Consider the following 135,529-nt stretch of genomic DNA (forward strand, 5'->3'; position numbering starts at 1 on the left):
AGCAAGGATGGGGTGAACTTAAAAATACAATGTTGTTTTAAATAGTGTTACTGTTCTTATATATGTTATCATTGACTTCACAAATAAAATTTAAGTGCCAGTATTTGTAGTGTAGAATGACACCATTAAGAAGCAGACAACCAAACACTTCACACGCAGATACTGACACAGTCTCCCAATAGTCTTATAGCCTCTTAGAAAAACTGACATCATCTCCCACGAGGCTCTGAGATGTGGGGAGTCCTCCTGCACTTCCCTCTCAGTGCGGTAGTGACTCCTGATTTAGCAGACATCCTCTTTTCCTCCTGTCACATTTGGTACAGATGGTTAGGCTCTATGGAGTGGCCTGTCAGTCTCCATTTGGCCTCCTCCATGTGACAGTGGGGCTGATAGTTCGTGAAGGGCCCCCGACTTCCTCAGCACACGGACACTGACATTTCTCAAAGGGGCAGGCGCACTCGTGTGCTCTCCACCCAGTCAGAGGAGGGAGCCCAGGAACCTAGAGTTGACCCACAGCCTGCCACAGGCACAGGGAGCACAGCTAGAAGGAATGCACGAATTAGGATGGAAATAAAGGTTAGTTTCTGGGATAGATGGTATAAATAGGTACAGGAGAGAAGAGATCACCTCCCTATTTGTAATCTCAAAGTATGACAATCATAATGTATTGGCAAATTGAAAATACAAATTATCAAACATAAATTCCCTCTTTGAACATGTTGCATTTTAATTCTATTGAGATAAAAAAAAAAAAAAAGGACATCAGAGTTTGTTTGGGAAAAAGCTTACAAATGTAATGGCAAGCTGCATTAATGAATATATGAACAGTACAACTGTACGTAAATACATTTGTAGATTTATAAATGTGACCAAATGCTACGTTACCACAGAGACAAATAAAGCAATGAAGCACACACAAGTATTCAATAGTCCTTGCATGGGCTAGATCATTGCTTTTAACCTAAATAATGAGAAATCTATGTTATAAGCAAACATGGGATTTAAAATACGATGACAACAAAGCTAAGTAGCCTAACATAAGCTTGTAGCTAAACATTTATAATTTAATATTTTTTTTAATCACTAATATCTAACCCAAGTTACATCAGCTAACTCAGACTTGTGTCTCACCCAAACTCTTTAGGAGGTCAGTCCAGACCTGTGCTGTGCTTCATGCACCCTGGCTGAAGGTAGGAGCACATTTGCCTGATTCCGGGGGGAGCGAGGAGCAGGGGGAGCAGGGGGGGGTTGCTGTATGTAGTGCCTCCGGGCACTGCTCCCAGTCAGTATATATCCAGCGCACACTGAGCTGCGCTCCCATTTGAGCGGGACAGAGTCAGCGTGGCCTCAGCGCACGCAGCCACACAGGACCCCTGCGACTTAGGTAGGTTACATGCATTTAAATATATTTGCATGGGGGGAAAAGGAAAAAGAGACTAATGGTTATTTAGAAAAGGTTTACATTTATTTTTATGGTACTAAAAGTGTGACCTAGACCTAGAAATAATAATTAGACTGGTGTTTATGGTGACATTAGTGAACTCTTGTAATGATAAATGTGTGATTAAATGATATTATGTTGTTCTTTGAACTTTTGTTTTGCTTATTTTTATATTTTCATTTACATAAGTAATCTGTGTAAATATTTAAATTTTTTGCATTATTTTCATTAACACAAATTTTAGATTTAATTTGTTCTTTTGTGGTCACTTTATGTCATGAATATTTAATGAACACACATAAAAAATGTAAATATGTTCTTATATTTTTATATTTATTGTATATTATTTACGATTTTGTTTTTCAGAATTTAAAAACACTCACCTTCATAAGGAGAACTGTCATCAATACTGGTTGAGGTAAAACTTCATTTTCTTAATCTTGGTATTATTATTATATAAATGCATTATTTTATTAAACTTTAATCACCCTGTAAATGTAATGCCCTGCAAGTGTAAATATGAGTATAGACTGTCCAGTAGAGTGGACGTTGTGAAAGCTTTTAGAGCGAGCACCTCTTTAACTGTGACAGTAGATGTTGAAGTGGTTATTGGCTTGTTTGATCATCAGCCCTAAAAGCTCAAAACAAGACCGCAGGGTTCAGATATGGGGCAGTGAGGGGGGTGGACAGTACACACGCAGTCAAGAGGCGCGTAGATACCAAAGCCCTGAGAGGGAAAAATCTACTGTAAAAATGATTTTTATTGATTGACTCATAGTTGCAGCTGTTAGGCCCCCATTATGAGCTTAAAGCCTGGGTCAGACCCCTGGGGCAGACAAGTGAGCCAATCAAACGGGCGACCACTAACGGGCCAATTCTGAGGGTCCAATTGGGAGCGCAAACGGGAAACGCCTGCCATCTGATGTTACAGTCACCAGCCTTTCATCGTCAGCTTTCATGTACCGGCTTTAGTAGAGGCTTAGCCATCCTGAGACAAGACGGGCCACCCGTCACTCAAAATCTCAAACTTAAAAAAATAAATAATAATAATAAAAAAAAAAGATCATGTGTAAGTCACTTGCTTTTTCATATTACAAAATATGTTTGCTGTGGCTGCTGACTTGAAATCTAATCATTCATGAATTATTATTATTATAATTAAATTGATTTAAAATACAGCATACATAGGAGCAGTCCTGTAGCAGAGAACAGTTGAACTTATGCACAGTGTCCTGACCCAGATCCCAATCCTAGCACTAATGATGCCCTTTAGGCATTACAGCATTTCCTCATTAGTAAAATACAGGCATTAAACCCCCAACTCAGACATTACATTAGCCTGTCCTACACCCACTCTTTGGTCTGGTGTTAGAGAGGCTAAACTCAGGTGCTGAGTTTGTTCCGAATCTCATCTCGAACAGGTTCAACTAGGACTGTGCGAAATCAAGTACGAGGCGAGTGCAGTCAGGAAGAAGCAATGGGCTTCCCTGTAATTAGGTCCGTAATCTGTGGTATCCGGAAAGATTTGGAAAATATTTTATCTGTGATGTTTTTGAAAAGGTTTGGCAATTAATTTAATTAATTAAATTTTTTTTTTTAAACTGAACATTTTTGAATAATCTGAAATGACTTTGCCAGGATTGCAAAAACATAAATAGAAAAATGTTTTTAAAAAATTCAAAAATGATTTTCAAATTATATTAGATATATTAGATAGATTATATCAGATATTTTATTTAGTGTAAGACAAATCAAAAACTTACTTTTCATTTGCAGTATCTTGTTTTATTTTTATTTTTTTGATTAAACAAACAAAAAACAAAACTTGTGTCTGTCTTTTTCAGGTTGTGAACACAAAAGAAAATGTGATTTTTTCCCCCTAAACTCAACTAAGCAAATGCCTTTTTAAAGTCACACCTTTATAATTACAAGCTGTACGATTTTTCACACCGAGAACCAAAGATGTCTAAGGATGACACTTGTAAGGTCTCATCAGCTAGCAAGCACAAGGAACGAAAACCCAAAAAGCCTCACTACATCCCTCGTCCCTGGGGCAAACCATACAACTACAAATGTTTCCAGTGTCCCTTCACCTGCATGGAGAAGTCTCACCTCTACAACCACATGAAGTACAGTCTGTGTAAGAACTCACTGTCGCTGCTCATTGAGTCGGACTGGCCCTATAAAAAAGGAAACATTCTGCATCCCGACCAGCTCCGCTCCTTTCAACAAGGCCTCCACAACAACGCTAAGGAAGAACTAGAGGGTACAAGGAGGGACGAAGGGAGACCCAAGCAAAGGAGGACCCAGGAGGAGGATGCAGAAGACAAAGAGCCTCAGGAACCCGAGGAGGAAGAGGAGGGAGGTCGGAGTGATGGAGGTGAAATTGCAGGTGTGGCCAAAGAAAACCCTAACAACAACAACAACAACAAAGGGGAAACCCAGGAAATCCGGAAAACGAAACCGTCTGAGTCAGATATGCTTATGGCCGACATGCTCTCTCTAGAAGATCAGCTTTTACGGGCACGCTCTGTGGAGGTGGAAGCCCAGCTCAAACACTACAAACTCTCCAAGACATGCCTATCCGCCCCTGGGCTTCTCTCAGAGCAGTGGAGGCTGCTCGCGTCCAGTCACACCAAAGCTAAATCTGAACCCAGAGTGAGCAGTTCAATCCCATGTTACCCCCCTCCACCTAATTTGGTGGATTATCAGGACCCCACTGGGCTCAATCTGTCGGTGCTCGGGGTAGGATATCCCATCAGCCCCAGTCTTTTCTCCTATATGAATTCAGCTATGCCCACAGCAGCTACCAGTCTGACAGCCCAGAACCAGCTGGCCCAACTTCCCTTCCTGGCGTCGGCGGCTCAGCTGATGCACCCCGCGTCGAACACACACACTCCAGCTGAGAGAGCTTTAATCCCACCGCGACTCTACTACCCCTTCCTCTATGAGCACACTCTGGGACAGATCGAGCCCAGTAAAGCAGTAAAGACATCAACAAATAACCTAGAAGCAAATGTATTGTCAGGTTTTCAGCCAAAAGTAAATCTGTGGAAAGTCCCGGCTGTGCGGCCCCCGACAGCAGCAGTCCAGACCACAGGCTGGGTGTCACCTCAAAGAAATTCTCCTGAACCAAGCTTCAGAGTGCAGGGGGAAAAACAGCAGATAACAGCCAAAGACGGGAAAGCAGTGTGGGGACTGAAGAGAACCGGTGCGCCACTGGGGAACCTGGAGGCACCTGTCGAAAAGAAGTCGAATGTGGGCTTTACCTTTGACCTTCTGAAGAATATCCAAACAGCATCAAGTCTTAACATGGTGGCAGATAAACTTCTCTCACATAAGAAGTAAGACATTGAATAGTTACAAGTATACAAGTAAAATTAAAAGTCATAATGATTAATTATTATTATTTTTGTCTCTAAGTTTACAGGATCCTCTACTTGAAACGCAGCCTGTTGACTCATGGTATAAAGAAGCTCTCACCAGCCCAAACAGTGAAACCTCCTCTCATTCTTCTGGTGGTGGACCGAGCCTCCAGGATTGTTCACATTCAGTGAGCAAAGCATCATCTGAATCCGTGGCTGCGCTTCTCACTGACCTCTCCAAGGCTCTACAGGATTACCAGGAAGCCGAGCACAAGATTTCTCATATGGACACCGAGGACCTACCGGCCCAGAGACATCTCTGGGAACATCTCAGCAAAATCCGCAGCGAACTTTCCCACATCCACCAAGCCCTTGAGAGGACGTCACGGCCTAGCGACGGGCCCCTTGACCTGTCTGTAAAGAGGGAGCAGACTGATTTGCAACGAGTAGATTTTAAAGATGGTAACTCCACAGAAACGGAGGACGAGGATGAAGACCTGGAGGACAAGAAGGACGAAGCAGAGGAGGAGAGGGAGAGAAAGGCGTTGTCGGCTTCACTGGAGAGTCGGAAGCAGTCGCTGGACATGCTGATTAAGATGAGTCAAACAGGTGCGACTGTAGTCAATGGCGACGTTCTCACAGCGGGAGGTCTTGCTCTTAGGTCCAGTCCGAATGAGACGCTTTGGCCCAGCAGGACCACCAAATGTGAAGCAGACTCCAGTGTTTTACTGTGTCCCGACGGCCGCTCTGTGGTGTTCACCGACATCTCAGCTAAAACTCAAAAGAGACCCCCGTCCATACAACGATTTGAGGCACAGTGTCCCCCAAGCCCCTTAACAGACAACTGAATTTGGTTTTGGGACTTCATCTAATTTATTTAAAATGAATTTGTTGTCACTGGCATGCCTAAAAAGATAGGCTGAAAGACGCTCACTTAAACTTGCACCTTAACAATGAATGATAAAGAATCCTAAAATGTTAGAATATGAGTGATTACAATTGCACTAATTATTGATTGTAAACTTGTAAACAAAATTTGTTACCATCTTTAAATGCAAATAATAAATAAATCATGCTAGTAGACAATCTTGTATTATATTATGTAATATTATATACAACTAAGAATTTAAATAATGATGTGGTGATTGTCATTTGGAAGTGTTGCAGTGGTTTTGAATAAATGTGTAAAAAACAATGGTCTTCATCATAATATAATATAATTGATTAAAATAAGTCTATTTTTGTTTATAGATTTTATTGTGTTCTGCTAAATTAAGAATTTTATTGTAAGCAAGAATTAATTAATAAATAAAAATGCTGCTTAGTAAACCTTAACAATAAAATTTTCAAGAAGAGAGAACCAAACGGCACAAACACATTTAAATGGTATTGACTCTGACAGCGGGGGCTCTTTTCAGATGAAGCTGCTCCTGAAGGTTCCCCCTGCACAGACCAAAACCAGGACTCTCTTTGCAAAGGTCAAGGCCCAGGGCTAAAGCTCAGCCAACACCTCACCAGGTCTCACCAGGATAACACCACAGCAGATACTGACCACGACAATTAGGAGATAAACACATGGGCAATGTCAAAGATATTGTTAGAGCAATTTACAGTATGAGGAACGGCCTAACACAGTGTACTGGTAGGCCTACTACACTACTGCTGCCACAGATCATAGCTCCCTCAAGTGGACAAAGGCTACAGTGCAAAAAAAAAAAAAGTGGGGAAAAAAAGGAAAAACATCTCAATTGGAATGCTTTTCCACTATGTATTTTCTGGAGCTTACTGAGCTCTAACAGCAAATACAAGCCGCCAGTGCTTCAACACTTTGGTCCAATGTCTCAGGACACAGCCCACCATTTTTTAATCATGAATAAATGGAGGCTCTTCTTCCTCTGCTCTCGGCCTTTTGCTAATAGTTTCTACATGTGCACTGAAACACTGAATAAGATTGTGCTTCCACAGTGAAGTCGTTTTTCTGTCTGGTAGGTCTACATCTTCAAGCTCATCTCCACTCACCTGCAGACCATGGACACATTCACCTGGAGGCCCCTAGACTCATGGGACTGATCAGGATCTTGGAGGTCTTCACTGGGTTGTCTGTTTAAACAAAAGGCTAAGTTCTGAGAAGAGAAAACTAACTGAGTGAAATGGTCAGTGTATTTGTGAGTAGAGCTAACTGACCTGCCAAAAGGTGCCCTTCCCCACGTTGATAACCGGAAGTAGACTAAAGCACACAGATCTCCAACGAACTAGCTCTATCTCTAAACCTAGTCCTAGACCTGGGTAGGAAGAAAATGTAATCACAGGGGTTTGCAAATTTAAGGAAGTGCAAATGTATTTCCTTCATCATCTGCATCTCTAGAGGTAAACTTATTAAATATCCTGTTAAAAATCTAATAGGCCTGTCCTTCATAACTCTCGCTATAGGCTACTCCCTGTCACTGCACACAAACACAATCAATGAATAGGCCTACATGTGCTTACGTATGTCATCAACATCCGCTGGTGGTGTGAAGCTAACTGCACGCACTACTCTGTCTAAAGCTCTGTTAATCAAGTTAGACTTAATCTCATCTTAACACAGTTTTACCAGAAAGAGCCGACTTCATTGGAACTTCAACAGATGAGATGATTTGTGCACTTAAACAAGTCTCACACAAATTACAGCCACAATTTGTGTTGAAAATCAAGCACCAATATGGTCCATGGATATTTGTATTAATCACAGGCTCCTAAAAATTAGTTGTTTAAATCCATTCTGTATTTCATTTCATAAAAGGCTATCGCCTGGTAGCGCCGATGTGGCCGATGTGGACTGAAGACTCGCTAATGATGCTAATGATGCTAATGATGCTAATGATGCTAATGATGCTAATGATGCTAATGATGCTAATGATGCTAAGTGTTTATCCCCTTAACGTTCCGACGGCCCGCCCTCGGGCGCACTGTTAGCAGTTTTGCGTTTTAAACATGACGAAACGGACAAAACAAAGGAAGTACGTGACCGAGGACATTGTGGATGTTTGTACAAGTTAAACTAGAGGCATCTCGGACCCGGAGCAGTTCGTGGAACCGAGTGAAGATCTCATGGTGGACTCAGGAGCAGAGGACCTGATGTTTTGATGGACTGGATGCTGTTCATGATCGGTAAGCGTGGGTTATTCTGCTATTGACTTAATTGTTGGTCAAATATGTATCATGCGTAATCATTAGCATTAGCCCCCCCAAGACACAATGACAGAAGTTGGTCCGAGCGGGAATCGATCCTCCAACCTCTAACCACTGAGCCACTGTAGCAGAGTGAGTGTCTCACTGTACAATCATGTACAGTGTGTTTTCAGTCGCCAGTGTGTGTTTGTTTAAATTTTGAAGTGTGTGTGTTTTTTTTACTGTTTGCAGTGTGTGTGGTTTGTAAATATATATTTATTTTGACTATATTTTATATATAAATACACATTATATATTGTGTTTTGATATGATATGTAAATGTACAGTAATAGAGCAGCTGTGCAGATACAGATTCCTCTCAGTGTGTATTGGTCATTGACTGTCTCTAGTTTATGAGTTGTAAAAATCAAATGATCGTGTCATATACTGAAAAAGAGTTAACGGACTGTCTCCCAGACACAGTAGGACAATCTCACTCAGTCACAGCAAAAGCTTCACACAATGGCTTATACTCATAATACAAGTCAGAGCTTTATCATAAAAATGTTAAGTGTGTTTTCAACATTGGAGTTTACAGTTGTCTTGGTTTGGTTGGAAGCTCATGTTTTGCCATAGTTAAAATTAAATATTTATACTTCCAATAGCATTAACATACTACACAGGTCATGAGCAAGATTTTTGTCATTTTCATTGTATAAGTGGCTAAAGCACTTACTTAAAAGTCTTATAACAGAAATGTAAATGCGATAATTTGATTCTTTTAATAAACCATTTAACTTGGATGGATGTGATGCAGCATGACCACAGTGCGCACGTCTGATGTCGCTCACAGTGGTCCATGGGACGCTCAGGGAGTTTGTGTGTTTGCTCAGACTCATGAAAAATTAGAGGGAACATTGACTCCAATGTATTACTAACATGAATGTGTTACAAATTCTCATTTCTCTGTTCTCCAGTGTGACAAGGCACAGGTTTCCCAATTGTGGGAGGCCAAAAATGGGCTACACTTAATGCTACCCTTCACTCAGCTTTGAGCCTGCTGTACTACTCATGGTGTCTGGCACACTCTGTGGGAGCTTCCCCAGACCTACACACAGGACCTTCAAGTTTTTGTCATCACAACTCCAAATACAAGGCCAGGTGATGGAGAAGCTCCTGCCCAGGAGGTCTATCTTTAAACTATAATTGTGCTTCTGTTATATTGTTTCAACTGGGCAGTCTGAGGCTTAAGATGGCAGTGATGCTTTATTATTGCTTTGGGGAGATATTCAATTGTTGTCTAAGATCTACCTGATGTAGCATGAGCATGCAATATAACGTGCATCCATATTATGTTTGAAGTAAAACAATTAGATAAAAGAATGTCTGCTCCAGTTTTTCAAAACACTTCATTTATTTGACAGTATACATTCACATGAAAATAAAAAATATTCATATATATTTCATATCAAGCTATTGAGCAAGTTACAAGTTTAAAACAGACACAGATGCCCTCTGTGTGTGGCATATCTTATTTACAAGGCGTGGTTTGAATACTCCACAGTATCCATAGCTGCACAGGTTTCATGGATGTTTACATCTTCACTCAGTTGAGGCACAGTTCGATGTCAGTGAGAGGTCAGGGATTGGGCCAAGTGCTTCAAGACTGACACTTACAGTAAATCATTACACCAAAACAGTAGAAGTTGCAAAGCAAAGCTTATTAGTGTTAAGAGAACCACTCTGAAGCACAAACAAGGGTGAAGAGGCAACATGATCAGTCTGCAATTAAAGTTATACTGTACAACTCATGCAAGTCCTGTTTATCCAATTTGAGGTGTTTGAATCACATCAAAGCCAAAAATGAACAAACACAATTTCATGTCAGAAAGAAACATTGACAAAATCCAGTACCACTAATAGTTCACGTTGTTCTATTCCTTTTACAGAAGCTAGGATGTTTGGTTGCACTGCAATAAACCAAATTAAATACCACTACATCTACAATTTGACAAACGTTTTCTCAAGTAGTCAAGTGATAAGTGCAATCCCACTCCTGTTCGTCCTCACACAAACACACCGTCCTATATACTCTCACTCAACAGCAATGCAAGCATCACATTGTATCACTCAGACCACATTATTACAGCAGATGCCCAACCATTAGATAGAGAACCTTACATATACCCAGTAGTTATGTACAACACAACTGGTGCAACATTAGACACATGTAAAGTCTTGTACATAGGAACTGTGACAATGATAAAATACAGCAGGTAATTAAGTCATATTGGGAAATATATATTATTCATAATGGGTATTGCTGTCTATTTTGGCATTTGGAAGGATAAATAAAAAGCTGCTATGCATTTCTCTCACAGCTTATATGACAATGAATATCTTAAACCTTAGTTTAAAATAACCTTTACACAGGATTGATCAATAAAACTATTATTCATTAATTATAATATTTTAAAAAATATCAGAGGCAACAAAGCAGCACGTCCAGGTTTAGGTGGTCTCAATGCAGTCTGAAGCTGAGGCTGGGTGTGGCACAAGTCAGACCAAAACCAGAGAAGACCAAAAATCTTCACAAAATTATGTTCAGATTTTTTTGGAATCTTTTGCTTCAAAAAGCTTCATGCGCTCCTGCACTGTCAGTCCTTCTTTCAGGCTCTGGAGACAAAGATATATTGTGGTAAGAGCAATATCAAAAGGCCTCACACACATAGTTTACACACAAGACATGAGAGTATAACACTAAACTACAGTTACAGACAGAATAGTCTCATCAGGTTCATTATATAATCATATCAGTAGTATGTTTTAGTCAGGTCCCAAGCTGTAAGTTGAAAGTAGTTAAAACAGCTCATGAACAGCAAGTTAAAAGGGCTGAATTAAAACAGATTTTAAATGTTATCCAACTCAGACCAGGGCTAGTTAAATGTATAAAAAGTAGACTGCCAAAAAAAAAAGCTGTGTTAATCACAGTATTGCACATAGCCAAGTACAGTACTTATTCCTTGCATTTTTAAGTGCACAACACATTCAACCAGAAACAATTTAACACTTTGAAACGGAAGAGAAGACACATTCAACAAAGAATGAAGCAATGGAAATATTTCAGTAAATTAAAAAGTTATAACTAAGTAACACACTTGGTATATTGGCGTGACTGTCTGCTCAAACTCATGACAGTCGTGCCAGTGAGGGCTAACTAGAAACATGAAGTGCATTTAAGGGCAGAAATGAATGGTTATTATGTGAATGGAGCTCATGCATTGAGGTGGAACATGCTGTGCTCTTTACCATGCTGTACCTACAGAGGACAGGGCTTGGAGGGTGTCAGCTGTCCCATGAGACCTGTTCAGTGACAGACTGACCCAACAACAAAAACAAATAACACACTTTGACAACAACTCTTTCAACATTAACAACACAGCAAAGCCATACAACATAAATATATTGTTAAAACTCATTTCTGTCAACTGACCTTGGACCTTAAGCCTCTGGAGGGCTTAGCTGTGGCTGATTGTTCTTTTTTCATGAAATCCGGATTGCTTTTTGATTTCATAATGTCTACAACAACAAAACATATAATAAAAATAAAATATTGCATAAACATAATTCATTTCATGAAACTGACCATATCCAGATGTGACTGATCCATCCACGCTCCTCTCTCCCAAAGCCTCCGTTGCCATGAGTAACTTCTCCTTCAGTTTGCTGATGTCACAGTCTGCTTTGGCTTTTACTATACTGAGCTCTGTGTAGATGTCCTTATACTTGTCTGTAGCATATTTTTTGTCCTGCAGAGTAGGAAAAAATAAGATTGTGATGTTTTAGAAAATGTGTTCAAAATGTGTTCTTCCATGCACTTACCCTTAAAGCAGACTGCAGCTCATCTTTAAGGGAGTGGATCTCCTGTTTAAGATACTGAATCTCCGACTCCTTGATTCTGAGTAAAACCTATAGAAAGACATGTAGTAGTACCAGGTCAATAACCACTAATATTCATAATCAGCACCATGTGAACATGCATACCTCTAGTTCATAGACATCTTTGCCTTGGGTAACGGGTGACATTGCAGTTTCTCCACTAAGACATGAGCGCATGCGGGTGATCTCTACAGTCAGTCTGTTGTTCAGTTCCTGTTAGTAGAGAGTTTTAGTTTTAGATGATGTGAATAAAATTGTTATATATATTTGTTTATGTCATATGTGGGACCTGGTTGTGGGCATTGAGCTCCTGGTTCTCTCGCTGACACTGCCTGAGGGCCTGCCTCTCGGCCTCCAGCGCCTGAGCCAAGTGAGCGTTTTCCAGACACTTCTGAGAGTACTGCTCTGACAGCACCTCCAGCTCCCTGTGGATGGACTGCAGCTCCTCCCTGTGGACAAATATCATAGGCTTGCAAAGTGTAATAATAGTAAAGGTTTCAAAACACCTGGATGACTGAGAGATTATTACCGTATTTTCCGGACTATAAATTGCACTTTTTTCATAGTTTGGCAGGGGGTGCGACTTATACTCAGATGTGATTTATATGTGAAATAATTAAAATATATAAATTTCACATCTTCATTATTATCACACTGACAACCCCACAAGGGCACACTAGGCTTGTGTGAGCCACGCGGAAGCAGCGCTTCATCTACTTCTGGAGTTGGTGGAGTTGTTCAGAAGCGACACCGAGGATGAAGAATTCAATGGATTTAGTGATTTGGAGTGAGATCGAGAGTAAATTTGTTAGTTATCTGATTAACTGTTAATATTTTTCATTAACATACCAGACAGGTATTCAGTTTGTTATCTATGCTTCATGTATATAAATATAAATGTTATGTTACTGTGCTGTACTGATATTCAGCCTGTTGTTGTCTATTTTTAATTGTTATTATTATAACTTGCCTTTAAAAGATAAACTGTCTGTCTGTCACGTATTTTGTAAAATAAATTTCCCCCCAAAATGCGACTTATAGTGAAGTTGTTTTTTTTCTTCATCATTATGCATCTTTTGGCTGGTGTGACTTATACTTCGGAGTGTCATATAGTCCAGAAAACAAGGTACACAGATATGTTTGCTAGCTGTGCTGTTTTTGTCTTACTCATATTGAATGCGAAGTTCATCTATGTCAGAGTTCAGTCCACTAAGCTGAGAGCGCTGAGTTTTCTCCAGTTCTTCCTTATGTGCATTCTTCATAGCTTCAATAGCTGCAAAAATCATCCAGGTTTCAAATGCATGTTTCATAGCTGTATGTATTTAGCCATTACAGCTTGTCAAAGCCTGATATCGTCAGATCTCAGAGGCTAAGCAAGGCTGGGCCTGGTTAGTACTTGGATGGGAGACCTATGGGAATATGAGGTGCCACAACGTTGTGTCCTTAGGCAAGGCACACATTGTCTAATATTAAAGTGGTGTGTGCGTGTGCTCTTGGTGGTCTGAAGGGCCAATGGTGCAGACTGGCAGCCTGCTTCCATCAGTCTGCTCCAGGGCAGCTGTGGCTACAATAATAGCTTACCACCGTGGAGTGAATGAATAATGCACTGTAATGCAGTCTTTGAGAGTTAAAAAAAAAACTCTATATAAATTCAATGCATTATTATTATCGTTGTTGTTGCTGTGTGTGTATCTATGTGTGTGGAAGGTGGAGCAAAACTGATGATGTATCATGGTATAACAAGCAGAGTTTACCAGCAATAGTGGCAGCAGTCTCTTCGGCCAGCAGCCTCTCTCTCTCCTCCATAAGTTTGGAAATCTCTCTCTGATGCTGCCTTTGGATGTCTTCGATTACTTTCTGGTGAGTTTCTTCCATTGCAGCAAAGCCACGTTCACATGTTGCCTACAGATACAAGGGTCATCAGTCTGCCATCTTACCTCACTACATTTGTGGTTCAAAATCTCTACAGTATGACAAAGATGATGACGAAGATGTTGGTTTCTAAAAAAATCAAGTGTCATGCAGAATGTATATTAAAAGCATGCATGTGTAGAATTTGGAGCAAGGCTAAATTAGTAAGAAAATTAGAAAGTTTCTCTTCTTTCTCTAGTAGAAATGTTAGGATTTTTAGGAGAAATTGTAAACACAGGTCAAATAGTGAAGATTCAAAAAGTGCATTAAGAAAAATACATAATTTTTTGCAGCATCAGTTGTGATTTTCAGCAGAATGAAGCTAAAGCAGTACCGACTTACGTCTAACACTACTTTCTCCTACAGACTACAGAAGTGAACTATAACAAATTAAAAGATCAGAACCTTCAGACTCTCAAAGTCCCTCTGGTATTTCTCTCTGAGGCTGGTCGTGTCTCCGTCCAGGCTCTTGTTCTCCAGCTCGTCCCTCATGCTGTCCATTTGGTTCTCCAGCTCTTGAATTCGGTCCTTCAGAACCATCATGGAGTCCACCTCAGACGCGCTGTGATCCTCCCCCTTCCTCTGCCCCTCCCCTGTCTGACCTCCCATCCCATATGGAGATCTACTGTCCTCTGTACACTGTTGCTGTAGCTTCTTTAGATCTTCTTTGTGCAGCTGTTGGAGCTCACATATCCTCAGCTCAAACTGCTCCTCTAGCGTCTTGACTTGGCTCTGGTGCTGTTCCGCCAGTTTCTTCTGCCTGTCTGCTGTAGTCTCCATAAGCTCCTCCACTGTAAATGCACGCTCTTCTTCCATGTTATCCAACTGCTGCTTGTGCCTTCTCCTCAGCTTCTCAGCCTCTTTTTGAAAATGCTCTTCCAACATAGCCAGTTGCTCCTGCTGATGAGAAAGTTCCCTTACTTGTTTGCCAATCTCACTTTTGAGTGTTTGGTTTTCAGTTTCAAGGCTCTCCAGTCTTTGCGAGAAGTTCCGCCGATGCTCATCAATGGAGGCCTCATACTTCTCCTGGATTGCACTAATGTTTTGTGCGTGTTGCTGGACTAGAGTATCCATATTTTGACTGGCCTGCTTGTACCAGCTCAGGTCTTGTTCATGCATGGCCCGTAACCTGCACGCCACATACGCCACTTGACTCTGAATGAGGGCTTCACGCATGCACAGGGAAGTACTGGTAAGTTGATGCGAAGTCTGCCTTCCTAAAAGTGCATGGATCATTTTAGCCAGTTCTGGGTGTTTGTCTCCACTTTCTAATTCTTGGGCATATTTTTGATGAATAGCTGCCTGTCTCTGTAGTTCACTGGCCAGAATCTCGTGTGCATTTTCTAGTGACTGGATAGACTCAACTCCACATGCGAGGACATCTTCAGGTAAATTCCTATCAATAATCTCATCTGCCATATCTCTTGCCTCCTCCATCTCAATCTGTTCCATGTAAGGGGCCAGTTCAGGAGGACGGATGTCAGCTAGCTTGTGTTGGCTAAGGCCTAAGCTCTTTTTCATTTCTTTGATAAAATTTTTAAAATCTGGACTTTTAGAAGCTTCAATAATCGTTTTCAATGCTGTTTCCCTTTGATGCAAGTTCTTATGGGCTTCAGCTAACTCCCTTTTAAGAATTCTAAATTTCTCATCGTAAGACATTTTGATGTTTTGAATAGAGTAGGCAAGTTCAGCTTTTATCAAGGTGTTAAAAATAGGACCAGTATCCACGTCTGAAACACTGCCCTGTTTTGTGTCCTCCATAGTCTCAAACTGACATTCAGCTCTCTCCAAGTCCTTCCAAAAAGCACTCTCTAGCATTAGCTTCTTTGTCAACATGTCAGCATAAACTATTGCCAAACTATCTTTATCACTGTTTTTAATGTTCTCCAAATCTCCCCATATTTTACTCAGAGCTTGTAAAAGATCAGATTTAGAAGTCTGTATTAGTAAAGCCATCTTGTTTAAAACTGCAGCTTCAAAAGCCAGGGTTTTGGCAAAGAGAAGCATTGCATCTTTATCTAGAGCCTCTGGAGGTTGGTGTGGCTCCACCTCTGCAGACTGCTCAGTGTTTTGTGCTTGTTGGATACAAAGTGATGCATTGACTAAGTCATTCTCTATTAGAGAAAGTGACTGCAGCTGAGAGTCAGTAGTTTGATGAAAGCCACTGAGAATGCCCCGCACTGTCTGCCGACAGTTTTCAATACACACAAGAGCGTTAGCATAGTGTTTATTTATAGAAATGCCCTGAATGCCCCCTTCACCTTCAATGCAAGAAGTATTTTCACTTAGTCCTAGGTCGGTTTTGGAAATGTCTTCATCTTTGGTTGATTGGTCAAGGTTTTGTGTGAGATTTCTTAGCTTATCTTCAGTTGCAAGGAGTTTGGACTCTAGGGCATGTATAATAGAGATAAACTTCTCTGGGTCACTTGTGTGAGGGAATGAAATATCAGAGGAAATATTTCCTTCAGATAACTGGATATTCTGTGTTGTGTCAAGTGTTGTATCTGATTCTTCTACACTGGTGTATTTTTGGCACTGGATATTTGAAAAGCATATCCTTGGTCTTTTAGCTTGAGACTCCTCTAAGGGGCTTTGAGTGGGGGGTACATTAAACACTGCAGAGTCCTGGCTGCTCTGTTCAGGACGCGTCTGTCTCTCAGAGTGAAGACCAGCGTAGTCCAGCTGTAGGGCATGGAGGTGCTGCTCCAGCTCTGCAATCCGGTCCTCAGCAATGACAAGTTTAGCTTGAAGTTCTTTTTCAGCATTGCAAGGCTCTAAGAGTCTCTGACTCATCTGACAGAGCAGCTCCTCCTTTGCTTGCAACTTCTGTTCAGTTTCCTCTAGACTATTTCCCAGTGCAGTCATTTTTATAAAGGCCTCCTTTAAGTCTTCCTCTTTTCGCTCCACCAGTCGTTCATACATTTCTTTTGTCTGAAGGATCTCTTGCTCCTTCTCACGGAGAAACTGGCTCATTTTCTGAAACTCCTCTGTGGCCCTCTCATATGAATGCTCAAGGGTGTGGTACTCTGCCTCCTCTGCATGCAGTCGGCCATGCAGCTTGTTCACTTCACGATCTGCCTCTGCAATCTGGTTGAGGAGCTCTTGGCAACGACACGTCAGAAGCCCTTTCTCCTCCTCAAGCCGACGCACACTCTCTCTTAAAGACTCCACCATGCTGCTCTTCTGGCTCAGCTCTTCTTGGAGCTTCCGTATTTGTTCTTCTTGTCCTACAGAGCTCTGTCTCCCACACAGCAGAGCTTCTACCTGCTGCTCTGCCTCGAGCAGTCTCTCCTCTAAATCCTTCTGTGTGCTCTCAGCCTCAGCCAATCGTCGACATAAACTCTGCCTCTCTCTCTCATGAGCCTCTTTAAGGCTCCGTTGCTCTGTCTTCAGACGCTCTTCTTTCAGAGCCTGACCCTCCTCTGTAGCACTGAGGCGTGCAGTCACTTCCTGTAATCTCTCCTGTAGCCTCTGGATCTCTCTCAGGTGGTCCCTCTGCAGCGCCTGCTGCCGCTCCAGGTGCCTGAGAGCCTGGCTCCGTTCTAACAGAGTAGCCTCCACTTGTCTCAGTCGATCTTCACTGTCCTTCAGCTGAGCTCTCAGCGTGGTCTCACTGCGGTTGTGTTCCTCCTCCTGTTCCTTGGAGCGCTCTTGTTCTAGTTTGAGCTCATTGCGCATTCGGGCCACAGCTTGTTCACTTGCTAAGATTTCTGCCATAGCAGATGCTAGTTTGGACTGGAGAGCTTGAATATCAGTCTCATGGCGGTCTACGGCTTCCTGGGCTTCAGTGTAGCTTCTTTTTAATGTCCGGATCTGCTGCTGAGCTAGGTCTTGTTTGCGTTTTTGGGTCTCCAGCTCTCCTTGTAAATCTTGGTTTAGTCTGTGTAAGCGTTGCCAGGGCACTCGATGAGGTGATGAGGAAGGGGGTGTGGCACTCTTGGAAGAGATTTATGAGAGAGTTTTAGTAATACAACACCTCATTTCCTACAGTACGGAGAACCACATCTCAGGAGCACCCTGTCAATGTACTCCCTTCAAGGCTTTGAGATCCAAGAACCATTCCACTGTGCTTTTTCAGTTTGAAGTGAATATGATTACAAACAACAAACTTCAACTGACATGAGAAAACAAATGTGATTGTATACATAAAATCAAATACAAACAAACAAACAACATTCTGTTTAATGAAATCCACTGCATCCATTCATTACACATATGTACCATGGAGTTGGCCAAATATGTTTAACATGCAAAATCAGATTTACAAAGGACACACAATGGCAGCACAGACAGAGAGAAAAAGCACAGTGCAAAGCTCCTCAGTCAGTAATGTACCACAAGCCACAAATCCATTACATAGTATTTACCCAAGAGATGTGAGCCTCCGTAACAACAGTTAGTCCAAATCTCATGCACACCACAACCATGCATATCAGTGTCAGAGAAGCACCAACACCAGTTAGTGAAACACAGTACATACAACATAACTGTAAGCCAATATGTAAAAGCTCCTATTTCTGTTAGTGTGGACATACCTGCAGCACATAGCCCTCTCTGGCACTCTGCTCTCGTCCCAGTGCATCCTCCAGTTGCTCTTTCAAAAGACTGTTCTGCTTCTGAAGTTGGTCCAGCTCCTTCTGTTTCTGTCCCAACTAAAATGAGCAAAAGGTATTTACTTAATATTAGCTATAACTATTACTATAATCTGGATTATTATTTTACATTTTGTTCATTGTAAACTGCAATGTTGATCTAAAATGGCTTTATACTAGAAATATGTCCACTGACCTCCTGTTCAAATCTGCAGAAATGCTAGGCCCCAACCCCCCTATACTGGCATTTCACTTATTGGTTTTAATGTTAAAATATGGCTATGTGACATTTTTAAACCCTACATATGATCTGGAATTTTTTTTTTTTAAATAATCAAGTAATTTCAGAGCAGTGGGTGATGAAAAATGATTGAAACAGGATTACTGAAACATGCACGAATCCCTCATCATGAATTTATTATGAGGGAACACTGTCATAACATAAAAAATAAGTATCCCTTAAAATACAGACACAATTCAAATACCCACAAAAGATTTTTTCAATGATATTTACCTCTTTGTCGAGCAGCTCAGCCAGCTCATGTGGAGGTAACCGGTCCGAGTTAGTGGATACTGCTAAAGCTGTTGTGATGGGCACTTGTTTCTCTTCTCTTAAAGGGGTGGTCTCTACTTGATGCCATCGTTGTTCAATCTCCTCTTGCACACCTGGACCTTTACTGTCCCTTGTGTCTTTGTTTGATGGGTGATCTATTTCCATTTTGCCTTGGTCTTGAGTCTCGCGCACAGGAGGGCTTGAGTTTACTGTAGATGTAATACTAACAGAATAGGTAGTTGACGAATGCGTTGTTGTAACTCTGTCCTCTGATGTGGACTGTGGTTGGGAAGAGGTAGAGGCAGGAGAAGATGCAATAGATGAAGGAGTAGAGGAAGAACTATAGGAAGAATTGGGAGAAAAAGATGAGCTGAGATCTACTGTATCTGCACGTTCCTTTGGGGGCTTTTCAGGCTTCTCCATTTTGAATTCTGTCCAGTCATACGTCTTTGAGCGGCCCTCTCGTCGGCGTTCCCGGACCCGGCTTTTGCGTGGTTCTGAGGGAAGTGCGGAGGAATTGCTGGAGCTGGTCTGATTGTTGAGGTCTGATTTAGGGGTCTCGGAATTCGAGCTTTGCTCAGAATTTGATTGTGAACATGGATCTAGCATCACTTTTAAATTATCTTCTGGGAGGGATCTAAAAAAAACAAAAAAAAACAAAAAAAAAACAGAAGGAACACTATATTAGAGCAAAGATAAGTTGAGTTTTGCAGGCTTTCAGGTAAATGCCTATAGTTAATAACAGGGTAAGTTTTACAAGGACACATCCATATTAGTCTATCCACCCAAATTCAGTAGGTTAGAACTAGGTCTGGTTAATAAGCTGACTGTTATTAAAATAAATTATCAGGTTCAACATTTGTGTTTCTTTGGGATCTTTGTTATTATAATACCAAATAACTGATAAAAACATATTGAATTCTACACTTCCACATGAAAGTTTGACAACATCCCATTCTAAAATCAGAAAGCAACAAATGTGACATGACTACACGTAACAGTTGTGGCACTGAAAAAAATCATCAAGCATTAACACATAGACACTTTAGGCAGCGTGTGCACAGAGCTAAAGCAGCCATGGCATTTACAAGAATACTTAAAGGTAAGCCTATGTCAGACGCCAGCTTTCACTTTATTTGTGCTATTTCTAGCCCCGCTCCATGTGAGAATATGTTTGCAGTTAAGTTGTCACTTTTACTGTAAAGCAGTACAGCGAGTTTTAAAAAGGTGACCTCAGCTAATAGGCTATGTCCATGTGCCTGTGGTTAGGTATCAGTCAGTGAGTAAGGGGAAAATGAGAAGGGACAGGGCTCAAAAATGACAGAGGTGTCTCTGAGGCGTCCGACAGGAATGCCAGGAATATCACACATTCCCGTTCAGAATGAAGACTGTGAACAACTTTAAACACAACAGTTTCTAAGGTGTAGAAAAGAAACTGATGATTTACAAACAGTTACATTCTGATATTATAAAGGTCGGCCTAGTCACACTCATAAACAGCAATAGTTCAGAACATCCCACTGTAACGCATTGGCTTCTTACTTCCACTATTGAAATGCAATTTACTTCAGCTATATAATTTGTTAGTAAGGAGTTCATGTAAAACAGTGCAAAATAGCAAAGCATTTTCATTTAAGCCATCAAGAAAGGTTCTTATTAACCCAATAATTCCTGCTAAGTGAGTTTAGTTGATTATTTTTCTAACCAAAACGGCAGCCCATTGTTTATAATATATTTGCTCTCCTCACTGATGATAAATTACTGCAGTGCTGAAATCTGAACATTTCTAAGCGTGTCTGGCACAGCTCACAAGGAGACATTACTCAATGATCACATGACACGGAGAAGGACGAGAAACACGCGGACATAGCTGAGCCATGACATCACTATTTGAGGAACAGGAGATATAACACACAAGCAATCCAACCTGGGCTTCAACACGGACAGTTTCAGAGAGACGTTTTTCCTGGAAGCAGGTTGAGAATATAAGGAGGAGGAAAGAGAGGTAGCGGAGGAGAGAAATTAGTGAGATGCTATACAAGAGTGTATTATTTGTCTGCAGCAGCGGCTGAGTACAGCTGATCCTCTTTGAGTATTACCGAGTGACATCAGGGGCGATAGTGGGTCGCACATTCTTCATGATGGCCTGAATCCAGTTGCGACGGATTCCAGAGGTCATCGCTGACAGGGTGCATGCCCCCTCTTTACACTGCAAACACACAAGCATGACATGGGTGAGATACTGGGCAGTTTAAAATACCGTTCTGACATGTTAGCGAAGAATGGATGCTTTTTAAAAGTCAGACAAAATTATTAATATCTATTTAGTTTCTATTTGTTGACAGACTTAAATGCCACATGACAGAAAGATGATAAATTCCTATATAGTTCAGTGTGTAGTGATGACAGACCTTATTGCTGTAGTGAGATACTCGCCGTGTAAAAAAGCATTGGCACCAAGTAAATACTTTTACACTGCAAATGTTACAAAGTCAAATATGAGTGCATATTTCTTTCCTCGTGTGTTACATGTGAAACAGTGGTTTTGTTTACATGCACAACTCCAAAGATCTGATATGAATCAGATTTTGACTGCACATGAAACCACAGCCAGTGTATACTATGTAGTTCTAGAGTGCAAGTAAAATACTTCACATATGTAGTTTGTGGTGATCAGGGATGACAATATCATTAGGTTAATTGGTCATCATGTTTAAATTCATTATATAATCTCAAGAAATAACATTGAATAATTGTTTGTGGGTGAGATTAAATTCCAGAATAATCTGGCAAAAAAAATAAAAATTGAAATCTATGTCCTTTACATTACAAATATTTAAACATTTAAAGCACAGGATCAATCAATCTTTGATGCATGTATGCTTTGCAAATGACCAAACAACAGCTCCACTCGGTCTGCACCAGAGCTGGAGCAGATATAAATACTGCAGTTATTCATCTCTGGTCATCAAACCCATGCAGTTCGCAGCCAAAGAGCAGGCCCATCCACAACTATATCGGACACCTTTAGAAACACTGGGGATGCTTCTGTGAGTGAATGTAAACAAAGGGACTGACCTTGTGTCTAGTATACTCTTCATATAGACTGGATCTGACTGGCAGGACTGAAATCTATATGTAGCCAGGAGCAAACCCCTGATGACACCAAATGAATAATGTTGACATTGCAAGCATCTATATATGTCCAGAATTATGCCAGCAACAAGTGCTAAAAGTGTTTAATGGCCCACTGATTACATGAAGGGGCATATCCACATTAAGAATGATGCACTGCGAAGAAGCTGTTATAATGCAGTGTAAATTTGTCTTGATATATGAGTGTTATTGAGTAAACACAAGGGCAAACATGTTGCATGGAACAGCAGCTCAGAGACAGGACTCAGCTGGAGCAGATTTAGACCAGATCATGAGGTTAGACCTTCGGGATGACAAGGCAGTGACATCCTTCATGACAGACAAAGAATGGTTTCAAAAAGAGAAATGACAAAACTTGATACTCGGCGTTGCAGAGCTTGTTGTCTAAGGCTATTTGTGGCCTGGCAGCAGACATCAGCTCAGAGAGGTGCAGACAATGAGTTTCACCTTTACGTGGGACAAATGTGACTGTGTGTTTGTTGACGTGAAGAAGCAGCAGCACCCACCAGGATTTGGAAACCGTAATTCCTCTGCACCGGGAACTCTTTGACGTCATAACATGTGGACAGGTCGATCTCACCATCCATCTCTGAAGCCTACAAAAAGCAAAACACAAAATGTAAGACTGATATTGTTATTTAGTACAAACAAACTCACTTCCAACAAAATCAACTTACCTCCTCAGCAACGGAATCTTTGTAGTACCTCAGACTCTGATCCGTGAGGACAAACCAGTGTTTCTTCCACTACAAGACAAACAGATGTTTGTTCACATTTAAAATATGTATTTAAAAAAATGTAATAACAAAAAAGCTAATTACCACTCCATCTTCATAGAGCTTTGTCATCCATCCTTTCTTGAAGTTCAGCAGATCTGGCTGAAGAGGGGACAAAACAAAACAAATGCAACATTAAAGCAATTAATACATTTGAATATACACAAAACCAATAAACAATAAATGATAAAAGAGGGTCACAGGTTTGTCTGGTTATTGATGGACAGTAAATCCTGATTATTGTATAAATAGTGTGTTTCTTATCATTGTGGAATCACGTATCAAACTTTTTGTGTTATCAAAATCAACTTACAAATGTTAGCATTATGACAAAATAAGGGAGCCTCATCTCACTGCTTACAAACTGGCTTTGATACAAATCACAACAGAAATTTAGTTTTGACAGTACCAAACATCACATCAATAAAAGTGCCAGTGTAAAGGCTTTCTGTAGGGATTCCTACCTTGTGTATATACTGGCCATGTCCTAATCAGTGGATGCACTTGTTTACTTTAAGGGCACAGTCACACTTGCACACAGACCACATAAAAACTGGAAATAAACCCAAAACCAAACCTGGACTAGACCAAGACAAAATCACTAAACCGGACTCAAACCACAGGCAAATAATGACAAGTCTGAACGCAGCCTAAGACAACACATCCCTGAACTCTCATGCTCCTGGCTGTAGACCGACTGGCGGGAGCTGGGGCCGACACTGAAACACAAACTGCTGCGCTCTGAAACCAAGCCCCCCGATCTGTTTATAGACTCCAAACTCAACCATTTACCCAAAAATCCTGCTTGTTCCCAAATACCTTAGTTTTGTTGAGCTTCATGCAGAGGGGCGTCACGGTTTGGCACAGGGTCATTGCGATGGTTAACCTGCCTTCACTTCATATGCTGACAATCAAGGTCTTCACCGCACTGGGAGACATACACACCACTGCGGCCGCTTCTGTGCACCTATTTATAATCAGTCGTAACACTGCTGCTCCTACTGGTGTGTGAGTGGTGTGTGTTTGCATGTGTGTGTGCGCAGTGAGAGGGGGGGTAAGGGCAGCTGCACCAACCAAACACTGACAAGCTGATCTCAAGTCAGCTGAAATAACTTCCTTTATCCTTACAAATAACAACACCACTTTCACAAAAAAGTGGTAGCCTTATTTATTAAGGCTATCACTTTTTTACCAATAAATGCGCTTATAGATTTTTGGGGAACTGGGCTTGGATTCTTTGGCTTCAAACTTACTGTCATTGATGACTCAGTGACTCTGCGATCCAGTGACTTTGCCCTTCTTAAATTGGCATAAGTTGAGTTGGACACATCAGGCCCTGAGCGATCTTTTCCAGCATCAAGAGACAAGTCCTGGACAAAATAATAATAATAATAATAATTGAAACTTTAAAATAATGCTTAATATTGGTTATTTAGTAGTGATTGTCTAGTTAGCATTTGCATACATGTTTGTTGACTAGAAGGCGTCTTTCACTGCGGCCTTGTCTCTGGTTTAAGGATGTGGTGGATGGGTCATTGGAGCTGCTGGTGTCCATACGTTCCACTTGTTGACATTCTTCAAAATGTTCAATGATTCGCCTTGAAAACACATATAATAGAACTATTTCATGAATCATTAAGAGTAACAACTACATCAAATAAATACTATATATTTAAGACTGTAGACATTCCCATAGTAAATGAAACCTTGCAAGATTGCCTTAAATAAATTTAGCTCAAAGCATCATACAAAAGCATAAAATAAATCAGCCAAAAAACAATGTAGCATTTTTAGTTTAAACAAATATGCATTATTATTTCTTAAAAATCCCCACAGAAATGCCCTCACACCAAACTTTAGGTTTAAGGATCAGAGTTATATGATGAAAGGTCAGAATCTTGATGGAAAAATGGTCACATGATGGATTAAAGTATGGCAATACAATATGTGTTACCTTGCGGTAATGAGGTATCATCAGATCATATGAATGTTTTAAAACACAGAATCTAATGGTCAGTGGTCAACTATTGATAATGTGCAATGGTCTGTCCCAGGCAGCGCAGAGATGAAATGAAAGAAAGCAGGAGTCAGCGATGACCAGCAGGGGGCAGCAGTGGGACAAGGTAGAAGGGTTGGGAAAGCTCAGAGAAGCTCCTTTCAGAAGCTCCTGGAAAAAACAGAATGATAAAACCGCTAGCAAAGTTGCAAGCATAAAGGAGAGGTCATAAGTATTAAAGTAACACGTGCAACTTATGATTAGAAATCATTATGGTAAACCACTGGTAGACTAAAGCTGCGAACAACTTCAGTATCTTTAACAGTAAATTCTACATTATTCGGATTTAAAGTAAATTGGCGGAAGTTTACAACCAGTGGCTTATTAATGATTATTAATTAATGACCCTAACCCAGATCCCTCTATCACCAACTGGTTGTGGCTGGCCATCCCGTACCTGCGCTCCTCCCCAAACAGTCGGGCCACTTCCTCTCTGCCGGGGCTTCGAGTGCGCGCCCTGATCTCCTGCTGCTTTCGGTCAGAACGGAAAGCCTCCCTGTAGGTGAGCCTCCGCGCCCGGGGCACGTCTGACAGTACAGCATACTCTCTGCCAGCTCTGCCCACTCTGCCTGTCCCACTGCTAACCGCAACAGTGCGCCCCTCCCACACGGGGGCACTGCTGCTGGGCTCAGAGTCCAGAGAACTCTGAGAGGAGCTGATGGTAGAGTAGCTAGGGGAAACTAGGGCACCTGGAGAAGGGAGAGGGTCTTGGGAGGGTTGGTTTGGGGAGGCCAGGGGGTCTGGCTCAGAGTAGTACCTGGGGCTGAGAGCTCCTAAAGAGGAAGAGGACGCTGATGAAGACAGGGGCAGGTTCTGGGGAGGCGGAGGACAGGGCTCAGATTTGGTTTTCTCCAGTGAGAAGTAGCCGCTTTCCACTCGTACCTTGCGCCCAGTGTTGACTGTACCAGCATCTGAAACACACACAGCCAGTGTTAGTAACAGCCTCCACTTGTGCCACGTGTTATTGTGAGGCTGCCCACCGTCCTGAGTGGTGGTCCTGGGCTCTGGCTGGCTCTGGCTCAGCTGACTGATGCAAGAGGCACTGCGGCTGCAGGGAATGGTGGTCCGGCTCCAGCGGCTCTCCTCCTGCCAAAGAGAGGCGCGGCTGGTCGGGACACGCTCTGCACAGGCTATGCTGCTGGGCACACAAGGGACACTGCCCCCACTGCTGCTGGTCACTGTCACTTTGGCTGGGCCTGGCTCCTGGACAGGGGTTTGGGTCAGGACAAATGCATGAGAAGAGGGGAGGACACAATGGGAGGTAAGAACAGAGGAGGGCTACAAAAAGGAAATTAAATCAAGAAAAACATAATCATTTTAAATTATATTCAATTTTCATGACTGGAATTTGTGATCATATCAAAACACAACAAATAGAATGGTTAATAATGAAGTCTTTGAAAAGCTGGCCTTCCTTTAGTGATTTGGGATCACATGATTAGAAAAACAAGAGATTTTGTTGAAAGTTATAAAATCATAGTCCATCACACACCAAGCACAACCCAACATTATTCAAGCCTGAAGGAAGAGAAGGAAAATTTCCAATGAAAGGCAACTCACATGAACTCTCCAGCCACGCAATGACATACAAACATGCGTGTGGTGGTACAAATCTGATTTCCACAATAAAGTGAATGCTACTTTCTTTTCAGCCACCCTTCACCTGGATTGAGAACGCTTATAATACAATTCATTCTTAAAGTGAGTGGTTCAAAGCTGTGAGGTCGAAGCAGGATTAAAATAAAGGTTTGGCTGCGCTGAACTCACTGGATGTCCATTCATGTCTTCAATGGAAAAACACTGGCTTGGCGTTAGTCCACCCTGCCAATCACAGAGAATCTATGATGTCAATGTATGCTATTGATGAAGAATAATAATAATGTAAAAAATAACTATGTTTTGTTGTACAAATCATTTTATAGTTCACTGAAACTACAAAGTTCAGCAGTCAGTTCAGTGCTCTCTATTGAAAATTCATCTTATTTGCAATACGAGACAGAGAATGATCCTGTCACGTAATTTTGTTGTCATTCTTCATCACATGGTTAAGTTTAAAGGCACTGCCCAAAATGCAAACATATGCCTCTGTACCCGAGTGTGCAGTTTGAGGAGTTTCCAAGCTTATGTCTCTATGGATCAGTAAAACTAGGAGGACAGCTCAATGTGGTCTTGACAGATGTGGAAAATATGAGGCAGACCGAGTATCGGACTGTAATCATTTCAAATCAAATCTTCATCCACATATACATTAGCCAATAGAACCAATAGAATAATAACAGCTATTTCAGTCATTCCCGTATAGATGCAGCGTATTATGACAGTGCTGTAGTGTGCTTTTTGCCAATGGGGTGAAAACGTCCAATTAGGGGTAAGTAGTATGGCAAAAATCTATTTCACGACTTTCTTGGAGCCAAATCACATTCTCAATTTCATCACCATTCGTTTGTATTTTTCTATTGCCTTTAAAAGATAAATAAAGTCCTTAGCTTTTTCTGAAAATTTATACTTCACCATAATTAGATTTTAGCAACATATCACCATCCCAGACATGTGCAATGCAATGTTGTTATTTGTTGTAAACTTTGACTGGAAAAGATTTTTTAAAAAAAGGGAAATTTAAATGTCTAAGTTGACAGCCAAGGACACACAGGTCAGTGTGATGTGAGCATCATTTCTGCAAATGAGCCACTTTGTTTTAGCTCCCCTCAGTTCCAGGGTGCTGTCATTAGAGCACAATGAACTTCAGAGACTACCCAAAAAAGCCTAATGAGGATCAAAATGGGGGCACTGCAAAGAGACCAGAATGGGCTAAGATTTGCTAATATGTTGACAAGATTATATCATGAAAAGTTGTTTGTATAGAATAAAAATAGTATGCATAGTATTTTAAAGTAGATAGTTTGAATTACATTAGGAAGAAATAAAAACTTGGAAAATGAAAAAAACAATGACATAAACCATATTGCTAAACACTGTTCTAGTTACAAATCACATCTACTTTCAGTGATTTTATGATGTACAGTAATGCAATACTCACAATGTGGTGAAATGAAAGAACACAATTTGGATATGCTTTACCTGCTGAGTTGGAGGATCAACCTTTCTCTTTTTCTTCTGGTTTTGCTTATTGGTTCTTGGGTAGACAGTCAGAGCTTCCTGCCACCTGCAAAAGTTGAACAAACAATAATTATTTAGTATGAGCTGAACCAAGTTTATTTCAGTGTCTTTTTATCATTTATAGCACTGGCTCCTGTGGCTCAGAGAACAGACTTTAAAGCAGCTCTGCTTGTGAACAAGTCTCTCCAGCACCAGCACCAAAGTCTCTGACATGTTAGTGCCATATGTCAGTAAAAGCATGTGGTCTAGATTGATCTATGCAACCCCTTAGAATTATGATTAACTGAACATTCTATGCTTATGTAATACGTTCATAAATGTGCATTTGTCATTTAAGTAATACAACTCCCCTGTTCTCCACCTTACTTCAAGAGATGGTCTGTTCAAAAATCCAGACGTGAACAATGGGCCCCTGAGTGAGTCTACACAAAAGCATGCATGATACATACAAAGATAAAGTGTAGAGCCTTTCAAGCCAATCCGTCACAGCTGTGGGTGAGTATACCTATACATACACATGACTTGTTGCTAATGACAAGGGAGTGCTGGACAAATAAATGTGTGGTCAGTTTAACAACACGCCCAGAAAAAACATACATAGGTTTTGCACAATTTAAACAGCTATAATGTTCAGATAAGTGCAAGCTCTCCAGTGGGAATAGTCATGGAGACAAAGGCTCTGGACTAACACATGGGGGCCAGATGATCGGAGGTGTGTGGAGATGCAGCAGGTAGCAGCAGAGTGGGTGTCGTGAGTCACAGACACTAAGAATAGCCACAACATGGATGCTACTGTTAGGGATGGAAGAGCAGAATAAGTGTTCAGAAACACGGGGATGTTTTAAAGGCACACTATGTAACTTTTCTGTGGCAGGGTCAGCGACAAGCTTGTTTGCATGAAAATGTTATTGCTTTGCTAGAAATGTTGCACAGTACGGTATTATCTAAATTCTAATCTTAGTTTGATTTGAACTTATCATGGAGACAGTCATGGCATCACCAGGTCAAGTTACACATCAGGTTTGTGGAGAGGCGACCCCAATTCAAATGCATCTAAGGTATTTTCAAGGTATTTTTTAGGAATCAAAACACCTGTAATTGAAACATGGAAAAAGATAATCTAAATCTATATCACATCTCCATGAAGACAAGCAAGTTGCCTTCCCCCTACCAGAAAAGTTCCATAGTGTTCCTTTAATTCTGTAAGCACTATATAATACCCCCAATGAATCCTTCTTCGTGTACTTGATGAAAAAGGCTATTTAGTTGGACAATGTCTAGATAAGTGATTTAATGCAACGTATAAAATAGGTCTTGGCTAATAAAATCTCTCAGAGTATGTGTAGATTAGAATCCTGTAAGTAAATTTGAGGAGACTGTCGAGGAATGTGCAGAGTCACTGGAATACAATTGGTGTGGGTGCACATCTTTAAACAGACAGCAGGGGGCAGAGCAGTTTTAGAGCCACAGCATTCCCCAATAGTCTAGTTACCTGTCATCTCCTCTCATCTGCTCTGCTGCTTTTAACAAAGTATGCATGTATTAACAATGTATATTACCCATTGATAATTTCTTTGCACTCAGCCCGAATAAAATGCTCTTTGTCTGGCGTGATGATGCAGAGAGAGTTCTTCTGGCCCGTCCTGGACTCTCCATCGATGACGTCCGAGCACTGGTTCATGTTGATGGTGCCTTGGGGCAGAGTGCTGGGCTGTAGGGCAGAGAAAAGAGAAACAAAATGCATCAAAATGTGCAAATGGAAGAAGAGGAGAGCGCTTATCTGGGCACATGGTCGGACTGTCTTCGCACACTGCCCACCCACTAGCTATTTCTGTGCCAAGCTTCACACAGCCCACGATGATCCGGCAGGCTGTGCAAAAGGCTGCTAGTGCCGATCTGGTTCATATTTGTTACGTCAAATATTTGCTCACACGTAGAAGTATTGTATAATGGTTATATAGGGTGAAACAGGACTTTCTTAGGAATTTTTATAGGGTGCTGGTAGATGATTTATATTTGACGTTTATGGCCGTCCGTCATTTTTAGAGTTGTCATAAAATATTTGTAGCAACCTCAACGAGGGGTCAGCTGCAGTTTTGAATACGGCTTTTTACCCAGGAGTGTTCATCTCAAAAATTAAAATGGAAGAATTGTAGATCAGGAGTACATGCTTTATTCAATAAGCCTCCCTGCATTAAAATAGGTGAGTTTTCAGTGTATTCTAGAGACTTTTGCAATCTATAAAATGCCTGGGATTGACTCAGGTATTGCAAAAATTTGAAATGATTAAAATTGACCACAAAAGTGCAGTACTACATGAAACAACAATTTTGAGAATCTTGTGAATGATATTTCACCCCCAATTATTCCAGATTTTTTTTTAAATGTACAATGTGGTTAACTTGTGTCACCTTATCAGTCACGATATCAGTACCAAATCTACAGCTGCACAAATGTAACCCAGTTGAGTCAAGTTGAATTATTTTTTCTAATGCATTCAAAAAGCATAGCATTTACTCGTTAAACTAGGCCCTCCCTTCAGATATCTCACTCTAAACCCAGTTGTATGTAAATATATACAGCACCTGTCTCCACCTCTATGTAATATATGATGGCAGAGTGTGAGCCTGAAAAGGACTGTCTGTTCCATTTATAAACAGTCCAGGTTCATGGGTTCAGCCAGGAGAGCGGCGCAGTTTAATCTGTCTGATGCCTGCCTGGCTCTGAGGTGTAAAGCCAACTATGCACACTCTGACATGGATGCCATCTGTTAACCATGAGCGAGGGATTTTAACTATAATACAGAGTTGTGTACATTGACTTTTGAGTAAATGTGTTTATATATATGCACCAAGCTTTTGTGAGCTGCATGCTTAGTCTGCAATGAATACAAGTTAGTTTTGTCGAGTAAAAAGTCACAATGGTGCACTTTGTTGGGTTGCAATTCAACCCTCAAAACAAATTTTTCGCACTTAAATTAACCTTTTGCATGCATTTCACTTATAGTACTCGTGCTGTATTTACTCTAAGCATTCTTTTGGGCACATCATCACCATTGACACAGGAAAATGCCTTTAGGGCTCTAATAAAACTTGGCTTGGGCTTCTCAAAAAGAAAAACAACCACAATCTATCAAAAATGGTATAAAGGGATTTTCACAGGCTGTTTACTTTTTGTGCAATCCAAATGAATATATTCACTTTTGCCAATATCCCCTGTACGACACACTATAAAACCTGTTAAAATGGTGTTGCTTAACAAAACTATGTGGACACTAGAGAAGTCAATAGTTAACCATTTGAGGTAATCTTTCTGTGAGGGGGTAAAAGAGGCTGTTTACTCTGTCACTGCTCAATTTTCAGCTTTTTGTCGAAAACAGGAAGAGAAAACAGGCTTTTACTTCACTATAAAAACAAACAAGTGAACAAGATGGCAGCATGTTGTGACAGGTGGCACAACTACCAATAAAGAGGAGGAAGTTTGGATTGTAGCGCTCTGAAATGGCACCATCGGCAAAGGGCCCTTAACGCGGAGGTGAGAGGGCCCTACGACAGCCGGGCGTGACAAATAGATGCGGGACAGCTGGGCGAGGGCCTGGCCAGAGAGCAGCGTCAGCTTGTCATGAGAGCCCTGTCAATCTCAGACATGGAGTCAGCCCAAGAACTTCAGTTCACGGTGACATAAGAATGGAGATTAAAACTGGAGCGGGTGGAAGGAGGGAGGACTAGTTATGTAGATGAAAAGTTGTGCGGCCATCTGTCTCTGTGTACAAAGTGCATGTGCAGGATAAACAGCAAAATATTTCAAATTCTGGGAAGAGTAGTACAAGCTGGTTAAGCCGCCAGTAGAAATAAATCACAGCTTTGATTATAAAGCAGGATAGAGATTGGATGCTCTGTAGGTGGCCTCACAAAGTCACTAATGCAGTACAGAGCTCTACACTAATACAAATACTCTTGGTATATGAGTGGCAAAGGTAATGGAAATAACCTTATATTAACATGTGGAATTTGAACTAACAATGTTAACAAAGCAGTGCTATTGGTGAATAAATACAATGGACACTACCACAAAGTTAAAGGAAAGCGATATATAGAAAAAAATGATAATATTGCAATTGTGGTTCAGAAGATATGCAAAATTAGAATATAAACTAAAACTAGAATCATTGCTTTTTATGTCTTTTGTGTGTTTTGTGTGTTTTTGTTTGGGTTTTTTTTCATTGTCACTGACCCCTACCACAAAGTAATTTTATTAAAAATCATTTAATTAACCTGGAAAAGTATTATCCTGTCTCTATGCATCAACTTCCAATAGCTCAAAAATATCCACAAATTCGTAACTACTGAAGAATTATAAAAGTTAGTTGGCTCTTGTTGTAACTCTCCAACACTGCAAACCAAACCTACATCCTGAGTGCAACAGGGGACTGTACTTGTTTCAGACACTGTAGATTGGACCAGTCCCAGTGGATTTTATACCCCCAGACCCAGGCCTCTTTAGACCCTCATTTCTCTGCCACCTAGCCCAGTCTTGGTCCCTCTCTCTGGGCACCACTCGCCACAATGAGGCCTTTGTGGAACAGCGCCCAGTCACACAATGCAGGATTGTCAGCTGCCACAGTCAACAGAACCACTCCTCCTCTTAACCCTCAACAAGGAAATGACAGGGAGACAAGGGGGTCCAACAAGTGTCCTTTTGTGATCTGTCCATTGGGAAAATAGGAAGGCAGCATAAACTTATTCTTGTCTCTGAAGTTGGGTAGACAATAATGCGGCTACTGTCTCGGTGGGAGCCAATGAGTCGCGATGGAATGAGGGACAAATCAGGAAGTGATCTGGTTTCAGTGGACCAGAAGGATGAGCGCTCTGGGCATCAGCAATCAGCACTGGACACATGCTACACATTTGGGCGAAGACAGGGAGGCTAATAGGAACAGTCCAAATCATGCATCATTAGCACTGGTTCTGAATGTACTCATGATGTCAACATGGTAACTAGTAGCAACAGAAGAACACAGCTGTCCATGTTGATGTGGTTTATCTAATCTCGTATTGGAAAGATGAACAGTAATGTCTGGATCTGAGATTGTAGATTCATTAATTCATTAATGTTCCAGGTGGTGATCACAATCTATTCAATTAATATAACTATAACAACTAATAATTTTTCATGGCTTTATTACCACACTGAAACCTCAAAAGAGCTACAGTTCACCAAGTTTTGCCAAAATAATGACAACGATTGGGTCTGGGATCAAACCACCAACTCTGCCTGTTGCCGTATTTCTTTGCATTCCTTAGCAATACTTTGATTAATCGCATCCTTTTCCTCAATATTACTTTTGCAAAACAGACTAAAAGAGGAAATTAAAATTATCCTTGTTTTTAGAAAATCTAAAACATGTGTTTAATCTTTTATTTTATTGATTCATTATTTTTAACCCATCTGTGAAAGCAGACAAAATATAGTGGCAGTACTTCAAGTTATTTCGAATGGCACCACTCCACTAGATTGGTTCTACCGGCGCATCAGCAATAGTAATTTTACGCTAAAGTTATGTATTTTCATACCCGTGTAACAACACAGAGCGATGCCCGTTTACACATTCGGAAGCCATTTTATTTGGCCTTAGGTCAACTATATACAGTGTGTAATTACAAAGACGTTATGCATTTGAGCATCTCACTTCTGCTGTACACTATATGTATGTTCTGTGATCTCCATCCAGATGTTTTGTAGCATTACATTAGTGTTCATTAGGGAGACGAGCTCTGTTTAGAACATGATCATTAGGAAACCCAGAGGCTGGATACCTTTCACTCCTGGCTTCCTTTAAACTTGGCCATTGGACATCTTAACAAAACATCCCCTTCTCCCTTATGACACAGCAGCAGAAATATTTGCTTCTTTTGGCAGTCGTTTGATGGTCCACTTTCAATTTTTGGTTGCAAAGCGAATTCTCTTCTGCCATCGACGTTCCAGAGACTGTGTTCTGGTGGTGGAAATCAAGAGTGCCGTTAAAATGACTCATTTAGAAATACAATGAAGGATGACAAGGCCTTTGGAGAAACGACTGAGTCAATGTGCTTTTCTGCTTATGTTTCAACTCATGTGAGGAGATATGGCATCTTAGTCACAGACCGGGTTTCAAATCCTGCCATTACAAACATCTGTGATTTGATATGAGGTGCCTGCTTGTCTCCTGAAAGCACACTGACAAATTTGCGTGTTGTGTTGCCTCGTGTTCATTTACTTTAGACATGTAACAACAGGATTGACTGGTGCAGTTTACAAGTCCCTCCATCAAAAGCATTTGACTGCGATCACTGGAGAAGTGAAATCCAGAAATGGAATTGATGAACTGGCATAGCTTCATATTGACTCATGAAACATGGCCCTGAATCAGGTCTCTTCAACATCATTTGCTCATTGCCGATAACAGCAATTATGCAATAAATCTTTCCTTAGCAACTTAGCACAACAGGCGTAAACAGGCATTTTTCGGATGGGAGCCAATAAGCAGCTGCAGGGAAATGTCCTCACAGGTGCCAGACGGATGGAGTCACCTCGATTGAAGATGGAAAAAAATCTTCCTCTTCTCATCTCAAATCTAAAGATCATACGTACGGCACACATGTAGCAATCAGGGTTAGAGCCAGAGCCGATAGATTGGTCATGGCCGCGATTACAATCATCACTGGCCTGGAGCCTTCACGGTCCTGTAATTTCAACCCACAACTTTGAGCTTGATGATAGTTACCTTGGCCCCTGCTTTAATACTTATAGAGCGCTATAAAATGAGACATATGGTTGGGATATCGGTGTAGCAAATCCTCCAAGCCAACACACCTCATGGCCCTGGTATGCAATATTTAAATGAGTATAACACTAGAGGTATCTGCAAACTGGGTTACACGGAGAAATGAGGGCAGGGGTTTTAACAGGGAATAGAGCTGAGCTGCAGCAGGTATATGAGAGACACCCGTGGGTGGCAGAATGCTGCTCTGCTTATGAAGAACGCTGAGAGGACGTGGGTGGTTTAATGCTGTAATAGAAGGCCAGCAGCTGACGGAGCGGTGGATGCAGAGGAGGAGGAAGAGGACGGAGGCGATGAAGAGGACTTTCTGTGCTAGTGAGGCAGCCCTTTGCTTTAGAATGTGCAACTTGTTTTCAAATCTGCAAATATAATAGCAGTCGATAATGATGAGCAGATAATGCACTGTAGAGAGTGCTTAACTAAAGTAAAGAACAGTGAGGGATACGTCTGCGTCTGAGGCTGGGAAAGTCGTAGAAACAGGTGCTCCGGTCGAGTTGTGTCATGTCGCCTTGGCAGCTCACAAAGCAATGTGTGTGGTTTGAAACAGACAACTCTCTTCAACACACTAAGGCTGTGAGCTTTTACTCGTATGGTCCAGTGGATCTAAAACTGTGGTAATGCACAGGGAGAGTTTTTGCACAAAAAATAGCCATCTTGTCTTCTTTTGATAAGATTTAATACAATTTATTATTATTATTTAGTCCTACCAAGCTTTTAAATGTGATAATTTTTTATTACATCAATGTATGTGTAAGTATTAGATATTGTATGTGTTCAACGTTCATTGTGAGGCCCCTTTTAAATTGATGAACAGTTCACGTTTAGGGCTTCAAACCATACACCATTGATTATAACATGAAATATACAAGCCAGACAGAAGTCAAGACAGTTTGTACATTAACTTAGGAGCACACATTTTTTGGTCAAGGTAATTAAGGTAATTGAGGTAAGTACTTATCCAATAGCAAGATATTTATGTAATCTTTCAGTCATTCAGGCAGGGTCCATAGCATTTGATTTGCAAAATTAGACAGGACGTTATTGAGGATATTCTGCATAATGCTCCTCATAACATAACTGACAAATCAGCAATAGTAATATCATACTATTGTTTACTTTTGTGCTTTGGCCAAAATGCTCTCTGAAATGTAAGAAAACGTCATTTAATATTTATATGTACAAAAACATGGACTCAAAGATCGACTTTACTGCAGTGTCCCTCTGGATTTTTGATAAGAATTAAGAAAAGTAGGTCATGTGCATCACAGTGGCTATTAAGTCACACTAGCCCATAAAACGATTGCAAAACTATACAAATACCATCAAAACAAGTTCAAAATGTCAACCTCTCTGAAACTAATTACCCAGACCTGAGTCTCTGTAACTCATTCCACACTGTGAATTGCATAAGAGCTGCACTCAGACTTTACAATAACGTTTTGATAATGACTACAAATCTGCCAAAGCTGCTCTAAGTCAGAACGAATTAGCCCTTAAGGCAAATACAAGGTTAGTTTATGAAGTTATCGCAACATGTTCCATTGAGATTATATCTGAAAAACAATTACATGAGTCAAAAATGTTACTACAGACCTACAGTAAACATGATAACAGCATTTTTGTCATTTTGGGCTTTAGGCTTTTATAATTTGATTTTATATAGAATTGCACTTGCATACTGTAGTTTTAGGTTGTGTAGAATTAATTACATCTATTGTCCCACAAAATATCCGACTTTTCCAGACGTTTGGCAGCAGCACTTCTACAGATGTAGTTTCTTTCTCTATTAATATCTTGCTCTCATATCCACGACCCTGACAGGTGGCTGGACTGGCGGGTGACCAAGCCAAAGTAAAAGGTCAAAGGTCATCTGCACACCTGCACCTGTCATAGAGCAGAAAGACACACCACTGCAGCTGGGGCCTCTCAAGACAACGCAGATTAAGCCAACAAGATAAGTCACAATTACACTTTATCCAACTAAAATGTCTTCACTGTGATGTAACCAATTTAAATCATTTTTAATCCACAAAACTGTACAACAATGTCAACATTTAATGAATAGAATTGTCAGTTGTTCCCAAGACTCTGGTTTCTTCAGCAAGGCATTTCTACAGTGAAAATAAGGAAGGAAGAGGATAAATGTGGTTTCAATGATTCTGTTAAGGATACTATTGGGTTATAATATAAAAAAGCCAAAAGACAATGGTAGATTTTACATATCAAAGAACTATTTATTTGGAGTATTGTTGAAAATGATCAGTTACTCTGGGAATACCTAGGCCTGTCACAATGAATACTATATCAACTTATCGTTCAATATAAGAAAGCTGGCACAGTATATTTTGGGGCTCAGTATTTATCGTGTGCATATTTTCTTTGTAGAAGTGTGGAGATTTAGGGTATTTTTGTTGTAATACAATTACATTTGAGCGGTAAGGTTGAATAAGTGACTTCTATGGAAAATTATCAGCCAATAAGTACGTTATATGTTGCAGCTCATGCCTTTTAGTGTTACTGTCCACTAAAAATGGTTTACTGGGATTATCTTATATTATTATTAATGCATCAGTGGCATAAAGTATTCTCAATATTATTCTATTCTATTGTTTATAACAGTAGATCTATGTACCAATATATCGTGTTTCAAAATGTGTTATTGTGACAGGCATAATAATACCGTGATCATATCACAGTTATATTTTTGCAGTCCATCTGCTCCTGACCAGCTGCCTCTGCAGTACTGATGGAAAGGGCAAACGCGGTGGACAAATTTCCCTATACAAAACAACAAAGTGTACCTTAACCTTAAACCAATTAGAAATGTGTCCGTAAATGTTTGAGTGAGGTTAAATTTTTGCAAAAAAAGTGAATTGTCACAAACTGACAGCTTTGGTATTGGATACTACTGATAATATACTTGCTATTGTAATTTTGCATTTCTTTTATATTTATAACAGAAATTTCATCATCATTTCATACTTTGATCAATCTTCTACCACTAGTAGAAATATTGTTGATGCACTTTCACCATTTCTGAGGGTGTTCAAATGTAGCTGTATGGTCAGTGTCGTTCACCTCTCTGTCCCCCTGTCCATGAACTCTGAATACACAGTTGGTCAAATCGAACCTATAAAATTTCACAAGCTAACACATTTGACACATATTAGACACATAATTGCCTTTCTTTTTCTGTTATATCAAACCTTACAAGAGCTCTTAGTGCAAAGACATTTTGAGTTTGTAAATGTCTCTGGGTTGGAGTGTCCTTAAAGTCCCCACATTAGACTAGCTGACACATAGCCTCCCACCCCACTGTTTTATTAGCGGTTGTCCTAGCGTTGCCTAACCCTTCACCCGCACTCCTTTTGTCAGTGTCTCTTTCCAGTGTTTTGGACAAACTAAGCAAGCAGCCCGTCAGCGCTGTTTGGCTTTATGGACAAGGCAGAGAGAAGAGAGGTTGCACAATACCACTGGCTGTGCGAATGATTTATTGGCCGGAGAGAAACGCAGTGAAAGACAGAGATACAAGCGATTGGCAGAATGAGAGGAGGTAAAAAGGATGGGAAAGCGAGTGGACACTGGTTTAGCCAATGCCTCCCCGGGAACGCTTTTATTTGGATAATGAATGGTTGGAAATCGTTAAAAAGAGCAGGAAAAATGAGAGAAAATGTAAAAAATAAAAAAAATGGCCAGACAGCACGGACAGTCTTTGGACAGTCTTTTGGCTTGGTCCACTTAATAATCCCCAGAAAATGGAAGAAAGGCGATATATTAAGAGAACCCGTTACTAGGGCTGAACAATATATCACAATCAAATCGAAATTGCAATTTGAGCTGCCGCGATTATCAAATCGCAATGTCCTCTGTAAAGAATAAAATATCCAGCCTTTTTATAGAAAAAATCTTTTTGTACCTTTATGCCTCTGCAAACATGTTCTGAAATGCATGAGATTCTTGCATTAGTTTTGCAGTTCAGGTTTCAATCTTCTCTTAAATGTTAAAGAGGGGGTATTACGCTTCTTTCGGGTATTAACTCCTAACACATACCATATTTAGATCAACTTTTATTGTTTTGAAAAAGCCATATTAGCTAAAAACAAACTATTAAAGTATAATTAGTTTCATTTTCGTTCTTGATGCCGAGTTTCCCTTCCCCTTGCTCCCTGTGCCAAGTCACTGCCCTGTCATAGTGCCGTCACAACCATAAATTGTACATATAAATGGACATAGCTAACCTGCCTCTCGTCATGTTCCAAATAGGAAGTGATCATGGGCTTCATCGGCTCTGGCTTCAATTCACTTTCTATTGTAAAACCTCTCTCCCCTTGTGCCCCTCTCTCTGTAACTGCTGCTGTCAGGCTCATCATTTTGGTCTTAAAACGTCATATTAACCCGCTCTACATGATCCTGGTATTTTTATTTCGCTATTGTTTTCATAAATCAAGATCAATCACCAATCAGGTACCCTCTATCCCATGGTCTTTCCTACTTGTATTAGCAACAGGTTTGACTGACAGCGTTGTCAGTCAAACCTGCTAAATCGATGGTGCGAGCAGGAAGGGGCATTACCTTCAACAGCCTCACTCCAGATTGGCTCTTTGGTTGCTATGATACCCATGGTTGGAATTCCAAACATGGAACTTGACTCCAAATTAGCCCCTATAACTGCTAGCCTCGACGAGCTTCATTTGACTGGAGCTGAATGCTATGGGTGACGTCACACCTTAGGCCCCTTCTTTATAGTCTATGATGATACTACTGCACATCACATCAGGTTTGTGAAGTTGTAGTGTATTGTTTTGTGCCCTGCTCTTGTATATAAGAGATCGTGAGATTACTCAAACATGCATGGATGACATAAAACCATTTCAGGCATGTTGTTGATGAGGGAACAACATTATAACATGGTAAAAAGCTCCAAAAAGTCAAATTAGCATAATATCCCCTTTAATGCTTCTGGAGTTGTTTACAATGTGCAACCTAAACTTTTTATTTTTTTTTATTTTAAGCATATATTGAAAATCTAATTGCAAACTTGCAATAGTGCAGCTCTAGCAGACAGACACTCTTGGACAGTCTTTTGGCTTGGTCCGCTTGACAATCCCCAGAATAAGGAAGAAAAGCGATATGTTATGAGAACCCATTACCCCTTTAATTTGCGTAATATGGTCTTGTTCTATGGAGGTGCTGATGGAGGCAGTGGCCTGTGTTAAATGATCCTGTCCGCAAAGTCATGCAGCAGTGCACAGTAATATAACCATTAAGACAGAACACAAGGATTTCTTTGGGCTACGCATATGAGAAGTTTATTTCACTCTCATTGGGTTAAATAAGCAGCCCTTAATTCCACCAATCAAATAGAAGCGGTCATTGTGTGTGTGTGAGTGTGTGTGCAGGCAAAACAATGAGGTTTTATCAAGAATCCTTTTGAATATAATACGTGTAATTTGAGGGCTATTATTTTTAGACTCATTAAGTGATTTGGCTGCGTCCACAATAATAACCTTGGAACTGGTGAGAAGCTCTGGAAAGACACGGGAGGGGGCATCGGGTCTTGCATCCCACAACAATTTGATTTAGATTTAACTGAGTGGGAATTGTTTGTATTGGGACATGGCCAATGTGGGTCTGTGTACTCTTAAAACAGCGTGGATTTGAAGAAAACAATAAAAATGGCGAGAGGAACGGTGGCTGGTGGGGTTAAGTTTTTAGAGTGCACATTTGGCCCAGTGCCATCTGTGGTTGTATATACGCTCTGACTAAATGCATGGCTATTTAAATGAGTGGGAAAGATAACATTTTCATCATGTCCAGGAAAACGTGTTTGCTAAATGGGTGAAAAATACAGAGGTAGGCGGCTGAAATATCAACAGAATTGCTTTAAATGTAAACATACAGATTGAGAGCTTACATTGTATGGGGCTTAGTAATGCTAATGGTCATATCAACTTGGAAACTGAAGGAAAGTACATGGCAAAGAAATCAGATAAAGCAAGAAGGATGTTGTGAACCGTTCTCAGTCTGATCTTTGTAAAAGTAATAATTAAGAGTTTAGCACATGGTAGCATGTGTCAATCGCAGCTTTAGCTAATGCTAGGTCACCCAGTATAGACCGGAGCGGGCCAAGTTTACATTCCAGAGTATCAGTTGCTTCTTGAACCGGGGGGAAGGAGGGTCGGGGGTCAAGAATACTCTCACGAACTGTATCTCTCTGAAGAAGGAGCCTTTCCCCAAGCAAATCTATCAAATTTTCATTTGCATACACCTTTGCTTGGTTTCACTGTTGCAAGCAAAGTTTGGACCTGTTTGTTGTGCGGAGTGTAGCTTTTCTATAAGTATACCTAATTTTAAGGGGTGCGGCACTTAGCCTCCACTTACTCCATACACTCAATGCCTGGAGGCAACAACACAGCTCCCTGCCCAGTCATCCGTAGCCTAAAACGACTCGACAAAGAACAAGAATCACTTAAAAATGACAAAAACAAACCACTATTTCATCCTTCAGAAAGCTTATGCTTCGATTCATAACATGCTTTTTGAGGTTAGCAAACCACAATATGTATTTTCACATGGCAAAGATTCAGGTCAGGGGAAGAGGAGGTTGCATTATTGATGGACATTTATCTTGATTGCCCCCAACTGCTTGGCTGCAAAACAATGCTGTTTATATCACGGCATGACATTTTCAGAACTGAAGCATAAACCTCATGAGGAACGTGTTGCGAAATTATAACACAATGGTCAAGCTCAACAAGGCAGAAAGAACAATGTAATGAAGACAGCTCTAATGGCTAACCACAAGCAAATTCGCTTTATTTAGTGTACTCATAGCAAAATCCTGTTAGCATACTGAGTGCTTTATATCCTGCAAAATATAATAACTTGTGCAAACGAATCGTAGAAAAGCCTTTATCTGAATTGGTGTGACCTCAGCAGCATTACACACACAAAAAAAAAAAGATATGTTGGCCTGCATCACATGACGGGGGCGTTAAGTGTGCGCGTCTGCTTATGTCAGGGAGAAAAGGTTACAATTAGGTCAGGCACTGGAGGTAAGTGCTGTGTGCAGCCCGGTGCTTATTAGCGAGTGGGTGGTGAGCATTTCCACTCCTGTCACTAAAGCGGTTTCAGCCACTGCCTCCCACATGTCCTCCCAACCAGGTGCTAATAGATTCCGGTATGTGCACGCCAACAATACTTAGCTTAATCAACTACTCACTCATACACAACTCATCTGAAAATAGCTTAGACGTTCTGATTAGTTCTCAGCTTATCTTAATAAAGCAGTTTTGTAAATATGAATGATATAGTCCACAGAAGAACTTCAAGTATTTTCTTTTTTCCATTATATACAGCCTGTATTTACATTCTAAGTAGGTCATTTTACACCAACTACAGCGGCTAAGGGCCATTCTGATAACACATAGCACCTGGATGAGGAAGACGTCATTGTCTTAGCAGCTGCAATCTTAGGCATTTAATGAGAACAGTTAAAGAGCTAAACATGAAATCACTAGATACACAGTTAAAAGTAAAAAAAAGATACGCACAGGTAAAGGGGATATATATATATTTTTTTACAATCCTTGAGCCGAGCTGCATTACACAGAATTTAAATTACAATAAATCAATTCCGCTGCCATACTGTCACAAGGTAATTTCACTATTCAATCACACACCCCTAGATATGTTGGATCTTTTATTATCCATTTTCATTTATCTGTGGAACAACTGTGTGGGAAATTGGGATGAGTCACTAAAAATGAAAATGGCATTACCTACTTAATGTTAGTTGCACAATACACTCAAAATTGTTTTACTGATCAAAGGCCTAAAGCATGTCTATTAATGTATTATGTAATCGAGTGCAACCACAAATGTCCCTTACTTCATTTTCAAAACACAGTAATAAAATTCCTACATTTCTTAACAAAGCGCAGTGCTTGCCTGTCCTTGACCTGGCCTTTGTTACTCAGCCTCAGACTAAATGCATTCACTAACACAGAGGATACTGCATATCTCAGCATTAACAGTACAATATGACGGCGTGAATGCTGCGATTTTTCTCTACAGCTGCTGTGCAACATAGTGCTCTGTACTAGAGACCACCAGAACCCATCACCACTCCACTACTTCCAGTACATTCTGTCCCCATCCCGATCCCTAAATTTGGGACAGACATGGGCCAAGTCCTGTCCTGACTACGGGGAGTAACTCTGCCCCGTGTTTCTCATGCCACGGTCAACTGTCGGCGGACAAAGGAACAAAACATGTCGCCCTGGCAACGCTCCCCTGAAATAACTGTGCTGGGCTGCTCTGGGAGAATCCAGCTTGTACTTTCGCAAATAGAGGACATGCTGAACTAATAGAAAACTGCAATCATGTGTTTGTCTTTTTGTCATCTAAAAACACACAAGATCGGATAAAGGTGAAATAGCAATGACCACATGGCAGTTTTCTTTACAAAAACATCAACCAAAGCTGAGCAAGGATTTTGACATTACACTGCAAGTTTGAAATTAGGAATCGATTTGAAATTGAATGTAAGATCCTCAATACTTGACTTTTAGTTCTGGTACCACACTTTTTTCAGCACATACTTCCATAAGTATCTAGATTGATGAAATGTATCTACAATGTTCATAAATTTCATTGTATTGTCTTTGTAGTGCCTTAGTGCTCCCCAAGGACCCGCTAAGGATCTGTGTTTTGGCACAGATTTTCAGTTCCAATAGTATGTAAATGTTTGTATTTGGTACTGCACTCGTACCTTTTAATGATACCCAGCCCTGTTATTGACAAAATCTTAATTAAACAAACTATATTGCAACCACAACCACAATTACAACATTGAAACAATTAGCAGTTACTCCAAAATAGCTCAACGCTAGTAGATTCTTCACATATTCCGCCTGTGTCCTTTTGCAGTGACTACATTTTCTCCGTCTTCAAAGCCACCAAGCCCCCCAGTAGATACTTCCTTAAGCACTCATGTTTGGTGTTCACAGTAGGTGGGCATCCCTAAATCAATAGCTCAAAAGGATTGTGATGTGTCCCAGGCTTCGGCAGTGCCACATCCTGCAGGTTGGGACCACAGCCATCTGGGTTTGGTTAGATTCAAGCCGTAGAAGCCATAAAAGTAGTGAGAGGAGAAACCAAAGAGGGCACAGCCACTTCATTCAGCCCCAAACCATCCCAAAACCAGCCACAAACCAGCCCCCTCGACCTTCCTATCATGTGGTCAGCGGCAACATTATGTGGCAAAAGCTGGCAGCACTCAATTCTGACCCCATGTCACCAAAATAACCAATTCAGATTCATCTTTACTGCTAAGCCTGACGCAAATAGCAGGCATGATTATTAAAAGGTGTGACCCATATATAGAATTATTCTGCGGTATATTTACATAATGAATTTTATAAATGCCAAAATTAAACGCATCTCTGTTGTTATTGAAACGACAATTATATTTCGAAAGCTGTTTATTCAACACCTAGTAATTATTCTGAAGTGCTCAGGCTGACAGGAAATAATTTATATTTAGTGGCACTTGATGGCTCCTCTGTCAGACCCTTGTAATTCTCCTTTTGATCCTCCATTCACAAACAAGATGAATAGATGCAGAGTGACACATGGACAGAGTACATCCGTGTTCTGCCATTGTCTAACATGTCTAATCATAATCACGCCTCTTCTTTACCAGTGTCTGCAAACAAAAGACTACCAGGAGACATGTTAAAACAGAGCCAGTTTTAAGTACAAGATACACGTTTGGTTTAGGGATCTAAAGATTATTAGATTTAGTGCTAACTGTGATTATCAATAACCATCACAGTCGTTTCCATTCCATCTATAGCCCATAAAAGTCTAAATGTTCAGTGTTCAATTGTGTGTTCAAACGTGTGTTTTTCCCCACAACCAACCTAACACTAAAATGTTATGTACTGTAATGACATCCCTGATTTGAGAATGAGAATGTTGGTAGATTTTTTTATTAAGTACAGTGCAAAAGTGTTGATTTTTCCCCAACATAACCCTAATGCTTAACATAAACCTGCTTACTGCAAGACATGTTGATCTTCTAAGATGTTAAAAAGTAAAGCATTGACTGTAATTTCTTAAGAGTTTCAGTACAACTGGGGTTACCATAGAGTAGTTGACTTCCCAGCCTGATAATTTGCTGAATGTTGCTCCTCACTCTTCACATTTCACACAATCTATTGCCCAATAAAGCCAATAACTGAGTTTGACATCAACTAAAGCAATGCTGTAATATTATTTAAGAGAGGCCACAAATATTTCACCTCATGCTGTACCATCTCTGTAGGTACCAGTCATTCCTAGCATCATGTCGTTTTTCCAGTTTTCTGCTTGATAACAGGAAGTTTGAAGGGGACTGTTGCTCAACCAGAGCAAACAACTCAGCACATGACTTAACAGCTCCTTGTGTCGTGGCAGCGCTTCATCTGTGTTTACACTGCTGGAATAGTTTAGTTAGCCTAGTTTAACACATTCTCCAATGAGGGCATGAAGGACGACAGTGAAATGTACTTCATGTTCAAACTGCAGAACCAAGAGGCCCGGCATCGTCAGATGGCAATTCACTGCAGCAAGTAGCACATTTTAAGTTTTTATTGCTGAAAAATGGCTCTGTGACATTTTTTGACCCTATATTTGTGACACCAAGTAACCGAGTTCTTTTTTTTTTTTAAATAATCACAACTAAGTACAGAGCAGTTGGTGGAGAGGTGAAACGCCTCCAATGCAGGACAATTCCAGACAGCGCAAACATGCATGAATCAATTGAAATACAACTTTAAATAAGCTAATTATGAGAGAAGACTGTTATAACAGGGTTAAAAGCTCACAAAAGTCAACATAATTTACATATGTCCCCTTTGTGGTTAAGGTACACTTTGATTTTTCACTCACCATCTCGTCCAAAGCATAGCGCAGTACACCGTGCTCGTAAAGGATGAAAAACCGGCGCTGCCATTTCTGTGTAGGACAAAAGAAGAAAACAGTTAGTCATATGAATCATATCAGTTATAGCTACAGCCGTAAAACGCATGTATATTTTATTATGGGTGAGGTCACACGAAGGAAATGTGGAAATATTTATATAAGAGACATCGCAATTTGATCCGAGCGGTGCCATGTTAGACGTATAAACACTATGTTAATACTCTCTCAAGGGGATGCACGCCTTTGGAAAACACTTGGCATCTCTCCTGGCACGAGCTCAGCACAGATGAGGCTGTGAAGCTAGATGAACTGCATTTCATGGCTTACAACAGTCAATAAATCCTAAATTTCCTTGTGTATGTTCTTTGTAAACGAAGACAATCAGCCCTCACTATAATAATACAATAAATTATGTTAGGAACTCATCATGAACAAGGTCACATGTAAGACATACGTATCGGATCTTCCTCCAGTTGTTGTATATTGATTTTTGTGCAAATGATACGTTGACATCTCCCCGCTAATCTCTCGTCTCATTGGTTGGCTGGGGTCCATACTAAACACACCTTTTAGTCTCAGTGTAACATTTCCTTCAATGGGGAGCGCTACATCAAATATTAAAAGGTGCTTTGTAACTTTAAAACCGCATTAAGGTCTCCGAACGTTGCCGATAAGCTTCACAGGCCATGAGAAAAGGCCTTTACATATCTGCCATAGCCATAATAGCATGTTTTGTGATTTGGAGCGGTCATAATGTATAACCTGCTAAACCAGTGTTGCTAAAATATGACTCATTTAACGTGACAGCTATATTATTTATGTGTACTGGTCAGTTGAAGCTTCGCCCCAGCTCTGCGATGGGACCACTAATTATACGACCGCAAACTGATTGGAAGAATGGGCCGCGCTCACATGTGATGATGTCAAAGCCGCTGCAGTCTGTTGACAGTAGTTGGGTTGAAGGATCCCGAGTTGCCCTCCCTCCCCTCCGCCACACACACACACACACACATGCACACATACACAAACGGCCACACACATCCATATGGAAACCATCAGGGCGGCTGTGTGAACTGGGATCGTTCCTACACCTCCCCCACAGTTTTTTTTTGGGATGCTCCCCCCTTTTTTGGGATGCAACAGCACATTACCGTCAGGAAACAGATAAGTGGGAAGTGAGCAAGTGTCCTGTTATGTGGCGCTAGGGGAGAGGAAGTCGTCAAGTGGAAAATGGGGATTATCAGGTCCGAGAGATGCTTCTTCTAGCTCTGAACTTCTAAAATAATAAAACAACTGCTCTATTCAGGACACAGCTAACGCATGTTTACTAACAAAAGAGCAGATATTCATTTTATGACTAATTTTTAAGGTAGTTTCTGTAAAATCTAGAGTAAAAACAATCTACATCAAACAAACATGATCAGAATTTTCATTAAATTAATAAACACAAATGTTCAAATTCAATTTCAGTTGTTATGTCCTTGGGCAAGACACTTGGCCCAACTTGCATGTGTTTAAATGTCAGCGCGAGAGTGTGATTGATGGTGATTGACGGGTTATAGTACGTTAGTAAGGTAAACCTGATTCTCCACTTGAAGCTGAATATTAATAAATGATAAAAGGTAAAAACATGAATTAATAATGCACCAAACTCAACAACAACTTAACATAAATGTTCTACACAAGCAGTGTTTTTATTATGTATTTAACAAAATAATAGAACGATAAATGAATTCAACTCCCTTCTTATTCTTTCTGGGTTTGAATCCAACTAAGGTTAGTGCACTCAGGGTCATTCCTCTCCCTCTGTCTCTTTTAACCCCAAACATTATCTGTGTGAAAATCTAAAAAGCATAATATGAATCTAAAAATACATAAATGTTATCGAACAATAAGTCAAACTCTTCGTTAAAACAAATAAATCATTAGACTTTAAAGTTTGCTTACCCGAGATCTGTGCAATGGATTGTCAAAGTTAGTTCCCTCTGGTGCTAGCAGCAACCACCCTCCGTATATCGGCTTTGCCTGGCAGAGGAGAACAGACGATTACAATGTTTTAAGTGCACATCCAGTAGGACATAAAAACATCAACAGACAGTGCAATCATGCTTTTATTATGATGTCACTGGAGATAGTACAGTTTATGTCTTGGTACTGCACAGTATAGCAACATCAGTGCACAGTAGTAGTCCAACTGCTACACTGTGAGCCATGAGTTGTCTGCAGGCTACATTCCCCTGCATTTGGCTCTCTTCCAGCGCACCATGCTGCCACAGAAAGAGAGGAAAGGCCAAAACACATGATTTTCCCTCTGATCCTCTAAGTGGGTGGACTGGTGGGTGGAGGGGGGCACCAAAAGGCAAAAGCCAGCGAGAAAAATAGCAGATGAGAAAATCAAGTAAGGAAGCTGCAGCAGAGGAGCTTTTGTGGCCACACATTTGCAATTCAAACATGAAGAGTTGGACTGGTACTTTCTTAAATACTTTTGGTACAAACTTGGACAGCTGCCATGGCTCATTGTTAGGAATTTCTGCTTTACAACAGCGCACAAGCATTCAGTCACAACTTAGTCTATTACATATAAACAAATCTTGCATAATTAACTTGCAGTTCAAATCTAGTCCAAAGCGTTGACATTTACAACCAGCTGGCACCTTCACACTGCACTATCAGCAGGTGTGATTACACTCAAAACCTCACTCCACATAAAACCATGCATAAACCTCTAATGCTACAACTTACAAGGTATTTATCTCTCCAATGACTCTGCAAATGATATGTCCCAGGAAGTCTCAGTAGCAGACATAATCAAATAATAAAAAATGTGTGTAAAAAATGATAGTAAACTGCACCTGATGAATAAAACATGACTCAAATGAAAATACATTAAGGTCATACACTATATACACTTCAATTCTGTATAGTTAATTCTTATATGACCTGAAGGCAAGGGGTGAGTTGCTGGACCACCTGAGGAGGATTTCAAATCTGGGTCAAATCTGGGTCATTTTTACCCTTCAATGGTTCAAGGTTTAAATGAATTGATTGGAGGATTTCTGTGTCACATGTGGTCTGTTCATTTCAACATGACAGATATGATGTATTTTATATCACTTTAGATAGGAAAGAAAACATGTACAACAATCAGTTTTAATGTGTTATCATTTCAAAAAGTAAGTATTGTATCTACATGTCATGTGCCTGCCATTATGTGCCAGTTTAATCAGTCATTTGCATACATTTGACTGGTATCTGTTAGATGGAAATTCCTCAGTGTGCACTATGTTTTCAGGGATAGGAGCAAGACAGATGAAATGTGGACTGTTAACACAAATAGCACACAGTCAATTGAGTCAACATAAGCAGCTGATAAGAGGTGCTGGGAGGGAGGGCGGAGAGCTCTATATCCATGAAATAAGGTCAACCCCAAAGGCTACAAACCATGTCCAATTGATCCCAACCCCTGCATTATGGTCAATGACAGGGGGTGGTATTTACGTGCATGTCTGACTTTAAGACGCAACAACACAACTCTACATGAACAGTGTGACAGTGAGGGGCGATATTCACCTGGTTTAGGTCTTCATCGATGAGCAAATGTGACTCTCTGGGCTTAAAACAGTTCTGGCATTTACTTTTGTTAAAAATATTTGCTTGAAATTTCCGACAAGCATTTTCCTTCAGAGACATGGCTGGTTTAAAATGAGTCACTTATGAAAAGGAATTTAAAAAGTCAGACTATTGCCAAATGGAGCAAATCCAAATAAAACAAAATGAAAAAGGAGATAAAACCAAAGCACATAACTGCACAGCGCGCGTTCCCTGTCCTGTCACCTGAGGCTGTGCACAACCTCGCCTTAAGTTATATCTAGAATATTCATGTTTGTGAGGGGACGAGTCCCGCAGCTTCCACTTTGTGCTAACTTGTGCACGTCAGGTCGTACGCGCAGAGTCCCACGCTGTTATTTTGCCCTAAATGCGTCGTCCAAAGTGCTGTGTCTCTACCCAGGTGACATTCCGGGCCTGGAGTTTACTGCAAAGGTCCCGTCATCCTCCATGGGGCGGAGGGAGTCCACTCTGGCCCCTCTCGTCGTCTTTTTTCTATCTAACAAGTGATATCGCTGCATTCATTCCAGTTATTTGCGTTGTCCCGCTGTTCACGCCGCTGCGCAAGGCCAAACGCCGCTGTCCGGGAGCGAAAACGCCATGGACTCGGCTGTCATTCCGCTGAACCCATTCCTCTGGATCCCGCTCGTCGTCCCAGCCTCGCAGTTGGCACTGGTACGCAGTCTGCGGCTGATGTTTTCGTGAAAATCCAAGCTGGGACGGACATCCAGTTGGCGGAGAGCGGGGGAGGTGCTCAGAGAAAGTGGAGAGCTGAAGGAAAGCGCCATCAGCCAATGAGACGCGAGGACACGCCCACCTCTGAGGCCGTGTCTCCTTCTGACCAATAGAAAGTCCAAACACACCACTCTGGGACAAGCTTAGTGGGCTTTAAAGACCCCCTCCTCCCCCCTAGGAAAACTTTTGGTGCAGAAGAGTCAGTTGTCATCCTGACATTTGTGGTGTTTTCCATAGTGATGTTTGAAAAGAATGTGTTATTGTTGTGTTATTATGCCCACAGGTCTAATTATGACACATATTGTTCTACACACTTCCCATTTCACTGTTTAACTTTGCGTGCCAGTGTCAGGTAGTGTGCTGTTATTAGTGTGAAATGTCTCATGATTCTGTATGTAACAGTTCTGATTTACAGTATGAAGTAGTCGCCCATCTTCATTAAGGAGAAGTAGCTGAATTATAGATGTGATTTATCTGTAGAGCTAAATACAACCATAAAGCTGGGGTTGTTACTTTAAACAGGTAAACTTAGGGTCTTAGTGCGTCCTTCTTGCACGCGCTAGAGCTCCATCTGTTGGTTATACGTTTCTATTTACTTATTCTATTACAGAGCTCTAATGTTTGGCAAAGGAAATAACTGTATATAGAAGCTCATTGGTTGGAACACAGATAATTACAAGTGACAGTAAAGTAAACTCTTAACCCCCTGGATGATTTCATGATTTAGTTGCAGTTATAATTCTAGTACGTTGACTGTAACAGGAGCACTTGTTACTGTTAAGAGGACACTCCTGATTGTGTTATCATTACATAGTGATGGGGAGGTGACATAGAAACAGAGCAGCTTCAGCTCCACACCAGGAATAGCATGAGTCATGAGGAGGCAGATAAGATATTGAGATTTCTGGAAATGTAAAAATAATTGAAGTCATACTGTGGGTTTATTCCGTCATTAAAATTCAACATGGCAAAGAAGTGAAGCTGTTTTTTTGTTTGTTTGTTTGTTTGTTTTTATAAAGGTAGTGGGTTGGGATTTGAGAGACTGTGCTTATAGGGTAAAACACCATACTCAGAGCAGTGAAATATTGTCTTACCTAACATAACACATGTAAAAACCTTCATACTCTCCTCATTAAAGCATCTTAAATTATCATTTTACTTAGCCCAAGCCCAAATAAAAGAATACATGGCTACATTACAAAAATATAATGATAGTAAACAACTATAATCTGGAATACATAGTAATACTGGATTATTTTTTGCTTTGTCCTTAGAATACACATTTAAGAAGAAACTTGTCTTTTACAGAAATGAAAACATGTTGAATTGTCAAAATGAACAAACTCTAATACCAAAGTTATACTCTAAGCGTCTGTATTACTGTGTTCGTTTGTGCTTTGAGGTACATACACCGTGATAAGTGTACAATAAGGTCAGAGATAAAGTTGAAAGCACACATGAATAAACGCGGTGGTTGGTGACACTTTTCAGGTTATCGGAACGTCACATATAACGCATCTCATCCACAAGCAACGTAAGGAAGGCAGTATTTAGAAAAGATCCACTTTTTTCTTCATTTCATTGCGTTTCCAAAGAGGAAGTCGGTCAAATTCGTGGAGCTCCATGCCAAAAATGTCAAAGAATGAATCAGGTGACAGATGCCGCTGAAAAAAAAAGTAAGAATTTTTTGATAACAACACCATTTAAGAGTATATGCAATATTTTTTTGTAAACATAAATAATAACAACATAATTATGTACCTCAAGGTTTGTCCTGTCTATGTCCCTGGGAAGTTTCACTCGACTCCTGTTGGTAACTGCGAGCATTTCATATGGATAAATCTGAGGGAAAAACAGTATTAGATGAAGCCATGGTCAATTATTGTGAAATCATCGTGCAAACTGTCCAAGCAAAACACTGGCAAAAAACACTGCACAAAAGAACAAAAAATGAAAAAAATACTTGCTTTTGGCTCCACTAAATTAGGCAAAGACATGCCTCTGCCCATCCGTGCAAGCTGAGAGCCATAGATGAGCTACAGTCATGCAATGGAAGATGTGTTGTCAATTTTACAAGCCATAATAGTTACTCAAATGAACTGGACGGTTAAATGGTTGTGGCAAGATGATGCAAACGGACATTATTGAAATTGTGGCCTCTTACCTTATAATCTGAAAGAGAAAAACAGATGTAATTCAGATTAACATGAAACATAACAATAAACAAATTAACAGACTTGTGCCATTAACAATGACTGGACATTACCTCTGTTCATGTTGCCATTGTACTGTGTGTAATCTGTTGAAATTTGCAGCTAATACAAAGAAAAACATATTAGATTTTAGAATTAAATAAACCATTACATAGCTTTATTATAGGTTTATAGTAAAAAATAATGTTGCTTTACAATTTAGTTAATTACTCTGCTATATCCATATACAGCACCGTACTGTTTTCACATCATAGGCACAACAAAATCTGATTATTATCTGATTTCTAGTGTAATCAGATTATTGAAATGTCATGTAAAACAGTTACATCTGATGTGAGTAATCTGATTTCCTTATGATTGTTTTGACAAGGAAAACTACTAAAAAGAGGAACTATGTGTCTGTGGCAAAGACTAAAATGAGAAAATGTTATAAAAAATAATACGATTTCTTTTGTGCACGTAAACACACACCAAAAATCAAACCTAATCACCGGGTTATGTGATTATTATGTTTATCTGACTTTGCATGGCCCTGTAAGTGATGCAGGTCTTACCGGAGTGAGGCTGTTGCGTGCATATCCTGGCAAAGAGCAGGTCTGGTTCGTCATGTTCAAATCTGCAGCACAGAGAAATGAGAAGATTAGCTCAGAAAGTGATTTTAGCCGCACAACTCATCCCTCAGAATAGACAGGGCTTACTAAATATAACCCTTTAGCATTCACTCTGCTTAGAACTTCTCAGTACTGTGCTATTTATGAACACTGTATGACCAGGTACACTGAGAATGAAAACACAAACGTCCATACTGATAACCGATTACTTTGTCTGAAAACACAAAAAGTACAGTACCATGTTGCTTGTATATTGGAGGTCTTGAGTACATGTTGTGGGAATGGTCTGTGGATGAAAAATAGTCAATTATCAAATTACAATAAAGAAACACAACACAGTGTCCACAGATCTGAATTGTCATTTGTCTTAGTGGTGTCGTCTGCTTGTCGCCATGGAGATAGACACGTTTAATGCCATTTTTTAGAACCTTCAAAGCAACGAAATGTCATCTCCATAGCGCGTTTCTCTAAGCAGGTGTCAGGAAAGTTACATACATACATTGCACCTTTAAATAACTTAAATTCCAAGTTGTTGTTTTTTTTTTAGATCCTATTTTCCAACAACTTAGTCACATTTCACAAGTCTATAGAATGTAATACCACTAGATGGCACAGCTGAACCAAGCCACTCTATCCACTCTACTCTATCAGCCAAAACAATGAAGCTTTATGCACTTTATCTGAGCCAGTGAAGCAGTGCAGCATGCTTGGTCAATTCCCCTAATAGGTCCGCCTAGAACAGGACATTAAAACCTACAGACGCATTTGAAAAGGTGGGCAGGGGTCTTACCTTTGTTAGGAGATACAGGGTTGTGACTTAAAAGGGAAGTGGAACCATTGTGACCAGTGTGAAAAGAGGAGAAAACTGCCAGGCCTATAGATAGTTATTGAGGAGTGAGGTGAGGAGGAAGAGTGATGGTGAAGGAGAGAGGGACATTTAAGTACAGCTACATTAAAAATCTATGGTTCTATACTGCGCTATCTGCTTGTTTTATTCTTACCTGGTCTGTGGAAGTGCTGAGGTGACCTGGATGGGGTGTAACTGTTGCGGTTGTAAGCGGCATAAGCTCCATAAGAATGCTGTGTCGACGATCTCGGTATGTGCCTCCTTAATTCATAACTATCCTATAAAGACAAGAGCAAGAGTCACTACGAAGTCATTATATACAGTGCAGTGTATGTGTGACTTTTGAAATTGATAAAGTAAAGAAATACTAACCTCCGTACTTACTGACATATTGGCTGGAGACTGAAACATGAAAAGGATGAAACAGAAAAAATGATATTAAAGTGTGGAGTTTTATTTCAAAGTGGCTCATCTTGTCAGTCAAATATTAGAGCTCAAGTAGGCAAAATCATTAGAACAACTGAACAGTTTTTTCACAGTAAATTACATAATGACTTTTTTTAATAGTTCTGAGGTTGAAGCGAGCCATCTGCAGATTTGGATGCAATCATATAAAACGAGAATTATTTGGCATAAGATTAATTTATACCACTCTAGGAAATGCAGTAGGTTACATTCACATGCTAGATTTGGTTATGTAATAATTTCAGAGGGAGGGCAGGGTCATAAATTTCGAACTTTCTCATTATTTGTTGAGGACTGACTCCACAAACTCGCTATATTAGTCTTACGTCTTAAAATCCTTTCATCTGACAACAATCACTTCTTTGGGGTTTGATGAACAAGCGCCATATTCTGAATTCATAGTAAGAAAATACATTTACTTTTGTTTATTTGTATTGACAGAAGATGTTAAACCTTGTGCCTGTTTCATTTCATGTGGATAGTCCCAGTAATTAACCAACAAATCTGCAAATCTGACCGTTAAACACCAAATTCCACCATTGAATTCTGACCTGTCTCCAGTTCAGTTTTAAACTATATGTCACGTGAATGCAACCTACTCCAATATATTCAATCATAACAACTGTCAGGAAAAGGGTAAATTGTAACTGTGCCTACTGTTGCTCTAATATTATAAAACGATATTACCCTGTGCACAAGTGACAGTGCTTTTTTCATAATAGTGACATGAGACCAAAACAATAAAACAGGACTTAGTTTGCATGGGAATCAAACCAAGTCTGCACATCAGTCGGTGCAGTAGTGGGATGCAGTTACCTCGGCAGGGCTGACACTGTGCTGTCCGCTGCCTTTGTTGTCCAAACCAGAAGAGTTGTTGTTCGAACACTTATACGAAATCATATCAGGATGCTCTATATCATATATAGCCTTGACTCTGGGAATTGCCGCTAAGTCTCGGTAATCAATGATCTCATTATCTACTTTTGCCTGGGACGAGGAAAAGAGAGAAAGCGAGGGAGAGGGAAGGAAACAGGGAAGGAGGGAGGAAGGAGGAGAGGAAACACAGACAGATAAGGTCAGGTGTAGTGTATATTACATAAGTTCTGGGAGGAATGAAACTTTAATCCCATAACACCACAATGACCTGACATTGGCACTGTACAAATCAAGTAATGCAGTGTAATTAGGTCATAATGCTATGTGACCATGGTCATTTAAACTACGGATAGAAATGATATGGGGAAAAAGTTATGAAAATTATCTATTTTACAAGAAACACAGTGTATAAGGCTATATTATAATCTTTTGATTAAAATTTTGTATAATTAACAGGCTACATCACAGACTATCCAAATATCACAAGTTACTCTATTTAAGGACAGCCCTATGACCATTACTGGACAGTTTCTATTCTCCTTTATAGGGAATAAAGTGCATTCCACAGCAAACATCAAAAGGTGGAAACAGGTAAATGGCAACTGAGCATTGCCTTTGACCAGCATCAATCTGAAATCCAAATTGAGGGAATACATTCATATTCAAGATAAGGCTGAATATGAATAATTCAATCACAAATCATCTAGTTCCGAACAGTCAAGGTCACTTTTTGGTCTTTTTTTTAATTTTTTAATTTTTATTTTTTTATTGCAAATAGGAAATATCAGTCAAAATAGAGATTTTGTCGCTGCGACTGCCCTGTGTAAATAAAGGACAGAAGTGATTGGCAAAGTGGCACCATGGAAACGCAGAGGACCTGTGATGACGACTTACACAGAGGGAGCGCCCAGGACTCCCAGGGGTGCACGAGCCCGGTCTGGAGCAGGAGCTCTCTGAGGAAGGCTGTGTGGGCTGGAAGAAGGAAGAGAAACACTTTCACTGTCAGGTTAGAGTACTGGTACTCTCTTTATGTTGCTCTCTGCAAAAAAAACTGCACTACACAAACATTTATTTTTCAACTTTAAGTAGTTCTATACACAGGAATGTAGGGCTTAATCTCAAAAGGAAGTGAGAAAAGGAACACAGCAAAACATTGCAAAGCATTCAAGTAATCATATGTTATAATGTACAATGCTCATGAACAAGTGTGCACTTATTCTCCCAACCAAAAGCCAAAGCCATATTTAGTCTTGCTTTGGCTAATTCAGTTTGACCTTAAAGTGGCACACCAGATCTTGCATGTGAAAGTTGCAAGTTTGTGGTTAATCTGAGATTACAGGCTGCTCAAGACCACACTACAAAAGCCACTCTGACGCAAAATAATAACCTTAAGCTGAGGTGGGGAGAAGAAATAATGGAGACAGGGTGTTCTGGAGCTGCTGGGCTGTGGACAGCACAAACACAACTTGGACTTTCCCTCTGCTGATGCATTGTGTCTTTCTTATAATTGAGAAATAAATTCTCACCATTGAACTGTCTTCACTTCTGCTGCCCCGTCTGCAATCGGGATGCCAAATTGATGACCCTGTGGAAATGAGGGCAGTTAACTTCTACAGCCTTATAGTGCAGAGCTGTACCAACACATAAAGAACAGTTTATCTTATGGATCTTTAACTACATACAATATCTTTTAACTTTTTTTTTTTTTTACCCTGTAGATACATTTCATCTCCTTCTACGAACATTTTGTTACACCGACAGCACCTGGCACAGCTCGGGTGGTAGTGCTTGTCTCCTGCCTGCGAGAGATAAAGAAGCAAAACATAGCATTAGTACAGTGTTTCTGTAAAATTCACTCACTAAATATATTTTGTGTGAACTTAAGAGTTTAAATGATCATTAGCCACATAGATCTTGGTGTGTCTGCTTACCTCAAGGACTTTACCCGTGATAAATTTCAGACATGCTTCACACTGGACCCCATACTGAAGCTGGTAATCTTTCTCACAATATGCAACACCATCTCTGAAACATGACATACTGTAAAAACACAAATATTTCTGATCATGTATATGTATCTTATGTCAGTGCAGTACATACTTGCTGATGTATTCCCCACTCAGGACCCGGCTACAGGCTTTGCACTTAAAACAGCCCAAGTGCCAGTGTTTTCCTAACGCCACCAGTGCCTGACCATTCTTTATGTCTCTGCCACAGCCACTGCAGTCTAAGAACACACAGAACTTTACAATGAATATGATGCAACGACCATGTTGAACTTAATCTCCACTGTGCATAGAATCACTTAAATATATAAGACAAATAACTCCTCTTGGACAAACAGTCATCGTTTTACGTTTCATTTTCTTCAAAGCACTAATAACTGAGCTCTGTGTATAAAGGTACAGTGTGTAGCTTTTCTGGTGAAGGGTTTCCAGGGAGATGGCATATCTTTGTCTGAATGGAATGATCCCCAGTACGGCATTAAACTGATCTATCACCAGAGACAAGCAAGTGACACCACTACGCAAACTTACAAGTCAAAAATCTATGAAAAAGCAAACCCACATCTTATAGTTTTGTCTGTGTTTTGGCTAAAAAGTTACATGCTGTGGCTTTAATGAGTAAAAGCAAAACATTATTATAAATTCATTGCTCTGATAATTTGACCAGACACTTGAAGAACAAACAAACACGCTTATAAGTGAAAATCTTCAAAAAATATACAAAATATTTCTCTACAATGTGGGTTACTCTCCACCAGTGGACCTTTTCCACAGAGGTCCATTTCTGAACAGAGAGATAATCTTAATCCGTTGCGTCTTAATAATCCTGGTTACAGCCTGTCGCTATCGATGTCAGGCTCTTAGGGTCAGGCTGAAGTTCATTCTCTCAAAAAGTAATGACTTTGTGACCTGGAGGGTACCCATGGGATCTGTTGAGTCAGGGTTAGAAAGAAACTGTACAAGAGGGTGTCAAACAAGCCTGGATTTCAGAAAAGGGATGTCAAGATTATTTGGTTAATAAATAACTGGGATCACTCAAGTCACAATATAAAGATGTATCTCAGCACAGTATAGAGCTATAATATTTAATACAAACAGAGAGCAGCTACTTTAATTCATGCACATTTCTGTTCAAATATAGAAAGTTCACTAATAAGAACAACCAGGTTCAACATTTCTGGATATTTGGGGAAGTACAGTGTAATCAATAGGAAAAAATGTCTTTTGCAATTAACAGTTTAAAGCAAAATATTATATCTTTTCAATGGATAAGAGTCTTCAAGAATCATTTAGAAAACAGTATGAATTGTATTGAATTTTGATCTCACATTGACTTTGCTTTATTATTCCCAAACTTTAATTCATAAAGTTGGTCACATACTTAAGGAATTGTATCATATTAGATAACTCAATATTAAATGAATAAAAAAAAATGTACTATTGTGACTTAAGATAATATTGTGAGCCTATTCCTGACAGAACAATCCGCAAATAAAATGCAGTTCCTGGGCACATACTGGGACTAGTGAGAATGTGGGTGGCTGATGCAATGAGTCTTGCTAAAAAAAAAACCCTGAATGTTAAGGAAGTGCTGACGTAAGCGTACACCTACTATTGGGGAGTTTGGGTTTGTTATTTGGAGGAGACATGGGTCGAAGGCATCGCTGGCAGATACACTCTTTTCCACTGAATGTGACACAATCTCCTGCAGGAAAGGGTTGCCTGCAGAAAAAAAAGGATAAAGTTAGATGGAGAAACTTATATATGTATCTTTAAAGCTGCTGAATGTATCATACGTGCAAATGGTGCAGACAAAGCAGGCAGGATGGTAGCTCTTCCCCAGTGCAGTGACCACCTCCCCCTCCACAAACTCCCCACAGTTAGTGCAGGTGGTGCCGTGGAGACGCTGGAAGTCCACGGGACACAGGCTGTCCTCGTTCTTTATGAAGAAGCCGGACTGAGACAGGTCACAGCCGCACACTGCAGGGAAAAGGAGATTTTTACACGAACATTTACCATAGGTCGTGCTCACGTTATAGGATTTAATGATGTTGCACAAAGAACTTTATAACTCAATCCACAAATGTTTAGTCTTATCATTATTTGTTAGGGATTAGATCCACAAATTTGTCATATTTATCTTAAGTCCTTTCAGATGACAACAAACGTCTTTTGGGTTGAATTATGGTGCAAAGTTCTGAAGCAATTAAAAAAACATGAATAATTTCACTTTTGTTTATTTGTTCTGACAGAGAAGAACTTGAGCTTAGTGCCAATTTTGTTTCATGTGGATAGGCTCAATAAGTACACAAATATAAATCATAACAGGTCAACAAATCTGTCAGTTAAACAACAAATTGCCAAATTACATCATAAAATTCTGACCTGTCATACAATTCAATTTTGCATAAACTTTATAGATAGTTGTTATGTCACGCAAACGCAGCTTACTTTTCATATTGCTCTTATTGTTCTTGCAGAAATACAACCATACACTTTCACATTAATGTACTATGGGCCGTTTCTTTAGAGACACTGAGGCCTGTTGACTTTACACAGAGGCCTACATGTCTACTTTCATTCTACAACTGTTCCAGGAAAGGCTGATTTCTAATGGGATACATGTTTAGATTATATCCATAACAGCAACCTTTGATTAATAAAATCAATACCTGTCACTATAGTCTCTTATAGTTACAAAACAAAGTTATAAAGTTGTTTGTATTGTCAAAAGGAGTGGGCTAAGTTTGGGAAAAGTAACCATGGACCCTCTGTTGCTAAGTGAGAGCCTTATATAACCCCCTGTCATGAAGGCAGCAGTGTTGTTTCTGTCATTGTGAGACATGTGATCCACACAGCAAAGACTGTGGCTTCATGTCACTGTCTCACTGTCCCACCAGCACAACGCAACCAGACGCCAAGGACACATCTCCACTGCTCTATTCTGGGCCCACTGTGAGCTGTGCAAATCCACATGGCATTTCAAGCATTATCTTCAACTCCTGCACAAACTATAAGCTAGAGGAATGCTCTGTGTACAATCAGAAATGTTAAGTCTTTATCATCAAAATCTAATTATGATAACACGGGGTCCAAAGAGCCGAGAGTTGTGTCATTATGGTGCATTCTGGAAGCTTTTCAGAGACTCTTTTGTTTAGTCTGGGCTGTAAACACTGTTGAATTGAAATGAAAGGACAACGACATGAGAGGCTTGTCATTCCCAATTACTCAGCACAGGAGCTTGTGTACAGCATTTGCTTTTGTGACTGCAGCAAAAAACAAACTCTTGAAGACTCACTCAATGTTACACAAGGTTTAATGCTACTTTGATTTGCACATTTCTGTATAAGTGTAATTAACTTCACTTTACATGTATTAAAGGAGACATATAACATGTGTTTCTAGTATTTAGAGTCTCACATACGTAGATCATTTGACATTTTGTTCGATGTAAAACACATTACTGATCTCAAATGACTTAATGGAAATGGTTTCTTGAGTCCCTGTTCAAAACCGCAGAACTGATTATATACTGTTGGCTCTACCTCTTCACGGTGACATTTCACCAGCAAGCAGCTGATTTATGGTATTTTTATTTTTAAATCCTACGTGTGTTACCAGCAGTCTAATGCTAATGGAAATTCTCTAAACACTAAAGTCTCAAGAATCTGGGTGTACTGATGAAGAACATCATTAAAAGCTCATATAACTTGATTTTGCAGAATGTGTTTCCTTTAAAGTAATAAGGACTGACCCTTGCATGTGAAGCACTTGATGTGGAAGTGTTTCTTCTGGACACGCAGCACTTGTCCTTTACAGGGCTCTCCACAGTGGTGACACTCGACGGTCTTCTTCTCCATCTCTGAGTTCAGGTTACAGCCTTCCTGAGCGTGCATCACTGCAGGGACAGCACACAGTGTCTTAGGAAAGTACTTCATTAAAGGAATGGAAAACATGTTGGATGATGAAATGAAATGCCACACCAAACCCTATCTTGCAATGAATAATATCAGCAAAATAATGCCCTCTTTGAAGAGAGTAATGTTGACAAAAATGAACATAATCTTTGTGATACTATCCTGATAACAATAATGAAATTCTATTTTGCAGTACATATGTGCCATAAAAGTCTCAGGTCAAGTATGACACAACTTTATAACAAGTATTAAGCTCTTTATGTACAGATAGTTTTGCAAGTTTCTTGTTGAGTGAATTTCTAGTATAACATTTGTATTCAATATTTCACATATTCAAAACAAAACACTATTTTGATCATGTAGATGACATATTGCCCGTCTCTACTCATACTTCAGTGTTGATTAATATATCAACTGAACCACAAAAGCATTAATAACTACTGAAACACTGATCATTTCTCAATTCACAAAAAAATCTGTGAACAACATTTGTAGTGAACATTGAGTCAGTAGTTAAATAAAGTTCACACAAATGGTCTTACGCTTTTGATAAAAATAAGTATTTTCAAATACGTTGAAAATATGTGTACTTTCTCATGATCAGAACTATACAATCAGTAAGTAACTAATACTACTAATACTGCTACTACTACAACTGTGAAGGACACTGACCAAATACACAGGAAAAGTACTAATACTACTAATACTGCTACTACTACAACTGTGAAGGACACTGACCAAATACACAGGAAAAGTACCAATACTACTAATACTGCTGCTACTACAACTGTGAAGGACACTGACCAAATACACAGGAAAAGTACTAATACTACTAATACTGCTACTACTACAACTGTGAAGGACACGTTAGTAACAGGTTTGATTGACAGCATACAAGTGAGATATTTGTGTGATGCTGATGGCAACAATGCAGTCTTTTTTTTTTTTTTTCATTTTAGAACATTGCAAATCCAAACATTTGAACTATCTTTGAGTGTACATTTTTGTGTCATAATACATTAAAAGTGTTTCAATGGGCATTTAACTCAAAGGCTTTATCTCTTTATTGAGTTGTCTCACAAAACCAAAGCTTGTCCATCCAGGTCTTACATAACTCAATGTAATGTACAGACATGCTTTGCTTTTGGCTCTGCGGATGGTCGCTCTCAGTGGGCGTCGCATATCTACATTAATGATGAAATTGTTTTTTGGAGTGAACTTTAACCTTTATGTGTGAAAGCTTTCACATAATGCTTATAAAGTTTATCCTAAAATCCTCCGGGCAGAAGAAGCAGATACCTTTGCAATCTAATCACTGGCCACTTGAAACAGTCTGAATGTCATTAGCAGAGGACAAGGAGGAAAGAATGTAGCACGTTTGGAGCCCCCCTGTGTCCCCCTTCAGTGTTTGGACAGGGACAGTGAGAGACAGCACCAAGCACCTAGGTTTTATCTCCTTTATATATACACACACCAAAAGATTTATACCCTTTCAACACACATACGCAACAACCAGCCGCAGAACAGAGACCGTTTATTTTTACTGAACAACTTCACAACATTGAATTCCCCGAAATTTCAGTCCAGGCTCCTATGGTATGTGGACCAGTTGTTACCGTGACAACAAGCATGTGGAAACAAAAAAGGCTTACTGATACCCGCAGATCATATAATGCTATCTACAATGTTTCCACAAGCAATTAAAAGTTGTGATACTGTAAAATATATAAACTTAATGTAAAACTAATAGAAATAATAGAAATGTGACAGCAAGTTTGTTTTGTATTGTATTGTATTTGGAAACTATTGCATTTAGTGACTGAAATAATACCACTTTTTCCCACAGATATCAAAATGGAAGAGTAATTTATACTATAATACCTCGGTCTCAATTAATTAATATGTCAGAATATTGAAAGTAATAGACAAATGTGGTAAATAGTTATTCTGTGAAGCTGATACGTTGTTATGTATCAGCTAAATATTGATTTAGAAAGTCAGCAAATGTGAATCAACATGACACGTACTGTTAATCCCACAACACTGAGATAAAGTTACAACAGAAATGTGCATCTGCGCTTTAGGAGTCTGTCAAATGTTGCCTATTTGCCCCTATACTGCAGCATATCATATTTCTACTGCAATGTACTGTACTGTATCCAGCCACAAGCAATCTGCTCAAATTGCTTTTAAAATAGTCTGCCTGTTTATTTACAAAGGCTATTGTTGCAACTAGTCACGCTCTTTCAACTACCAAACGCATGCGATCACAGCACACAAAGTCAGGAGAACAGAATTTATTAATATTGCACGTAATTGAAGTCATATTTTCTAAAGCTCGCCAACAACACTGACACGAGACTTTATACAATTATAAGTTTATCTCACATGAAGCCATTAGACTGCGAAAAGTCACCAGTGCTCCTCATCCTAGACAGTTTCTGACATATTTATGGTGTAAAAGATTATATAGAAATGACAGAATAAATATGAGTACCTTTTTGTTTCATAGCTGGAGGAGGTGGGTGCACACATCTGCGGACAGCCACTGCACTGAGTCTGAGAGAGGAGAGCTAACGGGACTGTTGGACCAGGCAAAGGGGGTGGTACCACTCCATATGTGTGTGTATATGTGTGTGTGTGTGTGTCACAGATGGGCAAAAGGAGTGGCATTTAATGTGCTCTGGACTATGACCTCATGTGTTTTCAAATGGACAGTGGCTCATTAGAATTTCTAAACATAGACAGTGTAGTGTTTACTATCTCTATGCATATACTTTTTTTTATTTTTATTTTAAATCAACGGTCTATTTTATAATTTTTTTTCAAGCAATTAGTATTATGTGCATAAGACACGAATGTTGGTGTTGATAAGAGAGCTTGCCTACTGCACAAACTATATTTAAAGCAGTCAGAATGGGATATAACAGCAACATTTCAGACCTTAAATGATACAAAGTGAAAGAGACGTTTGACAAACTGCGAGAGGCTAAATCTGAGTATTTAACAGACAGTAAAGCCACATCTTTGGGTGTCATTAGGCCACACAACGTCCAGCGGATGGTGCGACGGCTCAGTGGTTTAACAGCTAAAAGATTCACTAGTGGAAATGCATTCAATTTATATAGTGCAAGGACTCTGAACTATGCACTCACTTTACTTCTGGTGATGATACATTATTTTGTAGCCAGCTGGGGTAGACTAACATAAGTGAGGCTGTCAATGTGCACCGTCCCTGTTCACCGACTACCCCACAATCACTTGTTTTTTGGATCTTACCTATATGTAGGCTACACACTGTTTGCACACTAGAGCTAGAGCACATGGTATTCCTTGCTGACTCCCACCTCAGTACTAGCCAGGCCCAACCCTGCTTAACTTCTGAGCTCAGACAAGATCAGGCATTTTCAAGGAATGGCTATGTATAGATATGAGCTCTAATAGGAAATAGCTTTACAATTAACAACATTATAAGATGTCTAATTTGGAAGATCATTCATTATTCAACCACCTTTTCTACCTGTCATGTATTAATAGGATGATTAGAACATTAGACATTATGCCTGGCCCCTGTATAGGTGTGTGTAGATTACCTGACATCTCTGCGGGGATACTGGCCAGCTTCTCACACAGGATGTAGTCGTTGGGGTCGATGAAAGGCAGCTGGCCCATGAGGGACTGCTTGGGGATGAGGTAGAGCACTTCTGCGATATGCCCATCTTCAATGATAGACATGCGACGCACCGAGTTCTTCCTCTTGATCCGGTCCAGTACCACCACATCATTGCTGTGGCTGGATCCGCAGATTCGGCCCAGACTGTTCAGGTTCAGGAGGTTGGACATGCTCATTTTGTCCAAAGAGTCCGCCAAGCAGTCCGAGCTGAACATGGACTCCAGCTGAGAGAGCAAGTCAAACTGGAGTAGGTCTGTTGAGGAAAAGTCAAGCGTTAAGTTGCTCTGTAATCACTGTGTGTTGTCCATGAGGGAAGACTTACCCCCGCTGCACGCCTCTAAGAAGATTAAGTGTGGGTGGTATATTTTTAGGGTTTATCTTAACAGTGAGCACAGGATCTGGGCTTGAGAAAGTCTGCATCAGGTAACCACTCATTTTACTCGCCAACACAGGTGGTATATCAGCCTAGTAATCCTCAGGCACTATGGGATGGAAAACATTGCAAACTGCTGCTCTACACCTGTGTCATCAAGTTGTAAACAAGGTTAAAAAGCATTATGCAAAGTTTCATCTCTGCTATTTTGGTTTGTGCTCATTTGGATTAAACTGCGGACTTTAAATCCTCAATCATGACTTACAATTGGTTGAGTTTTTCATCAAACTTGTCTGTATTTGTAGTATTAAACACAGTCTGGCTCTGGCTCTTTAGCCCTGGACGGTAGAACATCTACTCCTCCACACTGAAGCTGGCACACAGTCAGGAAAAAGGGGTTGGCTCTTGGACCTGGGACCTTTAGAACCAAAGGAGTGCAACAGTGAAACACAAATCAGAGCCACAGGAGATAACATAAAACAATAGGTATGCCATAGTTCAGCATAAGATTAAAAAAAAAAAAGAAAAGAAAAGAAAAAAAAAGACAACAACTTCTTCAATGACAATAAATAAAATAATAATAAAAAAAATATGGAAAAAAAACAAACAAAACAAATGCAGAAAAATATATAAAAAAAATAAATAAATACCTAAATACATAGACAGACAGACCTGAATTTCTCTTTTACTTCTGTGCTAGAATGGTTTAAGTCCATTTCAACAACAGTCTCATTTTAACAATTCCAATCCAGCAATTACAGAATATGTGCTACTACTACAGGTCTATGCAAAATAACTTACTACTGAAGGCTTAAGAATATAAAATAATGTTTAAACTAGCCACATCCATGGACTGTGCCTAAGGGATAGTTGTCTGGTGAAATTTGGTGGAGACATTTCTGCCATCACCCTGATTAATACTCACCGGAACTTCAGAATGGTATAAAATGTGCCCACTGGTAATAAAACAACATGACAAAAGTTTTAAAACTATTTGAAATGGGGATTTTAACTGTATATTTGAAGATGACATGTGGGACTCAATGCTTGAATGCGGCTGAAGAGCTCTATCTGCTGGCTATACAAGGTATTACATGTGTATTACATGCACTATAAAGTACACACAACTGAACCTATAAAACGTTATATTATCTATTTTATTGTACATGCAAATGATAGTAAGATGCCATATTGAATGCCAAATCATATCTTTATTTTTTTTCCCCTTGTATCAAATGCAGTCCCTTTTAAAACAAATAAATCATAATATGACACGATTAAAAATGTATATAAAATCAGTTCCTTTAGCAGGCAAATAAATTATAATTAGAAACAAAAATAAAAAGGAAAACTGTTTTATAAGAAATGTACTTAATTAAAGTTTTATTATAGCAAAATAAGACATTAAGGGATGTCAATGTTATGTAAAAATACAAAACACTGGAAGGTAAATATTTTGGGGTAATTAGTGTCTCTTGCCCCACAGTAACAGCTGGGTTCTTTTAGAAATTTAAAAACTTTATGAATTGATAGAATGCTGCCCGTCCTCATCTTCCTCACTCTGCTCTTGTGCAGGGTTGAGTGGTTCTCGGTCAGCCTCTCTCTCTGTCTGTGCTGATCTTTTGGTCGTCTTGTTCAGAGTACTACCCTAAAAACACATATGCCACACAGGAAATATTAGAAATCAGACTTCAGATAAGTGTATACTGTATTCACTACAATATACAAAGTAAAAAACATAATGAAAATGCAGAACCAACCTGTCTGTAGTCCACAATATTTAGCAGTACTGAGGTAATGATACAGCTGATTGTATTGGCCAACATAAAGATCATCATTCTCTGCCAACGCCACAGAGGAATCTTATCACTACAGATAAAAAAAAAACATAGTTAAACTGGGTTAAACTTATCTAAGCAATACAACTTTACTCAAACTTATTCCAACCTTGATTTGGTTCCTAAAATTTGCCCGACGACTAAATTGGACACACCGATTCCAATCATCTGTATGGAGGTAGCGAGGCCCATGGCTGTCCCTAAGGTAGCCTGAGGAACCACCAGGGGAATCGATGGCCACATGCTCGCCTGGGACAAAGTAGTTGTAGAGAGTTTAGATTTAGTTTTATATAGTACTTTTTTTCAGTAGTGTTACAAAACCCACAGCAGCAAAAGAATAGGTGACTCCAAGCCAAATGGTCGATACAAGTGGAGGGACAAAGGTAAATGCCAGTAGACCAAATACGGGCAGTGTGAAGACAGCACAAGCCACAGCGAAAACCCCGCGCAGACCAACGTAATCCTGGGAAATACACATAAAATGATCAGTATATGGCTGATTTTTGTTTCTTAAAACATCATAACTTTGTACTTACTATCAGAATTCCCACACTGGCTGACAGGACCAGAGAGGAGTCATATACTGCCCCTGCGATATATGATGCTTCTTTTTGACTGTAGTCACTGTATTTGTCCTGGATGAACTTGCTGAAGTTGACAGAACATTTTAAGTAGTTGAAACTTACAAAAAACAAAGCTACTGACAGTTTTAAAGTAAATGTGAAAAGAATAGAATAGAAAAAATGTATTTAGATATGTTGATTATTGTTACCTGGCATCAGCAATGAATGGGAAGATGCCATTGTAGAAAAACATGATGGTGAGAACCAGCAGCCAGTATCTGAGTGAGAGGAGCTTGACATCCTGAATCCTCTGAAAAGAAAACAAGACAAAACCAGGCCACGTTTAAACAATAAAATATAGTAATTATACAGTACTGCATTGTAAATTGCATTGTAATTACATATTGTATAATGTAGTAATATATGATTTTCATACCACTTTTCGAGACTCTTCTTGAATGGCGCCATCAAGACCAAGCTGTTTCATGCCAACCTTGTCCAAGGTGCTGACAATAATGGCAGAAGAAAAGCCAAGGACACACAGTAGCGCACCTAACAATACATAGTTGTTAACCTCTATTATAGTTTTTAATTTATTTGCATTTTGTCATTGCCTACCTCCCCACAGAGTCCATTGCATGCCAAATTTTTCTTCAAACCTCTGTGTTAAGAAGAAGTTAAGCACTGAGCCCAGACGAGAGAAAGCCAGAGTTAAACCGAACGCCAAGGCAAGCTCCTTCCCCTTGAACCAAAATGCTGTGATCCGATTCTGAACAACTGAGAAAAACAATAATAACTCGATAACAACATAATTATAGTGCAAGTATGGTAATTGTAGGTGCGTATTAGTGTCCATACTAGTGAGAGATCCATTTCCTGACCCAAACAATAATCGACCGGTGAGCATAAGGGGCAGGAGATAAGGGGTCCCTTTGAAGTGTGAACCCAGGGCAAACAGGGAAGACCCCAAAACACACAGGAACGAGAAGAGAAACACTCCAACTGCAGAAAGGAGGAAAACAAATCAATACAAATAATCAGGGGGTCTTTTTCATGCTGATATGTTATCTACAAACTTACAGCGATTTCCCAGTTTGTCAATCAGAAATCCTGCTATAATCACTACTATAGCATTCCTTTGGATACAAGAGGTGACAGTTAGCCTAGCACTGACAAAGCACTGTGATCTAATCATACTGGATACAGTGAGGTGGGTGAGTATCCAACTGTTGTCAATGCACTTACGTCCAAGCATAGATAGCATAAAGAAGATTGTACTGCTGAGGGGTCATGCCCAGTCCCTCCACACACTCCACTGTCGAGTTGACCACTGTGGTATTGGGGCAGGTCAGATTCTAGAAGAAAGGGTGAATAAAATGTACACTGGTGTTTATACACAAGGTTAATTTTAGAATAAAAGCCCTCTCTAAGTTCCTATACATACCCCTTGGAACTGATCTTGCAAAACACTTGGCATGTCAAAGCAGAAGTAGGAGCCAAATGTAAGCAGGCAGTTGAAGAACAGCACCACAAAGCGATAATAGGCTGCAGACATAACAGTATACTTATTACTGAATAAAAAGACATGCAGAGCTTTTAAATACATTTGAGAGATTGTAATAAATAAAAAAAACTAAATAATAATAATAATAATAATAATAATAATAATAATAATAATAATAATAATACAACTCTAAAAATATTATCAAAATGTCAGTGTGTCACTGTAAGATACATAATGTGTATCCATCTACATTTAAATACAGTTTTATAGATTGCAGTCTGCCCTGGGGACTAAAGGTGGAAATAAGAATATTTTGCCATAACCTCGTACAAGGCATATTTTCTTTTTTGGTCAGTGCATTATTGTACAGTGCTCCTCTGCAAATAAAAATTAAGAGATCATTGAATAGTGTCAGAGTCATAGACACATACACTGTATGTATACCATTTAAAATAATAATTTAAAAAATAGATACACAAAATGCTTGTGTAGACTTCCTGTCACATGAGTTTGTGGACGACCCTAACATCACCTGCTGAGTTGGTATTTTTCTGACCCAAATGAGTTTACTGCCCAAAGGGTGGAAAAAACGAAGTGCTGCTATGCGTGGAAATAACATTATCCAGACTTACCCTTCTCTGCGGGTTGGGCCATTGTGCAAGTAAAGGCTGAAAGCTGCAACAGAGAAAAACACAAATCACATCATTTAGTGTTGTTTACATGGACAGAGCGCTGGCTAACACTGTGTACTGCTCTGGGATCTATTGGGACTGCTGCTCCTGTCGCCACTGCCACCAGCTCAGTGCCGATTTATAAACTATGAGGATAGGAATCTGTAACACGAGCCTGGCGTACAGATCATCTATATATCGTACATCACAAGTGTTACTCTAAGTAGTTCCGCTGGAAACACGAACACATGTTGAACTTCACGAAACGTGTAAGAATCATATTGACAATCAAACAAATTTGTTAAAATATAAACACTTTTTCAAATAAAATATTTTGTATTCCACGGACATTTTAATCACATCCCTACCCTTTGTCAGACCGTTCAACACAATTTAATTTTATGCTGTGTTGCGTATTTTGTCCCTTTGCGGCTGCCGTCAGTGTATAAGCATAAACAATGAAAACAAGCCATATTTGGGAAGAAACTGCAAATATTTTCTTGTAATTTTTAAGAGAAGTTCTATTTATGTGTGCTGTAGGAAGTCCAGCTGTTACTGTTTTAACATGGATAAAATGTCTGCATTACGTCGAGCTAAAACATGGGAAATATCTGAATCTGAGGATGAAACTGAGGTAGAAAACAAACCAACTCCACAATTAAAATGTCAGGAGAAAGAAACAACAACAATCCCATCAGTAACAGTGAGCACAGATGTAAAAGAAGAGGATGCAAATCATGACAAGACTCCTCCAGCACCTTCTGCAGCAAAAAACAAGTCCAGAAAAACCTGTGCTTTGCCTCTTTTTCCCAAACCTCCAGCAGCTCCTGGTACTCCCAGTCCCTCCAGGAAACGACGGAGTAAAGAAGAAATAGAGCTGGACAGGCAAAAGGCCCTGGAGAGAAAGGAGGCCAGGGAGAAAGTGAAGGCTGCTAAGGCCCAAGAGAAGGAGGAGAAGAAACAGGAGCAACAGAGGAGAAAAGAGGCTGCACAACACCTCAAGACCCTCAGACCAGAGAACTGCCTCAAATGTCTCACTGTGTGCATTGACCCAGGTACCTGGGGATGCCATTATAAGTCAAAATAATACCCTTAACTTTAAAGTATCTAATGTAAATATAAAGTTTGGTATGCCTGCCACTAATAGGCTACACTTTAATCACTTTAGACCCAAAATAGTTGCCATAGACAATAATGTGCTGCCAGATGGCCTAGTGATTAGGTTAAAATGCACAAGCAGAGCAGCAACCTACCTCAACATTGTAAGTTTTGAGTTCTGGCTTGATTTACTACATACTTAAGCTTCACCCCATTTCGTGCTTGCTGTCAGGTCCAAGTCTACAGACCACAATCATCATTTTTTACAATATTTTATTATGTCTATTATAGCTCTTCTGCAGCAAGAGGGTTCAGACATTTTGCTTGGGACATTGGCTTCTTTTGAATGGAAATTTAGTATTGAAAGTCAGCAACTCAGTTACTCCATCACATGGACCAGACAACTCCCAGAGGTATGCATTTAATTTTCCTTAATAGATACTGTTGTTGTATGTTTCTTTCATTAATAGTTGTCTTTTTTTCAGAACGGTGATAAAATAGTGGAGGAAGAGCAAGTTTTGTTGGTAATTGGGTGGAGTGACTTTTTAGATCTGGTTCCTGCTGTAAAAGTAAGTAGATTTAAAATAAAATAATAAACATGCTATTGTTGGTGGATAATTTTTTCACTTTGTAGAGATTAGATAAGGTAGGTGACTGTACAGCCAAGAATTCATGTTTAAGTCCACTGCTGGAGTTTTTGAATTGGGATCCAAAAAAAGTTGTCACAATTCTGGTGACAGACTCTCCACTTGAATACACGTAAGAAGATTCTGTCATTTTTACAATCAGACAAGTGACAATATGCAGTACATTTACCTTTCCCCCCTGAAAGTAGAAGTTCTATAAGTGAAGACTCAAATGAAGAAACTCTGGCCTTTGATTTAGGAATGGACCAGCTAGAAATTGAAGAGGTTTGTTCCATTTTTTTTTTAAACTCACATTTATTTGTATATCTTCATAAGCATTGGCTTACTGTATTTTCTCATAGGTTCTTGTCTACCTGCAGCTGTACAAAAATGTATCCTTAACTTTCTTGGATGGCTGGCAGGGTGTGACTAACCAAATTGTTGCTATGACCAAAGCATTGTCCAAACGTCCTTATAAGTATGAACAAAGTCCTTATGAACTGTGTTATATTTTTCACTACCCAGACCAAGCAGTGTATTTCTGTGCTGTTGTAGACTGCTGACAGAACGATCCGAGCTGCCCTTTTGTGTAGACGGTTCTTGGGCCAGTGGTGCTCGGGTGGAGAGGGATGGCTCAGGGCTGGAGCAGGTGTGGACTTTACAATTACAGCAGCTGAACAGGGTCAGTGCTGTTGTAGCTGCTACTGTCACTGCAGCCTATCAGTCACCTCAGCTCCTCCTACAGGTATGTGTAAATACTTAAATATATTTATATTCTGTGCACTGGGTAGTATTAGCTTAAGTACATGATTCCTGTGTCTTAGGCTTACCAGAAGTTAGAATCAGAGGAGGAGAGAAAATGTTTGCTTGCTGGACTCCTGATAAAGTCTGGAGGTAAAGAAAGACGCATTGGACCAGAGATCTCCTCCAGAGTTTACCGCTGCTTCACAAGCCAAAATCCCCAGCTGGTCCTGGACTAGTCTGAGGATAGGATTACTCATATGGTTTCTAATAAAATCTTGGCCCCATGTCGCTGCTTACATGTTGTGTTGTTTAGAACCTAAAATAGGCCAGAAATATCATGACCTACTTATAGATTATTTATAATCATGGGAACAGCTTAATGCGTGAAAATATTGGTGAAAGAAATAAATCATGTGCATTTCTGAATACAATTAAGTGGTAAAATGTATTCTTTTAATTTAAGAACATTAAGTAAAAAAGGTAAACAAAACATTACTGTTAAAACAAAATTTCTGTTTACAAAACAGAGTATGAAAAGTTATTTCCCCAGTGTCCTGTTCCTGAGTAGCATGCAGACTTGTTATACTTCCAGTTGTCTGTAATGGCATTTAAAACTTTCAAAGACAAAAACTATAGGAACATGGTTCCTAATGATTAAAGTGCAAGTTATAAGTTATTTTAACACATTTTGGTATCAAATATTTTGCCTACTACATTCATTCTTAAGAATTCATTAATCATTTCAAAATGAGTTGTTCATCAGTTTACAACTTAATTAGTTGTATAAGCTACACATGCATGTTTCTCTTTCTGACTTCAGACATCAGTAGACATCAATGGCAAAGGTAGAGATTTTAAACAAATAGAGTAAATACTGTGGTCATGTCCAGCGGCACCTTTTCCTCTGATAATCCTCCGGCTCAGAGCAGCAGCTGTCGTAGTCGCTGCTGGGTGGGGTGGGGGGGCAGAGGCAGGTACATGAGTGAGTGTGGACTGTCTCACAGGGACACTGGTGCGGGATAGGGTCAAACAGGCTGGAACAGGGGCTGAGGGAGACACATGCACTCAGACTGGGCACTGGGCTGGGGATTGGACTGATGCTCGTACTGGAAGGCAGACTCATGTCTTCATAATAAATGTCAGATAACTCCACACTGGGCTCTAAAGTGTCATTATTTTGAGTGCTGTTGTTCAGGGAGAACACCCAGCCCATCTGTGCCCTGAGGAAGCTGTGCAGACCAGGTGGCACGTCCAGAGCACTCAGCACATCTGGGCACTGGGGGGACATGTGGCGGAGCTGAACACAGCACAGGTACTGCAGCGAGGTTGGTGTGTAGCAGGCACGGATCACCTTCATACTGCTCTTGGCTGCAGTGGAACACGCCATGGGGTAGAACTTCTTATTTGGTAACTTAGTGGCAGCAACACCTGGTGGTGCAAAAGTATTACTAGTACCGATTTGCCACAATCAAGCCAAGAGGATGAACGATGAAGTATACTTGGTGGTGTATAGATCAAGAGATCGTACCTATGCAGTGGCGATTCTTGTAGAAGGTCAGAGTACCATGCCACGTGTCCAGATGAACTCCAATTATGGACCCTTGACCAAACCGAGAGGAGAACCTGACTTTGTTCCCTTTGTGCTGGAACAGACCTAATGAGATATTGTCAGGGTTTCAGTTTGTGTATAACTCAGCGTTGAACGTACAATTTACTAATTCCCTGTCCACTTACCTGTGTAGGAGAGACCCCAGCTGTCTTCATCATGACCCAAGAAGCTTCCAAAGCTGTATTTAAACTTCTCCAAGTTCACTTCCAATGTTCCAATTCCCACCATCTGCAACAACAACCCAAGAAACATTAATTTTGCATCTCCTGCTAAAATGGACTCAAACATTAGTACCCACCATATCTGTTCCATAGACAGGTGAGGTCATCTTCACCTCCCAGAAGTACTGTCCCTCTGTGAGCTCCTTGTTTCCCCTAATGGCAGCTGTCCCACAGCTGTAGTCTGAGTGAAAAGTCACTTTCCTGTTCTCACAACTCAAGAATGCTCCGGCGGCATTGCACTTTTCATCCCAGACCCAGTCAAAATCTACAAATAATAAGGGTTTAACTAGGTTACATATTGAATTTAAGGCAAAAAATACACATACAAGGATTTTAAATGGTGATTTTCCACATCCAAATAAACTATAGAGTAGTTTCACCTTGATCCTCCTCTCCACACCGGCAGTCACTGATGAGGTTGAACCCACTGAGAATGGCCCCCAGAGTGGTCTCGTCATGCTGCTGACACTGGCAGAAAGACTCCCCTGTCACTGGGACTGTACTGGGCAGAGCTAGCACCTCAGGGACAGGTTCCAGGTGACCAACGACGGGCAGCTCACCAATCTGACCACAAACATGGTTTTCAGAGACATGTCCACTGTTCATTCATTGGTCAAGTTCAAGTGTCCTGAAAATCTGCCTTCACTAGTGACACAGCAAATGAGTCAAGGTGCCTATATGACTTCTCACAGTGTCTTGGACATACAACCCTTTCCCTAAAAGCTGCTCTGGATTCCTATAAGTCAGATAGGACCTGCACGTAAAATTAGACTCTTTCTAAAAATACAGATCCCCTTGAGACTCTCTATGCCCTACTAATGTTTTCAAAAATATTTTAGACTGAGGGCACACTCAGTGGAAAACTACTAGTACAGACTCAGTAGAAAACTACTAGTAATAATCTAGTGAGATATTTTGTACACTGCATATAGGATGATATTTACTGTAGTTCTATTTGACCCCATCTTCATTTCATTTGTCCCCAGTTTTAATGCTTGATGCACTACCTGTGTTGCTCCGTGTTGCTCTTCCTCTGCTCTGTCCCATGTCTGGATCAGGGCCATGGTATCTACCTCTCTCTGGGTCTCAGCCCAGGCCAGGCGTGCTCTGCCATTCCGGACCCTTCTCAGCATGGCGACTCTGTGGACAGCAGGCCGACACCTTATGACCAGCTGGCACATGCAGAGTAGGTCACACACTCGGGTTACTGCACGGGATATCTATGTCATATCTATGTCCAACTACTGAACACATGTAGGAATAATATTTGATTTAGAGATGACTATCATCTTTTTTTTTTTTTACATGTGTATAGTTGTGGATTATTAATATTAAGCAACTAATATTATCTTTCAATTACTGATGCTGCATGGATCCTAAGGCACATTTCTTGACTGTGCGATGTCAGCTATTTGTACGTATAACATTTTTATACTTTATTGTTGTTTTATATTTAAATCTGATGAATGTCTCTTATATTTATGAATTGATTTATTTATGTAAAATAAATAATAATTACCTTACAATAATTTGACTATAAAACACTTTATGTTGTCATTGAAAATAATATTTTTGGGGAAAGGTATCCAGTTGACACTATATGTAATTGAAGCATTTCTTCCTGGTAAAATACTGACTTTATTTCTAGAGTTGTCTCAGTGGCATGTTTCTGAACACACCAGATGATGAGTGTCACAGCAGCAGGTGCAGGAGTTAACTTCCATTAATTTAGATTAGTTAGTCTGGGCTAGTCTTACTTTAATTGGTCCTTACCCTACATAAGCTTCAACATGCAAGAAGCACTTTGAACAAGACAACGTCTAACATGGCAATATTTCTCGTTTTAAATATCTGACCTACATCGACTATAATCTGCGTATGAAGTTATTTTTATGAGCGCGTAATAATGACATCTTTGGTAATGTATAGGATATAAGATACACATTTAACAACAGTTAAACGAAACGATTCTCCAAAACAACACAGTTTCTTACCTTGCGGTGGTCTTCTTGGACGCTGTCTTGCAGTGGCTCATTTGATTCCAATGTGGTCCAGATCTGACTGTGACAGGTGCGCTATGAACCCTGTCCCACTTCTCTACGGGCCGGACGTAAACATTACTTTTCCACGCCCTTTGCCTGCACGTATTGGATAAACCCCCGGTAAAAGGAGGAGTCTATGTAAATATAACTCAATTGAGGTGGAAGGATGGAACTCAGCGCTTAATATACATAATATATTGGCATACTTGTGAAAACCCTAATGATTTAACTATTTTTTCTGTATTTCCTTTCTATGTAATACGGTCATAATGATTTATACGTAGTGTAAATACTTAAAGCTATTGGTGTTTGAAGCGACGAGCGCGAGACAGAAGCTCAAAGCGTGTTCGGTGATTGGCTGAAAAAGTGGACGTGCGTCACGGGATACGGAAGTGTTCAACGTCGTTAGGCAACTGCGTGCATCAGGCTGTACAAGAAATATGGAACAAAATACTGGTAATTTAACACTTCTTTATCATGTATAGCCAATCTTGAACTGACAAAAGTTTATTTTTACCCAGATAATGTTATTCATGACTTGACACTAGCTGTTATCTTGTACATTTTGATATAATAGTCCTGGAATAGCCTACAAGAAAAGAAGTTTCTCAAATTGTTCTCTGGAATAATGTTTTAATTTATTAGCAGACAGCAACTTATCCCAGGTTCGACATGTGGTCCTTGTCCTGTCTGGAAAAGGAGGTGTGGGGAAAAGTACCATCACCACTGAACTGGCACTGGCCCTTAGACAAGCAGGCAAGAAGGTGACAATGAGCTGTACTTTTAAACCTACATAGTAAGAAAGAAAATGGACATTGGTGTGTTTAAAAGGTTGGTATCCTCGATGTGGACCTGTGTGGCCCAAGTATTCCTCGGATGTTGAGTGTTGGGCGTCCAGATGTGCACCAGTGTGACGCAGGCTGGGTGCCAGTCTACACAGATGCTCAGAAAAGCCTCGCTCTCATGTCCATTGGCTTTCTCATGGAGGACCCTGACGAGGCAGTGGTGTGGAGGGGACCTAAGAAGACAGGTACTCGCCCTGTATTGTCTTCTGTGTTTTCTTGTTGGATATTTCTACTAAAAATTCCAGTGTGGCTCCTGACCTCTATCTGAACCTGAGAGAGTGACTCATCACATTTAGAAAAATCAAATTTATCACTGTAACATTTTCAGCAGACAAAACAAAGTAAACCTAAATGTTTATGAGATGGTGGACCTGGGGATACATTTGTACTCTTAGTTTCTAGTTGGTCTTTTAGTTCAGCACAGCTTTATTTAGCCGTATGTTAGTTTTGTCTAGTAAATAGAGGCATTAAATTACACTCAAATAAAATATTTAGCTAGAAATGAGACATATTTGTAAAAACATGATCTTACAACATAATAATGAGCTCTCATCTACAGCTTTGATAGGGCAGTTTGTGTCAGATGTGTCCTGGGGAGAGCTGGACGTTCTGCTGGTGGATACTCCTCCGGGGACATCAGACGAACATTTGGCTGTGCTGGAGAACCTGAAGAAGCACAGAGTGGATGGGGCGGTTCTGGTCACGACTCCACAGGTAACAGTTGTTCATTGTTGTCATTGTCACCTAGCAGTCACGTTTTAAATGTGACTTGTTCTATTTTTTTATTCAGATGTGATCTATTTTTCTGCTAGGATTTTAAGTGCTCTTTCTCAAAAAATATGATTCTGCGATACCTACTGAAGTTGAGAATGTTCCTAATACACAAAATTTGCCTCTGACTAATTAAGATTATATCAATGTTAATTTAATGACTCGTAATTTTATAATCTTTATTTTTTATATTTCTACTGCGTAAAGGCTGTGTCCACAGGGGATGTAAGGAGGGAGATCACCTTTTGTAAGAAGACAGGCGTTCGTATACTGGGCATTGTAGAAAACATGAGTGGATTTATTTGCCCACATTGTTCAGTGAGTGCATTGTCCAAATTCATACTACATAACAACTAGCATTTTTGTTCTCACCTGTACTGTATTGAACATTCACTTCACAGGAATGCAGCAACATCTTCTCAAAGGGTGGCGGTGAAGAGTTGGCTAAACTCACTGGATCAGTCTTTCTAGGTAAGGCAATGCTTGTAATGTAAACCTTCGACCACAAGGTGTCACTTTACCCCTTCTATGCGTATTCTTTCGTTCATGAATCTAAGGCCTTGTACATCACTGCTAAAATGGTCGGTGTAGACAGCGCTGTAGTAGTGGCCTTAACATAATCCCCAGCGATCAATAACTCTGGGTATCTCTTGCACTGATCCATATTGTGTGCACATTTGACAGTGGTGTAATGAAGCGGCTAATGCATTATACTATTGTGTGTGGGTCTTGTTTTGACTGAGGCTTAGCTTTACCAAAGAAACGTGTCAATGCAGATTTTATGGGCTACTATACTTACACTACGTAGCCCAATTAATGTGCTCATAGTTCAGTTGTAATCAAAAGCAAAGGCCGTGTGCCCGTCAGTACAATGTTTTTATAACGAAGTGGGATTCTCTTTTAGGTTCTGTGCCCTTGGATCCACAACTGAGCACCAGCACAGAGGAGGGCAAGGACTTCATGCAGTCATTCCCAGAAAGTGCCACGTTCAGCGCAATAAGCAGCATATGTGCAACTCTCCTCAAAAGCCTTGAAATTTGACACTGTATCTTTGTTTTATTTTCAATTGTATGTTATCAAATATTTTTATTAACTTAACCATTAAACATTAAGTGCATAATTTAGTGCATTGTCTTGATTTTGCAAAGACCAATAAGAATTTTTATTTCCCCCCCTGTATTGACAAAACATTACCACTGAAGATTAGGGTCAAAGGATTACTCAAGGCAATTTTATGTGTGAAACCCAAACCAAATCTATGTTGAAATCTTCTTTAATTTGATTGTGAAAACATTCATGTTGACACATCAGGATAAGTTTTAATACCAGTGTTAATACAGGATTGTAGATTGGTGTTTCAGTAAAGGCGCCAAAAGCTGTGCTATTTTAAGAAAACATATTCCAGATCAAATCAGATCAGTTCCTTTGATAAACTAGGCCAGGCCAAAACACATCCTATGATTTCTATTTGCTACCGGATGTATGAGCCATTTCCAGCCAATCAATGCATACAGATGTTTGATCTGGAATACAATGTCACAAAATGGCCTGCTTGTGAGCACAATATACAAAAGCATGCATGATTTGAATGGCTGGAATGTTGAGATGAGTTACAGCCACAAATAGTTGGATATGGGAGGGAGGGAGGGAGGGTGAAAAGGAGATGAATTTGGAAATTACATCTGTGACACCCACTACTGGGCACACACCTTTAATGCAAACAGCAGTACTACAGGAACACACTGAGGTTTGAGAATGTCGCATCATGATTAGAATACAGCTACACACAACTCCCACTCCACCAGAAACATACTAAAGGCAATCTTAATTATTAAGTTACATCCAGAGGAATCCAACCACTTATCACAATTAACCCACAGTGCATAAATCTATCTATATAGATATTTATGTCTGTATATATGTATATTATATCCTTGGATTAAAGTTCAATTAACAATTTATTATAAATAAAATCAGTGGAAAAAATCCATAAGTCCATACACATTTCTCTTTACAAACAGATCCTTAAGATTAAATGCAGAAACTGTGTCAACTCCCACAATGATATGAGAGAAATAAAAGCTTTGTGGCCCTTTGGTCAGCTTTCATAGACCAGAGGCTGAGCTGCTTCAGCCAGCCTCCAGGCCTGAAATAAGTGGAGGGAGAACAAATCATACAACTTTTTGAAACACACGCACACAATACAGACAAATCACTACATTGCGCATTTACAAGTTGACTATCAAACTGGGACAACTGTACACATTGTTGATATAAGATCATATTCATGGATCCATTTTAATAAGTCCCCCCCTTGCCTTTCATCTGTGTGGCAGAAATTTACATTTTTTTCCCCTGTTTTATACCTTCTCCAGCAGCAACATAAAGGACAGATCTTGTAATGGAGATGTATGGGCGTTTACTTCGTAGAGAGAATTAGAGCAACAATTAAACCATAGAGCCCCAAGACCTCAGCAAAAATAAGGATAAGGATCATGCCCACGAATAGCCTTGGCTGTTGAGCTGTGCCTCTTACTCCGGCATCTCCCACAATGCCAATGGCAAACCCTGCTGCCAGCCCGCTCAGGCCTACACTCAGTCCAGCTCCCAGGTGAAGGAAACTCCTGCACACAAACATATAAACATATACACATGTTAGAGCAGAGTGTATATCACCTATGCTCAGATAAAAAAGGCAAAACAAGACAAAACATTTTGTCTCTCGCTCTCTGGGGTTCTTTACATTGTAATTGTTCATATTTCATATCAGATTCTGTCTGATGCAGCCCTGATACACTGGTTTATGAGTCATAGAATAGTGAGGTTATACCAAGCACAATTTATGAAGTTATGAAACAATACACTGAATTCAAAATTTTGTTCATTTTCACTACATGGCAAAAAAAAGATTTGCTTAGTTTTGATAAAATCATCTGTACTTTATAGGAACAAACCTATAAACACCAATAAGACTCCTCAAAGTTACTGATTTATTGGATAGAATGGCAATAAGACTTCTTAAATGCAAATAAGAGGTTGTATCTTTGGAATGTTTGGCTTGAGGTCAGTGACATTTGACCACTGCTTTGCATCTGTGTAGATTAGTACAGCATAAGAAACATGAATTGTGCAAGTGGACACTCACCTGTAGAGGGAGACCTTCTCTGAAATGTTGTTGGCAATCAGCACTGCTACTACCAGGCCGTAGATGGCTATGATACCCGCCATGACCACAGGGATGATGGACTTCATGATGAGCTCTGGCCTCATGACCGACATGGCTGCGATGCCTGTACCACTTTTGGCTGTTCCATAGGCTGCTCCCAAGGCTGGAGAGAGGAGAGAATTATGTATAAAAATACAGAAACATTATGTCACTGGAATCTAGCAAGACTAGACATATTGTTTATTGCTTGATCAAGTTGATAATGTGAAATTCACCCAAAATCAGAGGTCATTTACAAAATACAAAAGAGGAAATGCTAAAAATCCACAAAAGAAACTAATGTTACTACAAATTTTACTTCCCTATAAAATCCGTTATGGCTCAATCTATGGAAATACAATGTGTTTAAACTGTACTACAGACATTACTCAAGCACCATATGTAAGGATCTGAGGTTTGCCTAGTAAAGATGAAACTGTATTTATAAAAACAAAAGTGACTGCACCACTGCAAAATTAAACAAGTTGCCCATCCACCAGTACCAGCTGCAGTCACTGAGTCCACACTGGCTGGAGCATGGCATCAGTAAAATGAAAAAGGGAGGAGTAAAGTGCATCATCAGCATTCATCGGGACAGCCTCTGATGAAAAGCAGAGCACTCTACGTCATAGCACAGTCCTACTGCAGGAGCACGCTGGGCTAAAATTAGCTCATCAAAGACTTTCTACTCAAGACAAAATATGAAATAGTCAGTATCTCGGGGACACTGCCTTGTGCAGTCCTTTGTAGTTGGCTTACTGTGTGTTTAACCTACTAAACAGGACCTGTATGTTAAGAAAATAAAAGGGAAGCCAGTCAATCTCTAATGTACACATGGCGGCTAGCCACAACTGCAGTCGCTCCATATCGATTCACACTGACTGATCCGATAAGCATAAGGTTTAAATCACTCTGGCTCATCTAAAAAGAGCCAATAAGCAAACCTGGTATAGACAAAAACTAATTTTTCTAGCCTCTGTTTTTTCTATTCAACATCAGTCACTATTACTGGAGGGTTGATGCAGCGGTGAAGCAAACCTCTGGCTGTAATCCTAATCCTGTCATTTTAGGTAAAGAGCTTTACATCTTGATATTTGATGTGTGGGCGCCCTTGTGACGTCCGGTGATGTCAAAGTAGGATGTGCCTCCACCTAGACACGCTTTCCATGAACAGCTCACACAAAGATGGACAGGGCCAAAGCAAGACAAAATGAGGAAGGAACGTGTGCAGAATAGACAGAGTGTCACGTTTACAAAATGTTTCTCCTGTTGCGCAACTTGTCAATATCTTACAACTGGGATTTTTTTTTACAAATTAACAAGTGTAATTAATGTAGTAGCCAGTCACAAGCTCCAATCCAACTGTCTTTTTGTACATATTCATTACTGTTGTTGATGGGCCACGGTAGATATGCACCTACTCATCATGAATAATAGCAGGCCAGCGTCATCTGCTCTGTGTACTAAATGAAGCCAATAGACACATCGCTAGACAACCCCGACACCGGACAGCGTCACCTGACACCACAACAGCAGAGTAATTTACAGTGGCATAATTACCCATAACCTTTTGGGAATTTGGGTAGCTTTCATTTTACAACCACTGGTATAACTTGAGTGACCTGTGAATAATGGAACACAATGGATGACCTCCACTCACAAGGAAGAGCCTCAATGTACAGAACCAGTCATAGTTCTCAAACAGCCCTATATTATAAACTATACACCTCATCAAAACAACACCTATGTCAGACGCAAACAGATGCCAACAACTATGAAACATATTCAAATAAATACTTTCCTATTACAATTAAATCTTAGTAGGTGTTTAGCTGAATGTGATACATGAAGATGTGTTACATTAAATTTGAAATAACTAAGCAAGAATGCTGCAAAGAACAAAAAGCTCTTTAGATTGATTGATGCCAGTAGCTGTACGTTCACACACTTGGCCTTTTCCAAGTCAGAGATCTCATCATGTGATCATCATGTGACTTTGTATCAGTCCTTTGAGCAATAAGGAAGTTAACCAGATCAGACATGAATCAACCTTTAGATTTTTTGAGAGATAATAGCAGTGTAAACATCAACTGATTACTACATAATTTGTGCCTTCATTCATTACAGGGACTGGGCTGCATTTGTTTTATAGTAGTTACTGATGTTAAAGGCAAAAGGCTGCGAACAGGAAACAAGTTATGTCACAGGCCTATTCTGTCTAAACACTTAAAACAAGCACTCGTCTAAAGTCAAAAATGATGATAGCATTTCTCCTAGCACGTTTGAAACCTTGGCAAACTTTGTAATGCTGGTGAAAGTAATGTGTGAGGAAAAGAAAGATGAACAGGTCTTATTCTTTTGATCCAATTCATTCCAGGTGTTATAAAGCTGCCTCAGTGTGTGTCTGTGTTAAAGTAGTCGTCATCAGCTGGTTAGCTTAGTAGCATAGCACGCGCAGTCTGAAAGAGAAACCAACGCTAAAATCTAACAAGTAAAGTGCAATGTCGTGTGAATGAGATCAAATCCGACTCTCTGGCTGTTTTACTGTCCCAAAGGCTTGATAAATGACAGCTAAAGATTAACACAGTCTTAGCAAAAAGCTAGTGGATGGCTGTGCACGTAAGCTGTAAGATACGGATCATGGCTGAGCACAAGCCGCCCCGGGAGAAGGATGGACATACACATGGGCAGCGCATGATCTCAATTACGATTATTCATGACAATTGTATTAATCAAAAATGAAGTAATAAAATTGTATAATTACCGCTGAAAACCATCGCCGCAGAGGCACCCATCACTGCGAAGAACGGAGAGTATTCAGGGCTTTCTGCCGACATCCTGCCTTATAGAATATAAAAATAAACTAAATATAAAACTAGAAGCTGTGAAGTCTTTAAGCTATCAAAGGCCACAGAGCAGATAAAGGCCGAGAATGCGGGGATCGTGTGACCACCTAACTACCAATGTAAACGGGATAGTCACGACTCTACAGATAAATACCCGGCGCAGCAGCACAAAATGGCGAAGCGGAAAATATCACCTGACTGTGCGCGCGGACGGGACCTCCCATCAGCCGCGACTGCTGCAAGTCACACTTTAGTTTACTATGTTTTTATCAGCTCATCGTTTTAACAAAATTCGAGGTGTATTATTAAGGCAAATAAAATATTTATTTTGAAATAAAATGGCGTCATTTTAACGTGTGAAGGTCACCCCTATGAGGCATCAATGGTGTGGTCCTCTGCAGGGTTTCCCTTCACCTAGGACTCAACCTTCAAAATCAGAACTGGGGTGTCAGGATGGGGTTAAACAGGAGGGTTTGCCCATACTGTACCCTACTTCTAAAACTATATTTAAGATGGGAAACTAGCTATGGTTTATATAGTCAGTGGGATTATTAGCCTAATCTAATTGTCTAATATGTCAATTAACTAAATTTCTCATTTTCTTAGAATCCCACAGGATATTTTCTGACACATCTCTACATTTAGCACCACAGACATACAATGGCGCAGAAGATGGTTATAACAGCCAGCTGTGACATGCAGCAGCGTGGTGCGTGTGACTGAGGGAGACTTTGAGGATGAGTGTAGTAGTGGGGGAGGAGAATCCCCAGTCCAGCCTATAGCTAAGTGTGCATGTGGCTGATGCAGAGGAGGGTGAGGCTGGGGCATCACAGGAGAGATGACATGAGTGACTCACACACAGAGAAGACATGCAGTCCCATGCCTGCTGCTTTTCCTGTCTTCATCCATCCTCTGTCTCTCTGCACTGGTCTGGTCACACTGTAAACCCCTCCCCCATCTCTGGAGAGCCCCATTCATTACACTTACTGTAAAACACACTACCATAGGCCATAAACTGCTCAACTATAGAAAGGACAAGGATTCACACTGTTCAACTGAATGTAGGCAGACATAATGAAGAATTTAAATGTGAATGTTTTGGGTGGCTTATTATTTTCGGCCGGCATTGTGTGCAATATCTAGTCAAAGTTATATGATATGTGCACATATTGCAGTTAGCTACTGCTTGTTCTACTAAGTTCACATCTTTCTAGGACAACAGAATTGTTAACGATGCTCCAATGTAATTTAGAGGAAAAAACAACAAACATGGATTGTTTATGTCACTGCACAACTAGGTCTGCAGAAATCTGTTACATAAGATTTATTACAAACCAAAGTCAAACATTTAGGGTGCATTTTGCATGTATCATATTAAGTCACCTTGTCTGAGCATAATGTAAAACAATAGTGACTGACACAATGTTGGTTGCCTAGGGAAGTTAATCCTCTGTACACAGACCCTTATGATCCAGGGTGCAGACACTGTCCAGGAAAACACCCCTCTCAGTGCACTCGTAAACATTTAAGCTCCTTACTCCTTCAGGTTGGAAAGCATGGTTTTCAGGAGAAGCGCCAGACCTACACCCAAAGGAGCAGCTAAATATAGATCAGCATGTAGCTAGTGTGAATCCTCATTGAAAAGGGACATGTCTATACAATCCAGTGATGTTATTTTATCATATCATTTTAGGCTAACATTTTTCTGTCTAATTTTTTTATTGTTCAACATTTTACTACAAACCAAATCCACAAGGAGTTATTTGGCAAAGTTTTTTGTTATTTTAGGTTTTAGACTTTATGATGCAACTTGATACACATCTTTGTTTGGGAAGAGTATATTTGTGACAATTATGAGGAAATTGAAAGCTACTGTAAACTGTCATCGAATTAAAATTGACATTTAATAAAGTCTTAGCTCCTTCAGAAGGGTTATCTCTGTCTGACTCATGTAAACTAAATATTTCCAGTCATGTTTACAACCTTAAACTTCCACAAACCCAGGCAGATGATACACATGAGTAATTTGTCCTAAATTGAGAATGCAAGTACAGAGACAAAGCATTTTTGCAAGTGAACTAGTCCAACTAGATGCTAGGATAACAGGGCATAGGATGTGGTCAGCTGACTTTTAAAGGCATGTGGCACATTTGTGAAGCATCTAAAGACGTTTAACCTCATTGTAGCAACAGCCAGAAATAGCTATAGGCAAGTGCCACCGAGAAAAGAAATTCTGTCTGAGTCTGCAGTTTTACTTAAAAGTACGTTTTTGTATTTTCACATGATGTTCAATAAACACATACAAGTAAGAGTATTTTAAAGTGACAACCACCAACAGGGCACAGCTCTGTATAAATACAATACTGCTTTTACACAAAAAAAAGGTAACAGGAAACTGCAACTGGAGAGATTAATGTCAAAATGGACATGGAAGATGTTTTATCCATTATTCACAAATATGAGGTGATGTTATTTTGTGAAATGAACACATTACAGCAAATAGTCACTCAATTTCACCGATCATACAATAAGACCAACAATTACACCGGACATTTCACTACAGTATTCTTCTTCATTACAATATCCACAAATAGCTACACCTGTCAAACAATACAAAATACTTATTTATGGTCTGACAGACAGATTTTTTTTTTAAATTTTTTATTTGGCAGACTCTGAATTTATTGAACTGAAGCTCTTTCAGCTATTAAAAACAACAAATTCATGGGTTTCAGCTTCCCGTTTATAGACAACATTGTTTGACCCTTCACAAGAATTTTTTTAAATGCTATGGCAACTGTGCCAATTTTCCATCACTCTAAAACCCAAGGATTGACCTCAAAACACCTTTGTGAGATTTACATAATCTGCAAGTACAATTCTGTTTGTCTATAGTAAAAATGATAGACATTAAAACTTAAGTCAAGAGAATAGGTCACAGCAAACAAACAAGAGACCTCGGCTGCCTTGGTGCCTTGCTGAGATGGATTCCTTTTTCAAAATGAGTCTCCTCTTGGACTGCATATTACTAACATTTGTCTGCATGTACAGTAATGTGCATGCTGCTTTAGGAGGCCATGGTGTCCTGAAAGCCCCAGACTTCCAACAGTGACACCTGGAAGGTCTCCGCACACAGAGGAGGGTTGTCAAATGTGGCACAAGTTGCAGAGCGCCCATGGTTAAGCTCCGAGTCTATGTACAGTGCATTACCCTCACCTCCACCTGGTCAGAAACAAAAGCATAAGAATTAGCTTCTTATAATATGGTATAATGGTACTATACGCTGCTTACTCACCTATTATAATAGAATCAAAGTTTCCAGCCATGAACATGGAAGTATTTTTGGAGGTGAGGTTGAAGTGTCGAGTAGACAGAAAAGGAGACAGTTCCCCAGCAGGCTTCTCTGGCTGCTGCAGGTTATTGCTGTCTTGGCCCTCAGTCGCAGCAGAGTTGTCCTCGCCTTGAGTCTTTAAAGAAGAAGCTAATTCAGGATGGCGGATAACCACCCACTCATAGCGCTCCATCTCTGGCTTTAACTGGAGAGGTAAACAAACAGAGTCAAAGCTACAGTTTAAGTAATTAGTATGAGTGCAGCCTTTGAGAAAATATTATGAGCAAACAAGTTCTTACAATTTTGGTGATCCCATACAGAAGCATGCTTAAACAAATTTTGCTGCATATACGTTTAGGTTATTTGGGGTTTTCTAGTTGACCTCATAACAGGCCCACTGTCGATTGTGGCTTATCTTACAGGAGTTTCTGTCTGTGTCGCTGTGCAAGAGGAGGGTGTTTCTATGGTGCACACGCAGCCTACAACTGCTCAGCACCACCAATAAATAATTAACACAGGAGGCTCCACAGTTAGTGTGGAGCTGCTCTGTTTGGATCAAGTGCTTTGCAAACTCATGTGAGCATGAACAGTGGCATGGGAGCTTTTTCTGCAAAAAAATACACTGCAAGGTGAGTGTAGTGGCCTGTGACCTTCTGACAAAGAAGCAGGCCAGTAGAACCAATGACCCATCAGGACACACAAGTTAAGTGTGTATGGCTCCCTCTGGTGGCTAAATCCCAGTATTAAAAGGAATAAAAGGAGTTCTAGCATATTAAATACTAAATGAGCATGAACCAACCTTAAAAACAAAGCACTCTCCAGTTCCAAAGAAGCTCAGTTTATTACCCCCTCTCTTGCGCTCCTCCCAGTCTGTGGACAGAAAGGCTCCACACACCTGAAGAAAACGGATAGTAAAGAGATAGTACTCAATGTAAGCCATTATATGTAAAAAAATTTGCCAAAACTCTCTAAAGAAGCAATATGGTGTCCTACATCGCCATCTGTTGTCCGGATGAGGAGTAAAGTGGGTTCATAGCCTTCAGAGTGGGAGTAGAACCTGCAACAAAAGTGAATGTGTTATAGTCCAGTTTTGAAACAACCTTTTCTGAAGTGAGTCCTGGTTTGTTTGTACCTGGTCAAGCTGCAGCCATGAGTAGAAGTAGTGAAGAGAAGCTGTGGTTGGCAAAGGGCAAACCGCTCAGGGATCCACGACCAGATGTCCCGCATTTCCTTGGCACTCACGATCTCCGAGGAAAATGTGTCAGGGTTAAGGGCCAACTGCACGTTCCGTCTTCAGCATCAGCAAGAGACACACAGGCATATTCAAACAGTGTTAATTAGTGATGCTCCCTGGTAATTATGAGTGAATATAATTAACACTACTCTTTGAAAATTGAAAGATGACAAAGATATGGTGATGGAAAAATAAAATAAAACCCACCTAGAACTGTACAAAGAGGAAAATGTTGCAAACACAGAAGAAGATGAAGACGGTGAATGTGAAAAGAAACAAAACAGAACACAAAACAGAACAGAAAAATGAGACACACTAAAATAAAATATGTTTAGATATAAACATTATGCTGTATAACTAAAATATTACATTAGTCAAAGAAGGTCCTTCTGATTTGAGTTGCATTTGAGTTGTTCCTATCATATTTCTATCATTTTTTGCATTTGACAGACACATGATGCTAAATGTAAAATGTATGATTTACATTCTGTAAATGTACGATTTTATATTTACAGAATGTATGCATTGTTTATGTTGTGAGCACTACTATACCAAACAGTGAAGGAGGACCAGCATTCCTTAAATACCACATTTATGGTAAAGATTTCATTCATGATCATTTCAATCTGATCAAACAATATGAAACATTTAGTGTTGTGTACCGTTTCTGTTTGACAGTGATGCCTTTCTGCTGCAGGGACTTCTCATTGGTGAGCTGGAGCAAGGTGATCTCTTTACGGCTGAACAGTCGAATGGTGAAGGCCTTCTCCAACAGCTTCTCCGGACTCACAGTGGAGCCAATACCCTTTACAAAGGCCTGGATTTCAGCTCGCACCTTTTCTGGATCCTGAGGAGGCTGAACTGCTTGGCTATTCTGGCCACTAGCCTTGTGCTTACGATAGAATTTTAGCAGCGCGATAGCCACACGGTACAGCACCTTGTAGCCCTCCACAAGGTAAACATCCAGTACTCGGACAGCGTGGCTGAAGGGGAGGTCGCCCAGGATCCATCGCTGCCATTCACAGTACACCTCCTGCACATCCTGAGCCGTAGCCAGAATTATCTTGTGCGCTGGTGCACAGTACTTATTGGCCAAATCACTAAAAGTCATGCAGCTAGATTCATAAGCCAAAAATGTTTGGTCCATCAGTCTTTTCCCAGGCTCATTACAGGCAAGTATACGACTGACATGCTCAAAACACTGAGCCTCGTCTTTACTGAAGTGGAGCAGTAATGCTGTGACTGCTGGGAGAGAGGGGCAGTGGGAGATGTCTGGAAACTGTCCCGCCAAACAGTTCATAATCTGATGGGCTGAATCTACAGCCTCTGGCTTGAGGCAGTACTTGGGCACTGGGTTTCCATCCACAAACTCCGGCAGGGGGATGTGGGCAGAGGGTTTCTTAGAACCTGCATTTTTCATAATGTCCTTGTACACTTCTGCATCGGGAGTGACCGTACGACAGGGGATGGCTTTGATGAGCTGTTGGTAGACCTGCGCTCGAAGTTTGTGGTTTTTAGCCCAGTACCCTTGACGGGCCATCTGCTTAAACTCCTTTAGGTCTTTGCAGTCAACCTTTGTGGGACCACTGCTCTTGGCCAGGTCCCCCATTTGAGCCCAGTCCACAAAGCTGCCATATTCCTCCTCAGCCATGATGTACACACAATTAATTAGAAATGTACTGCCTTATTACAGACTTCCACACAAAAGATCAGTTATGACATTTTAACTCCCCATTGTGATTCCTGAAAAACAGAAAAAAAATAGAGGCATTTTAAATGTATAAGCTAAATATAAAAGCCACAGGAAAGAAGCCTTGATAAAAGATAGTCACACCAAACAAGCGTGTATCTGGTGTGTGAATTATCTAAAGGAAGTTTTAATCCAATTACTGTAAGACATGAATAGAACACAGCAACAAGGCATCTGAGTAAATGCCTTATGACCAATATAAAAACGACTTCAGATGACCATTCAGGAACACAAATTATGGGAAGATGTAATTGACCGGGCACTGGTCTGCATTAAACATTGTGATAAACAAGTCTCAACAACTTTCAATAACTTTCATTTACAGTGTGCAGTTTACATCAATTTGTGTTGTACAGTCACATGAGATACAGTGTCCTACATTATACAACATGTCACTTTGAAGCAATAGCAGCCATAAAAATCATGCTACAATATTTTAACAGGTCACATGTCAGCATAATAAAATCTGTGCCAACAATAACACTGTTAGAAAGACACCACACAAAGCAAAAGAATATCTGACGTGTCCTACAGTAGCTGTCGTTTTCTAAAATGAAAAGGATCAATCCTTCAGTGCAAAGGTGAACACATTGGGTGTGGTGGTGCATAGCCTCCATGTTTCCCCATGTCCAATTATAAACACATAAAATGGCATCACAGCAGGTGACAGGCTTCAATTCTGCTTAGGTTAAATTAGATCCTATTATGAACACTCAGCAAATAATTTAATTAATGTTCAGGCTTAAGTAAAAGCATGTAAAACACGTTCAACAAATCGCGCATGTGTCATTTGTTAGCTAATGCTTAACTTCAAATTAACAAGAAATCGTGTATTGTTCCTTTAAAATCAGTGCTAACACAGAACACTCTTAAATAGCTAACGTTAGCTTAGCGTCCAGCTACTGCCAGCTCCTGTCACAGTGAAAGTGAAGCCCTGCAGCCGCACCAACCAGGTACAAAACACACTAAATCTGATACAAAACCACCAACATCATGTTTTTAACATGCACTTTATGTATGCGCATGTTGTTCGTCCCAGGAATTATTTTACTATCAATGAATAGCTACGCGGTCTTGCAGACAGGCGGATGAGGTGATCTGATCTGATATTTCTGCGATACTGTATGGAAAAAAAAGCGTTTAACACAGAAAGCCCAACAGCATGCAACCGATAACAAAAAATATAAGCAATCAGTACATTGTTGCCATAAAAAATGATATGACAGTATTCTTACTTGAATGGGAAGAGATCTCAAGACGTGCAGAAGGATTCGTCTGAAGTTGTGTGGCGCATGCGCAGTGCTTTCTGCCGGAGCTTGCTCTGCCCATGTGCTGCTGTGCATCCTGTGCATCCTGTCAGGGGGCTCAGGTGGGCTCAGAGTCAGCTCATGGACTAAATATAGATCTGTGGCCTATGCATGGGTCTTGGTCTCTTCAAATTTACTGCATTCAATTGAAAGAATCACGTTTATGATGTCAACAGTATTTGTATGACTTGTCTTGTGTGTTTTAAAAATATGTTACATTTCTTCACTTTATCTTTTTTTCTCCTGTCTACAGACTATTTGCTTAATACTGGTTGGTGTTCTGGCAGACAGGAAGTGCCCATATCTGAACAAACCCTGTCTTTATCCCACACTCAAAGCAACCACCGTACTCCCACATGACAGTGGTTACGGCTAATTCAATTGTGCATCCCAGAACAAATCAGTAAAATGTTGTTTAGCTTCAGCTGTGATCCCGTCAGCTCATACAGTAACGATAGTATCATGTCTCTACTCTGCTTGTGACATAGAGCGACATTCTTAATTGCTTAATTGCAGGTTTATTTTTACACCCAGGTCAGATGTAATAGGCTATAGTGAGTATAAGAAGGGGTAGAAGTGCCACATGACTCTATCGGTAGAGCGTCCTTAACAGTGATTCCTATCTCGTTGATTTGATGCCAGCTGATCACCTCCAGACTGAATCAATGTATCTGTCCTCCTTCATTTGTGTGTCAGACAGATGGGAGCAAAGCCAGTAAGCTGTAGCTCCTTATGGACATTTGAGCTCATCCAATCCATCCTCTTCATCTGTGACATCCGCAAGCAACCTCATACAGTAAGCCCCTCCCACTCACACTAACATTACATCACTCACTGCAAATGTGCAATCAGAACTGAATAGGGATTATTTATAGACATTTATATTACAATAAGAACATCATTTTGCATGTAGTCTGATTCGACCAGCGAGTTCTATAGAAAGAGGCCGGTACATTAAAACACTGTATGTGAAAGGAGAAGCTAGTCTTAACTATAAACATGTTCACTAAAAACAAATAAGTGGATAAGTATGTTGACATGACAGGCGCAGTTAGTTTGCACTGTGTCTTTGACCTTACTGTCATTCTTCTTACTCCCGGTTTACCTCCAGTGACTTGATGTGTTCTGATAAGAAGGATCAACACACTTGAAGTTCATGAGTGCATCAGCTTAGAAATATACTGTCCCCATCTCATTCATAAAATTATATTAAGCAATGCACAGATTAGTCAACGCCAGATTTAATTTTATTTTTGGATAATCTGATTTTAAAGGTGCACTATGTAATTTTTCAGGTGGCGTGCATGCCTCCAGCTTATTTCCATGGAGATGTAATTGCTTTTAATACAGTGAACATGCTGTATGGTTGGTAACATGCTGAATGTGCTATCTAAAATAATATACACAAAAGCAGTTATTATGTATTCTTTTAACATGGGTTGTTTTCATTTGTGTGAAGTATTCTTGGTTGACTGTCTCTTGCTCCTTGCATGCAGGAGATGGCCTAAGCGAGTTAGTGAGGTTGACGCTCTTGGCACACTGATGGCCCAGCTAATGATCTTCACACGCAGCGTCACAGTGTCTCCTTTATTAGCAGCCATGGATTTAATTTGTGTTCTGGTAAGTCTTTATAGGCATGTGATAGCCTTATAATTTTGTTTATTTTCTTTATTGTGATTGCTAGGATATAGAGCAATGTTTTTTACTATTTGTGAGAAGTGAATATATGGCTCCCTTGCAAAAAGTTACTGCGGATTAATGCTTTTTGTTATTGTTGTTGTTGTTTTTTTCAAAATGCACCTTTTTAATATTTTTATATCATATATATTTTACATCAGACAGACATGAAAGGATCTGTTCTATAGCATAGTGTTGTAATCTCACTTTATGCTATTGAAGTACACTTCCTTAAAATCTGATGCATGGGTAGAGATTTATAACTTAAACCTATACTTATCATTAATGCTTTCAGTGCTAGTTTGTTATTTACATTTGCATGACTTGAATATAACAATATAGCAATATGGTTATTTTATTTGAGTCTTAAGTATGTTGTTAATTACTTGCAGAAAATTACTACAAAAAAACCCCACAAGCAATCTGTTCATTATTGCACCCCAAGTTCTCCTGAGCAGAGTGAAAGAAGCTGTCACCCAATAGCGTGGGCTCCATTGTATCTGGGTGTGCCCTAAGCTGCGCTCTGTGTATTGTTTTCTTTAAAGGGGAGTCGGGTTACCCTGGCAACTGCATGATGCCATACCCAAAGGCCGTATATAAGACAGAGAAAAGGCCATGGTTGTAGACCCACAATGAATGGAGACAAGAAGAGGGAAACAAGAGGAGGGAGACAAGAATCCTCCACGGCCTGGACTTTATTTTCTTTCTTTAATTTTGTAAATGGTCCCATGGCTGTCCCATGGTTGCCATCCGTTTGGACTAGAAGAGACTAGAAGAGGTGAGGATTTGTATTAATTCACTTTGATTAACATATCAAGTCCATGCTCAAAGAAACTGTAATATGACCAAGCGTTTGAAGGGGTGTGTGTGTGTGTGTGTGTGTACAGGAGAGCAACAACTATTACATCTAAAGGAAAGATGAGTGTGATGCAGTGTGAAAAGTAGTATCTATGTTTGAGATGCATTTTGTGCAAAATGACTTAGGTTTAAAGGATCACCTATTTTGTATGTATTTCAGACTGACATCCACTGACACAGGGCCATGCGTGCTCCACTGCGACCACGGAGGTAAGACAGAGCATTAGCCACAACACAGCATGGTTCAAGATGAGACTTTATGTTACATAGGTAAAGTAAAAGTAACTAAAAGATTTGTATTTGGTTTACCAACTTCATTCTAATTCATTAAATTGGAAAATGCAGTGCAGAAAGTAATATAAGAGTTGGCAATTATAATTGTACTATGCAAATAAAGAGGCAACAGTACTACAAACATATTAGATTGATACTATGTTTGTAATTGGTTATAAAGTCATGATGAGCATAAGCACTTTTGATAAACGTCTGTGATGTAACAGTAATTTGATATGTGTGGCTCCCTCTAGTGGCTGCCTGCTGCTGTGCCTGTGTATGTCAGTGCTCACTCTGATGCTGCAGAGCTTTTGGGTTCCTCTGGAGATGGCGCCGGATGAACTGACTGGAAGGTCACTTGAAGGTCAAAGTAGGTTGCACTGTGCATAATAATTCAATAATTCAAAGGTATATGGTGTATTCCCATTAATGTGCCATACCATTTGATTTTCAAATAGTTACGTTACATTACATTTTATTTAAAGCTCCACTGTGTAATGTTTTAGCTACAACTAAAATAAAAGCATGTATTTTCATTAGGAATGTTTGTATTGCACTAAAAGCTTAGAAAAACATGCCTTACTGTGAGCAGGCGCGCAGTCAGATTCACAAACCTGACTCGTACTTGCTTTTTTCTAGTAGCAAGTTCAACTTACATTCAAAATATGTGTGGCTTTATCAATATTTATAAGTTCTGTCAGGTTGCTGAAAATAAAAGATGTAAGCTATTCTGTTAGAAAATGAACAAAATTCATTTTTCCGTGTTATCATCTGATTTGTTCGACATTCGATAAGCAGTGTCGACAAATTTGCCCAAAGTTATGTGATACTGTACATAAATCGTTGTGGGTCCACCAACACATGTGACTGTTGTGGCTCTGTGGTTGTGGTTTCTTCTTCCTGTGAAATACCTTTCTGAAGAAAGACAAGCTAGGAGACAATGTTATTCTTTCTTGGAACAACTTAATAAGCCTGTCTCACAACCAGCGTGAAGTTGTAACAGGAAACTAACTCCAGTCCATGTCTTTAATCTTTCATTAGCGGCGTGCTTAAGGTCCTTGTGGGCATGTAAACCTGCACATATCCGACTCTCAGCTGACCAAACAGCAAATTCTGACATCACCAGATAATATCAATAAGGTGGCTGTTATTGGTGCAAAATCAAGCCTGACTCCCCAAGTACCTAGAAAACACGGCCTTTTATATTAACAGGTGTAGCGATGTTTTAGTATGGTAATGTGCACTTAAGCATGTAACAGAGTGATTGCTCATGGTACGATGTTGTGTTTTGTAGGTCATGGTTTCCGTAGCCTGGCGCTCCAGCTCAAAGATTTGAACTCTCGGGTGAAGAAGCTCAGCAGAGACAGAGATGGCACCAGAGACGACCTGAGCATGCAGCTACAGAGGTCTCTGTTTTATATATTATTATGTGTACGAGTCTATCAATACATTGTGTTCATGCTCTAGAATTTGTTGATGTCATAATTTCAGATGGGCGGTCAGGGGCTATGTAACTGTATGAAAAAAATCTTATGATCCACTAATGTTGTTTCATGTGTATGGCTAGTAATTAGCAAGATATTAACCATAAACTAGGACAACGTCTCCAATAATGACAAACACTATCCACTATACAGTTCCAGCTGTCATGTGATGTCATGTGAATGCAAGCTGTATACAGATTAAAGGTTGTTGTATTATTGTAGTTTCAGGAAAGACCAGCAGGGGTTGGCACGTTTGGTTGAGCGGGAGATGAAGAGAGTGTTTCAGAAAATTGATCAGCTCAACCATCAACATGAGCAGCGTCAGGACACAGCTCTGTCCCAGGACCAGCATAAAACACAGGCAGGTAAAAAACATACCCAAAATATAGGCTTATGTATCGCTTGTCTAAACACTAAACGACAATATACCTTACCCGTGGATGGGAGGTAATTGCAAAAAAGTTATATTAACATTAGGGGAAACTAATGCAGTTCCTATGATGTGGTTAACTGAACTGATATATTGCATATGGAGAATATCTGTTATACTTTGGAGGATAAAGTTGACTGTTTTGTCAAGATTTAGCAACGTTTCTCACATCACTTAACAAAATATAATACTCACATAAGAACTTTTTTATATGCCATCACACATTTATTTAGATTTTTTTCTCCCAATGTGGCTTTGTGTATTTTTACTGCCCTTATACATTTTTTTTGTTTTTGTTATAAACAAACAAAAAAACATATTTGTCAAAAAAAACAAAAAAAAACAGAGAATCCAATCGGCAACCTTTCACTTTGTGGGCGAACGTCTATGCCAGCTGAGCTACTCCACACAAATGAGGAGAATCCGGTGTTTTGCATCTACTCTCTCAACAACTGCATGTTTGGACCCCAGACTCATAAAACCGTTCAAGTCTATTCTACACGGAAAAATTGGAAAAAAATCAATTAATCAGTTTAGTTCCATTGCAAATAATGTCTGCTGACTGTGACATCAGATTAATTTGCAATCAAAGAGATTCATTGTCAGAACTGATGTTTAGACTTAAGGGCTTGTTCCAGTCATTACACACTTAACCACCAGTCCAGCCAAATCAAATGCCCTCCAAATGCTCCATGTTGTCAGCTCCAATAACTTGCTGATGCAGTGATTTTGTGTGGTCGCGCGCCGTGGTCAAGACTTACACTTAAAACCGTCCATGCAGTTCATAGCCCCATTCGAGGTTAACCACACATTGAAGTTAACAAGCTGTGATAAGGGAGGGCACCGGCGCGGGTGCTTATGTGGATAAAGTCCTCAAATAGACGTTTTATAAGTCCCACTGAACTGCTAAGAGGTGTCAAGAAAGAGAGGGAGTGTGTGTTTTGGTCTGCGCTGATAAAAACAAAATGTATACACACATAAATCAAACGTTAAAGGTCCACTTGTGATTTCACCTGCTTGTCTTCAAAACCAGACCAACAAAAAATAAATACCAGACCAAATTATAGGTCAGATCTGTGGAGAGAAGGAATGCCTGATTTCACAGCAGTAAAAAAACCCACCAGTGATAGAATACACGTAAGACAGAGACGGGGGCAACTGGGGCACTCAAAAAGGACAACGCCATGCTGGACCATTCCAAGACAGAGAAAAGTTACATAGTGCACCTTTACCACCCACTCATATTACCTCATCCCTATAAAACAGGAATTACCCATAAGTCCTGTCACCAGCTTGTCCCCTCTGTTGTTACTCCTCTGTTTTTGGTCACTATTCACACCTCAGATGTTTTCCTGTTCTGGCGCTTCCGACTTTACGAGGTTGTTTTACACAGTTTGGGCCTGTGTGCTTTGGCCCGGGTTGCCATTGTAAAAGGGAGATGTTTGGGAAGAGGCGTGTGGCTTAGGTGGGTGTGAGGCCATGTGCAGTAGTGTTAATACAGATGAATGAAGCTGGAGTTGGGCTTACGGTAAAAGGTCTCTGACAAAAATATTGACCGCTCCCTTAATGCTTAAAATTATATTATTATTGTGAATGGTAGAAACAGCATTACTAGTCTTCATTATTACCTTAAATACCATTGTTTATTTAAAAAGTGGAATGTAACTATGTAACTTTTTTGGTGAAGGGATTTTATTGCTTTGTATGGAATGTTCCACAGTATGGCATTATGCTTATATAGCTCCATGGAAACAAGCAGGAGATGCCACTAGACCAATTTATAAGTTACATCTGAAAGGTGACTCCGCTCACTGCATGTTTTAGATGTTTATTAGCCATTAGAATATTCATGACTGGATAAATGCATGTTAAAAAGTTTAATATCATATTGTGTAACATTCCAGGGAAAGCAGTAACATCTTCATAGTTTCTGACCCCCACCAGAAAAGTTACATAGTGCTCCTTTAATGTGAAAAATATACTGTAAAAAAAAGTTCAAGGACAAAATATCTTGTTATTTATCATCAGAGCCCACTGAAAACTGTAAAGTGCCATTGGACCCCACTTTTCCACTTTGTGCGGACAAAATGGAGGTAAGATATAGAAAAAGTGTACTGTAAATATTTAGAGGGGAATTGCCTTGATCTGAATGTCGGCTTATTGACGCTTGCAGTTTCTTCGGTTACACTGGAAGACAGACCCATGCTATGCCTTTTATGGTGTTGATGGCTCCACCTGCTCTTTACTAAAGTACCTCAGCCAAACTGAGGACTTCTGCCCCCTACAGGCTGGTCTCAACCACACCGCCCCAGCATGGCATCAAACACCCCGCTCACATTCAGAGAAGGTACAATATACAATGAATATATATCTACTTTTCTACATTTATACATTTGTAACTGTGTATATTGTTCACAGGCTGAAATACGTACAAGTCTAGCTCCATTGTCTGAAAGCATCACAAACAGCAGCAGTCCTGGATTAAAGTTCATCCGGGCCAGAGTGCAGAGGATGGAGCAGAGGTGGATCCGGGCTGGTCTCAACTTGAGCCGGAGGAGCAACATCACAGTGTCCAGGAAACTCAGGGTACAGGGTGGCTATTGTTATTTTTATGTGCATGGATGGAGTTTAACATAAGATAAGATATGCCTTTATTAGTCCCACAGTGATGAAATTCCATGCTAACTTTATATTTATATAAGCAGTGTTGGGTATCTGTACAATTACTAATTAGTAGTGGTAGTGGCATTAACCTTCTGTCTGTCTTGCACTTCCATCATAGGTATTGTTGTTGCTAAAAAAAACCCACACAAATAAAAATAAAGTTAAAACATGTGACCAGGGTTTCCTCTCCCTTGCTCACACCTGTAATCTGCCCTGGCAATGAAAGAAATTGAAATTGAGTTTATTTAGTATGGGTTTACAATTAATTTAAAATCAATTTCAATACCTCTTTTGGCCTGCAGGTGCTGCTGTATCCTGGCACTCTGGCTGGGAGTCTTGGGCAGAGATTTGAAGCCATGGTGGAGAGAGGGGGGCCTTTGGGAGAGCTGGTCCAGTGGGCAGACCTGAGTGCCAGTCTGACCGTGCTGGGCCACAATGTGACCCTGACCACGTCCCAGCACCTCCTCCACAGGTTACGGCTGCTCTATGAGTGCAAATGAAGCAGTGACTTCTGGGAATGCTAAATGTTTGTGTCCAGTTTGATAGGTGCTGCTCCGGGCCGAGGCAGCTGTCCCATACAGAGACCTCTGACATTTGACCTCATCTATACTGACTACCATGGCCTGGCACATCTACAAGGAGCAATGGGAATAGCTTTTCGGCATTATCAGTACGGGGCTTTGTAACGTAACACATGACACAAAGGCAGAGGTGGAGGAGGAAGAGTAAGAGTAAGAGTGACTGCCGTGACGTAACAACAGACTTATGATTCAAAGGACAGACCACAAAGATGAAAAAAACATGTCAGGAGGAGAGGTACAAGAAATACAATTGTTTCAAACATTTAGTATAGTCAACATAACGTTCTTGTCACTTGTAGACTTACTCACAGTGGGGAACAATAACCAAAACCTTTACTCCACAGTACTATGTAGTACTATACTGTATATACTGTATATAAAACATATAATACTCAAATAGGAATAAAAGTACAAGTAAAAAGTTATTCAAGTAAGTGTAACTGAGTGCTACCCACCTCTGCACAAAGGTTGCTTCCACTTTTCTTAGGAAATGATGTCGAATGTTTTTATTGTAGGTGTCGATACAGAATCCTGGACTCCTTTGGCACAGAACCTGCCTTTAACTTGGGGTCTTACGCTCGCAGTCGTGAAGACAAAACCCTATGGGGAAGCTGGGACCTGCACCCGCAACAGTATATGACCATGTTTCGTAAGTGTCACATTTTTACATAAACATAAGATCAAGCACACTTCTCACTGGCATATATTATCCCATCATAGCATTTGTATAGAATGAAGAGGAAATTCCAAGGTAAACCTTAACTAAGCGACAAGAATGAATGTTTTGCTCAGAATTTTCACAATCTTCTTTCCCAATGATAAATAGCTTTGTCCTGACAGGGTTTCCATACCAACACCTTGCATCCTGTCAGGGAGTTTACATTGTCTCAAGACGAGACCAAGCTGGGGCTCAATCTTCTACCCACTGCTTAAAATTTAAACTTTTTTGTCTTGCCAATTGCCAATTGGTTTGAATCAGAGGTTCTAACGTAGTTGTGAGTCTAAACAGCTGTTCCCAGGCAGGTCAGGCCAATAAATGTGGTCATTTCCTATAAGGTTTGATAAATTTTGATAATATCTTGGTCTTACACATTCCTGCATCTCTAATGTAAATACTTATCTCCCACACTTTGCACAGTTTGTCATTGACCAGCTGCCTTGTCAAGTCGTCTTACAAATGTTTAAATTCTACTTTTCTGCCATACTTCACTATACTAATTTCTTTTCATTTTATCTCACTTTATTGACAGCTCACACTCCGGATAATTCTTTCTTGGGCTTTGTGACCGAGGAGAGCTTGAAAGCTGAAGTCAAGAAAGAAGCAATGGATTCCTACAAGAAAGGCAATGTTGCAGTTGTGTATGCCAAACAAGAGTACATGTGGGAGGTAAAATACATTATTTTAGTCTTTGTATTTATATTGATTTGTATTTATATATGTATTTGAATTATTTCTTTGTGCTAATATTTTTAGGGCAAGTCTGATTATGTGAAAGTAATCAGTGAAGAATTTGAAATCCATGCCACAGTTTACAAGCGCCCAGGAATCCCATCCCAGTTACCCAGCTTTGTCATAAACCACGGCCTGTTGAGTCAGGACAACTTTGTACAACTTCTCCACAACGCCAAGGTGTCATATTGGTTATTCAATCTGATATAAGACATCAAGCTATTATTTGTAAATCAATATTTTTATTCAGGTTTTTGTAGGTCTGGGTTTCCCTTACGAAGGCCCAGCTCCTATTGAAGCTATAGCTATGGGCTGTGCCTTCATCCAGCCGCGATTCAAACCTCCCCACTCCTCCAAAAATAATAACTTTTATAAAGGGAAGCCAACTACTAGAAAGGTATGGCCAACCATCTACCCAATTTTATTGAGTTGCGGTTTGGTTCGTGATATAATTTGGTTTCACAGATCTCATCCCAGCATCCTTACGCTGAAGAGTTCATTGGAAAGCCTTATGTTTGGACTGTGGATGTGAATAACCGCACTGAAATACAGCAAGCAATACAGAACATTTTTCACACAGAGGTAGGTCAACTGTTTCAATGCATTACTATACATCACTATGGGCCAAAAAATTAGTCTACATATTTATTGTGTGTTTTTGCAGGTGCAACCGTTCACTCCACGAGAGTTCACCTGTGAGGGGATGCTGGAGAGGCTTCAGGCTTATATCACTCATCAGGTACATTAGGAACCAAATATGACATTGTTAGCTCAGGCTCTGGCTAAGTCCAACTTATTTTCTGCACATAAACCAAGTGTGTGGTACAAATACACTGCTTGGCCACAAAAAAAAGTCACCTCCAATAAGAAAGTCACACACTCTAATATTTGGTTGTTTGCCTTTAGCTTTGACGTATTTGCTCTGGCATTGTTTTGGTTTTACTTCTGCAATGTCACAAGATTTATTTCCATCCAGTGTTGCATTAATTTTTCACCAAGATGTTGCATTGATAATGGTCGAGTCTGACCGCAGCACAAAGCTTCTCCATCACATCCCAAAGATTCTCAATGGGGTTAAGGTCTGGACTCTGTGGTGGACAATCCATGTGTGAAAATGATGTCTCATGCTCCTGAACCAACTCTTTCACAATTTAAGCCCGATGAATCCTGGCATTGTCATCTTGGAACATGCCTGTGCCATCAGCCTGGTCATTCAGTATATTCAGGTGTCAGCTGACCTCATTCTTTGAGCACAGACTGTTGCTAAACCTAGACCTGACCCACTGTGACAACCTCAACCTATTTGCTTATTTAAATCCAGGTGGCGACTTTTATTTGTCCAGGCAGTGTATAATAGTTGTAGTACACATGCAAAAAATAAATAAAAAATATTTATTAAATTTGTATTTTTCAATTTAGAATTTCTGCAGTAAATCACTTCCTACATGGCCACCTAAAAGTGTTTTAAGGGTGCTGCTGAGTCCTTTGGGTGAGTCCTGTACAAACGTGTGCCGGCACTCCTCTCTTACATGTGAACCTGCATTATTTCATTATTTAAATAGTGCTGCCACATTCACCAGGTGAGAGCCCATAGGATACCAGATTTAAGTTATGTATGGTTATATGCTTACAGTGACGTTGTGTGTTGTAGTCTAAAGCTGAACTGCTCCAGTGTGAAGGCAGAGGTCAGTCACCTGTTCCCAGCCTACAATCCCTGGGGTCGACAGTGCCACCTGCAGTTGGAGCCTCTCCTGTTCAGCTGTGCAGGATCTGACCCCTCCTTCAGAAGACTGTGTCCATGCAGAGAGTACACGCCTGGACAAGTGGCACTGTGCCCGGGCTGCTCATAGCCAACACTGTTGACTCTGGATTCACAGGAAAGATAAGCATTCATTTTGTAAAAGGTCCAGTTCACACATCAACAACTTTATTTATGATTAATCTTAGTGAAAGGATGGACTGTTCGTGGCATAGTATTTATTATGTGTGCCTCATAGCAAGAATGTCTTGAGTTTTATTCCCAGACTAGTTGGGCCTTGCAGTGTGGAGTTTACATGTTCTCCTCATCTTTGCATCCTGTATATGGTTCGATTTCCTTTGTCACTGAAAGTAACGCAGAGGGAATATAGGATCCCCTTTGGGGCCAGGACTGAATTTCAGCCGCCTACCTGTTTAAATACAGGCAAAAAAGTTTAGATTGCACTTGATGTATAGTATTTGTGTTCATTAAGAAAGCCAATTACTTTTGCTAATTCATTTTAGATCCTTTTGCCATATCTAGTCCTCACGTCTCTTTAAACAAGTTGAGTTTAATTTTATTTTATTATTTTTTTCTGTAAGTGACTATGGCTGTCTTTTTACTAAGTCTACATACAAACATTAATTTTCATATGATTTCACTATTGATTTCATTATATCAGTCATTATTATGAGTTATTATGCCTCATTGTAATTATAATGTTGTATAATTTTCCATAAAATTAATAGAACGAGAAGCTATTGAATTTTTATATTCCTACCTTTGACGAGTCACAGTACATGGTCCTGCACTGCAGCCAACCACTGATTACTTTTGGCTGTTTTTGGGCGCTTCTGATGTGGAGAAATTTCACTCACTAAATAACTGAAACATTTGCATTGATATGCACCAGTGTTCTATGAAATCATTATTACATTCTTTAATTTTTCCCCATTGGGTTTGAGGTCATTTTAGGGCATTTGATGCTTTTAAATACAATTACTCGGGAAACTCTATTTAAATACCACGGTAACTATTATTACTCAAGTAACATTATATGACAAAGTAATCAATCAGTACTTTATGATAAAGCCACTGAAAGAGTGGATTGGCTGTTATTTTCTCTTCAGCATCTCAACCTCTAAACCAAGTGTCTTTGTCCATCTGGTTCATCCATTAATCTCAGTCTATAACTAGTCAATATAATATTACCAATACCACTATATACTACATACTACTCTTAGACCTATACAAAACTCACAGTCTGTTAAAGCACTTTATCACATGTTATCTTGTGAAACATGGCAGTACTTGTAGTTCTATATTAGTACAATATAAAACTACATGCTATTGATTTGACAGACAAACTATCAATGTATTACTGTGATCAGGCTTAAGGAGCAGCCCTCCACACTTTCCCCACTCTACAGAATGTATCCAGTATGTCTCCATGTATATGTTTAGTGCCCCTTCCTCAGAGTGGTCAGTGGTGCATGGGATTAGCGCTTATGGACCTCTCACTTGTGTGAATATGAGTCTCCCCTCAGAGGAGCACAGTGACAGCCTAACTGATGGGGCTCATTATCCAAACGAATCATGGATGACCTCCGCATGCCATTGGGAGCTCAGATCTCCATTATGTTGTCATATAAACCACTGCTTCCCAACTTTGGAAACCCCCATTAGTACAGTCAGGGTCGTAATGTTTGTTTTTAAGCACACAGACATTTCTACATTGAGTTAAAGGTTATAAAAGGTCAGGATTAATTATGTTTTTCTGGGTACTTTTACAAGAAATTACACCTCAAAAGATCTTAATCATAACACATGACTCACTTAGAGACCACATCCCTTTTCCTAAACTACACTGATATTGCTGTAAAATTATATAGAAGTCTCGATGGGCCAAACTGGTTAATCTCATAATAACTGAACGAATACAGAACTACAGTGAATGTACTACTAACACTACCACCACCATTACTACTACAAGTACTACGACTTCTACTACTACTAGTTCTACTGTCTGGTACTACATCGTCTAGAATTACTGAAAGACTAAATTGATTTAGCTCATAATAATTGCAATAATATACTGCTGCTGTACTATTACTACTCAACTTTCTCTAACACTATGACAGCTACTTCCCCAGTGCACTACATCTACAACATCTACTCTTACGTTGAAATGTTTAGAGCACTTAAAAGTAGCTGACAGAATCACTGGAGGAGTCTCACACATGAATTTCTCAGTATTTATGAGTGATTTCGTCTATGGGCGCCTCGTAGGGTCAAACAGGTTTATCCCATGATGTTTGAAGTGACTAGGTGCAGTACTTACATAGAGCAGCTGTTAGGAGACTATGGGTTTTTCCTGGAAATAGAATGAAAAGTAACTGGCTGAAAAGGAGATGTTTTCCACCAAATCTGTGACCAGAACGCACTCAGGGAACAAACTGCTCAGGGTAATGGACTGAGTTAGACGGTATGTTTCAAGCGCTGATTGTTTATTGTTGTGATGTTAAATAAACCTTTTTGAGTAATAAAAGATGCTGTCGTCAGCTATGTTTACGTCCACACATCTGATCATTATCTGATTTCTGGACATTATTAAAATGTCAAAAAAATACATCTGATGTGAGTAATCTGATTCCTCTATGATCGTTCACACATGTGAAGGTTTTGACAAAGAAAATTATGAAAAAAGGGGCAGACAAGTTTGGCAAAGACAAAAGTGAAAGAAAAAATGTTCATTGTATCATACATTGCTTTTTAAATGTGGCCTTTGACTGTAAAATCTACAACTCCAGAAACTACACATATAAAATAAGGCATTAGCATTAGTATGTGGTACTCTTTGAAATAAATGCTATGTGATAAGTCACATTCTGTCAACTGTAACGAAATATATAGGTCTACTTAATTTTTAGATGACTCGTGTTCCCATATAGATTTATAGGACACTGTAAAAAAAAAAATACCATAACAATATACACATTTTCAACAGTACTTAACATTTTTTCATTAAAAACTGCAGATTACTGAACATTACCCAAGGTAATGCCCCTAAAGTCCTGATACAGTAAAATACAATATTTATTCTCTTAAAGCACATGGCCATGTCTTTGTTGAACTCCTCTGTCATGAGACAGTCTAATTTGGCCTAATCTTTGGATTATGTTGCACATGTATCTTTCCTAGATTCATGTTGAGATTTTTGGAGAAAAAGGAGGAACAGGAGATCTCTCACTCATCAAATGAGTATAAGGCTTTGTCTCTCAATAGCAAAAAGGTACGTGTAATCATTTACATTATTAGTGAATTTGTGTATGTTTTCTAAGTAAAACATTAGAGCTAATAACCAACTTTTACCAACTCTTGGGTGGCAGCAATACATGTGTCAGACACATGTGTTTTCACATAGAAAGAGCTTGCATAATCCTGGTAACTTACTATGTCTGTCATCATATTTGGTTGAAGGTGCTCATTGATTGTGTTGTTGATTTGCAGATATCTGCTGCTGTGGTCAGCTCTACTCCCTCATCAACTGCACTACAATGTGTTTCTTACCAGACTTACTGCTAACTAACACACTGTAGGGCTGTATTGTACTGTAAGGGATATTTTTCTTTTATATTCTGGTTTAAACAAAAATATACATAGACAATACACATTCCTATTTTGTAATGTGTTTTAACTCTGATTACATGTGATATCAGTGGACATAAGGTGGACATACAGAGACTGAAAGACAATGGTGGCCCCCTGTTCTCAGGCTGCTTCATGCTAAACCACATGTGGAAGAGGCAGAAAGACCCTGGACTTTATGTAAAAAGTAAATATTTGAGATGAACTGCATCTGACTTTGTTTTTGTGGTTGTATTCATCTCTAAAATAGGAACAATTGGATTAATGATTATGCTTTTTGTTTTCAGCCTCATAAGTGCTACTAAGGTGACAGTGTAACATAAGCCTGTGTATTTTAGTGTCTGTACAAATATTTACAATGTTCAAGCAATCAAATAGTTTCATTGTGGTGGTATTTATTATATAAATGCTGCACAGATTTGCATTTTCATAATACAAGTAATTGTTAATATGCTGAGTTTTATTTTGAAAAGCAAAATAGTATTTAGATAGAAGCTGTAAATTCACAAACAGTAGTGGGCTGTAAAAATAAAAGTAGTAATGGTAAAATACTGTACACCTGTATACAGTTCTTTCGTCCACTGCATGGTTACTGTAAATATATGGCTTTGTACATGTACATTTTGCTGCTTCCTTACTGTATATAAATGCTATTTTTTCTTATAGTGCAGATCAAATGTGTAATCTGTCTCACATAAGAGAATCTTATATATTTGATGGCATATGTTTTGAATAAATCATCTCCAAAACTACAAGTAAAATAATTAAAATAATACAATATTAATAGGCTATATAATGAGATGATTGACAGAAGAACGCTGAATCGATGTAATGTGAGCCAACGTGAGGCCAGCCAAACATCATGGAGGGTTCACGTTCCAGTGCAGTTTGAATAATGTTTATCTGAGCCTGTTTTAATTTTGCATAACACACGTGAACTCTCCGGCCTGCTGCGGAAACTGGAATGTAGTGGCAATTCCCATTCCACTGCCAAGACAAATGGGATCTCATGTACCACCAGAGAACCACTGAGAACTTTACCACAGGTCACTCCTTTTCCTCTATTAGGATTTTATATACATTCTAAATGATATATTTTAGGGTTTTAGTTTGAAACCTGTAATTTAAAAAAAATAGCTTTGGCTCCAAATATTTTTTTTTTTATTTAAAGGTGCACAATGAAACTTTTCTGACAAAGGGTCTGCCACTTGCTTGTCTCCATGGACACGTAAATGTTTTTGCACTTAACACACTACAGTATTTATTGCTAAAAATGTAAAATAAATAAATAAATAAATAAATAAAACATTCATACCTGTCAAACTGGTGGCGGACTTGGCACCAGAAAAGTTACCCAGTGCGTCTTTAAGCTGAAAACAATGAAACAATAATAATATGTTAGGCCAGTTGTTTTCTTTAATAACTACAACATATTTATTTAATTATTCATAATGAAACCACAGTGTCATTGTGAATGTGATCCTAAAATCCTAAAATCCTTTTCTGTTATTTCTCTGTCCATTGCAACCACAGCTTCTGACCTAAAGGGGGCAGTGTGCTCCAGTTTAAACGTTTACCAAACCCACCAACCTGCTCTGGCACAAATAACATGCATTTCTCTGACATAATGAAACAACCTTTTGTTATAAAGACGATTGCATCTAAAAAGTAAACACTGTGCAGTAGGACAAGTGTAGAAAACATGAGTGTTGAGAGGCTGCAGATTTACGCGTCATCTTCAAAAACTCACCAGAACAAGGAGGAGAGAGGAGCAACTTGCGCTCCATCAGAACGCAGCTGCTTTTATTGAAACCTGTTATTGGCGTGCCAAGATTACACTGAAAAACAACAACCTTCCTCCCTGGGAGCCAATAAAACGCCGACAACAAACACTTGGCTTGCCTGCAGCGCCGTTAGAAGCCGCAGAGGTTTGGCCTTAATGATACTGGTAACTATTACAGACTATTAAAGCGAGCGAATAAAAGAGGAGACGAGGGGTGAGAAGCAAACAGTGATTCGTTCTCAAGTTGTTTCCAGACCCGAGCCCGTGTTATGAGCCCAGATCCCGGGAGCTGATTCATGCCCACACCGCCTCAAAGAGAAGCGTCCACTGCGTCAGAGGAAGCTGCTGGTTTCAAGTAAGAACTAACATATTTGTGCCCTGAGTAGCATGAAAGGCACTGTGACGTACAAACACGCTGTTAGAAGAGCCAGCACGAGGCTTTCCCTAGTACTAACACTTACAATAAGCCTAATTCCTCATCAGGTAAAGCATATACTTGACTGACTAATATTATCTGTAACCTGAAGACAACAAAATCTTGTATAAAAAAGCCTGAACATGAAACAAATGATTTTTTTTTTGGCAAGCATTGGTAAACTTCTGCACAATTGTAAGAGTGTTCATTAAACCTTTTGTATTATTTGGCACTATACCGCTGTTACAGTCCATGGTACAGGTCTGTTTTATTCATTCGTTCATCTATTTCTTACACAAATGTTTTTTTAAAGCATGCATAAGTCAAAATATGTCAAAAATTCAGTTACGGGATAGGGCTAAACTGACTTAATGTACCTGTAATGTGCTCAATTTGTGGAGGAATTTCCCATGAGCTTGAAGAACCAGTCCATATGCGGGCGCTTTGTTTTTACTGCAACATAAAATTAGTCAGACACCAACAATGTTAAAATTAATTATCAGCTAATTTATCATTTCTTAACAAGCGTCTTTGCCAGCCTAGTTGCTTTATTCCCCACTTTAGTGCCCTTAAAAGTGTCACTTCTCCTGATCCCCGCTCCCTACACGGCAGAGAAAGTGGTGAGGAAACACAGAGCTACCAGCTGACACCTCCTCGCCTCTAGAAAGTGCTCGTCATCTTTCATCCTACACCTCTGAATTGCCTTCATTTTCTGGGGGGCCATAAATGGACTCTTATTGTCCCGTAAATGGCTGCTTTTGGGGTGGGATTTTTAGTGAAGGGGGTATAAAGCCCACCTTTTGATGTCCCATATGTTGAGTGGTTCAGTGCCACACACGGCCTGGTGCGATGGGCTCACACTGAGGCACATTAAAAGATATTAAAGTCCTTTTCTGCTTTCGTTCAGCGTCATGGGATGTAAAGAGCGAACGGCGGGTGATGCTAAGCTGTGGCACTTCCGTAACTGCAATTAAAGCCACCCACGCTGCAGGGGGCCGAATGAGTTTGGCTTGGTTTCAGTGGCTTGACCTTTATAAAGGGATATTTAAAGCTAAAGCTGCATGCACATTATTTGGACTAGCTCCTTATTGTCATGTTGGATACAATAATTTCATAACAATTCATAAATTATGACTTGCCCAGACCAGAACTCAGATCAGAAAACATCAAGTTTCAAGTCAGTTAGCTTAATGTGTATCCATTGAAGATTTTAAGATGCTAAGTACTATTCTTTCTACAGGCATTCATTCAAAAGTATTCTGTATAGTGTGATTAATGTATTTACTACTGCTCTTTTGTTTATGTAACGTCGTTTTGGCGAATGCATCTCTATGAATGTTTTGCACTGCTGCTAAAAAATGGTAGATTTTGTCAGTAACAGTTGGTTGTAGGCATTCAATCCCAGGCTCTATAAAGTATCACACATATGAGTAACATAAGGGAAGTGTTCCTTTACTGATTTTTATGACTACAGTTTCACCAAAGCATTGCACAACACACGTCCAAATAAACTCCTGCTACTGCCAGCTTTTGTAAATTCAGTCATACTTTGTCATATGAACAAATTCCCCTGTTGCATTCTCAGTCACAACTTTCCTTTCTTATTTTCTTCACTCAGGGGCAGATGATCCGTGTGATAGCAGCATAGCCAGCTGTGTGTCTGTTACCGTGGCGATGACAGCGGCCAGCCCAGGTGCGTGGAGAGTTTGTGAGTCGGGGAGTGTGGGGCAGAGGCTTTTCGGGGGGTGTACTGAGGACACAGGTGTGGTAGCCATCAGAGAGAGCGTGGGAGAACGAGACCAGAAGAAAGAGCGTCTGGAAACTAGTCTGACCTTTGACCCCCGGCATCGTCCAAATACTTCCTCAGATTTTTGTGTGGAGTCTGTCATTCTCCTCTAGGTCTTTAAGGGTAATTGAATCAAGGCATGAAATCATACGACAGGTCTAGACAGCATGAAATTAACGTAATAGTAATAATTGCTTTACAATTTCATTGATTATTCATTCACTCAGCCACATTTTTTGAGGATTGCATTTGTACCCAAAGCTGCCCTGAGGCAGACTGACAGAAGTGGGGCTGCCAAATAGCCCCTACAGCCCCTCAAAGCACCAATCATCATCAAGGACACATTCGTCAACCTGTCTAGTAAACTGCAAAGCATTTTCTGAGTTGACTTTCTTGAGCTTGGCTCTTGAGGACAAGTTGTGAAAAAAGACATCCAAAAACATGTGCATGGAATACAAATCAAGTTTTGCAGGCTGTCCCTGTTGACTGTGTAGTTGAACAAAAGTGGGACACTTGGTCACCCTTAACTACTATAACAGGAAGAATACTGACCATTCCTGCTGCCCATTCGAGCTGTATTGAGTCATCCCAGGAAAGCACATTCCTCCATGGTGCACCTGTGAGACCGGAGCATTGATACACTTCTTTCTTTTTCGCCCTCTGGGAACATTCCTGCCCCTCTCTCTGTCGGGATTGGAAGGCCTGCCGTGCCATCACTCAGCACCTGCTGATAACTGGCACAAAAGGGCTCTTGGTGACCCACTGTAGCCGCCCGTTCCTCACCATCCCTGGGTTGGGTGCAGAGGAAAGTCCCCTGGTCCACTGGGCCGGTCCCAGTGTTGCTGTGATGAAAATCCTGTCAGTGCAGATTAGGAAATAGCGCTGCGCATCAGCGTTGGGGAATAACGCCCATAAAAGTCGCCGCTCACCTCATACGTCCATCCCTCTGTCAGCCTGCTCACTCTTTGTCACTTTAAACCAATTTGGGGATTTTGACGGTCTTTTGATGCTACTGTTATGCGGCCAAACAGCTGGTGAACTTTTTCATTTTCTGCAGAGATGGAATGACATATCCAATTGAAACCATCTAAATTCCATTTTGTATTAATGATCAAAGGCAAGGTCTTAACACAGTGTGAATGATGTAGCAAGCTGTACACGGCATAACAAAATCTACTCTTTCACATCAAAAATGGTTAAAGGTAAAAATGAGTAATCCAGACAGAAGTTTTGAAGCTGTTCCAATCCTAATCCTGGATAAAAGGTGCCAACTGGCATCAAGCATGACCGCAGAATCTGATCACCAATGTTTTCTGTAGGAGACATTCAAGTGCTTATGTCAGTTTGTGGGGTTAACTTTACATGTAATTTCTGTGTTTGATCCGGTCGTTGAGGCCCCTGCCTTCGACTGCCAGCAGTCCCTTATAGATCCTCGTTCAGGGGCGACAGTGGCTCAGTGGTTAGAGTGTTGGTCCCCCAACCCGAAGGTGGAGGATCGAGTCCAGACCAAGACCAAGTTCCGCTCGGACCAAGTTCTGTCGTTGTGTCCTTAGGCAAGACACTTCACCCACATTGTCTAGTATGAAAGTGGTGTGTGCTCGAATGATAGGTGGTGGTCGGAGGGGCCGATGGTGCAGATTGGCAGCCTGCCCCAGGGCAGCTGTGGCTACAATAGTAGCTTACCATCACCAAGTGTGCAAATGAATGTATAATGACTATAGTGTAGTGCATTACAAGTGTAACCCATTATTATTATTATCCTCAGACACCCACCCCATCACCCACCCCAGGCCTGGCTCCAGGGTGGGGTCTCGGTGATACCAATCCAGATGACATAACTGGCCTTGTTCTAATACCCACCATAAAGGGTGGGTGACCCTACCAGAGGCATGAAGTCAAGTGATATAGCTTGCAAACCCCTGCCACAATGTTAAGGTTCAAGCTGTAGCGTGTGGTTTTCGTCCCAGCCATTGAACACTGGACCAGCTCTATATACACCACTGGGTGCTTGAGGGTTCATGGGAGTTTGCCCAACCAGTCCACATGTGCTTTGTGGATCTGGAGAAGGCATTTGACCGTGTCCCTGGTGTCCTTTGGGAGATGCTCTGGGAGTATAGGGTCCAGGGGCCTTTGCTAAGGGCTGTCCGGTCACTGTACAACCAGAGCAGGAGCTGTGTTCGCATTGCTTATAATAAGTTAGATCTATTTCCAGTTCACGTTAGACAGCTCTTTGTCGCCGGTTCTGTTCATTGCATTTATGGACAGAATTTCTAGGCTCAGTCGGGGGCTGGAGAGGGTCTGGTTTGGGGACCACAAGTGTTTGCAGATGATATTGTCTTGATGGACCTTCAAAATGCATTGGGGCAATTTGCAGCCGAGTGTGAAGTGGCTGGGATGAAAATCTGCTTCTCCAAATCTGAGGACATGGTTCTTGATCGGAAAAAGGTGGCTTGCCCTCTCCAGGTGGATGGAGAGTCTCAAGTATCTTGGGGTCTTGTTCACAAGTAACGGAAGAATGGTGCATGAGATTGACAGGCAGATCGGTGCAGCGTCTGCAGTGATGCGGTTGCTGCATTGGACAGTTGTGGTAGAGAAGGAGCTGAGTCAAAAGGCAAAGCTCTCGATTTACTGGGCAATCTACATTCCAACCCTCACCTATGGTCATGAGCTTTGAGTAATGACCAAAAGAACAAGATCTCGGATACAAGTGGTCCAAATGAGTTTCCTCAGCCGGTTGGCGCTCCCTTAGGGATAGAGTGAGAAGCCACTCCTCTTCCACGTCGAGAGGAGCCAGCTCGGGCATCTGTTCTGGATGTCTCCTGGATGTCTCCCTGGGGAGGAACTCCCAGCCTGTCCCACTGGAAGGGAGCCCTGGAGAAGACCTAGGACATGCTGGAGGTACTATGTTTCTCGGCTGGCTTGGGAATGCCTTGGGGTCCCCCCGGAGGAGCTGAAGGAAGAGTCCAGGGTGAGGGAAGTCTGGGAGTCCCTGCCTAAACTGCTGCCCCTGTGACCTGGCCCTAAGTGGAAAAAGATGGATGGAACTTCATATATACTGGTGCACGAATAAAGACACATACAAAAGCACTTTGGCTATCAAACCAAGAAGGGTTTAAAGATAGTTACTAGGCCAGAAAGTTGGGGGAAGTGTTTTTTTTTTATCAGACTGGCACAACAACAGTCTTACTTCACAGTGAGAGAGAATGGGCGCCGTAGAGGGAGGGGGCGGGCAAAGGGGGCAAGCTCCAAAATCGATTTCATGGCGGAGTCAGACGCAGCCTGAAGAAGGAGTGTGTGTGCATGTGTGTGTGGGGGTGTGTGTGTGTGTGTGTGAGGAGGGAGAGATGGAGAAAGTTCACTGTTAGGGGCACATAATGGTAAAGGGGCCTAGCAGAAGAGGGGCCAACCAGCATCAGAGAATAAATCTGCATGTGAAAAAAGCAGCTACTATTTTTCTTCAGACGTCAGCAGCAAAGCATGTGGAGTTTCCAATAAACATGAACTCTTATTCACAAGTTGCATTGTAGCTTAACCTCTCCAAACATGGACACAAGCAACAGGCACTAATTTAAGAAATGATACCTTAAAATAGTCTGTCTTTTCGTATTCAGTATTGAGTGATCACAACCAAATACACACACACAAGAGTACAGTAAAATACTACAGGAAATGATATACTTCCTGTCCATACCCTTTCTGACCACAATCCATTACCAGACTTGAATATGAGAAAGCAGGTTCTGCCAAATACAGTGGACCTATGCAGTGTGATAAATGTGCACACACATGCACACTCACACCCAGCCACATACCTCTGCTGGCTGCTCTGAATGTGTCACTGACCTTCTCTGATGACTCTATCTGCACTCATTACATCTATCATGAACCCAAGTAATTCTGCTGCTTGTAGTCCATCCTATAGGCCTTGATCTAACCTCCTCTCCCTCCCTCAGTCTTGTTCCCGCCTCTCCTTTCTCTGCCTCTTGGCATCGACAGCAGCATCTCTTTTAAGGCACATGTCAAGGGAACTGTCTACCACTTTCAAAGGCTTTTGTATACGCCCTTTCTTTGCCTTAATTTGGTTTCCCCAAAACACTTTCCCATAGCGTGGCTGTCTCGCTCTCTTTCTCCTGCTCCGGTCTCCTCCTATCACTGCTGGCTCCCTGCTTGTGAGCAGGGCTGAACCTGAGCTACCGCTTCAATCTGCTACTGTTAAGCAAGATAAAGTTAGTTTCACTGAAATAGTAACCTAAGGATGAACAACTTCTGTAAACGTAATGAATAAGGAATTCTGGCAAAGGTTAAAGCAAGTTAAAATGGATGATTGGATGTTTTGAATGTTTATGAGTTTTTCCTAACTTGCCAATGTGGAAATTAGAAATGAATAGTGAATTTTTCTGAAATGTGGTCTAAAACATTTAAGTATAGTTTATGTTGCTGGCAAAAATTATTTGACTTGCTAGCAATAGTAGCTGTAATAGTGAGTAGCCTATGTTGTAGCCATAATAGAGTAAAAGTCGAAGTATGGGTGGAACAGTTATTGTATACCCAAGCAGAATTTTAATATATTCCGTACCTTCTGAGCAGCACCAGTCCTACAGAATCCGGGGCGTCCGCTCTCCTCTTCCCATGACTTCTGTGACCACATGGATTTCCTCAGGGACGTTTGTGCCATGGCAACGCTCACCAAAGCATTGTTTCCTTCAAAAAAGACAGAAGATGACTTTGTATTGTTAATTTGTTTTTATTTATTTATCCATGGAAAAGTCAAAGTGTTGCGGCAGGGCAGGAGAACGTTGGCAGGAGCAGGATGTGTCCCTGACAACATGGGCTCCTTGCATGTGCGCGCTCCTTTTGGTGTCCTCACCTCAGGCAGACACATGTGGTTTCAATCCACTCTGCTTTAAGTCTATCTCCATCTTTCCCTCCTCTCCAAAACATCTCTTCATCTGTTCATCAGCTCGACTTCAACTCTCATTCTGATAGATTTGACGGCACTTACCTCTGTCATAATACACTATTGCTTTCAGGGATCCCCATGCCAACCGTGTTTCAACAAAGTTTCACCTACTTTTTCAACTTTTCCTCCTGCATTTTGTCAGCTTTGAAATTGATTTCCCAGGATCATTTATCAAAGAACACCACTCACCTTGGTACTCAAACTTAAAATCATGTTTGATCATAGCGTGTCTATTTTTGGCAATGTTTTGAAATTGTCTGGAGAGTTGAAGTATCCAGGTCTGGAGTAGATAAATTTTGTTTTGAGGTAAGCACTGGTGCCTGGATATTTCTCTAAGATGTATTTCTATATGTAGAATTGTTTCCAAGTGTGATAGAGACATAGCTTTGTGTTGGTGGGTCCAATAAAGTGTATTTTATTGACCAAGAATTTACAGAATGTAACGAAATATGACAAAAATAGCAATTATTTTTATATCTGTACTTTGACACTTCCGTCAAAATTGTCATAGGAGTTGAGCCATCAACTCCTCAGATCACAAAATCAACAAAGGTATAGAATGACCAAAGAGTAGATAAATCTGGGAAAGGCAACTTGACTCTTGAAAAGCTTTAGTGGATTTTATGGCTTTTTCAAGCGCGTGATGGTTATTGAGAATGATACAGAGCAAAATGCGATCTGGCCCGGGTCAGATCAAGTCCTCCTGCGCGCAACAAAACATGGCAGCGCTTTGCCACAATGGGCCGATCGTGATGGAGCACATTTGCTTGTAGTTGACCTTCACCCTTTTGACCGGGCCTCCTTTTAGTCGGGTGTGGTGTGACCCCGGTGTAGCATCTATGAGTTCTTTAGTGGGAAAGAAATCTCTTATAGTCTTCCATTGGGATGTTGTGCCTTTGGCCTATGATGTAGGGAGAGGGTGTTTTTGCAACCGACCATCAAACTGCTCACAGATGGGACCGTGATCAGGGCTCGTCCTCTGGTTCGCTGCGGTAACATCCGAATTGCATCACATCAAAATGAGATGTAAAAAAGAAGAAAAAACACTCACTGATGAAGATACAATACACCTTTTTTTTCTTTTTTTTTTACTAAGATGAGTCACTGATAAAAAAAACAAACAAACAAACAAACAAACAAAAAACACACACACAGAAAGTTTTTCAAACATTTCCAAAAAGTGGCAACATTTTATATTTAGATACAAGTAAATAATTGACTGCATTTTGTTTTTGGTTTTTTCATTAGAAGGACCCACAATATATTGCATTTTTTGCACCAGAATCAAACCTGGATAAACTGACAAATCACTCTATATAGGATCGGTAAAGCTAAAAGAGTTGCATATTGGAAAAAAAAATCAATTAGTGCCATTGTGGATGGTGGTATTTGACTGATAAATTGCAGATAGGAACTTTAACTATGTTTGAATAGAGAAATAGAGTCTGTATTGGTTTTATTATGGCCCACTTTAGCAATTTTCCAGTCATGTTAAAACCTGAAATTATGGCTCTATTTTCCACAATCACTTAACCTGATGTCAACCAGCTCAGTGAAATTGGCCATTTATTTGGCTCACAAATGAGACAGGCGACCACTTCACAGAGACTGATTACCACTGCCAAGCATGCATGAAATCACAAGACATATTTTCAGTTGGACCCAAATGACTCCCAGCTCCATATTTTAGAGGTCAGACCTTCACTGGTGACTTCAAAACATTCCATAAAAAGCCATGTTCACAAGTGCTCTGCCCCAGTGAGCAAACTTTAGCACAATTTTGTTTGCAAATTTGATTTTACATAATAGCTACGTTTTATATATATATATATATATATATATATATATATATCAATCTATGGTTCTTTGAGTATGTATTGACTAGTGTGTCTTTCAGAGAAGTTTGAGGGAAGAGCAACATTAAAGCTAATAGTGTACTATGTAAGTTTTCTAGTGGAGGGTATGTCACTTGCTTTATGAAAATGTTGTTCCTTTAGTATGGTTTTAAACATAACTTTCATTAATCCAATTTATATAACCCCAAAATACACTGCCTGACCAAAAAAAACAAAAACGTTGCCACCAAAAAAACAGGTCAGACACTCTAATATTTGTTTGTTCCGCCTTTAGCTTTGATTCCGGCACATTCACTGTGGCATTGTTTCGATTTCGCTTCTGCAATGTCACAAGATTTATTTCCATCCAGTGTTGCATTCATTTTTCACCTCTTGCATTGATGATGGTCGAGTCTGACGCTGCACAAAGCTTCTCCAGCACATCCCAAAGATTCTCAATGGGGTTAAGGTCTGGACTCTGTGGTGGACAATCCATGTGTGAAAACGATGTCTCATGCTCCTGATCCACTCAATTTAAGTCACAATTTAAGCTCGATGAATCCTGGCATTGTCATCTTGGAATATGCCCATGCCATCAGCCTGGTCATTCAGTATATTCAGGTGTCAGCTGACCTCATTCATTGAGCACAGACTGTTGCTGAACCTAGACCTGACCAACTGCAGCAAACCCCAACCTATTTGCTTAGTTAAATCCAGGTGGTGTTTTTTTTTTTTTTTTTGCACTGTACCTTGTTTGGTGGAGTCACTTGTTGTCTCCAAGGAGCATGCTAAGTTTGATGCCATTTGTGGGACTTTCTGAGCAAAACATTTCCATGGACAATAGAAGGTTCCAGACTCTCCATCTAGAAACTTCTATAGTGCCCTTTAAGTGGTTGTCCTTGGGCAAGTCCATTCATCCACATTGCCCAAGTATGAAAGTGGTTTACATGTGAGTGACAGACTGTTGGTGGTTGGAGTAAAAAAAAAAAACACTCTTATTGAACAAAAGTTACATTGTGCAAAAAAGATACATTTTAATGCAATGCAGCCTTTGACAGCTTAATTTTGTTACACCAAACACATAAAGATATTATACCTAATACATTCAGTACATTCAGACTGCCCTCTGCCCTCTGTCTTACACTGTTTGTTGAAGTGCAGCCTCGTGGTGGAGTTTACGTGACACAGGCCTGGGAGAACAGACTTTGGGAGCGAGTGGTCGATCTGACAGCGTTTTGATGGCTGCTGGAAACAATTTCGAGGAGGAGATGAAATTAATACAAATTCCTCAAAGCGTAGATCCGTGTGCACCGGCCGACCTAAGCCCTCACACACTTCCAATGGAAACTCACACCCATCGTCGTCTCCCTCGGCAACCACCTCCTGTCAGTCACGCTAACCTGTCTCATTGTGCTCGTGGTTGATATGGCCTTGTTTGTGTGCATAAGAAATGTAATGTAGTTTTGGAGCACAGAGGTATTGGGGAAGTCAATCATCTCACAGCTGCTAGAGGGGTCGATTATCACACAATTCAAACGGTTTCTCTCACAAAGTATTAGAGCCACACAATATATCGCATTCGAATCAAAATCACAATTTGAGTTGGCGCAATTATCAAATCCCAAAGACCAGAGACTTTCCAAAGAACAAAATATCCCGTCTTCTAGTTAAAATATGTACGAACATGTTCTGAAAAGCATGGGATTCTTGGATTAGATTATCAGTTCATTGTTTATACAAAAATCCAGCAAAATCCTACTTTTTAAACAAATCTAATCTCAATCGCAATACTCAGAAAAATTGCAATTTGAATTTTTTCATGTAGTATAAATCATGTTGATAGCCTTCATTGTCCCTGTAGGAAAATGTGTTCTCTTGGTCGCAGTACCTGAGTACCTTTAGAAAGTACCCTGCAGAAGGTTTTGTCCTAATTTGCACACTGGTCACTGTAAAGCCACATATAAACTACCACTGACCTTTGTTGTCTTTTTGAAAGGTGCCTTCGAATGCATAAAATGGATTGTACTCCTCCTGTCCATTAGTAAGAAAGGATAGAACTGAGATTGACAGACAATAAAAACTAGAGGAAGTCTCTCGGGAGAGGGAGGTCAATTGAACTCTGCATATGGATCCCTTGCAAAACTGAATAGCTCATTATAAAAGGGCTGGTCCTCAACCAGACATAATAATACCTCATTTTAACATTTCTGAAATTATTTACCCAATACAGCAACACTTTATAATAATTACACGCCAATTGGTCCTACTACTTTTTCAGAGAATTCATTTACAGCAAAGTTTATACAAACATAGCTCTTCTAAATCATTGTTTTGGAGTGGGCCAGGCCTGCCTTTTCGGGCCTGGCTGCTGTAAGCCGATACCCTTCACTTTTCCGCACTGTTGGCGAACATGACTGACTACAATTTGGCCAATTACCGACACATTAATGACTGTGAGAGACAGATGACAGTTTTTATGAGGGCAGCTGTTACCATTCCAATGTATTAGTCTGATTATTAACATGGGCATCACTGAACAAACAGAATATCTAGACCTGATCTGGAGTCTACTGCAGGTGTCCGCGGGTCCAGTCCTTCTCAAACTCATCTTTCTTCTTTGGAAAATGCTTTCAACTGGAGTTGGGTTTCGACAAAGTAGTGGAGAAATCCAAAAGATGCGAGGAATGTCTCTCCCATCAAAGGGGCAGCATTTGGTCATGTTTATATCTGCAATTAAAAGTGTGAAAAATTAGCTTCAGCTGGGATCGCTGGTACCTGATTGGGCCATGTGCATCGCCAAGGAACATTTAGAAGTGAAATGACAAGTTATTATTTTTCCACTGCTAGAATTTACAGGAGCACTATGTGACTTTTCTTCGCTACCTGATTGTCCCCAATGGAGATTCTATTGCATTGGCTGGAATGTTCCGAAGCATGGCGTTATCTCCATGGAGACAAATACATGAGACCATTATACAAATTTAGAGGGCAGATTTATGGAGAGGCAGCCCTGCTCACGGTAAAAATTCATGCATTTTAAGGCATTTTTAGGCAATAAAAACATCTATAATTGAAGAAAATGCAAAATACAGTTTAATGACATACTGTGGAACATTCTAGGCAAAGCAGCTCTCCTTAAAAACAAGCAAGTGTCATATCATCCACCAGAAAAGTTACATGGAGTGAAAATTTGCATAAACTCTATACTTGACCTCTCCTTGCTCCTAATCTTCCATCTGGCCATGATTGCTGGCGAGTGGCTTGTCATGTTTTAGGATTCTAGGGTCTCTTACCTATCAGGTAGCACCACTCACAAGTATTAAAGGCAATGTTGACTTTAAAATCAGGTTCTTTCGCACGGCCAAGCACAACCCGCAGTGACACCTAACCTCCATCTTGGGGTTTAGGGCTCATAAAGTAGTTGTAAGCATTTTGTTTCAAACATCTAACCACAGGAGTCTAGCTTTTGAGCTGAAGTGTAAGATCCTCATCAAGTACTATGTAGTTTTGATTTAACAGGAAGACTTGAAGGAAACTGTGATCTTGACCCATGAAATGCATTTTTACTCTTGGCACAGACTAGCAGAGGAACTTTAATTAGGGTCGAACTGGTAAAGTCTAAGTATATGAGCTGCTTTCACTTTTTACTCATATTGGGAGTTAATTAAATGCTTTCAATAATGTACATATTTCTGGAGCAGACATATTAAAATGATCCACTTGAAACAGATGTCACCCCCCAAAAACAGCAGAAACACTGGGCCTGATTCAGTAAGTTTTAACAAGCCTATGTCAAGGCACAAGACTTTCCATTACAATGCCTGCAATTATTTTAATAACATGGTTTTTAAGTGCTCTGCACGCACATTTCATTCAATGCTCCACTTTTGGCTTCATGTTGATATGTTGACAAATGGACAGACTAGAGTGGAGCAAACAGTGAATAGCAGGGGAAGATATCAAAAATCTAAATGTATAAAACGGCACATTTTATCTTTTGGCAGACATAAATGACCCTCCAAAATATACATTTTCATGTACATGGTTTTCCCCATTCAAAAAGGAGAGATAAGAAATTATCTGACAAAGAAACACTGACTTTTTAGATTGTGAAAAAGAAGTTATAGGAACAGAAGTCATTGCAAATGCATTTAAACACATAATTTCAGGTGCTTCAAAAGATACAGTTTACAGCACAATAAAATAAAAAGGGACAGACAAAGTACTAAGAAAAATGTGTCAATTCAAAACCCTCTTGCATGCTTGAGAACAGAGTAATGCTCCCAGTCCCTCCCTCCTTGGCGATGCACCCCTCTGTGGCTGAAGTCGGCACATTGCGTGCGACACTGGTGCTCCGCGCTGAGGGCTGTGAGGCTCTGTCCAGCACCAATAACCCAGAGTGCTGCCTGTGTGTGAGGGGCTGGTCTTTTACTGCAGGCCTGAGAGAGGGCTGAGACAGGGCTGTGACAGGGCTGCACCTGCACGCTGAGCCAGTGTTTTCAGACCTGTCGCTCTCTCTCTCTCCACACACACGTGAGCCTTGGCCATCTGGCAAATGCCACTTTAAGACCGGCAGCTCCCAGCTTTGTCTGTGACACGGACCGCCATCGCCAACCAGCAGCTGTGTTCTGGCGCCCCATAAACAGAATTCCTGCCTGATTTTACGGTTCTTTCCTTTTCCCTTCACCAGAATACGGATTAGAAGTGGTACGGGCTATGAGCTGGAAAGCATCCCGAGACATCCAGAGATGTGCAGTGTGCCAACATACGATAAATGACTGAACATGGGCCAAATGACTCTAGCAGTCTTCAATCTAAGTGACAAGCCCTGGGCCAGTGAGTGAGGGCACATAGCCCCTTATAGCACTATATTAGATTTATTAATGTCTTAGACTCACTGCAGAGGCTGGTCCTGTGCACAAAATGCTCTTTCAACTTTAATGAAATAACCCTGAATGGCTTTAATGTTCATATAAGTGAGACACAATTCCCACCATCAAAATCTAAAGAACCAGTCCTGTTTCCATCAGGGCAAATGAAAATGGTTTTAAGATTTTCCAAAATTTATAGGGTTCCTGTCCTGCTTTTCATGTGAAGGTGTTTTAATGATTTGCAATGACAGAAATTGAGAAATGGATCAATAAAAATGCACTTTCTTGACAATAACCAGGGGATTTAATCAAGTGCTTTAAGCTGTTAACCAGCTGATGAATCACTTAAGTCTCAGATGAAACAGAGCCAGTAAACCCACAAAATCTTATGTTAGCTTTTAGGTGGAAGCGCACATGCATCACACTGTTGCCAATCCAATGTCCCTTTCTTGGACAAACATCTCAGCAACAACATTGTTCTTGCATTTCTCATAAGAATGTGATTCCTATTACAGAACATATAATACAACAAAATGAACTTAACTGAGACCATTATATATTAAAGTTGAATCTGAAAGTTAAAGCCACTCTCTTGTCACAAATGCCAGAACAGTGTAATGCTGCAGAGATGTTTGTCCCATCACTTGAAACTGAAGGTCATCGGGTGCTTGTGTTTCTGAAATGAGAAGTTGAGATTCAAACTTGTTTGGTCTGGGTCTGCTCTTTAACCATGTTTAATTTCCTAAATGTAGTAATGTAGTTAAAGAGTTCAAATGTGTAAGATACACTGACAATCACTGACAAACAAATCATCAGTTTTTATGCCGTCGCTACAAAACAGATGACGTCTAGTGTGGAAGCTTTTAACCCGAGCTCTTGAGTTATTTTCCCTACTTGTGCAAGCGTTATTGTGCATTTTCCAACTTAGAATCCGAGGATCCAACAACGTCTTGAGGGCCTTGTAATATCAGTCATTTGTTGGTTGTTGTGTTCTCTTCTAACCCCTAAAGAGAAAGCTCGACTGATAGGCGTGTTGTGGTATTGTAAAAGTGCTTGAAGATTTAACAAGTGCATAACGTCTACTCAAAACTTTCCACAGCTCCTAAATGTAGAGGTTAGATCTTACAATTTGATGTATTAAACACATTGTATAAAGGGGTGAAATCTCGCATTGCCCTTTTTACCTGAACGCTGGTGGCCGTGGGATTTAGAAAGAAGATCTGTGGTGCTCACTGATCCTGCTGCGATGCTACAGTTGGGCTTTTATTGGAGAGGGAAGCAGGAAGTCCCTTTGGATGCCATAAAGCTTACTCATAGAGAGGTAATCCCTTCATAATTACAGGTGGTACTCTCAATATGAGGGCTAAGGTGCAGGCTGCACTTCCCCAGGTCAGAGCCGCAGTGTGACCCCCTCCTTGGAGCACACATAATAAAACACTAATTGGCCAGAGCTGGTCGGAGCAGGGCAGAGTATGAGGCAAGATACCAGGCTGTAGCAGGTGTATTTAGATGATTTCATACAAAACAGGCAAAACAGTATTTGTAATTTTATTTTTGGACAAAGCATAATACATTTACATTTACTTGAGTAACTTTTTAAAGGAATTGTACATTCCTAGCAGCAAAATTGTTACTTCAGCAACAATTTTATTGAAGAAACAACACTTTTACATTTAGTATTACATTTGTGTTTCTTGCACCGCTCCTTCAGATATGATTTAGTTTGTCTCATTTTTGTGTCTATTCTTTGAAAATATCTGATTTTGTGCATTGATTTACTTGAATAGTACTTTTCCTCAAATACTTTTTTATGCTTCAGTAATTTCTTGGACTAGTACTTTGTACTTGAGTAATATTATTTTGAAGTAACTTGACTCTTACTTGAGTACAATTTTTGCTACTCTACCCACCAGTGATGATAAGATAAGTATATTATCAAAATATTATGTTAGTTACATTTATCAGTATTGGATTTAGTAATGAAAGTTTGTATTGTCATGCCAACCCATGACTCCATCTACTGGTTCTGTGGAGTTATTTTCTGAACATTTTTATCCAGACAAGACATTTGACACATTAGATTTCTAATGCACTTATTTAGTTTAGTCTTAATTACTTAACTTTACATTATATTTACATTAATTTTACCATTTAGTGTATGTATGTATGTATGTATGTATGTATGTATGTATGTATGTATGTATGTATGTATGTATGTATGTATGTATATATATATATATATATATATATATATATATATATATATATATATATATATATATATATATATATACATACACACACTAAATGATTAAATTAATGTAAATATAATGTAATAGCATTAGAGAAGTAGTATCCAGATGCAAGATATCAATTTTACTGCAAACTGTAGCTTTGTCAAGAATGCAAAATATTTCAGATGTTTTTTTTTGTTTTTTTTTTACATAGACAGAGATTGTCAAGTGGAATGTGTACTTATCTGACAGCACTGAATACGTAACACATAACACAAGTGTACTGTTCCTCCCAGTGATAAAGTGTCCCCGGTGTACTTCATTTTTACAGAGCAGAGTATAAACACAGAGGTGGGTATTCAATTAAGGGCACAGTAACAAAACCTATAGAAAAGCAAACATGTGTGATTCATTCTCCTGGTACTGAAACAATAAGCTGGAATATCGGGTGCCCTATGATTTATACAAATACATTGGGAAAAGCAGGGGGCAGATGTGGGAGTAGGGTATTCCCTAAAAAACACCAGGGGCCAAGTGAAATAGAGCCTAATCCCTGGAATGCTGCTTCCGTCTGGACATGTCGATAAAAATATAAAGCTTGTTGTGATAGCGGAGGTCTGACCCCCCAGGTGAGCTAATGAAAAGAAAACTGGCACCGACCCCAATGAGGACAGATCACCCATGGCACCAGGACGTAATACGTAGCCACAGGAAGGAAGTGCAAACAGCATTCGCAAGTGGATACAAATGCGCTGTGAGAAGAAACATGAGAAAATAAAGAGGATTTAAGGTGAAGGTGCAGGTGAGTGGGACAAAACAACGGGTCAAGTCTTACCACCAGTCGGAGGTCATATAATCCCATACAGGGCAGGTTCTATGGCTTTGTGGGGACCTGGTGCAACATGCTTTTTGGGGACTGTATTTTGCAAAATGTGGTAATTCTTTATCTATCAAATTGTTGTTTTCTAGTTTGAAAAGCTTAGCCTACAGAATCCATATATATTTCCATCATTCAAATTAATTAAAGCAAATACATCATTAGCACAGTATGTTTTTCAGGTTTCAATAATAAAAATGACTTACAGGTCCAGGTAGTCATTAGCATTTAGCGGGACAGGTTGGACTAGCTCATGTGTTTCAGTGCAAAAGTAAAGATGCGTTTAATGTGCTCTCCATCTGCGGACAATAGCTTTTATATGAAAATCTCCAGTGGCAGAAAACATCACTAAATGTCTTAAATGATTGTTGCGAAGTCTGTGTGTATATCATTTTGTGGCCTGGCTAGCAGCTGGGGTTTGTACCTCACTGAACATTTCCCAAACTCCAGCAGCACAAACATCCCAGGAGAAGTGGAGCGGTGGAGCGGAGAGTCGAGATGCTGAGCAGACAGCAGCACAGGGACCAGGAATGTGGCTCAAAGTGTTTGTACTGCCATTGCTCTGGGGGCGGGCCTCAGGTACAGAGCTGTGAGCTGATGGAGGTACTGGGCCTTAGCGACGAGGCGAAATCAAAAAGAAGAATACAGTAAATCACTATACTGACAAATGTATGTGCTGATGAATGAGTTACTGATCTGCCCCTTATAAATCAAATAGAAATAATAACCAGATACTGTGAATAACAACAATTTCCAAGTGCCAGAGTCAGGACTTGAACCGGGATTCAAAGGCGTGGGGTGTTTAAAGTGCACTAAGGTCTCTACTGAAGAAAATGGCATGCTGGGTATTAAAAACTACAACAGACAAAGCGTGTTCTGAGCAGAAACCCAGTCTGTACTGTGCCAATTCAACGTCCTAACCGTTCTACGACCAGAGCTAATGGGGGAAAAGAAGTGATAACTAGTAACTTTCACACCTGCTGGTTTCTTTTTATGCGCACGATCAATGCCACTTGTGTCAGCCGTTAATTACCGTCGCCCTTACGCTGTATTATACACACATATGGATGCAAGGAGATTGAAAATAAAAATTGACTAAGTGGAAAATGAAGATAATCCTGATGCTACACGAGGTGAGAAGCAGCTGTTCGTACTTAAATGGTTTAAAGTCTTGGCTGCTGCTTGATGGAATTTTAAACATTAATGACAAGCCAATGTGTGTCGACAGTAAGTCCACTAAAACTGTCATCTGGATAAGCGCTCATTCAGGCTAACAATAAAGTGTGTGGACAAGCTACATGTGAGTAATAGTCTCGTAAGCAGGGACACAGCATCGGTCAGCTTGTGCAAATGGATGTAACACTTTTGTTTATTTCTGTTGGGTTTACTGTCTTAAAAGTGCATTGTTCAGGTATGAAATGAGAGAGTCCCTTTACAGGATCTGCTGGGGGTGGGGTGCCAGAGGTGGTAGTGCTAACCAGATGGGCCTAATTAAAAGCACATGGCTGCAGTTAAAAGAATGAGGAAAATGAGAGGATGCATAGATTAAAGTGACAAATATGAAGATATATCTCACATGTTGCTCATTAGATAGAGGGTGGGAAAACCTTGCACTGGGTTAACCAAGCTAACAACAATGTCAAATACGCCGAGATTTGAGATTACGAGATAACTATTACATTGTTTACTTATATAAAGACATCGAAAAGCTGTAAACTGGACAAGGTTTAAAGAGTAGAAAGAAAATGTTCCATTATAAGCAGACCTTACAATTATATACAGATTTTCCATTAATACTTGAATTAAACTCTTTCCAAAGCTAAACAACAGACATTAGTTAGTGGTTAATTATGTTTAGAATTTAGTTTGATTTGGTTTCTTGTTTTTCTTTTTTATAGTGAAACAAAATCAGGAAGTAATGAAGAATCCAGTGGCCCTTTACGATATCCACTATACAAAGGTACATGGCATAAGGACTTCAAAAAGTGTTGCGTAATTTCGCCCAGCTAAAAGGCCTTAACTAACCCACAAATCTGATCTGGTGAGAGATACAGAAAGAAAGGAAGTTTTTCTAGTAGATTAAATGAGCAAAGAACAGATCTTATCAAAGAGGAAAACTCTCCACTTAATCTAATTACCAAGCCTATGTATAGTGATTTTTCCCCATAGTCTTTTATTAGAGTTTATATAATCAGACATGCTCATAAGAGTATATACATTCCTGGAGCCTGCAGGCCTATCTCACCTGGTTGTTATTATGCATGCTTTTTGTGTGGTACGACCGCCCTTCTCCCTTTTCCCCAATAACCCTCTCCTCACCTCAGCCTTGAAATAATAAACACAGATCGGCTATGGCACCCTGGCACCCATAGGCCCCCGCGGCTCTCTGCCCTTCTCGCCCCTCTGGCCTGCACCCCAGCTCCCACTGTCATTTGTCGGCTCCGGGGCTGCGGCGTAGGGGGATTTGTGCAGATGGAGCAGTTAAGTGCTTCTTCATGATGCTGCATTTGGAGGCTGCAGTGGTTTTGATTACTCACAAAGCTCTTGGTCTCTGGCAGAGATGTCAGCAGGCTATGTAAACAGCCATGACCTCATATATGAATATCACTGTTGACTTAGTAAAGCAGAGGTATAGGAGAGAGAGAGCACATTCTGTGCACTCACTCACCGATGACATTGCACCAAGCATCCTGGAAGAAAAGCCAGATGTAGCTTGTCCGCTTTGATACAGTAAAATCATTCAGTATTTTAGAGCCATGTTTTGTCAGAGCAGATTCATAACAGGTATGTTTTGTGACAATGCTGGCAAAAACAGTGCTAAATAGAAAAGGTGTGCAATAGCTGACTTTAGAATCAAGCCCTGGGGCCTAAACATGGCTGCCGTTTAAGCAAATGGGCTGAGCTCAGTGGCGCTTGGCGTGAGTTTAGCCTTAGTGGCAGGATACATCCAGTGGTGGCTGTGCAGAGACCATGCACCATAATGCTCTTCTCCCATGCAAGTGTGTGCAAGGAGTGTGGTGTGGACTACCACGTGAACTCTCTGACCAATCAGAATGACTGTACTTAGAGTAGAACAGAGCGGGTCAAAGCTAAAGATTAAAAAGCTCAATTGAGGAAAAGTTTGTAACCACAAAATCCAACCTTTTTGAAAAATAAGTGCCCTATCGGCCAAACACCAGCAGTTTGTGTACACATTCTGCTCTATGGGAAAAATGCTCTGAGCTGGAGAGGATTTTTTCACTGTAGTACCAAGTGACTGGCGACTAGTGCAAATTCACGACAGGTCTATGATAGAAACACTCAATCCTGATTTTAGAATCTATATTTAGGAAACATATCACTGACCCCTCCTGCAATATGTGAAACTGATGAAGATACAATTGACAAATTAGCTGCTGTACTGTTGTCCTGACAGGTTTCTATAGCGGCAAAGAAGGATGGTTCAAATGCAAAATGACAAATATTCCTGGGACAGTAAATCAGAACCTAAGCAGACCTAAAGCAGACCTACATTATGGTTGCTTTACAGTGGAATCGATAATCTGGTGTCTAATTTCTCACAGTTGTGGCTGTTTGAAGAAGCAAAAAGCCCACAGGTGTGCTTTGGCCTTCCTGGTTGGAGTTGGAGACTCTTTTTTGCAGTTTTTTGCATAATGAAGTACAATTATTTCTCTTTTTACAAACATGCCCTGATGTGCCAAGCATGAGACTTTTAATACTCGCTGAGTGGAAAAGGTCTGTATATGAGCTGCATCGTGAACCTGAGGTTGGATGCCAAAGTAAACTGGGACAGCTTCTTCATTGGCTGGACGGGCCTTCCACATGCAGTCAGCGCGCTGCTTGATGCTTGAGCCATTACCACTTTGCTATAAGAGCAGAGGAGCGGAAATGTGGTTTCCTCTGCTTTGACTGTGCTGTGTCAGAGGTTAGGACTTCACTAGAGTGGACACTTCACTCTGACATGCTGTCATGGGGATCAAGGTGAATTTAAGAGCTGCTCTGACTTTGAATTTAACTAAGAACCTAAAGTACCTGCTTTCAGTGTTTATTCTTTGTTTTAGGATTTTGTCAGATTTGTGCCTGTTTTCATTGTGCTGCAATTAAAGAGGATTCTTGCTCTGAAAGAGAAAGACAAATAATGTCATATTGTCATACATCATGCCATGTGTTCCCAGGCCGACCTGAGAACGCCTTGGGGTCTCACTGGAGGAGCTGGAGGACGTGTCCGGGGTGGGCAAAGTCTGGGAGTCTCTGCTTAGACTGCTGCCCCCACGACCCGGCCCCAGATAAGCAGAAGAAAATGGATGGATTAATGGATGGATGTCATACATTCCTCTTAATCCATCAATTACACACATGTGTTCTTCTTATCGTGCTTACTAATAGCATGTTAACACACAATGACATGAGGACAGTAGACATGGTGTCTATTGCACTTTTAAATATTGTTTTTATATTTTGAAATGGCATATGTAGCACTTTTCTTTCTTCAAGGCACTCAACGCTTTTTACATCAAGAAATTTCTCTGGTGGCTGGACAGACTGAATAACTGCTGCTCTGTATTGATCTCAAGATCTTCCAACTTTGATGATTTGGTTCCACTCTGATTGTTGTTGCAGGCTCTGTATTCAAGTGAACTGTTCAGTACCCTTCATGTCACTATTCTCACAGCCCATTGTGAAGGTGTTATAGTGGAGGGTGCGGTGTGCCTGCTCCGCTCTGTCATCGCAGCGTGCCTCTCTATGGCGAGGTGCGTTTATTTGCTCTGATACGTGCTCCGTCGCCCTATTTTCACAGGTGCTTCTGTTGTTGAAGCGAGAGCCTGAGTCGTGCTTACCCTGGCAGGCACAAGGCTCTGCTTGTCCAAGGCTTCCTCTTGGTGAATGTAGTGCAGAAGTGTACGACTGTAGGAAGCAATCCTCTTCAAATGTCCTCAGATGATTAGCCTGCTGCAGTATGTGTTAATGAGAGACTGTATTCGTAATATGGGGTTGTAAATGGGGCCACTTTTAAGACCAGTGGAACTATGTCAGAAAATAATAAAATGCATGGACGAAACCTTTGATTTCTTTGTTATGACTTCAACAGTTTGACAGCGAATATGAAAATGTAGTGGAAAAGTTCAGGTCCAGAAGCTGTCGTTTGCTTTGAAGGTTTGCAGGTTGGAGGGACCCACTGGCACGAAAGAATCCTGAGCAGGGTTTTTGGGAAAGAGGAGTTGGATTTTAGTATAACTGAACCTGTGACATGTGGCGTGGAATCACAGGGTTGAGATACTGGCTAATCCAAGAACAAGACTTTTGCAGAAGCTATAATGTTCTTCACAAGTGTGTTACTGTTACATTTTCCAAGACCAGACCGTAGAAGGATTTGCTTTTCAAAATCAAAGAGTGGGGAAAGTCAGCAGATGTTTAACAGAGCAAAATACGTTTAAAAAAATATGTTCCACTGTTATTTAAAAGATACGAGACTGACAATAGTTAAGACATTTTCAACAAGTTCTGAATGAAGCTGAAAGAATCTTGTTTTGACCAAAGCTTTTAAAGGTGCACCGTGTAACTTTTAAGTGGAGGGTTCGTTTGTCTCCATGGCGATGTTATTGATTTGCCTGGCATAGTCCACAGTATGGCATTAAATTGTTAACATCATCATGTCTTTATTCAATTGCAGGAGTTACCTTGGTGAACATGTATTGATACTATGAGTGGGTCCAAAGAGATAAAACAACTTTAATGCCATACTGTGGGACATTCTAGGCAAAGCAGTAACATCTTCAACTAATCTTCAGGTGTTGGTCATCCATCAACCAGAAAATGTTATGTAGGGCCAAAATTAGACATGTAGGCTCTACAGAGTAATAGTTTACCTACAATTTCGTTGTTTCATTTGGCAAGACACATGGCCATTGTACTTATTAAAGATGGATTTGAACCACATAGAAGAACTATTGATTTTATTCAAACAAATGACTGGAGACAGGCCATCTAAAATAAGCTGTTTCCTCTGTGGTGGAGGAGAAAGTGGTGTGTGACAAAGCGCTGCTGCTGCGCATATGGCTCATCAGTGTTACCTCCCAAACCACGCAATATCTCCCAACACGTCTCAACACATCCTAATAGTCCGCTCCCTCCCGTGTTCCCATGTCACTCTCAAAGTGTAGTCTCTTCAAAGTGTTGTCTCTTCCTGTCCTCCTCTGTCCTCTTAACCCCGTCTGACCCCCCCGGACCTATAGACCCCCCACTCCATCCTCAGTCACCTTCTCCTTCCTGTTGCGTTCTATGTGCCGTGGTCTTCATAGATAAGTGGCATCCCTCACCTTTCACACTGCCTCACGTGGTAACAATCAGAGCAGGCTTCAGCAGACAAATTAGGCCCGTTATTGTAGACCGGAGATCAGCGCACATGCAGGCAGGAAAAGTGCGGCTAAATGCCAACAGATGGACCTCAAGGATCAGGCCTGCAGAGGAGAGTGGTACAGTATCAGGCCCCACATACTTTAACTAGTGTACTTGTTATGGGAAGATAATAGTGTTAACATGAGTACTTTATGTGTACAGTGAAAATATATATATAAAAACAGTATGGTAAAATCATGAAGATGTTAAAATGCACCACTGCAATACTGCGTTCCTCCCACAAATGCAACGTTTCAACACAGTTATTTCCTGTCTCTCTTACTTCTTCTTACGGGGTTTTTGGCTCATACACTATGGTGGATATCGCTGCCTGCTCAACAAAAAGGTCTGTATCCTGTGATTAAAGTCCCAATACATAACTTTTTATCAAAAGAACTGACAAAAAACTAATACAAAAACTAATTAAATCCTGCATTTTTATTTTTGTTGTTTTTGTTGCACTGATAAACATGTGTCTGTGCTGTGAGTCTCAGCGGTCACTCCTGAAGACCACCTACAAACCCATGGACAGAACAAGACCTGAGCAAGAAGCCAATTCATTTGAAAGCCCCTTTGGGTCCAGGACTCCCCTGAAAATGAGATTCGAATATGACAAGATCTTTGTCAGACGGCCTTCATTGGTTTGTGTGTACAGCACAAATGTTCCTCTGAGGTGTAACTCTTTGTCCAAGTTTCTTTGTTTTAGCGATCCAAAATATGAATCATAGTGACTCTAAACAGTTCACTGCTGACTGATCCATATTTCATCAGGAGCCTGGCCCAGGCTCTCCATGGACCTCCACGCCAAATTTCAGACTTTTGTCCAACGGCGCGTTTTCACAATCAGTCTGTCATCACTTGTAAAACACAGATGAATAATGCGCTAAGAAATTGATTAATTCAGAATACATTTTCCATCGTAAACTGTCTATAACTAAAGCTTGAGTTTTGGATAGAATTTTCTTTTGACAATGATGCACACATATTTACTATATATACATCACAAGATGAATACTGCGATCAAAAGTATGCAACTAATGGAACAGCCTCTTATTAAAGCTTCCAGCTTGAATTCTCTTATTAAACATCAACTATAGTCCTGGCTACAAACATGTTTATTACCTACACACAAATTATAAATAAATGATAATGTAATAAACATAACATATTGTATCTTTCAGTTGTTATGGCTGCATCATGTATATACACAACACTTGTAGTCAGCTCTTTCCTTGGAAAAGCCTGGTTTTTAGGTTCACATCAGACATTGATTAATTGTGCTATTTTAAGTGGATCTAACCTGTTCTGAGTGAATCAGTGCTCTCTGTGCCTGCTCCAGTTCCAGACGCGGCGACCACACTTGTCTATAAAGCACTATTTCTCCTTTTAAACCTGGACAAATCAAGGCCAAGTAGCTTTGATTTCCAATTCTCATTCCAAAGTGAATGCTTGACCCGGCTATGACACTGAGCTACAGATCAGATGAATCCGGCAACAACCACATTCTCAAAACTTACCTTTTTGGACTGAGTAAAAATAAGTGAGTTACACACTACATTTTAACTGTGTCATTTCAATGTATCTATGTACACACAGTAGCTTTTTGTAGTAATCTGAACACACACACAAATTCCTCTTAAGTTTCTGGCTTTGAAGAGCCAGGCTCATCCCCAATTTCAACAGCACCCAATCAAAGGCAAGGCTGAGGTATGGATTAGGAGCACCCCAAGGCTCCTATCTGGCACCGCTCGGGTTTTGAATTACCCACAATTCTATTCAATCACTCAATGCCCCAATAAAGTCTTAAAAGAACCCAGAAGTGAATGAATGTTTTGTGTCACTATTGTACAATCTCTTATATTTGTCCAAATCTATATGTTTTTTTTTTTATTGGAAATGGACTTATGATATAATGTTCAATGAAAAAAAAACATTCCTAAGCGAGAATTTATGTTCAAACTTCAGATGTTACGATTAATCTAATTCAACAATGATATAGTAGAATCTGCCATAACATTATGACCACAGGGACACATGGGGAAAAATGTACTGAAGTAAAACTGTTCAAAATAATATTATTCAAGTAAAAAGGTCCAAGAAATTATTTAAATTTTGGGGGAAAATACAACTTGAGAAACTGTAAGAATAATTGTCTGGACACGCTACGTGATTTAGAGCTGTAAGTTAATCTAATTGTAAGAACTAAATACAAAATAATGCACAAAATCTGGTATCTCCAAAGCACAGACCACAAATATGAGAAAAGTAATTCACTTTCAGAGTTTCTGGAAAAACCTAAACGTTTAAATCATTTAAAGTTGTCAGTGTGAAGCAAGAATAACCAAAACTGTGTAAAATATCTTACGCAAGTAGGACTAAACAAGTCTGAAAATTACGCCATAAAACGTAACTTGACTCATGCTTTGATCCAACAGCAAACATCCATGAAACTGATGATTAGGTAAAACCATTTAGCCACAGCACAAAACGCCACGGCCAAAACTTGTGACGCTCCGCTGATCTGTGGGCCTCATCGATTAGTCGTATCGAGCTGTGTCCGCCCGCGGTTATGAGGCCGATGAAGGTCACGTCAGGCCCGCGGGACGTAACGCACGAGGAATCCCAGCCGCCTCGTTCCAAGTAACGAGACACTTTTACATCGGATGGAAATATTGAACAGCGCACAGACTGAAAGATGACAGATGTGCGTGTAGGGGCGGGGCCAGAGCTGCTGTCAGCTACAGCAGAGGGAGGGGCCCCACTGCACACAACAGCTGCTTTTAGTCAGAGCAAAGACATGCAGAGACAGAGAGAGAGAAGAGAGAGGGAAGAGAGAGAGAGAGAAGAGGGAGAGGGAAGAGAGAGAGAAGAGAGAGAAGAGGGAGAAGGAAGGGAGAGAAAGAAGAGGGAGAAGAGGGAGAGAGAGAGAGAAGAGAGAGAGAGAAGAGAGAGAGAAGGAAGAGAAGAGAGAGAGAGAAGAGAGAGAGAGAGGAGGGAGAGAAAGAGAGAGAAGAAGGAGAGAAGAGAGAGAAGGAAGAGAAGAGAGACAGAGAGAGAGAGAAGGAAGAGAAGGAAGAGAAGAGAGAGAGAGAAGAGGGAGAAGGAAGAGAAGAGAGAGAGAAGGAAGAGAAGAGAGAGAAGAGAGGGAGAGAGAGAAGAGGGAGAGAAAGAGAGAGAGAAGGAAGAGAAGAGAGAGAGAAGAGAGAGAAGGAAGAGAAGAGAGAGAGAAGAGAGAGAAGGAAGAGAAGAGAGAGAGAAGAGAGAGAAGGAAGAGAAGAGAGACAGAGAGAGAGAGAAGGAAGAGAAGAGAGAGAGAAGGAAGAGAAGAGAGAGAGAAGGAAGAGAAGAGAGAGAGAGAAGGAAGAGAAGAGCGAGAAAGAGAAAAAGAGAGAGAGAAGGAAGGAAGAGAGAAAGAGAGAGAGAAGAAGGGAGAAAAAAAGAGAGAGAAGGAAGACAGAAAGAGAGAGGGGGGAGAAAGAGAGAAAGAGAGAGAAGACAGAAAGAGAGAAAGAGAGAGAGAGAGAGAGAGAGCGAGAAGGAAGAAAGAGAGAGAGAAAGAAAGAGGGTAGAAAGAGAGGAGGAGAGAAGGGAGAGAAAGAGAGGGAGAGAAAGAGAAAGAGAGAAGGACAATTGAGGAAAGGAGAGAAAAAGATAGAGAGGGACAGAAAGAGAGAAAACAAGAGATGGGGAAAGAAATTGAGAGAAAGGGGGGGTGGAGGGGGAAAGGGGGGTGAGAGAAGGAACAAGAGAGAAAAAACAGGGAGTATGGAGGGGGAGAGATAGAGAAAAGAGACTGAGAAAGAGAGAGAGAAAGGGGGAGTAAGAGAGAAGGAGAGAAAAGAGAAAGAGAGAAAGGAGGGAGAGCGAGAGAATGACAATTGAGATATGAGAAAGAAAGAGAGAAAAAAGGAAGAGAGGGAGGAGAAGAAGGGAGAAGAGGGAGAGAGAAAAGAGAGAGGGAAGAGGAGAGTAAGGGGAGATAGGGAGGGAGAGAGAGAGTTGAGACAGAAAGGGAGAGAGGGAAGGGGAAAGAGAGAAAAGATAAAAAGAGAGGGAGAGAGAGATAGGAAAAGAGAGAGATAAGAAAGAGCGAGATAAGAGGGAAAGAGGGAGAGGAAGAGGAAGAAGGGGGAAGGGAGGAACGAGAGAGGAAAAAAAGAGAGGATGTAGGTAGAGAGAGAAAAGAGACAGAGATGGA

General features: G+C 40.2%; 11 protein-coding genes across 30 annotated transcripts; 4 read left to right on the forward strand and 7 right to left on the reverse strand.

Moving 5' to 3' along the window:
• The first annotated feature begins 3,316 nt into the window (after positions 1–3,316).
• On the forward strand, positions 3,317–5,788 carry prr35 (proline rich 35). Its single transcript, XM_033985177.2, has 2 exons — positions 3,317–4,785; positions 4,865–5,788. The coding sequence occupies exons 1-2, from the start codon at positions 3,404–3,406 to the stop codon at positions 5,652–5,654; spliced, it is 2,172 nt and encodes a 723-aa protein (XP_033841068.1). The 5' UTR covers positions 3,317–3,403; the 3' UTR covers positions 5,655–5,788.
• A 3,551-nt stretch (positions 5,789–9,339) lies between these two features.
• Positions 9,340–50,264, reverse strand: si:ch73-103b11.2 (myosin phosphatase Rho-interacting protein). Of its 14 annotated transcripts, none has more exons than XM_055229296.1 (28): positions 49,415–50,264; positions 48,587–48,610; positions 47,792–47,869; positions 45,812–45,877; positions 29,616–29,767; positions 28,018–28,102; positions 26,707–26,760; positions 25,920–26,142; positions 25,337–25,850; positions 24,349–24,481; positions 24,137–24,253; positions 22,929–22,985; positions 22,785–22,853; positions 22,614–22,703; positions 21,051–21,160; positions 20,879–20,917; positions 18,913–19,588; positions 18,342–18,458; positions 14,212–17,742; positions 13,650–13,797; positions 13,063–13,168; positions 12,185–12,344; positions 12,001–12,108; positions 11,839–11,925; positions 11,603–11,765; positions 11,450–11,535; positions 11,280–11,334; positions 9,340–10,632 (listed from the first exon to the last, which is right to left on the reverse strand). In XM_055229296.1, exons 1-27 carry the CDS (start codon positions 49,532–49,534, stop codon positions 11,302–11,304), a joined length of 7,146 nt encoding a protein of 2,381 aa, XP_055085271.1. In that variant the 5' UTR covers positions 49,535–50,264; the 3' UTR covers positions 9,340–10,632; positions 11,280–11,301. The 14 variants fall into 14 exon arrangements, with proteins under 14 accessions (XP_055085271.1, XP_055085273.1, XP_055085270.1 ...); XM_055229298.1 differs by having other exon boundaries at positions 11,266–11,334; XM_055229295.1 differs by lacking the exon at positions 11,280–11,334.
• Positions 50,265–51,101: 837 nt separating this feature from the next.
• Positions 51,102–52,217, reverse strand: LOC129457169 (actin-binding LIM protein 1-like). Its single transcript, XM_055229629.1, has 3 exons — positions 52,153–52,217; positions 51,947–52,027; positions 51,102–51,849 (listed from the first exon to the last, which is right to left on the reverse strand). Exons 1-3 carry the CDS (start codon positions 52,192–52,194, stop codon positions 51,736–51,738), a joined length of 237 nt encoding a protein of 78 aa, XP_055085604.1. The 5' UTR covers positions 52,195–52,217; the 3' UTR covers positions 51,102–51,735.
• On the reverse strand, positions 52,198–65,017 carry LOC117387534 (actin-binding LIM protein 1-like). 3 transcript variants are annotated; one of them, XM_055229626.1, is made up of 18 exons: positions 63,618–63,718; positions 60,958–61,101; positions 59,000–59,183; positions 58,816–58,925; positions 57,298–57,424; positions 57,129–57,222; positions 56,909–56,996; positions 56,724–56,782; positions 56,585–56,641; positions 56,092–56,169; positions 55,138–55,308; positions 54,229–54,258; positions 54,011–54,134; positions 53,800–53,883; positions 53,248–53,295; positions 52,953–53,014; positions 52,452–52,500; positions 52,200–52,357 (listed from the first exon to the last, which is right to left on the reverse strand). In XM_055229626.1, exons 1-18 carry the CDS (start codon positions 63,628–63,630, stop codon positions 52,293–52,295), a joined length of 1,587 nt encoding a protein of 528 aa, XP_055085601.1. In that variant the 5' UTR covers positions 63,631–63,718; the 3' UTR covers positions 52,200–52,292. The 3 variants fall into 3 exon arrangements, with proteins under 3 accessions (XP_055085602.1, XP_055085601.1, XP_055085603.1); XM_055229627.1 differs by lacking the exon at positions 56,585–56,641 and having other exon boundaries at positions 52,198–52,357; XM_055229628.1 differs by lacking the exons at positions 56,585–56,641; positions 63,618–63,718 and adding an exon at positions 64,684–65,017 and having other exon boundaries at positions 52,268–52,357.
• A 1,342-nt stretch (positions 65,018–66,359) lies between these two features.
• Positions 66,360–69,965, reverse strand: mfsd1l (major facilitator superfamily domain containing 1-like). The gene is made up of 13 exons (XM_033985053.2): positions 69,704–69,965; positions 69,012–69,112; positions 68,813–68,922; positions 68,648–68,703; positions 68,426–68,569; positions 68,186–68,344; positions 68,004–68,119; positions 67,777–67,877; positions 67,541–67,652; positions 67,330–67,467; positions 67,114–67,253; positions 66,927–67,035; positions 66,360–66,814 (listed from the first exon to the last, which is right to left on the reverse strand). The coding sequence occupies exons 1-13, from the start codon at positions 69,723–69,725 to the stop codon at positions 66,686–66,688; spliced, it is 1,437 nt and encodes a 478-aa protein (XP_033840944.1). The 5' UTR covers positions 69,726–69,965; the 3' UTR covers positions 66,360–66,685.
• A 223-nt stretch (positions 69,966–70,188) lies between these two features.
• On the forward strand, positions 70,189–72,641 carry LOC117387805 (probable crossover junction endonuclease EME2). Of its 3 annotated transcripts, none has more exons than XM_033985379.2 (8): positions 70,189–70,797; positions 71,132–71,253; positions 71,326–71,409; positions 71,475–71,599; positions 71,676–71,751; positions 71,829–71,944; positions 72,022–72,211; positions 72,291–72,641. In XM_033985379.2, exons 1-8 carry the CDS (start codon positions 70,308–70,310, stop codon positions 72,444–72,446), a joined length of 1,359 nt encoding a protein of 452 aa, XP_033841270.1. In that variant the 5' UTR covers positions 70,189–70,307; the 3' UTR covers positions 72,447–72,641. The 3 variants fall into 3 exon arrangements, with proteins under 3 accessions (XP_033841270.1, XP_055085855.1, XP_055085854.1); XM_055229880.1 differs by having other exon boundaries at positions 70,192–70,797; positions 71,847–71,944; XM_055229879.1 differs by having other exon boundaries at positions 70,236–70,797; positions 71,673–71,751.
• Position 72,642: 1 nt separating this feature from the next.
• Positions 72,643–76,187, reverse strand: spsb3b (splA/ryanodine receptor domain and SOCS box containing 3b). 2 transcript variants are annotated; one of them, XM_033985401.2, is made up of 7 exons: positions 76,035–76,187; positions 75,048–75,180; positions 74,421–74,604; positions 74,118–74,305; positions 73,945–74,047; positions 73,739–73,864; positions 72,643–73,638 (listed from the first exon to the last, which is right to left on the reverse strand). In XM_033985401.2, the coding sequence occupies exons 1-7, from the start codon at positions 76,073–76,075 to the stop codon at positions 73,091–73,093; spliced, it is 1,323 nt and encodes a 440-aa protein (XP_033841292.1). In that variant the 5' UTR covers positions 76,076–76,187; the 3' UTR covers positions 72,643–73,090. The 2 variants fall into 2 exon arrangements, with proteins under 2 accessions (XP_033841292.1, XP_055085856.1); XM_055229881.1 differs by having other exon boundaries at positions 72,669–73,638; positions 75,048–75,212; positions 76,035–76,125.
• A 273-nt stretch (positions 76,188–76,460) lies between these two features.
• nubp2 (nucleotide binding protein 2 (MinD homolog, E. coli)) lies at positions 76,461–78,816 on the forward strand. Of its 2 annotated transcripts, none has more exons than XM_033985402.2 (7): positions 76,461–76,538; positions 76,728–76,846; positions 76,914–77,112; positions 77,487–77,641; positions 77,906–78,016; positions 78,100–78,169; positions 78,603–78,816. In XM_033985402.2, exons 1-7 carry the CDS (start codon positions 76,523–76,525, stop codon positions 78,737–78,739), a joined length of 807 nt encoding a protein of 268 aa, XP_033841293.1. In that variant the 5' UTR covers positions 76,461–76,522; the 3' UTR covers positions 78,740–78,816. The 2 variants fall into 2 exon arrangements, with proteins under 2 accessions (XP_033841293.1, XP_033841294.1); XM_033985403.2 differs by having other exon boundaries at positions 76,469–76,538; positions 76,731–76,846.
• Positions 78,817–78,955: 139 nt separating this feature from the next.
• atp6v0cb (ATPase H+ transporting V0 subunit cb) lies at positions 78,956–83,930 on the reverse strand. The gene is made up of 3 exons (XM_033985404.2): positions 83,668–83,930; positions 80,844–81,027; positions 78,956–80,322 (listed from the first exon to the last, which is right to left on the reverse strand). Exons 1-3 carry the CDS (start codon positions 83,738–83,740, stop codon positions 80,118–80,120), a joined length of 462 nt encoding a protein of 153 aa, XP_033841295.1. The 5' UTR covers positions 83,741–83,930; the 3' UTR covers positions 78,956–80,117.
• Positions 83,931–85,988: 2,058 nt separating this feature from the next.
• Positions 85,989–91,435, reverse strand: tbc1d24 (TBC1 domain family, member 24). Its single transcript, XM_033985041.2, has 7 exons — positions 91,300–91,435; positions 88,977–90,057; positions 88,213–88,371; positions 88,074–88,137; positions 87,880–87,975; positions 87,045–87,285; positions 85,989–86,971 (listed from the first exon to the last, which is right to left on the reverse strand). The coding sequence occupies exons 2-7, from the start codon at positions 89,963–89,965 to the stop codon at positions 86,817–86,819; spliced, it is 1,704 nt and encodes a 567-aa protein (XP_033840932.1). The 5' UTR covers positions 89,966–90,057; positions 91,300–91,435; the 3' UTR covers positions 85,989–86,816.
• A 2,633-nt stretch (positions 91,436–94,068) lies between these two features.
• Positions 94,069–102,638, forward strand: LOC117387639 (alpha-1,6-mannosylglycoprotein 6-beta-N-acetylglucosaminyltransferase B-like). Its single transcript, XM_033985178.2, has 17 exons — positions 94,069–94,116; positions 94,434–94,549; positions 95,474–95,585; positions 95,886–96,028; positions 98,122–98,186; positions 98,267–98,440; positions 98,512–98,679; positions 99,060–99,229; positions 99,296–99,427; positions 99,854–99,987; positions 100,589–100,725; positions 100,813–100,968; positions 101,039–101,185; positions 101,254–101,370; positions 101,453–101,527; positions 102,208–102,368; positions 102,440–102,638. The coding sequence occupies exons 1-17, from the start codon at positions 94,091–94,093 to the stop codon at positions 102,636–102,638; spliced, it is 2,232 nt and encodes a 743-aa protein (XP_033841069.1). The 5' UTR covers positions 94,069–94,090.
• The last annotated feature ends 32,891 nt before the right edge of the window (positions 102,639–135,529 follow it).

This window comes from Periophthalmus magnuspinnatus, chromosome 19, assembly GCF_009829125.3.
Source record: "Periophthalmus magnuspinnatus isolate fPerMag1 chromosome 19, fPerMag1.2.pri, whole genome shotgun sequence".
Lineage (NCBI taxonomy): Eukaryota > Metazoa > Chordata > Actinopteri > Gobiiformes > Gobiidae > Periophthalmus > Periophthalmus magnuspinnatus.

Bases quoted from the DNA above. Each gene is read 5' to 3' on its own strand.
- prr35 (XM_033985177.2), top strand. From the start codon at position 3,404: ATGTCTAAGGATGACACTTGTAAGGTCTCATCAGCTAGCAAGCACAAG. The intron at 4,786-4,864 runs GTAAGACATTGA...TTTGTCTCTAAG, and splicing joins AAACTTCTCTCACATAAGAA to TTTACAGGATCCTCTACTTG.
- si:ch73-103b11.2 (XM_055229295.1), bottom strand. From the start codon at position 49,534: ATGTCTCTGAAGGAAAATGCTTGTCGGAAATTTCAAGCAAATATTTTT. The intron at 26,143-26,706 runs GTGAGTTCAGCG...ACCCCTGTCCAG, and splicing joins AAGACATGAATGGACATCCA to GAGCCAGGCCCAGCCAAAGT. The intron at 11,536-11,602 runs GTCAGTTTCATG...TTGTTGTTGTAG, and splicing joins ATCAGTCACATCTGGATATG to ACATTATGAAATCAAAAAGC.
- LOC129457169 (XM_055229629.1), bottom strand. From the start codon at position 52,194: ATGGGCAGAGGCATGTCTTTGCCTAATTTAGTGGAGCCAAAA. The intron at 52,028-52,152 runs GCAAGTATTTTT...TTTTTCCCTCAG, and splicing joins CTAATTTAGTGGAGCCAAAA to ATTTATCCATATGAAATGCT. The intron at 51,850-51,946 runs GTACATAATTAT...TTTTTTTTTCAG, and splicing joins TAGACAGGACAAACCTTGAG to CGGCATCTGTCACCTGATTC.
- LOC117387534 (XM_055229628.1), bottom strand. From the start codon at position 65,008: ATGTTCAGCTCGGACTGCTTGGCGGACTCTTTGGACAAAATGAGCATG. The intron at 57,223-57,297 runs GTATGTACTGCA...GTCATGTTTCAG, and splicing joins AGTGGGGAATACATCAGCAA to AGATGGTGTTGCATATTGTG. The intron at 53,884-54,010 runs GTAAGAATAAAA...AACTATCTATAG, and splicing joins TCAGCACTTCCACAGACCAG to GCCTGGCAGTTTTCTCCTCT.
- mfsd1l (XM_033985053.2), bottom strand. From the start codon at position 69,725: ATGGCCCAACCCGCAGAGAAGG. The intron at 68,570-68,647 runs GTAAGTTTGTAG...TCCTTTCTGCAG, and splicing joins TGACAAACTGGGAAATCGCT to TTGGAGTGTTTCTCTTCTCG. The intron at 67,878-68,003 runs GTATGAAAATCA...TTTTCTTTTCAG, and splicing joins AAGAAGAGTCTCGAAAAGTG to AGGATTCAGGATGTCAAGCT.
- LOC117387805 (XM_055229879.1), top strand. From the start codon at position 70,308: ATGGATAAAATGTCTGCATTACGTCGAGCTAAAACATGGGAAATATCT. The intron at 70,798-71,131 runs GTACCTGGGGAT...TGTCTATTATAG, and splicing joins CACTGTGTGCATTGACCCAG to CTCTTCTGCAGCAAGAGGGT. The intron at 71,600-71,672 runs GTAAGAAGATTC...CCCCCCTGAAAG, and splicing joins GACTCTCCACTTGAATACAC to TAGAAGTTCTATAAGTGAAG.
- spsb3b (XM_033985401.2), bottom strand. From the start codon at position 76,075: ATGAGCCACTGCAAGACAGCGTCCAAGAAGACCACCGCAAG. The intron at 74,048-74,117 runs GTGGGTACTAAT...TTGTTGTTGCAG, and splicing joins CTGTCTATGGAACAGATATG to ATGGTGGGAATTGGAACATT. The intron at 73,639-73,738 runs GTACGATCTCTT...TTGCACCACCAG, and splicing joins CAAGAATCGCCACTGCATAG to GTGTTGCTGCCACTAAGTTA.
- nubp2 (XM_033985402.2), top strand. The intron at 77,642-77,905 runs GTAACAGTTGTT...TACTGCGTAAAG, and splicing joins TTCTGGTCACGACTCCACAG to GCTGTGTCCACAGGGGATGT. The intron at 78,017-78,099 runs GTGAGTGCATTG...TTCACTTCACAG, and splicing joins TTATTTGCCCACATTGTTCA to GAATGCAGCAACATCTTCTC.
- atp6v0cb (XM_033985404.2), bottom strand. From the start codon at position 83,740: ATGTCGGCAGAAAGCCCTGAATACTCTCCGTTCTTCGCAGTGATGGGT. The intron at 81,028-83,667 runs GTAATTATACAA...TCCTCTCTCCAG, and splicing joins TGCGGCGATGGTTTTCAGCG to CCTTGGGAGCAGCCTATGGA. The intron at 80,323-80,843 runs GTGAGTGTCCAC...GTTTGTGTGCAG, and splicing joins GAGAAGGTCTCCCTCTACAG to GAGTTTCCTTCACCTGGGAG.
- tbc1d24 (XM_033985041.2), bottom strand. From the start codon at position 89,965: ATGGCTGAGGAGGAATATGGCAGCTTTGTGGACTGGGCTCAAATGGGG. The intron at 88,138-88,212 runs GTACAAACAAAC...CTTTTGTTGCAG, and splicing joins CATGGCTGCAGCTTGACCAG to GTTCTACTCCCACTCTGAAG. The intron at 86,972-87,044 runs GTGAGTAAGCAG...GTTTCTGACCAG, and splicing joins CTTTGATTCTATTATAATAG to GTGGAGGTGAGGGTAATGCA.
- LOC117387639 (XM_033985178.2), top strand. From the start codon at position 94,091: ATGCGTGCTCCACTGCGACCACGGAG. The intron at 98,441-98,511 runs GTACAATATACA...TATTGTTCACAG, and splicing joins CCCGCTCACATTCAGAGAAG to GCTGAAATACGTACAAGTCT. The intron at 100,726-100,812 runs GTAAAATACATT...TAATATTTTTAG, and splicing joins AACAAGAGTACATGTGGGAG to GGCAAGTCTGATTATGTGAA.